The sequence below is a fragment of the Magnolia sinica genome, chromosome 3 (genome assembly GCF_029962835.1).
Source record: "Magnolia sinica isolate HGM2019 chromosome 3, MsV1, whole genome shotgun sequence".
Classification (NCBI taxonomy): domain Eukaryota; kingdom Viridiplantae; phylum Streptophyta; class Magnoliopsida; order Magnoliales; family Magnoliaceae; genus Magnolia; species Magnolia sinica.
This window is the reverse complement of record NC_080575.1, coordinates 107,944,029-108,065,924: the sequence shown is the minus strand read 5'-3', so window position 1 is coordinate 108,065,924 and position 121,896 is coordinate 107,944,029. Positions and strand designations below refer to the sequence as shown.

Sequence of the window (121,896 nt, the reverse complement as noted above, 5' to 3'; positions counted from 1 at the left end):
AAATTCTCTCTCGCACGCTCCACATCACTGTGTCCTAGTTTTACTCAAATTGCCTTGCGAAAGGCTATAACATTCCACCATAAATACGCAATGCTGCGCAGATAGACTACGCAGCGCATTACCTTAAGTGGGGCCCACTAATTAACTCAATCAAACCGTCCAACTAGAGTACAATCTAGATCGTTGATCAGTAAGGCCCACTACATAGAGTTCTTTCAGATTTTATCATATTTCAAGCTTTTTTTTTCTCTTTTTTTTTTTGTTAACACACGCACACACACGGCCACCACACTCACGCCATAGTGGGATTTCACTACCTATGGGTCTTCGAACCCTTGACCAGGTGTCGAAACTCTTAGGAGTCTACCATATTTCAAGCTCGACTCGCCCAAGCCAACTCGATTTAACCATATTTCATCATCTATTGAGAATAATTCCATCTAAGCACGAATCATTACAAAACTCTGACTCAGAAAAACTCATCTTAACTCAGCACAACTCAACATGTAAGGCATTATGTATTATTTATACTTGAAAAAAAAAAAAAAACCTCAAGAAGAACTTGTATGAGATTTCAAATGTTTCAAGTTGAGTTTCATGTTTTCAAACTATATATGCGAGCCTTCAGGAGGTGGTTTTTTGTTCATCAAGGCTCTATATTTTTACTATTTTATCTTTTCCGTCAATCCTAAGACCGACCCACCCTTTGATGGTGTCCACTGCTACAAATGTTACAATTGGGGTTGTAGTTTGGCCAACCAGGCTAGCTCATGCGGTAAGAGCTTTGGTTCAGGTCGAAGTCAGCCCAATAGCTCACCTAATGACGAGCTCTAGCTAGCAATGTTTAATGACTTGCCACTTGGGTCTTTAACGATACCCATGCCCAGGTGGGCCCTAGAAATGCATAATCAAATTAAAAAAAGCCCCAAGATTGGATAGCTAGGATTATACAAATTGGGAGACTTTGGGGTGTGGTCAATTGACCAAGGGGCTATTAGATCATTAGTCTGGGCCACAACCATGGATCCAACCTGTTTCAGGATCATATAATTATTCAAACTAGTACTTATTATGCATTAGGGGCTGAAACCTGCGACTATGGGTAGCAACAAGATTTTAAATCGGTGCTTCTTGATATTTAATCGTTCACCACCAATGCGGCCCTGTATTGCACCATATCCCTCCTGTATCAGGCTGTTTCAGTCTGATATGGGCCGATACAATTGTTATTTTTGTTGGGGGCCTTGCACAAAACCTTGAGATCTAGCCTCCTAAAACAAATCAGAATTATGGGATAATAATGCAATGAAATAAATCAAAGCACAAACCACACCACACAAGAGATTTTTACGTGGAAAACCCTCAAAGAGGTAAAAAACCATGGGACCTCGTCCAGATCAATAATCCACTATGAAGTAAAACGTTACAACCTTCTTTACTCATACAAGAGTGGATAAACAATAAGAGAATAAAAGAAAAACGGAGAGATCTCACCGATTACGAGGAGGTGGAAGCGATGAGACGTCGACTCCCTTCCACAAGCTTCCTCTCTCTCTTTTCTCTCACTCTCTCACCTTTAATAGCCCTAAACCCTTTAGCAAACCCTTGCAAAGCTTTAGAAAATCCTCTTACATTACCTCTTGCATGCCCTAGAAAACCCTAAGGACCTCCTATTCGTAGTTTGGGAAACTCTCTTTCGCACCCTTGCGAAAGCCGCCTCAAAATTCCGCATCCCGAACAAACTCGGACTCAAAACTGTGTAACCAGGACTGGTCGAGCAGGCTGCAGGACTGGTCGAGCACTGTTCACTCGACTAGTCGAGCCGACCCTCGATTGGTCGAGCACTGTTCACTGAGCTCGCTGGACTTTGAGTCAAGTGACCCTCGACTGGTCGAGCACTATTCACTCGACCGGTCGAGCAGTGCTCTCGACTAGTCGAGAAGCACGGTGATTCCACTGTTTGTGGCATCCAAACCGCACCTCATCTCCTTTGACCTGAGAAGGAAAACTCCATCAAATCTTTCCCTTTCCGACTCAGGAGGAATTCACCTTCTTCAAGCCAGCCAGGTTTCTACAAACCTCAAACTTGCCATTGAGCAAAGCCTTGGTCATCATGTCTGATCCATTATCGTCCATGTGGACCTTCTCAAGTTGTAACACCTTCTATTCTAAAGTATCCCTGATCCAGTGATACTGAATCTATATGTGCTTCGACTCGGAGTGCTGACTTGGATTATTGCTCAAGTGTATAGCACTTTGACTATCGCAATAGACCATGTGTTGTTCCTTCTTTAGGCTAAGTTTCAGTAGGAACCTCTTCATCCAAAGGATCTCTTTACATGCTTCTGTGACTACAATGTACTCGGCCTCTGTCTTCAATAATGTTACGATCTTCTGTAATTTGCTCTGCCAAGAAACCGCTCCCCCTGCAAATGTGAACATGAACCCCGATGTAGACTTCTTGGAGTTTATGTCACTTGCCATATCTGCATCTGCGTAGCCCTCTAATACAAGTTTACCGTCACCATAGCATAGGCTCGACCTGGATGAACTTCTTAGATACCGCAGTATCCACTTCACTGCTACCTAATATTCTTTGCCAGGATTGACAAAATACCGGCTGACAACACCAAACGCATATGCTATATCTGGACGTATACACACCATAACATACATCAAATTTCCTACTACTGACACGTAAGGTATCTTCTGTATCTCATCCACCTCTGCATTTGTCTTGGGACACTACTTGTCGCTCAATCTGAAGTGACCATCAAGTGTAGTACTGACCAGTTTCACTGCATTCATATTGAACCGCTTTAGGACTTTCTCAATATACCGCTCCTGTGACAACTAAAAGCTTCCTGCTGCTTCTGTTACGGGTTATCTCCATTCCTAGGATCTGTTTAGCCGTGCCCAAGTCTTTTATTGCAAACAACTTGCTCAACTCTTGTTTCAGCCTGTCGATCTTCTTGATATCTTTTCCCATGATGAGCATGTCATCAACGTGTAATAGCAGAACTAAGAAATCACCGTCTGAGAACTTGCGCATAAACACATAGTGGTCCGACTCCGTTCTGTCATACCCACGCTATAACATGAACAAGTCAAACTTCTTATACCATTGCCGTGTAGCTTGTTTCAGTCCATACAAGCTCTTCCTCAGCCTACATACCATATGCTCCTTGCCTTTGACTTCGAACCCCTCTGGTTGGTGCATGTGGATCTCTTCTTCCAAGTCACCATAGAGGAAGAAGTTTTAACATCTAACTGCTGTACCTCCAGATCTATGCTAGCCGCCAACCCAAGCAACACCCGTATGGATGTCATCTTCACCATTGGTAAGAATATCTCATCGAAGTTTATGCCTTTCCTCTAACCAAACCCTTTCACCACAAGTCTGGCCTTGAACCTCGTCTGTGAATTCTTCTGCTCAACGTTCTTTCTGGACACCCACTTGTTGCTCAAAGTTTTCTTGCCTTTAGGCAATTTCACCATGTCATAGGTGTGGTTCTTATGCAAGAATTTCATCTCCTCTTGCATAGCTTTTAACCACTCCCCCTTATGCTCGTGAGATAGGGCCTCAGAATAATCTTCTGGCTCTCCCCCATCAGTCAACATAATATACTCATGCAGCGAGTACCTCTTGAACGACTGTCTGTCCCTAAATGACCTCCTCACCTGTGCCTCAATAGGTGAATCAAGTTGGGGCTGCTCCCCTGGTCCATCTTCTGAAGGAACTCCCTCGTTCTCTGCACCTTGCTGTACTCCCCCGTTATTAGGCACCACGGGAGGAATAACTGGATTCATGTCCTCTAGCTCACCTGAACTAGGCTGGTTCTTCTCTGGCTTACCAATGTCTTATATACATTGATCTTCAAAGAAAACTACATCTCTTCTCCTGACGAGTTTTTTCTCGGTCGGATCCTATAACCTGTAACTGAACTTTTCATCACCGTACCCCAAGAACACACACTGCCTGATCTTCATATCCAGCTTGGACCTCTCGTCCTTTGGTATGTGAATGGATGCCCTACATCTAAACACCCTGAGATGACTGTACGATGGATCCTATCCAGTCCACACCTTTTCAGGTACTTCTCCATTCAATGGGGCTGATGGAGACCTGTTTATTAGATACACTGCTGTGTGGATTACTTCTCCCCAGAATGTCTTGGGCAATTTTGTATGGGATAACATGCATCTGATTCTCTTAACAATGGTGCGATTCATTCGCTCACCTACACCATTATGCTGGGAGGTCTTGGGAACCGTCTGTTCATGCCGTATACCCAGGGACTTACAATACTCATGAAAGTTACCGATATATTCACCACCATTGTCAGTGCGAATGCACTTCAATGATCTACCCGTCTCTCTCTCGACCATAACATGAAACAATTTAAACACACCAAAGACCTCGTCCTTGGATTTCAAAGCATAAACCCAAACTCTCCTAGATGTATCATCTATAAAAGTTACAAAATATAATGCCCCACCCAAGGTTTTTGTTCTCATAGGACCACAAACATCAGAATAAACCAAATCTAGTGCATGTACTTTATTAACATGAGAAACAGATTTAACAAATGAAACTCTATGCTGTTTTCCCTAATAAACAATTAAAACAGGTTTTGAGAGGTATACCTGTCACGTCTGCAAGGAGTCGCTTCCTCGCTAGTAGCTGAAGCTCTTTTTCACTCATGTGGCCTAAATGCCTATGCCACATGTCAATAGCTGAATCTTCCGCTGCGTTCAATTCACCCTTGCACACACTGACACTTGCCTTGTAAATGGTGCAACACTTCTTTCCTTTAGCTGTGATCAACGAACCCTTTATGAGCTTCCAACGCCCACCAGCAAACCGGCTTTCATAGCCATCATCATCCAACCTTCCTATCGACATCAAGTTGAGGCGAAGGTCTGGGATATGCCTCACATCCCTAAAAACCAATGTGCAGCTCACATTGGTTTTCACATAAATATCACCAACCCCTACGATCTTCGATATGCCAGAATTTTCTATATTCACGGCCCATAGTTACCTGACTTGTAACTTGTGAAGAAGTCTGTGTGTGGAGTCGTATGAAAAGAAGCTCCTAAGTCAATCACCCAGTCGGTGTCCTGACTCGTAGCCGTGAGACGAACATAATGATCTGCTGAAAAAATAACTACAACATCACCATCTGAAGTGACCGCAGTGGAATTTGATTCATCTTTCTTCTCCTTTCCTTTTCCTTTATTGTCGTTCTTATTCTTACGACATTCATGCTTATAGTGACCCTTCTTGCCACAATTCCAGCATTCAACATTCTTCCTTATACTAGATTTGTCTCTTGATTTATCTCAGGCCTTTCTGCCCTTCCTGTTCTTTCCTCTCCCTCGTTCCTGTGTCACAAGAGCCTCTTGTTGAGTAGATCTCTAAGACTTCCTTTTTGTCTCTTCATTGAAGAGATAACTGGTTACCTGTTCCATTGATACATTTCCGTTTGGCGTTTGGCGTGGAGTTACTTAGAGACACCACCAATGTCTCCCAACTGTCAGGTAATGAACTAAGCAATAACAAAGCCTGTAATTCATCATCCAGGGCCATCTTCATAGCGGAGAGCTGGTTCACTATATTGCTGACCTCATTCATGTGCTCGGCCACAGAACCACCATCTTTGAACTTGAGATTCACAAGTCGTCGTATCAAGAAAATCTTAGTATCGGCTATCTTCCTCTCATACAACCCTTGTAATTTCAGCCATACGCTAGCGGCTGAGGTCTCCATAGACACATGGTGGAATACGGAATCGTCCAACCATTGTCTAATATACCCCACTGCCTTCCGGTCCAACTTCTTCCAATCATCATCAGACATATCCTTGGATTTTATTGATATGCATAAAATTGGAGAATATAAGTCCTTGTAATAAAATAAGTCCTCCATCTTACCCTTCCATATGGTCCAGTTAGAACCATTAAGGCTGATCATTCTTGATGAGCCACTTTCCATAATTCAAAACCGATCCTACCCATTCAATGAACTTAGCTTTGTTGGGGGCCTTGCACAAAACCTTAGGATCTACTCACCCAAAACAAACCAAAATTATGGGATAATAATGCAATGAAATAAATCAAAGTATAAACCACACCACACAAGAGATTTTTACGTGGAAAACCCTCAAAGAGGTAAAAAATCATGGGACCTCATCTAGATCAACAATCCACTATAAAGTAGAACGTTACAACCTTCTTCACTCACACAGGAGTGGATAAACAATAAGAGAATAAAAGAAAAACGGAGAGATCTCACTGATTACGAGGACGTGGAAACGCTGAGACGTCGACTCCCTTCCACAAGCTTCCTCTCTTTCTTTTCTCTCACTCTATCACCTTTGATAGTCCTAAACCCTTTAGCAAACCCTTGCAAAGTTTTAGGAAATCCTCTTGCATTACCTCTTGCATACCCTAGAAAATCATAGGGACCTCTTATTTATAGTTTAGGAAACTCTCTTTCGCACACTTGCGAAGGTTGCCTCAAATTTCCACATCCCACACAAACTCGGACTCAAAACTGCGTAACCAGGACTGGTCGAGCAGGCTGCAGGATTGGTCGAGCACTGTTCACTCGACTAGTCGAGCCGACCCTCGATTGGTCGAGCACTATTCACTGACCTCGCTAGACTTTGAATCGAGTGACCCTCGACTGGTCGAGCACCGTTCACTCGACTGGTCGAGTAGTGCTCTCGACTGGTCGAGCAGCACAGTGATTCCACTGTTTGTGGCATCCGAACCATACCTCATCTCCTCTGATGTAACATCTGGTCCATTCGGTACTGTTTTTCATGCTTATGATGATTGAAGCCCTTAGCTAGACATGGATTGATCATTCATAGTACACACTCAACTGACCGGAACCCCAAGACCTTGAAACCTATCTCATATCGACCGCCCCGTCGCCGCGATCGTGGAGGTACCACCCGTGCGTCGGTATGATACTCCGTTAGTGAGATACGTCGTGAAGAATAATAAGTGTATCATGTGCGCATGGCACCATGTATTTTATTCCACACATGTGCACAACACATGTCATGCACACATGTACATGCCACACATGGGTGAGAGAATCTCTACCCATGTGTGTGATGTCACATACCCATACCTCTTCTCTCTCATGTGCATAAAAGTCAACATTTTTCCATGCCATACACTATGCATGAAATCACCACACCATGCCATCCCATGCTCCTTTAATCCACCATTAATTGCAAAGCATGAATTAAGTACCATAATCCTAGCCTAAACTAATATTAATCACATTAGCTTAACTTAACCAAAATTTTATCCATTTCTTTATAAATACCCCTCCATCCCTTAGCATTTCACTATTTTTTTCCATAAGAGAGAGAGAGAGAGAGAGAGAGAGGAATGATCTTGGTGGGCCATCAACTCCATCATTCCCATATCTTCCATCCATCTCAACCATCAATTCCATCCCTTCCATCCATCTCAACCATCCATCTAATTTATCAAGGTGAGTACACCCACTCCACTCTTGGTTTGTTTATTTTTTTTAATTATTTGTATGATTATTAGTGGAAATGATTTGAGAATAATGATGTGATCAATGGTGTGGATACATAAGAGAGTACATATAAATAATAATAATTTATACTTGTGATGATATGATGATAAGGATGTGATTAATGGTATGGATGCATGGAAAAAAAATAATAATAATAAAATAATTTATTATAGGCTTTATGTGGGACCCATTGATAGTGGGCCCCACCAGAATGTTGTAGCCATCCAAATTGTTCAAGTATTGCAATTTGGTTAGCCACACGCTCACACATGCACACGTGCATACACACCAAAGGGAAAAAAAAAAGAAAAAAAAAAAGAAAAAAGAAAGAAGGCAGCGTCCCGCCGGTTGAAAGAAAAAGAAGGGAAGAGGTGTGGGTCTACAATGGGCCCCACTCATGATGTATGTAGTAAATCCATGCCGTCCATTCAATTTTTCAGATGATTTTAGGCGTTGAGCCAAAAAAATGAAGCTAATACATTTCTCTGGTAGGCCACACCATCAAAACTTATGTGAAAACATGCTAAAACATATAAAAGTACTTTCTGGGGGGCCCACCTGAAATTTTGATGTATTTGAAACTTGGAATGACCCCTTAACTTAGTGGGACACACACAACAGATGGACTGGATCGTCCTGTTGTGGGCCCCATATATGAGAAACGAAAAAAAAAAAAAAAACAAACAAAACATGACTCTGACGCTGCAGCATGCAGCGTGTATGTTGACGCTGGAAAGAGGTGGCCCCACCACAGGCCCTAACTTGATGTATTTCGAACATCAGCACCGTGAATTTGATGGGTCCCCTCTTAAAAATGGGTCACGCCAAAAAGCAATCGTACAAAGAACTTAGGTGGCCCACACCGCCTAAAATAATGTGCAGACATGGCTAAAACATGTAAAAACAATTGCTGGGCCCCACCTGAAATTTGGATGCATCTGAAACTTGGACTGTCCCCTCCATCAAGTGGGACACACACAACAGATGGACTGGATCATCCTGTTGTGGGCCCCATATATGAAAAAAAAAAAAAAAAACACAACAGTCGGTGACGCTATTGCTAACAGCGTCTCCACTGACGCTAGAAGGAGGTGGGCCCCACTATAGGCCCCACCTTGATGTATGTCGAACATCAGCACCCTACATTTGATGGGTCCCATTTAAAAATGGGTCACCCCCAAATTTCAGCCGTACACAAAATTCAGGCGGCCCACACCATAAAAAAAATATATATATATATATTAATAATAAATAATAATTACAAAAAAAAAAAAAAAGGATTTGAATGAATCTGATCATGAGGTATGTGTTATATCCAAACCGTCCATCCACTTGGCAAGTTTGTCTTAAGGCTTGAGAAAAAAAAAAAAGAAGAGATAGATTTAACTATCAAGTGGGCCACGCTACAAAAGTGGCGGGGATTGAACATAAACCATTGGAACCCTTTTGGGTTAGAAATTTTGGAGCAGTATGAAATTTGTTTTTCCCCTTAATTCAGGTCTTTGTGACCTTATGAACAGATTGGATGGAAAATAAACGGTATGGTGGGCCCGTAAATTGTTTAGTGGTGAAATCATTATCTCCACTCTTATTTGTGGTGAGGTTCAGATAATCTTCGGATATGATTCATTTTTGGATGATCTTTATAAAATGATCTCAAAAAAATAATAACAATAAAAAATAAAAATAGGTGAATTGTGTATATGCAATAAATACATCTCTTTGCACCCATGTAACCTTGATCTCCTTAACTGTCTGTACAACTCGAAGCTCGAGTATGTAAATCACCTGTTAGGTCCACCTGAAATTTGGATGTATTTGAAACTTGGTCTGACCCAACCAAGTGGGACACACATAAGGGATGGGCTGGATTTATGAACCACACCTCTGTGGGCCCAACAAATAATTATGAATATTTAAGGGAGGGTAACCCTCTCAACTTGTGTGTGGTATGACCCACTTTGATGTAGGTATTATGCCACTTAATCCACCATGGTTACGACATGATTTATATTTAAGATCCTCATCGTTTATCTATTTTATCAACTCTTTTGACGATATGTTACCAAGCCTTAGGCCCATCCAATGATTAGATAGTCGTACGTTCTGAAATAATGCAAATTAAACTCTCATCATTGAAAATTCATTATGGGCCATCCTGACAATGTATTAGATATCGACCCATATACAGGGTTTCCTTTAGGCCATTATCTCACAGAACAGTCGATCCAACCTGAATTGGACCATACAATACAAGGCTGTGAGGATAAGTACTTAACTATTGAATCCAACCTAAGGCCACCGTGGTGTATCTATTTAATCCATGCAGACCATCCACTTCCTCATATCATTTTAGGACTTGGACTAAAATAATCAAAGCAGACCTAAGTCGTAGGTGGGTCACATACAACTCAACCTCATGGGAAATCCCCATGGACTCTACTGCATAGGACCCATTATGAATTCCATTGATATGTGAGCCCAAGAATGTTAAGGCCCATTTTGAGTGAACGCCATGTGGGCCCATCAGTGATAGCCTTGTTTGGGCCAACCATTGGGCCTCTTCGATAAGAGTTTGTAAATTCCATGTGTGGAATGTATGATGAACTGGTATTGTAAGTTTTGAAGTAATGATGATTAATCCTTTAAATGGGCTGATTATGGACATCCCTTGATCACTTGGCACTTTGGTTAGAGTGCGGCCCCAATTAATAGGATCATGATACTTGTGTTTAAACTCTTAAAAACATATTTAATTATAACAAATATATAAACTCTAGTGGTGTGAGGGTGTGATATTACCTGTTTGGCCCATTGATCATGTGGGTATTTGATGTATGTATAGCCACCTAATCATAGGCAATGGTGGAGTACATGTAGTATACGTAGTCATCTAATTGTATGAATGTGAAATACGTACAAGGCCACCTAACCGTATGAAATCAAGTGGCATTGATGGCCATTCAATGACGCAGGTTTGTGCTTATCGATATAGATACCGCCACTTGAATCACATATAACTAAGTTGTACACTAACCGAATGTGATGTAGAGTTATATTACCCAAGCTAATGCTATTAAGGTCCTGGATTCTATACACTATGATCGCTAAACCGTAAATGGTACGATGAAACGTGGCTCTTGGCCCTTAACTATGCAGTACCAAATATGAGCCATTAACTATGTGACGTGTGAAGTGGTGGTAGTATGAGACTTATCATAATTGGTGTAGCCATGTATTTGTGGCCTATGGGCAAGGCCTATTGAGATATATTTCTGGTCCATATGATGAGGCTCATTGTGATGTATTTGAGGCCCATGTGTAGGGCCCACCTATTGTGTATTTGAAGCTCATGGGTCGTGAAGCCTGATGTGGTGTATTCATGGCCCATGAGCCAATGCCCATTGTGATGTGTAGTGCACATATGATACGGCCCAATTTGATGTATATGCAGCCCATGAGTGAGGCCCAATGCGATGAATGTACGGCCCTTGTGTGAGACCCGAAGCGATGTATCTGAGGACCGATGTGGTGTGATTTCACCATGATGTATGTATTGATGTTTATGTGGGCCATTCCTTGGGGACATTGTTGGTTAAATGTCCACATTGTCGAAGTCGATTGTTGAGGCCGGTTATTGATACTGATTATGAGTATGTGACAGCACAGCATTATCATACATGCCCATACGCATCATCTGCATGTTTGTTATGAGATGTGGTTGACCATTGCATATCTCGTTGGACAGATTGTTATGAGACTCCTTGATAGGCGGAGGTTATCTCACATGAGTGCACGGTATGCGCAGGATTGATGCATGACTGTATTGTATGACTCATGCATCTTGCATTGTGTGCCCTAGCAACATTAGAGCCGTAGCCTCCACAGGCATATCGTGGATGGCCAGATGGGACACCGGAAATATTTGGTTCTAGCATACGGGCGCCATAGATGTCCCTGGGTGAAAATCTCTAAACCTCCGAGGACAGGAGACGCCCCAACGTCGAGACCGAGTAGATACATGAGCGCCCGAGTGCCGAATACCAGGAGGCCGCGTCTCCCACTGTGTCGTGGTCGGTTGGGAGGGGATGTGGCCTTACCCGCCCGAGGGTAGGGGGCATTACTAGGCTGAGTTTGACCAGCTCGTGAATGAGTCCGCTATCGACGTGCCGGATAGGTATTGGCAGACTATTAGTCAGGCGGATAGTGAGGTTTCTTATACTCACTTGGACTATGCTGCTGGGAGAGCGGCAGGCCATTTGGAGTGTACTAAACCCCGGTGATGATCCCAGAGATGAAGCTGACTTGATCATGTGGTCTTATTGTGCAGGAGTTTCATACTGATTGATTCATTCATTTACTATTCACTCGGGCTGGTGGTGGCTATCTGTTGTGTACCTTCGCAATGGCCAAGATTTCGGTTGGGGCGACTAACCCGAGATCGGGAGTTTACCACATTGAGTCCGACTATCCAAATTAGGTATGAGACTATTTTGGATAGAAGTCCCTGTGATGACTCCATAGTCTGCGATACTACGTACCACCATCCCGACTTCACTCCAACGATAGTCATTTCATTCGCACCACATATTGTGTGCATCCTCGACATCCGATATTTGACTCTTTATAACTCCTCATTTACATGCCGATTTATATTGCGTACTCTGATATTGTATGACTCATGGACTTGTCAGTATTTTCGATATTGTATAATTACGGCATGACAATATGATGATGATGACGTGATTACGGATGCATGTAATATGGTTATGGCTATGGTATGATTTCCCTGTAGTACATTTATCTTGCCTGCTTGTAGGACACACTGCACACACGTGTGTACTCACTAGGCTTTTTGGCCTAAGCCTCCTATTTCCCATTTTTTTCAGGGTTGGAGTAGCTTGGAAGACTTAGCTTTCTCGATGCATTGCATTTATTCTTCGATTTGGCAATGTTGACGTTGCGTATATTTTGTAAAGCATTATACTTATAACCATCGGGACTTATGATGGAGAGTGTTGCTTGGTAGTTTGATCATGGATCTTCATGCTCAGGTATTACTATGTATATATATATATATCAAAAAAAAAAAATTCAGTCAAAAATCTTCCTTGTGGTGCGCCGAACTTGGGACTTGGTGTATGGAAGTCGAGTGCCGAATTCGGGGCATCACGGAAGCTGTCCGTACCCGGGTTTGGGGCGTGACATCTGACCTGAGGAGGAAAACCCCATCAATTTTCACGGGTGATGCTGGCATGTATTAGGTAATGTATACCGGCTTCAAATGGCAATGAGTCGGATTAGGGTTTGGTCGAGGCTTGACCAATTTACTAAAAGGGCTAAGAATTCTGGTTCAAACCTAACCAATGGTCCATCACCCCATGGGCAACCCAGCCTCTGTCCAACCCATTTAATTTTATTTGAGAGCGACCCAACGCAACACAAGCTGCCCATTGCCACCAGAGTTAGATAAGGGGGTGGAGTGCGACTTGGGCCTCATGGGCCAGGCTAATGGCTTATTCAGTGGGTTGGACTTAGGTTGGAGTGCAGGCCTGAGCTGACCAACCCAAACATGGGACGTTTTGCCAATGGGCCCTAGGCCCAATCGGAAACGGATTGGCTACTCCACTGCCACTGGCCAATGGCTAGTGGTCGGTGCTTTGTGGGCCCCACCATGATGTATGTGTTTCATTCATGTTGTCCATCTATTTTTCTAGATCATTTTATGGTATGAACCCAAAAATGAGATATATCCCAATCTCAAGTGGACCACATTACATGAAACAGTGTTGATTGGGCGTCGACCATTAAAAACTGTTTGTGGGCCTTAAAAGTTTTGGATCAATCTGATCATTGTTTTTTTACCTTCATCTAGGTTTGTACGATCTCATCAACAGATTGGATATCAAATAAACAGTACAGTGGGCCTTAGGAGGGTTTTAATGGTAGATATCCAATCACTACTGTTTTCCTGTGGTGTGGTTCACCTGAGATTTATATCCCTCTCATTTCTCAGATCAAGCCTAAAATGATCTCTAAAAATGGATGAGAGGCATGGATAAAAGACATACTTCATAGTTGGGCCCACAGAGCACCAACAACAAGCCACCAGCCAGTGTCAGGGGGAGTAGCCAATCCATTTCCGGCCCAATCCATGTTGGAATGGTTTGGCCCGTTTTCAAGAAAGGGCCACCAGTTGAACGGCTTGGATTCGGAAATGTGGGTCTACCTGCACATTTGGGTACATGAAAATAATCCGAACTCGACGAGGAATATCAGACGGTTAATCTCACCCGACCATTATTATTTTGGGGACATGAACCATCCACAACAGATATGAACGGCTCGTGCACCGTGGACGAGTCATTACCGTTTAACAAATGAATACAAACGCACACCATACCCTAGCACAAGTTCGTTTTGCCTCTGTTGCGATTCAGAATCCAGCCCGTGTGACCGCCCAGTGGGCCCACATTCCTAGATGAATCAATGTGTTAAACCGTCCATTTTCTCTTTATTGCCAAAGATCATCCATTATTAGATAGTCACATTTCAGAGATGATCCAAAGCTTTTATTTTTAGAGTTGAACGCGAGCCATTGAAATTTTTTCATTCAATTGTTCTAATCTCATCTACACAGAGTGATGGTCAAAGTCATCCGTTCAGTGTAATTTTGATAAAATGGACGGTATAGATACAATCCACAACATGGACGGATCTGATGATCAGACCATTCAGTACGTAGGCCCCACGGAGAGGCGACACACGATAGATCCGTAGTCGCGACAGAGGCAAAACGAGCCGTCCATCCCCGAGTCTAAAACCCTAACCCCTGAAAACCGTCTCCTTTTCTCCCTTTGTGCTGTCTCCAACCTCGTCCGTACATCGACAGATTCTGGGGCGGAGGAAAAGAAGAGGAAGAAGAAGAAGACTGCTCGAGTTGCAGATAGATCCATGTTGAAAGTGAAAACCCCCAAGAATGCACGTGCTGCACGTGAGCTTGAGAAGCGCGCTCCTAAGCTGGTAATCTCTTCTTCAGAAAACGTAACATGCAATGGCTATTGTAGGAAGAGTTCGTTTCGCCTCCATCGTGATTCAGTATTCACCGTCTCGCCCTCCATTGGGGCCCACATGATGAGATGTTCCAGTGATTTGAACCGTCCGTTTCCGTTACTGACATAAATAAGCTATTGTTTCCCCATGATCATTGATCATCCTATCATTTGATTTTAGAGTTGAATGCGAGCCGTTGAATTTCTTTTCATTGTTTAAAATCATCTGTGGTCGCCCGTATAGTATAAACCATGACATGGACGGTCCTGATCATCCGGCCGTTCAGCATGTGGGCCTCAGCTGGCAGTTGCACAGGCTCGTGATGGAGGCAAAGCGAATTATTTTAGAAGAGTTTGTTTGTGTAATTTGTTTTTTCGGTGAGTGTAGGTTGAGAATGGTAAAAAGACGCTGATACTTCAAGGCACAAAAACTAGCAATGTATTGAATTCCGTATTGACGGAGATTTTTCATTTGAAGAAGGGCAGTGCTATTAAATATAGTAGGAAGAATGACAACATACGGCCGTTTGAGAACGGCGGGGAGACTTCTCTGGAGTTCTTTTCTCTCAAGACCGATTGCAGTCTTTTTGTGGTAAGCAAAAAAACACAAAGAACTGGCTTGATTTTGTTGGTTCTTTTTTTTACTTCTTCTGTTGTTTGAGTTGAACAATGTTGCAGTCATTTCAGAATGGAATTTGAATAACGTTGGCTTTGGCTTTTTTGATAGTATGTTGTGATCTAATGATGTCTATCTTGTACGGGTGTTTGAGGAAATAGGGAAAGTTAACATCGGAAACTTTAGGGTGTGTTTGTATGCACCATTGAATTGAATTTTGATTATTACTCTAATAAAGTGGAAAATGAACCAAACTGTAGTTTCCTTAGCGTTCGTATCGGGAACTGGGAGCTGAAATTGATTTGAGTTAATTTTGAGTGGGCTTCGAAGAAATGCAACTGCAACTGCAACTGCAATTGGAAGGTTACTTTCTCTTTACAATTACTAGAGAACATCATTAGCTTTTTTGCGACTTCCTTGTGATTAAGCTGAGTGTTCACAATTTGATTTAGCTGTATATCCAAACACAGCCTTAGAGAGGATGCGTTTGAACTGAGAGTGAGGATGTGTATGTCTCTGAGGAATGAGGCATTCTTGTCGTATTTAGCATCTTTCTTCTAAAGAAATTTTAAAAACCAAAAAGTAGGAATGAGAAAATTCGAGAAATATTGAGCATTAAGGTGACTACAATATAACACATTTCATTAATTCAAGTACGACATACATCATTACACGCGGACACTCAAGTTGTTTCAAGGAAATAGCCAATTGTGTGTGGGACATTTCACATGTTAGAACATATGTTATACTTCTTTTCACTAATGCATTTGTAAAAGGAAAGCTAGTGGACCCAAATCAGACAATCCAAAGCAGACAACAATACAGCATGGATCCAATGATTTTTGGAGAGACATCTAGCACCTTCATTTTAATTACACATGATCTATAGACTTTCATAGGAATCATAGGAATACTTGATAGTGTAACACTTCACGGTCTAGAAGATAAGAACAGACAATTTTTTGCACCTTTTCCATCTACCCCTCCTATATTATCTTTTTAATACATTTGTAGTCATAAGAGAAATCTAGTAGACCCAAAGCGGATGGCATATATGCAATGACGTAGGAAAGACTGCTAGAATCTACATCGTGAAGTTAAATAGGGCTTGGCTAAGATAATCTGGTGAACCTAGGTCTTACATGGGATTTTCTAGCAAAGTTTGTGCCCTCGAGATGTAGTAGATTGAGCTTCTCTTCTCTGGTCATGTCAGGGTCGAAGGCTCCAATAAGGTGGAAGCTGGAGCCTTTCTTTAGGACTTCTAACTGGTTGAAGATGTTTTCAACTATCACATGATAATTTTGGTTGGAGGTGATTCAAAAAATGGTATTGCTTGGTGAACAACATAGACGAGGAAGTGTGGTGTCTTGCTTTCATTGTTGACGAAATCCAAGACCTTGCCATTGATCTTAGTAGTAGATATTTTCAATTCCTAGGGAGGTTGATGATGTGGCCAATGGTTTAGTCAATCAGGTGCTTTGAAGCTTTTTGTTTGGAGAGAAAACCAAGCAAATGAATACAAATTCTCTTGATGTGACAATTTCCTAACCTTTCCTTGAAAATGAGCAAAATCATTTCCCAAAAGACCTCGTAAACATAGATTTCCACAGTTACAAGAGAATTCTCCATTGTTTGACTGTTGACCTTTTAACATTTTCATGGAAAACAACAATCAAAACCTAACAGCGGAATTATTAATTGGATTCCATAGTTTTCATATCATGATGATTTCGTAGGGGTTTTCCATTTCCATATGCAGGATTCTCTCTATTCAAACAGTTGATTTGCTTGTTTACTTTTCTACTGTAAATGACTCAGGGCATGTTTGTTAACGCTGAATTTTAGCACTTAACGCGGAATTGGGAAAATGTTCCGTGTTTAGTGGTGTTTGTTAATGCGTCTTTAACGCGGAAGGAGGAAAGTGCTAAGTGGTTTTTTACTGAATTCTTTCCGTGATAGGAGTCTGACTTAATGGTGAATGCGGAATGCGCTCAGTGAATTTTTCATTAAACAAAAATTTTTGCTTCCAAAATTACCCCTTTTCAAGTTACTGCAACAATTTTTTCTCTTTAAATTGTTTGCGCAATACAAAATCAACTTTTAACCTATAAAACTTCTTTATGCCCCACCATGATGTATGTGTTTCATCCATTCCATTCATCCATTTTTAAAGATCATTTTAGGGTTGATACCAAAAATGAGAGGAATATAAATCTTAGGTGGACCATACCACAGGAAAACAATAGTGATTGGATATCCACCATTAAAATTCTCCGAAGGCCCAATGTACTATTTATTTGACATCCAATCTGTTGATTAGGTCATATAGACCTAGATGAATGGAAAAAACAAAGATCAGCTTGATCCAAAACTTTTATGGCCCCCAAAAAGTTTTTAATGGTCGACGTTCATTCAACACTGTTTTCCTGTAATGTGGTCCACTTGAGATTGGGATATACCTCATTTTTGGTCTCATACCATAAAATGATCTAGAAACATAGATGAACAACGTGGATGAAACACATTCATCATGTTGGGGCCCACATAACACCGACCATCAGCCATTGGCTGGTGGCAGGTGAGTAGCCAATCTGTTTCCACGGACGCAGATTGGATACTGACAGGTTGAGTAGCGAGACTTGCTACTGAAGTTACGTCACCAAGTTATGTGGCCCTACCATGATGTATGTTTTGTATCCATGCCGTCCATCCATTTGAAAATATAATTTTAGATAAAGATCCAAAGAATGAGTCAAATCCAAAGCTGACCTCACCACATAAAACAGTGGGGAGAGTGACGCCCACCATTAAAAACTTAAATAGGCTACAAAAGTTTTTGATCAAGCTGATATTTGTTTTTTCCCTTCTTTCATGTCTGTTTTAACTCGTGAACAAGTTGGATTTCAAAAAAAAATCAAGGTGATCCTTAGGAAGGTTTCAACGGTAGGCATCAATCTCGCGACTGTTTTTTGTAGTGGGGTCAACTACATATTTGGATCTGCCTCATTCTTTAACTCATGCTCTAAAATTAAATCTCCAAATAAATGGACGGTGTAGATAAAGCACATACATCATAGTGGGCTCATGGAACTTGATGACGTCACTTAGGTAGTGAATCTCGCTATTCAACCTGTCAGTAGCTAATCCGCATCCAAGTTCTGTGGGTCCCATCACGAGGTATGTGTTATATCCAAACCATCCATCCATTTGGTGAGCTCATATTAAAACTTGAGACGAAAAATAAGCTGCAAAAAGCAGCAGGGATTGAATGTCTACCATTGAAACCCTTTTTGGGGTCACAGAAGTTTTGGATCAATGTTGATTTTTTTTCCCCTTCGTATAGGTATTTGTGACCTTATGAACATATTGGATGGAAAATAAACTTAAATAGGCCACAAAAGTTTTGGATCAATATGTTTTCACTTCATTCAATTGGGAATGACCTAATAAACGGTTTGGATAGCATATAAATATAAGGTGGGCCTTATTTGAAGGTTTTATTGCTACTGGTGTTCAATCCTATACAACACATTGTGACAATCTTCCCGCTAAGAGAAATTGAGGGCCTTATGATGATATTTTAGTTTTTTATTAAGTATTTTAGTTTATTTGAATTAAATATAATGATTTTATTTTCATTTAATAAAAAATAATTTCTTTATAATGTAAAACATTTCCAAACGAGAGATAGGGGCAAATGTGTCAAATTAACATATTTCGGACATTTAAGATGTTTTTTAACAAATAGTTGTTTCAGATTCAGTACCTAATTTTTAGACTTCAGCCATAATTATCAAACAAGTTTTTTTACTTCAGATTTCAGATTCAGGCTTTAGATTTCAGATTCAGGCTTCAGATTTCAGATTCGGTCTTTAGACTTCAGATTTAACAAATGGGGCCTCAGTCTCTCCCTTTACATAGATCACTCTTGGACTTGGAATGCAACAGCAGCGACATGATTATGTTTGTATGAGAACTTAGTTGTTTTTTTTTTTTATAAATAAAATAAAATTAAAGCTGTTTAATGGAAAAGGGAAAACTGTCCATTAAGGCAATGGGTAAGAATGATCAACATATGAAGAGATAATTTGTGTAAAAGTTTAAAGGGCATATGGAGAAAAATGAAGGACTTCCCCCCCTTCCATGTCCAAACTACCTGGTTTTTGGAGATTTCAATGTGGAGCTCAATTTATTTATTTTTCACTTTTTGGAGCTCTTCATTAACCACTATGTGGAGCTCTTCATTAAGACATTAATTAAGGTAGTTGGCTTGTTGGTATGATTGTTTTTGGTTTAATTAAAAATTTATATGTAGCCTGTAGCTTAAACTACACGCTATGTTACTTATGCCTCATGCTTTAGAGGGGTGAGCATATGCTACAGACTATTTGCTATCTAAAACACTGGATTTGACATGATGTGGCTGTCCTTGGAAGCAGTGCGTGCATTATTCTCTTGTTGGTGGGGCGTTTCTGCAACCCCGTTGGTTCGTTGCTTTGGAAGGCTGCAATCCATGCAACTGTGTTGTATTTGGCTGGAAAGAAACCGAGGAATTAAGTATGTTAGTACCCTTAATAGCTTTTTGGTAGATTGATAATGGATGGTTAAATCTAAATTAAACAAATGAATGTGCACTTATCAAAGTTTAGGATGTACCAATAATTCTCATTTTGTGGAGTTGACCTATATATAGTGGTCTCCTAATGTTTGCCACCACATACAATCCTCTCAATGCATGTATGCAGCTTCTATACTCGTGGCAACCATGCACCTCTATCCAAAGTTTCAAGTCATCCAAATCATGGATTTATAGTACATAGACTTCACCCAAAAGTTCAATTTATTGGACCATTGAAAGCATCCTAATGGTGGACGCTTGCTAAAATTTGAACCATTGATTTTTTCTTTTTTTCTTTTTAACCGTCTCGCCCTATGTTTGATGGTCAATGAATGGATTGTAGGATCACTGCTCGATGTGTTATTTTGGAAAGGTCCCATTGACTCTATGTCCCACAAATTGGATGATTTGGATTTGAGGTACATGGGTACCATGTATCTAGTGGGTGGATGCATGGTTATTAACATGACGTACTCTGGAAAAGTAATTCCTAAAACATATTCTGCTTTGGTAATCTGAAGTATCAAAACTTGCGACTCCACCCATTAGAAAATATATGTAGGTGGGGGAATATCATCTGGACCATCATTGGGCCAGAGAATCAATGGGACCCACTGTAGATTGACTGCGTAATCAAAATCATATTGAGTAGGTAATCTTGAGCCCTAAACTATAGAGAGGTATTTAGTCATTAAGATATTATTTTTTATTGGCTAATTAATTGGGTGTACAAAAGTATGTTAAAGACCTAGGAACAACTGTAGTTAGAACAAATATAGGTGTGCAACTGAAATTTCCCATAAAATATAACCTTTCAACATGCAAGCACCATAGCTACATTACACTAGGCCAGCCTTTATTAGAAAAATTTCAATTTCTTTACCCCTTAGATTGTGAATCTGTTGATTTCTCTAAATCTATGATACCCAAATACTCTTCTTCTTCTGGTTAATCTATGATATATCCAAATATGTCAGGACAGGCTAGTTATCTTCATCAGAAAAAAGGCTAGGTTTCAGCCATATCATGTCTGAAATTCAATTTTGTGTAAAATGTCCAATCTTGTGACCATGTTCCATCCATGGTCTCTCTCAGCAGGGTGTTATCTTGTTTTGTGGAATTTATTCTTGTAGCCCCTTAGGGAAGCAATGACTATTTATTTATTTTTGCAGTTTGGTTCTCATTCGAAGAAACGGCCAAACAATCTAATTATGGGACGGACTTACGATCACCACATTTACGATCTTGTTGAGGTTGGTGTGGAGAACTTCAAAGCCATGGAGTCATTTTCATACGATAAGAAATTAGCTCCACGAGTTGGGTCAAAACCCTTCATTGCTTTCATTGGAGATGGTTTTGAGAATGTAGTGGAGCTGAAACATTTGAAGGAAGTTCTGCTCGATCTGTTCCGGGGAGAGGTACATGCCGAGGCTTGGGTTTTTTTTCCTCAACCTTTTAAAATTCTTCTTGAAAACATTGACATAATACTGACCAAAGAATGCGAAATGAAAACCTTGATGCAATTTGTGCAGGTTGTAGAAACTCTCAATCTTGCTGGGGTTGACCGGGCTTATGTATTTACAGCCGTGTCTCCGAACACAGTATTTTTCACACACTGTGCCCTGCGGCTTAAAAGGTCAGGCACAGTTGTCCCTAGGATGGAACTTGTAGAAGTGGGACCCTCCATGGACTTTGTAGTCCGGCGGCATCGTCTTCCCAATGAAGGCGTCAAGAAGCAAGCTATGAAAACTGCGTCAGATCAGCCTAAGAAGAAGGTTGAAATCATTGTACTCCTTGCCTTAAATTCTTCATTCGATGATTTTGTAATGTATGCTTAAGAGCCTGCTACTTGTTCACTTGCAGATGAAAAATGTTAGCCGCGATGTGCTACAAGGGAAAATTGGGAAGATATACATTCCTGATCAACAGGTGCGTTTTTTAACATATTCGAACTGGGGTAGGGGTGCAAAAGTGATGGGCAGACGCTTGTCCAAGTCTCCATGTTCTAAATGCCTGTGCCCAGGCCAGCCCCCTTGTCAAGGATCTGAGACCAGTCCTGGCCCAGCCTGCTAGCCAAGGACTCAGCATGAAAATTTTAAATTAGTTAGGGTAGGCATGGCCGGCTCTTCTGATGAGCCTCTTGGACCTATTCATTGAGGGGCCTGAAAATTCAGATCAAACCCATCTCATGGGCATCTAGATTCATCTCAATCTGTCCAAAAGTAGTGAGGAAAACTTTGATACTCTGGTAGAGTGTGACAGATAATAGGCAGGTACTTGGAAATTACTTAGGAATTGCATATGGGTCATGCACATAATTCAATTAACTGTCCAAATTATGTGTCTTAGTTTAGACATATGGTGAACTAAAAATTTAGATTGTTTGATTATCTGACTATTGGATCGGTGGACATTTATTGGGTGGTTAAAATGAGAAGGAAAAAAAAAAGATGATCCAATTGTCCTATTTCAACTAGTGTCCATGAATCCGAGGTTAAAATTGTCTAATGAATCTAATTTTGTGACTTAGCAACAGTCAGTTCCACAATTTGTATGCTCCATGTACAATTTCAGAGTCCTGCATATCAAGTGTCATACACCGTGTTTTAGTTATTTATTTATTTATTTAATACACACACACACTCTCCTCACACGCACCCACGCACTCACACCACAGTAGGATTTAACCACAATTAGTACTCAAACCCATGACCTGGTGTTGAAACTCTCGTGAGTCGAGGCATGAGTAAGGAAGTAAGTCCTTAAAAAAGCAGTTTAATGATCAGCCAGGCTTCCTGGCCCACTTGCACCCTAACTAGTAGTTAAGATTGCTTCATTTCTATTCCATTGGCTTGACCCAGAATGCATATATTATTAGGTTGGAGACATGGCGCTATCTAACGATGCGAAGGGTCTAAAGAGGGAACGGCGGGAAGCTAAGACGAACAAGGAGGCAAAAGCGCACAAATCAAAGAAGCAAAAGGCAGATCCCAAATAATCTTCTATTTTCATCTTCTAAAGGTACCATTCTGCCACGAATCTGTACCTTGTCCCTTTCCCCCTCTGTTATAGGTAGGGGTGTACACAGTCTTTGTTCTTTCATTTTGGAGATGGCTGGAAAGAGCAAAATCTCATGTTAATGGGATTGCATGTATTTCTCATGAACATCGGTAAAGTTGTGTCGAGTCTATTTGATGGTGGGGATTTTGCCAAGTTCCTTTTGTATTGTGCCAGTTCTTTAAAATTGGGCGCGATCTTGATCTTTTGTCAAGGAATGATCTTGTGCATGGGTTATACATGGTCCACACGCTCATGGAGCTGAACACATCCACACGCCTGGCACACATGCAAGTATGAAACATGTTAGATATGAGCTTTTCGTAAGGTTGGTAATATTAATTGGATCTTCTGCCTAAAAATCAGACAATTTCTCTCTTTGGGTGGGCCACGACATACCAAATAAATTGACGGATGATTATTTATTTTTTTAGCCATTCATTTGTTTTGATATCACTGTGGTTCCTGAGGTGTTACATGGCCTGATTTTTATGCCAGAAGATCTAAACGGTGTGGCTCACCTGATGGAAAGCTCAGATCTCACACGTGGATGCAGTGGAATTAACAAACCTATATTCACAGCCTGTATAGGATATTAAAGCTGTCCATTCTGCCTCAAGATTGACTACTATCTCAAGATGGTGTATGATCTTGAAGGAGTGTGACGGCCTGGTAGGCAATAGATTGTGGTGTATGATCTTGGAAAGACAGGTATTCAGCATCCACTTTACAGGGCACATGCCTTTGGTGAGTTGGAACCATTGATGTGGTGGGCCATAATGGGGACTGGCTGCAACCTAAAAGCCACTGCTATCATACAACCTTGATATGGTGATTTGGCACCATCGATCTAGTGGGCCTTTATGGGAAAGGCTGCGACCTAAAAGCCACTGCGGTGGTACAACGTTGATCTGGTGGGCTGCTGTGATCAATCTGCCGTAGCTGCTGTTATGGGTCCTCCAAGCGGTTGAATAGGTGAAAATAGAACTGATCGGGTCCATAGAATCATCCTCTTGCTGCTATTTTCAGGCTGTGGCCCATCCATGCGGTGGTCCAAAGCTACTGCCCTATGGGCGCACCAGACATGTACATGTTGGATCTGCTAAAACGTGACCTTCCATTTCTTGCAAACCTGCAAGAACTCTACTCCGTTTCTTATACTTATTTGTTTTGGACGCTTTTGATGAACAGTCGCGATCAAAACTTCTTTATTACGGTGCAAATTCCTCGGTAGGATTCATGTGGTCCATCTGTGATTGTGGTGGACCATTGGATTTGTGGTGTTCAACGTGGATTGTGCATGACCCAAAATTCACCTCTATTGGATGACACAAACATCCGATTCAAGGCTTACAAAAATGGCTGGTAACACCATTTTCTCCCCCTTAGTTGGAGGGCTTGAATAATCTGATCATGACCAATGGTTGTTAGTGATCATCGATAGGCCCCACAGGAATTTGCACCGGCATCATGGCTCTGATGGTTGTGCCAAATGATCTGCTACATCTAAAAGCTATTTCAGCTGGAAGAACGGGCACCTAACCTGTACTTGATGCACATGGTTCATGATCTGGACCAGTCATTGGGTGGTGGATCACACCGCATTTCAAAGTAAGTCACATTGATCAGGCGGTGCTAGCTGTCCGATTGATGATACAAAAGAACACAGCAACAAAAAATGTGGGGGTCGATTGGATGGACAGGATCATTCAACTGGAATGATTTGTGGCAGTCATCATAGATGGGTCCCATCCAATGACGGTCAGGATCATCGGTTGTTGTACCCCACTTTTCAACCTTGGCCAACTCAAACCAAAGAATGCAAAATCCTGCACACCTTGCTGGATCAAGTTGGGGGAGACGTTGTCATCCGTACCGTTCATCCAGTGGGCAGTACTCTGCATGGTCAACAGATAAGAAGCCACGCTAATCAGATTCAGACATCCTGGCCATAACCCACTTCCAATGTCAGTATGTCACAGATCTGTTATGTCATCTAATTGATGTGGTATGGTGATCTGTGGTCCTCCCATTGTAAGGCCTGCTGAATAAATGGTCTGAACTGGGATTGCGTAGCGTGGCACACATCTACTGGAAAAGCTCTATGGGCGCACCATAATGTATGTGCTTTATTCATGTTTATTGTCCATTTTGCTAGTTCATTTTAGGGCATGAGCTCAAAATTGAGGTAGATGTAAATCTGAGGTAGACCACACGGTAGACTTTGATGATTAAACGCCCACCATTAAAAACTTCCTAGGCCCCACTATAATGTGATGATTGAATGCCCATAATCATATAGGCCTGGATAAAAGGAAAACGCAAATATGAACTTGATTTATAACTTTTGCATCCCGCGAGAAGATTTTTACGGTGATTGTTCAATCATTACCATCTCTTATAGCGCGGTCCACCTGAGATTTAGATCAACCTTCTTTCTGCACGTGGTTTGACTAATGACCCTGTGAGCCAGCATGATGTGTGTATTTTATCGACGGATCTGGATCTTCTGCTTGCCACAAGTAGGAATAGCCTGTTTGTTGCAACACACTGCATTTAATGTAGCAAAATTTTCCTTCTCATGGCAGGTAAGTCATCTTATTTTAGAAGGAAAATTTCATTAATCCCCGAAGGTCAAAGAAGTCAGGAATATAAGACCAGGGGTACAGGAAACTCACACCTTGGCTGAGAAGAAAAGAAGAGGAAGCGAAAAAAAAATCATACTCGGTGATAAGGAAAAGAGATCCCCTCCTAGATTAAAGATAAGAGAAACCTCGTCACCTAAATTAGAGAAAAGGGAAGTGGTACAATCAGAAGAAAGCGATAAGAGCTCCTTAGGACAATAACCAGTGGATGAGTTTAAGTGGATAAGCATCATTTTCTATCCAACCATTTTAGCATCTCATTTTAAATAAGTGGATTCAAAGCTCAAGTGAACTACGCCATAGGAATAATAGGGATTGAACGCTTATCATTAAATACTTTTTTAAGGCCGTGTTGTTTATTTGCCATCCAACATAAATATAAGCTTGATCCAAAGCTCCTATGGCCTGAAAAAGTTTTCAACCGTAAGCATTCAATCTTCACATTTTTTTTTTAAAATTTTATTTTTGGGATGAAATGGTTCACTTGCGCATTGGATTAGCCTCATTTTCGGACTCATGATCCGGCAAAATGAATGGACGTGTGGATAAAACACATACGTCGTGGTGGGGCCCATATGGCTTTAACACGAGCTAGCCGACTGGTGTTGGGATCATCAGCCAAACCCTGTCTCACTCATTTGGGCTTTACCAGCAACACCCAGTACCGACGTAGGTGCGGTATTCAAGTACAGACCGCCCTCATCCACCAACTTCTCTGTCACGCAGAAGATAGAGGTGTGTTGTACGTAGGGCTGTGAATGGGCTGAGATCGGGCCAGGCATAAAAAAAAAGGTTCGAATAATACCAGCCTGTCAGGCCGGGCCCAAATCGTGCAAAATCCCGGATGAAGCCAACCTCAGGCCCGGGTCCGTTGAAAGTCTTGTACTAGTTTCTAACGATGGATACCATTTCACCTATCTTGATTACCTGATGTCCCACCAACTGCCATCTTGACCGTCTATCAAGTGATGGGCCAGATGACATTCCCATTTGTCAATGGACAGTCAAAACAATGCAAATGTCCACCACTGTGAAACACCGATCACTTGAACCCTGCAATTTCGCTGTGTTGGCTATCCAATGGTGGCCCAACACATGGATGGTTCAGATGATGTCCATGCTACAACCTAACATGAACCATTCCCGATTTTTGTATATTTCAAGTACTCATTTGTACCACATCCATTAACACGTTCGGATCTTTTCGTCCGAGCAGCGGGATATCTGGTCTGTTGCCCATTCACTGACCCACTGAAGGAACGGTTCCGATCTCGTCCACGTATGCCGACCCAGAGGCAACGGATAATCAGTCTGGATCAGGTCCCTGTAGTTGTAGCTATTGAAAGCCTGGGATAACCAATGCACTGTTTGGCCGGGCATATCCGGGATAAGTTCACCGAGTCTGTTTAGCATGCCTGACATATCTGGAGATTTTACCTTCCAATCCCTTGTAATCTGTCTAACCAAATATGCCTTAGGCACGATTGAACGGGATTAAGAGGGATGGGATCAATTTTAAGGTAATGATGGTGATGTCAGTGGTTTTGTTTAAGATCCATAGATTTGCTATATCCGGGACAAGTTCATCGGGTCTGTTTGGCTCGTTTGGCATATCACGGGATTTTACCATCCCATCCTCCGGCCAAACACGCCTTTCTTTTGATTCAATCATTCTTTGCAGGGCAATCTCCCAATCCAAAAACACAAGGACAGAGCTCTTCCATTACCTCACGAAGCAGTAGTAACCCTTTAAGAAATAAAGAAATAAAGAAATAAAGAAGCAAAACCAACCAGGGAAAATGCTTTCTATTTCCTCATGTCCCAGCGCAATCACCACAACTTCAGCAACTAGGCTGCTGCTACTGAAACCTCCTGTCTTAGCATTCCCTTTCCGCCCCAAATTCCCTATTAATGACAACTCAACCTTCCTCCTCAGGTACATAAATTAACTACGAGAGGGAGAGAGAGAGAGGAAAAACATTCTAATATATAGACTTTTTTTCCTCGAGTGGAAATTTCAGGGCTGAGATGTCGTCGTCGTCGTCGTTGTCATCATCGATGGTGTATGCAGATGTTCCATCTCCTCTCCCTGCCTTGCCAGAGAAACGGATAGTCGTGGGTTTACTTTCCTCCCCTTTGTCCTTCTTGCTCTAATGTGCATTTACAGAACCAATCGATCTGAGCTGTTGATGTAGCTCTTTTCGCCATCGGCTCTGGTTAATGGACGGAGCCTTCCGGCACATGCTAGCAAAACCATCTCTCTCGCCTTTAATGGATTCTGCTGAAACAGAGGCGTTATTTTGCAGGTAGGTTGTGGTGCAGTTGGCTTGGACTTCTTGGCTACCGTGGCTACATATCCTAAACCCGACGATAAGATACGCAGCACGAGCTTGAAGGTAAAAGCAAACATGGTGGACATAACATAACCTATGGTGGACGCATTGAATTCATTTGCAATTCTAATGCAATACTGATGTGGATGCATATTGTAAAAGATGTTATAGAATTTGTTATCTGACCGCTACTTCTCCATACATCCATTATCAGTTTCGTGTTTAAGGGGATTGTTGTTTAACATGATTTTGATATGGAAAGTAATCTAAAGGCGTCTAACAGCTTATAACTTTGATGGTTGATGCTATGATGTGTCTGTATAGGTTCAAGGAGGTGGCAATACAGGGAATGCTTTAACTAGTGCCGCACGTTTGGGTCTGACCCCGAGGGTGATTTCTAAGGTTTTGCATTCTATTCTCATTTCTTCTCTTCTCTACTTGATTGGAGGAAATCGGATTTGAACAAGATAATTCGTCCATGTTGTTGTTGTTATTTTTTATGGTTTTCTTGTACTATTACAAATTGTTCATCTTCCTGTGCCTTGGGTGTTTATATTGTGCTGTTATCGATGTAACTCAGACACACACAGACTAGTTGTCAAAGAGAGGGGGCTCAGGAAACCAGACATGTGTGCATGTCCAAATAATCATATGGTTATATGTCACCCGACACACACAAACATGTATGTGATTATATAAAATGTTAGTTTATGAAAGCAGATGACATAGATGAAGAAGAAAAAAATTTCTTGATAAACAAAAAATGCTACTGTAGGTGGTGTTTTTATTTTATTTTTTAGTTTTTTTATCTTCAGTCTGAATTCCAGGAGTTTAAGTGCACATTGGGTTCACTTGAATTCTGGGTCTTCTGACTCACATGCATTTGTTTTTTTTCGCCAGGTTGCTAATGATGGTCAGGGGAGAAGTGTGCTGGAAGAACTAGAAGCTGATGGTGTAGATACTTCTTATATGGTGGTAATTGTTGAGACAGTGCATTGTTACTCATTATGAACTTGCCAATATCTAACTTTACTACTTGTTTTTCTTTTATTTATCATGACAACTATTCTTTTTTTTCCCTTTCCTCTCTTTATCTTGAAGTTAGGATAACTAGAGCCGTGCTACGCCCAGACACACCTCCACACACGGGCACACATATGCGGGGCATCCAAGCTATACATCAAGTGGCCCCCCTAAGCCTCCAACTTTTTGAGGCTTGGACAGATAGCCCTACTTTTGTGATGACATTTCACTTTGAGCTAGAGATCTTATTCCAAGCATTTTCACTGAGTTGTGAGTGTCACATTGCAACTGATTTTGCTTTAATTCTTTCAGTAGAGCCATCTACAAAGTTCTTTACTTCAAAGATATACGAAGTTTAGCAGTTTGTTCCCCTTTGGGAAGAGAAAAAAGTTCACAGATTTCATTTGTTTCTTGTGCATTCAACTCCACAATCTTTTTAACTCAATGTGATTGGAAAATGGCCTATGTTCCTTGGCTTATGATATTTGCGGATGGTGTGGTGCTGCTCAACAAGACTAGAGAGGGCGGATGCTCAATTGGAGGGTTTATATTGTTTGCAGATGGTGTGGTGCTGGTTGACGAGACTAGAGAGGGGTGGATGCTGAATTGGAGGTTTGGCGATCAACTCTAAACTCTAGAGGTTTAAAAATTAATGGGAACAAGATAGATTATGTGGAATGCAACTTACTAGGAAAGGTATAGAGGCGGGGCTTTAGTTAGAAGTTGATGCCCAAGAGATCTCTTAAGCAACATGTTTTCTTACTGTGTCTCTATAATTCTGAAGGATGTAGAGATTGATGAGGATGTTTCCAATAGAATTAGGGCTGGGTGAAGTAAAAAGATGTGCCTCTAGAGTCTTGTGTGTATGTCGCATGCAAATGAAACTCAAGGGAAAAATTAGACGATCACTTTTGACTGGTTAAGCTGCGTGGGGCAAGAGTGTTAGGCAATTAGGAAACAACATGCTTAGAAGATGAGCATCGCAGAAATCTGGATGTAGAGATGGGCTAGCAATAATAGAATTAAGAATGTGGACGTTCTAAGCAGCCCAGGAGTAGCGCTAATAGGAGATGATATGATAGAGAGTTCGTTAGATGGTTTTGTTCACATGCCGCAGGAAGTAGAAATAATGCCGATGGGAGGGGACTTCGATTTCGGGAAAAGGGCCTGAAAAGAGGATGAGAAGAAGACCTCGAAAGACTGGGATTGAGTTGGAGGGAAGGGATAAAAGGCTTGTTCACCTTTTGAGGATAGGGATTTAGAGAACAATGAATGGCGAAAAAAGATTTGCACAGCCTGCCCCAAACAGCTGGGAGAATGCTATGACCAAAAAATGACTTTGGAGGAAACAGAAAGTAGCTATTCCATTTGCATTATATGATCCGTCCTGAAGGCCCTCGCTGTCACTAGGAGCAATAACTGTCAGGTGGTGTTCTGTGTGTTCTCATAGTTCATTTATTATTGAATCATAAAATGTTATTACAATTTATATTATTGAACTGTGGATCACATTTCCAATAGCTATCACGTCTGTTCGAGGCCTCAGTCTTGTGTTCATATATTTACTGCCGTTTTGAATCCTTGTTAAGGAGCTTTTTGCCTTTAGATGTAGCATTTCTGTGTAGTCTTGACCAATTTCCTTCATTCTTATTTCCAGGTCGCGGAGGAGGGAAATTCACCATTTACTTATGTTATTGTTGACAATGAAACGTAAGGATCTTTCTTCTAATGCATGCTGAAGTTTCGGAAACAACACAGCTTTTTGAAATATATATATCAACTATGTTTTTTTGGGTTTAGAACTCAGCAATCCAGTATTTATATGTTTTTTTTTTTTTTGCACTGTGCCATGCTCCCCGCAGAATCCCATCATAAAATCCTTCACTTGTCCTACCTGTTCACCATCCTCTCTAATCTTGCACTCAAGGCTCTGTGGAACAATCTTTTCCTCGCAAAAAGTGAACTATAACTGCTGTAAATATTTCTTTTTTCCTTTGGTTTGGCTCCACTAAATCACTTGGAATTCTCTACAACTGCCAGCAACTCATAAACTGCAACACTGGCATTGGAGATCTTGCAAGGTTGTGGGCTGTCTGACAACTTGTGATGCAGGACAATTAACCACTTGCTCTAAAAGCTCGAACTGTTAGAGCATGACGAATTAATCCCTTTATCTCATAACCCAGGCCCCGCATCTCGTGGGTTAGGACCTTGGTCGAACCCCTCTCGTGGGCCCCAAATCACATGAGTACCGCCTCACACGGGCCGCTCACCCCGAGTGTGTCCCCGCATCCCACAGGCTACCCCATTCGAGCCCAGTGTGAAATGCGCATTAATCACCGCCGGTGAGGAGTCTCGAACACGAGACCTCCCCCGTGGGCCCCGCCCATCCCAAGTGTGTCCCTGCATCCCACAGGCGACCCCACTCGAGCCCGGTGTGAAAATGCCCCTGCATTAACTTATCCTAAAGGGAATAATAAGACATTATTTGTCCTGCAGCTTATTTCTCACAATTGCAGTTCCTATGCTTTGCCAGTTTTCTCGATCTCTGTTGGATCCTAGCCAGTTCCCAACATTAAATCTCTCTGACTTTTTTTTTTTTTTTTTGAAAGATGATAATTTAATTGAGAGGCCAAAGCCAAAATATACAAAAGAATGAAAGGAAAAACAGAAAACCCATTAGCTGACTGCCTACTTCCACCCCAATGGGAAAAGGAAGGAGCTATCTGAAGCCAACACCCATTCTATAACCAAAGATTTTGCCCTCCTAAAGACATCTCGCTGTGGCGCTTTTGTTCTTGAATGCCCGACTGTTTCTTTCTAACTATAAAGCCCACAGAATGGCTAGACGGCTCAGCCTCCAGACTCTTTTCTCCGCTTTCCCCGAATTTCTGCCCTCTCTATCCGCAAGATGCGGAATCGGTTAATCATGTTTTCCTTCACTGCTCTTTTGCTAGGGAGGTATGGGTTTTTCTTTTCCAGCTTTTTGGAATTCTTTGGGTGATTCTAGGGTCTATTGATGTTTTTTCTTCAAATCTCTATGACTGTTGTTTGCCTATCTTAATAAAATAACCTTGAAATGTCTCTACAATGAAAGGGTTTCCGCAATTGTGGATTCCTAGTTAATTGATCCTATTTTTCATCATTTTTCTTTCCCTTCTAATGATATGCAATATGATCTATTTTCCTAAATCATGTCTAAGTAAAGTTAGATTTCCTTGGATTATGATGAAGAAGCATTTTATGTTTAGCAAGAACATTTCATTCTTTGCTAGATTAATTTGGTCATTATTTCCAGGAAAACTCGTACTTGTATTCATACTCCTGGACACCCTCCCATGACTCCAGGTGACCTTTTGCAATCAAGTTTGTTCTCTGCATTGGACGGTGCAAGACTTGTCTATTTTGATGGAAGATTGCATGAGACTGCTTTAGTTATTGCAAAAGAGGTAATCATCATTTTATTGATGCTTCCTTTTACAATCCTTTCGTCTTTATTCAGTCAGTCTTTTTTCCCACCGTTCTTAAACCGCTAGATTGTTTGTGCTATTGATCCAAGATAATAGGCAAGAATTGTCACCAGATTGTGTATGATATTTATAGGACCAAAATTTTGGTCCCTGTGTCACACTCAAAAAGAGAGGAAACCATCCCTATGTGATGAGGCTAGCTTTCACAAAGTCAGAGAGAACTTGTCTGCCACATGATTGTTGAGAGAGTGAAAAAATCTTCCCCTTTCCTAGAATTGAATGCAAGAAAGCATTCTTGTAAATTGCCAAAGCCAACCTCCTAGCACATCCAGTAACAAATTTCTACTCATATTGTAAGCTTGTGACAGGATGAAGTAGTCCCACACACAGGATTCCCATTCTCAGTTCACCTTTTTTGTGCTTATCTTTGTATTGTTGGCTTAGTCCTACTACCAGTGACAAGTGGTAGTAAACAGCTACTCTGGAATTCTTCCAGTGCAGGCAACCCGCATGCAAATACCCATCTTAATTGATGCAGAAAGGAAGAGGGAGGGTTTGGATGATCTTCTTAATCATGCAGATTATGTCGTGTGCTCTGCAAAATTTCCTCAGGTAAGTTAATGGTTTGTTACATAACTTTCTAAATGTGTTGTCATGATTCTGCATAATTAGGACTCATGCTAGAAAATTTTCATGCCAGATTCTGATTAGGAATTATGCTTGTTTCATGTTTCCTTGATTGCAAGTGAAGAGCTTCCTAGGTTGTATGTTGTATATTCTAATATTTTGATGCTGTAATATTATTTTTTGAAAGGTAATGACAATATCATATATGCATCATATTCAAGAATTTTAAAATTATGTCTTATGGCAGGCATGGACAACAGCCCCATCAGTTCCAAGTGCACTAGTATCCATGATGCTGAGATTACCACATCTCAAATTTGTAATTGTGACCCTTGGAGGGGATGGCTGTATAATGCTTGAGAGAAGCTCAAATGGTGAGTCCAAGACTAGCTGCAGACTTTGGTGAAAGACACACTATGGGCAAACTCTGGGTTTGGAGGGTGGGGATGGGACATGGATGATCTTGTTGTGGTTTGTCGCTTTGATCAATTTTGAATTCTTGTACTTACTAATGAAATATCACCTGTAATAGAAGAGCCAGAATCAAAAGAAATAGATGTAGACAGCTTACTGGAGTCATTGAAGCTGAAGATCGACAGTACTAAGGCCATTCCAACATGTCTCTCATCCAAGGTATATCCATGAACTTCTTTTCTTTAAAATCTGCTGTGTGGTATATGATCAAACTTGTGACCTCAAGGTTGTAAACCATGCCCGATTCATCAGAGCCTCAACCCTAGGACAAAGTTAACTTCTTTTTCTTTTTTCTTTTTCCTTTTTTTTTGTCCCTTCCTGTTTGATGAAACAGAATGTTGAAGATGCTTCTTTTTTTCCTTTTTACTTTTTTGACTACTGATTTCCCTCTAGTTTCGAAGTGGACAATATTGTTGGTGTTAACTCTGAAAACTGTTTACCGCTCCAAAACCCAAATTCTGAAAACAGCTCCAATTTTTTTGTTGTCTTTCCAAACTTCACCACTGCCACGACCATCAATCAATACAAACCTAGATTTGCAGCTTCACAATTTAGTTAGTGGTTCTTTCTTGGAAGAATCTTTTTGCATTTGATTGCTTTATTTCTTCTAGCAGACGCAGGTTGTTAGATCACTTCCAAAATCTGATTGATTGTAGCCTCTCGTGACTACAATGTTCTTTAATATGATTGTGATGATCTTTGAAGTCAAAGATATCAAACATATGAGATTCAGTCATTTTTGTTTATTTATCATTTCCAGTCGAAGATGAGGCTGAGTGCTGGTGGGATTGGTACAGTGAGTGGGAAGTTACTTGTGGGAACGGCAGAGAAGATACCGCCTTCAGAACTCATTGACACCACTGGTGCTGGAGATGCATTTATTGGGGTAATCCTTTATGGTATGTGGACCCCAGTCCTTACATTGTTTTATTTGTCTGTTTCTCCAACTGTGCTAGCATGAATGTTTTTGTATAATAGATATGCACACATGCATATGTGTATTTGTCTGTAAAGAAGCCCTATATATATAATATCAAATATTGAAAAGAGGGATCAGTAGTCAAAATTCCCTGCATGAAACTAGACCATGGTGTAAATTGTCCATTCCCATGATCAACTTCACATTAAGGTTGGTCTGTATTTTACACGTGCCCCAAATAAGAAGACCCCTTCATGATTCCACAGGTTATAGTAGCAGTAGCCATGTAAACCTCAGACTCCTTGTGTGAACTAATGCCATAACCACTGCCCAAACAGCTTCTTGTGCTAGCAAAAGTGTCCCCTGACTAATTGAATTCTACGTTCAAAGAAAGGCATAGCATGTTGAATGGTGGAAGTCAGTGTTAAATGCCTATGGACATTTCTCATAAGGACACATCATCTCCTCTCCTCTCCTCTCCTCTCCTCTCCTCTCTTGGGTCCGTACGTATGAAGCCTAGTTTGGGTAGGCTTTGGTGCTCTCTCCATGGATGTGTTGTCTATATAAGGGGAACACATGTAGATAGACGCCGAGGGTGATCTTCCTGAAGGGTGATAACTTGTTGAGAGATTGTACAGTGGAAGGGTCAGAGAGAGAGAGGTGAGACATGCACACTTGATTTCTCTTGTTTTAGTTAAGAAGAAACCTCCATGTTGTCACCCCGTGGATGTGAGCATATTGCTTAACCATGTAAATTTCCGTACCTCGTCTCTTGTTTTTCCCTTTGGCTTGGGGGTCGATTGAGACATGGTCATAAGGGTCTTAATGACACAATCAATAATTCAATTCATTTTCAATGAAGTCTTGCTCTAGCCTCTTTATGGGTTATTGCTTCCTTGGTAGCTAAACACATGTACTCTTTAGTTGCTTATGCATTGATAGTAACATGTTGTGAACCCTCTTGAAAGAGAGGTGCCTTCAGGAACGTGGACACATGTGGTGCATGGTTGTCGTCAGCTCTTGCCGTAAGGTGTTAGATTAAGTCCCTCAACCAGCGCAACCCTTATGTTTATTGTCTTCATAATATTGCCATTTATCGTATTTTATCCATAGATTCGAAAGTTCATGAAGGAGGATAAAATGAATAAAGAAAAATTCTTACGAATGGATCATTTGAATGATGAACAAGTATTGTGCATTCACTCACGAAAAATGGGACCAACCCCCATTGTGTATTGGTACTTATTGGGTATATAATAGATATGTTTGGGCTTTGTTTTGCCCTTTTCTTTTGTGGTTTTGCTTCTCTTTGCCTATTGTTTAGGGGTGTTTTTCCGCAACAATTGGTATCAAACAAAAGGTTGAGAAGCCTCTTAGCACAAGATTGATATATGCGTTTGTGTTGCAATTGTTTTAAATGGCTAGATTGAGTTCTACTAGATTTAAGGTGTCGAAGTTCGAAGGATCCAATTACGCGTTGTAGAAATTAAAGATGAACACGGTATTGGTGGAGGAAGACTGTGCAATTGTAGTATAAAGAAAAGAAAAGAAGCCCGTAGAGATTAAAGATGGAGTTTTTAGGAGAAACTAGTTAACTAGGGTGGATCTACTTCTCGATCTAGATGATTTAGTTTCGTTCAACATGTCTGATCAAACCACCGCCAAAGGTTTATGGGACAAATTGTGGAACTTGTATGAAGGGAAATCAATGTCAAATAAGAACTTCCATCGACGACAGTCATATAGCTTAAAGGTAGATGAAGGGTCCTCTTTCTAAGAACACTTGAATGAGTTTAATATCATGATTAGCAGATTGATGGCGGTCGATGTGAAAATTAACGATGAAGAAAATGTTGCACTTCTGCTTTGCTCGATTCGAGATTGATGGGATGGTTTGATTATGAATCTCAACAACTGTCCAGATCTCAACATATAGTCAGCCATGTCTGCATTGCTTGTCGAAAGTCTCATAAAAAAATACATGAGGAATCTTCTGGTGATGCCATGATGGTTAGAGGAGGATTTACTGAGAGAGGTACCAATGCGAGAGATCAAACAAGATCAAAGTCGAAAGGGCACAAAGGAAGGAAGTGTTGGAATTGTAGAAAGAATGACCACTTGCGTAAAAAATGTTACTCATGAAGGCAAATCAGAAAATTTTCAAACCCGGTTCGCATGATCAAGCATTGGATTTAAAAGGTTTTTGAGAAAACCTAGCTGCAAAAGGCGATTCATCCAAGGAAAGGGAATTGTTGTTATTCATGATTCCACAAGAGAATTTGAATCATCAATAGATTTTGGATTCAGGTGCTTTGTTTCATATGACACCACACAGGATTTGTTTTTACACATACCGGTTATATGATGACAACACAATTTAAATGGGTGACGATAGCACGTTTAAAATTGTGGGAATTTTAGAATCACCACGTTTGATTCCCATCTAGTTCATTCCTTGTAGCATTCCCGTTTGTGAGTTCCAAGTTGAGAGCAGGTTTCGTACAATATCCATCCTCTTGGCATGAGCAATGGCATCATCAGCAGTCTGCATATCTTGATGCATTGACTCCCCACCACTTGTGAGAGCCCTTGATGGGCCTGATAGCTAGTTCACATGGCTGGTCTTGAAGGAATTATTGTATGTCCTGCAGCACAAGATACCGGACTTTGGTTCAATGGCAAGGTATGGGATCCATTGGAAATATGTAAAGAAGTGAATCCAGTTGGGCGTATCTTATGCATGAGCTCAACCTCTTGTTCAACCAACTTGCTGAAAATCATTATCTAGTGTTGAACCATACCTGGAAAAATTCTCGATTCTCTTTTTCAAGCTTTTTTTTTTTTTGGAAAGATTACGAAATTTTATTAAAAAAGAGAAAGCAAACGAAATGAAGGCAAAAACAAAAAGATAAGAGACGCCGAGCAGGCGGCCCAATTACATGCCAAGAAAAACCAAATTACATCCCTTCAAATTTGGAACTTAATAAGTCCATCAATGACCAGCAATTTAGCCCTTTGAGTAGTGCCTTGAACCGACTTGCTAGAATTATCAAAACACCTATGATTTCTTTCTTACTACACAGCCCACCAAATTGCAAGTAAAGCCATTCTCCAAAGCGTTTTCATCTCTTTCCTGAAGCACATCCCACGCCAAGTAATCAAGAGGACACCAACTGATTCCGGAGCAGCCCACATCAACTGAAAACGACCCAGAATGTCCTCTCAAATCTGTCCCACAAAAGGGCAATGCACGAAAAGATGATCCACAGTCCCCTCATCTTGCTTGCACAATGAGCACACGTTAGGAATCACATCGCTCTTTTCTGGAGATTGTCAATGGTGAGGACTCTCTTTCTTCCTACCAACCAACCATCCAGACATGGCGAACTTCGGAGGAACGTTGTAGCTCCAAACGAACTTGTTAAACTCCGTTGCCCCTCTCCAAAACCTCCTTGCGTGAGAGAGTAGAAAGATTTGACAAAAAATATTCCCAATTTATCAATCTTCCATAACATCATGTTCGGATTGGGAGGGGATGGGACAAAGAGGTGAATATGATCTAGGAGAGCCACAAATTCCTCAACCTCATCATTTCAAAAAGATCTCCTACAAGGAGGCTCTCAAACTACCACCCCGCCAATATGGGAGAAACAATCTGCCACCACAACAGATGGATTTGGGACCACACGAAAGATATCAAGGAACTCAACTTTCAAGGGAGATTATTCCTCCCACACATCTTCCCAAAATCAGATTTTTTTTTTCACCGTTCCCCGAGGAGAATCCACCCCCCTCCATAAAAACCTGCTTCACAGAAGAGATTCCTTTCTACGAGCCAAACGCTCTATAGGCGGACAAGTCCCTAGTCCACCACCCCCCATCCAAGCACCCATATTTACATTTAACAAGATCTTTCCAAAGCGCCCCTTCCTCCATCCTGAACCTCCACAACCATTTTCCGAGCAGTGCAAGGTTCATGGATTTAAGATTTTCAATACCTGCTCCTCTGTCTTTGTATGATTTGCAGACCTCTTCCCATGTTAACCAAATGAATTTTTTTTTTTTCCTCCATCCCTTGCCATAAATCCCTTATAAGTTTCTCAAGCCTTGAAAGCACCCATGATGGACATTTGAAATGTGACATAAAGTAGAGGGGAATATTTGATAATGCCACTTTAATAAGCATGATTCGACCACCAAGCGATAAATAGTGACTTTTCAAGCTTTTGCGAGAAAAGTTCAGTAAAATCAGGCTCTATTTTTGCATGAATCAAAACGTTTTCCACTACATCTTTCTTGTTCATGTATTGATGAAGACACTGTTCTATAAGACTTTGAACCATCTGTGTATCTTTCCTCAAGACACTTCTGACCTCTCCTCTAGACATTTTTTGAGGTTCCACTGTTGAACTAGAATTTACCTGTCAACTGACAGGAACAGTGTGATTCTGCCTCAACTCATGATGAAGAGGACTTCAAAAGACTCTTCTTGGTATTACTGATAATGCAGTATCACATGGCAATCAGAGGATATTTGGCTAATTGATTTATAAGTGAGTGACAACCTTTGTCTCTATTTCTTTACCGGGAAAGTTGCTAAGATAGTACAGATCCCATTTTATATAGAGGTTGCCTGAGCCTTGTATTTTCACAAATCACATCACAGTATCAATCTGATCAATCCATTTCCACTTGTTGAAGCAGAAAAGAAGCAAAAGATGATGCCTGTTCTTCACTTTGTTCAGAAAGAAAAAGGCATGCAAACTTGAAGGAAATGATTACATGTGGTCCCTTAGTGGCAAAAGTTTCTTGTGACACTTGATTAGAAAATGTTGGTTGCCACATAAATTCAAGCAAACCAATTGCATCTTCATTTCCCTTTCACTTCTAACGCTGGATAACTTCTACTGTTCTGCAGTAGTGTTTTGATATGTTGCTCAGAACCAAATGTTTCATCCATCATATAATTCTGAAGAATCTTCTTCTTCTTTTTTTCTGCCAATGCCATCTGTTTGTTCTCAGATAATCAGTAGCACTTCTACTTTTTGCAGAACATTATTATCTTGCCATTGTTATTTTGGTAATCTTTCATATTCAATACATGGTATTCATATTGTCTCATTTCTGACATGAATTCTGATTCATTTTCTGCTGTCTTGTTAGCTATTTGTGCAGGAATGCCACCGGAGACCATGTTGCCCTTTGCAGCTCAAGTGGTAGGCTTCTTTCTTTTCCTCGGAGTTTCAGACTTGTGCTTGAGTTAAAAATAAAAAATAAAAATCCACGAGTTTAGAGGAGAAAAAGGAAAAGAAAAAAGAAAAAGACAATAACCAATTTGACGAGATGCAGGAGTCAACTCTCCCAATTATATGAGAATACAATGACCAGTTTGGCAAGATGCTCAGGTCAGTTTGCCCAGTCAACTGAGTTGGGCAAGTTTGAGTCAAGTCCTGTGGAGTTTGGTGGTGGAGCTGACTCCCAGTGCAAACCAATAACCACGCTCTTGCCTTAGAAAAAGAAAAGAGATAAACTTTGTAACAAGACCCGCCTGTTCTACAAAAAAGTAAAAAAAGAATCATTTCTATTTTATATACACTTGGCAGACTCGCATGTTAGTCATCAATGCATGTCTTTTTCCAACTACCAAAAATATTTATTTCCATATCTACATTCCTTTTTTCCCCTATTGAACACTCATAAATTAACAATGAGTGCAAATGGGATGACAATCAACCCAACCTGACAGTAAACACCACACACGGGCCTGGATCTGATATAGGACCCGCTGGTCTGGTTCCCCTTTATCAAATGTGTGAATCTGAAAATTGACCTGACCCATCCGCCGCAGATCTGTTGGGTCAGATTTGATGCCCCAAGATTCGACCCAAACCAAAACCTGACTTGTAAAATTCCTTTCAATTAAAGTAATTAGGGCTATTAACATTGACCTGTAACCTACCTAAAGAAAACATGTAGTAGAGTTCCCAACCAGAACCATGTTCAATGGGGAGTTACTGAGTTAGAAATTAGACTAAGCAATCTTAGGGCTGACCCATAGATAAGATGGGTTAGGTCAGGATCCTCTCATCTAGACCTTATCGACCCGAATGGGACTAGACGCATGTACAAATTGATCAAGTCTGGGACTGAAGTCCAGACCCGATTAATTACATAGCCAGGTCAGGAACACCCTCGGCTTGCCCATTTGCACCCTAAAATTAACACTAGTATAACATATTTTCAGTGATGTCAAAAGGTTCGTGGATGAGCTGTGGCCTCTGGTTTTCCATTGCCACGTCTGACCCATCATTATCATGTTTGAGACCAATGCACAATGTCAAAAGATAGAACTGTTCACGACCTGTGCGGTGTGCGTTGCAGGCAGCTGCTGGATGTAGGTCTCTTGGTGCTCGGACAGGTCTCCCCAGGCGCACAGACCCACGCTTGGCTCCATTTCTACATTAGGTCTCCCATGTGAACCCCATGCCATGGACATATGAGCACTTCATTCAGTTGCTAGCAAACGGAAGGGGCATTAGAAGATGGTGAAGGTACTCAAGAGGAAATAGTGGCAACAAGAGTTATGTATTAGTTTTGACGATTCAAGGTTGTCGGTCTTGAAAATAAGTAGTTGAATCTCTTACGGAGTCGTCAAAATAATTGAGAACAATCTATCAATGAATGTATTTCACTTGTAAAGGGAGCTTGAGATTGGCCTAAATTCCTCCTTTTTATTTATTTTACATCTGTGATGTTTTCTCAAGTGCTTAGTCATCCCTGGATTACTTTAATGCTTCTCTAGAAATGACAAACTGACAAGGAACCAGATCTTCTTCTTTTTTTTTCCACACAAGACTTGCATGGGCACTTGAACCCATGACCTCAGTGTTGAAACACACTATGTCTACCGCTGAGCCATGGGTTGGATCCCGGACAAAGAATTAGATCAGTTTTGAAATGTTCTCGATGGGTAAATCACGGCCGTTTGTGATATCTAATGCTCATATCGGTTATGACTTGAAGAGTTATGACTCTTATATGGTCTTATTACTCTTACATGCCTGTGTGCGCACGCAGCCGCTTGTATATAGCATACATGATTATAGGGCATTGATGTATTTGTATGTGGTCCTCATGCACCAGCCCATATGGCTTATCAATGGATTCGGTGAGCTGACCCTGCCAACCTGGCTGAAACCAAAAATTAATTAATAGATGGTAAGTATGGGTAAATATAAATGATGTATAAATGTTTGTAAGTAGCCACCATGATTGGACATGGACAGGCCTGGTCATACCTTTAGCCCCATATTTCATTATAAACCCAAGTGTGGTTGCAGCAGGTTGGGTCAGGTCAGGCTTGAGCTCGATGAACTTTTAAGTGGGTCTGGTTGCCCAACATGGTAATGGTTAGGGTTTAGCTTCAGGACAGAGTTCTTGGACCGTTTGGTGAATGGGTCGGGGCTGGGATCCAGGGACCCCGTGACCCATTGCCAACCTTAATTAGTAGTTTACCAAACGGGCCCAGAACTCTAGGCTTAGCCAGATGACGATGACCCAAGATTAGATGACCACGCCCTACCAACTGAGCAGATTCCTGAACTCGTGTTAGCCAGCCATCTACTGCAGGGTCATAGATCAACGGTTGGATCTTGAGCATGTGAGCTATGCGTGCATGAATGGGTACATGCAGAAGCGATTTCCCGCATCAACTTCCACGTCTGGTTTGAAATAAACGGGGACACGCCCAGTCATGATCTGGACCAGTCATTGGACAGCTACATTTATTCCAATCTATGAGGTTTTCTGGGATCCTCGTCCATTGTAGGGCCCATCGTATCGACGTGTCACGGTTATTGAACCATGAGCACGTACGAAATATTTGCATGGGAATAGTAACAGTATCGCATTCCCATGCATAGTTCCACATGCTCAATGCAACATAGGCCCATCGCATGTAGCACATCAACAGAAGTGGTGGATCGGAACCGTCCATCCAGTGGCAGTACTATGTCAAACCATAGAAAGCCCGTAAAATTGAAAACAATTAACCGGACAAATAGAATCATCCAAGGAATGTCAATCTTTAATTATTGATGGAAGGTCCTGATTGATACATCAACCTGCAGATGGCTCTACCACACGGTGGCACGTGTATGGCAATATCATGTCTCTAGTTGCCGTGAGGTATTCAAGGCCTGGAGTTCCATTTTCCCTCCAAACACCAGTTCTTTCTTTCTTTCATTTGAAATTTCGGAATCCAATTACACATGGATAGAGCTCTTCCATTGCCGGAGACACGTATCAGGAAAGATGAAAGAGTAAAACAGAACGAGAAACTTTTAATATTTACTGCTTTATTCAAATTACATCTGTCAGGTTCTTCTGATTTCGGTTGTACTTTTGCAGGCACGTCATATTGAAATTGTAGCTCAATTCAAAGCGAACAACTATGACCTCAAGTGTCAAGATAGTCAGACAGTTTATAAATAAGATTTGATGAGATCAGCTACCTATTCAGCCACTCGCTCAATGTATAAAGAAGATCAGGTGATATTTAGATGGTGGGGTTCGTCCTTTGATGATGGGTTGCACTTTTGACTTTCGTATGAAAGGACTTTCGTTACGGATAAAAGAGATGAGAAAATAATTCTTACAATCAATTATAGAGAATAGCTCCAAAGCACTTTTTCGAGTGAAGGGTTGAATCCATTGTACGAGTGTAGACTCAAATTACAGCTAAAGATTACCAGCTATTTAGTTAACTCTACAAATTACACTACGAAATGTAACCAACAGGGTGAAAAGTTAAAGATTATACTAATAAATGTAATTTGCATGATAGAAAAAGTAAAGGTTTACACTATGGAATGTAAATTAATTGATAATTGAAAGGTAATTGTTTGGTTTGATTGGGTTGGTGTGAGATAAAATTTTCTTGTTGAATTCCTCTGTTATTTGTATCCCTAATCCGCTCATCTGAATTATTCTCACGTTCTGACGGTTACCATAATCGTTCGCCACTACTTGACTTCTTATGTTTCTACTTTTGCCATCTGTCCTGTAATCATTTCTTCACGATTGCTTCCTCATCGACCGCTTAGACATTAATGTGGCACCATCTGATACGTCCAGATTTTATTTGCTAAGAAATCTTTTCAAATATCCAAATACACCATGTGGATTTGTATAAATCACACGTAATCTATCCTGATTGGCTTTTAAGAGGAAAGATGATAATGGGGATGAATAACATCTTGTCCTCTCTTTTCATTTCTATCTTACTCCTGTCTCACCCAGATTTCCTATCTTCTCCCTAGGTACGTAATTAAACCCAAAACATAGGGCAAGGGGACGCAGATTAGCTATTAAAGTCGATAATAGTAGTCTTGCTACAGAAGTGATGTTACCACATTCTATGGGCCCCACCATGATATATATGTTGTTTCCACACTGTCCATTCCTTTGTAGAGATCATTTTAGGACATGATCCAAAGAATGAGGTAGATCCAAAACTCAAGTGGATCCCATCACAAAAAATAGTGGGGATTGAATGCCTACCATTAAAAGCTTCTTTGGGCCATAGGAGTTTTTGATCAAGCTAATATTTATGTTTTCCCTTATTCGATGTTTATATTAACTTATAAATAGTTTGGATCTCAAATAAACATCATTTTGGGCCTTAAGAAGGTTTCAACGGTGGGCATCACTGTCCTCACTCTTTTCTGTGGTGGGGTCCACTTAAACTCTCGATCTGCCTCATTATTTGGCTCATGCCCTAACCTGATCTCTCTAAATGGATGGATGGTGTGGATACAACGCATACATCATGGTGGAGCCCGTAGAATGTGGTGACGTCACTTTGGTAGCAAGACTCGCTACTGTCGAGTTCAGTGGCTAATTTACGTCCAGAGGACAAAAGCCATCCCATTCAATGTGTGTGTGTGTGTGTGTGTGTGTGAGAGAGAGAGAGAGAGAGAGAGAGAGAGAGACAACTAGGGGTCAGATCTTAATTAACAAACCAAACTAACCCAGTTATTCTTTTAGCCTAAGAACCAACGATTTTATGGTGGTCATGATCGAATCGCCATTTTTGTTAGTTGTGAATAAGCCACACTATAAAGTTAGCAAATCCACACCCTGATCATCGCATGCAAGAAATCTCGCTACCAAATTCTTTCCAAAAATGCCTTGATTATCCGAACAAGTTCTGTGTCACTCGTTAGTGAGACATAAAACCTAAGACAATAGAAAGACATTTGTCTTAGTGGGTGTTCACAACCCCAAGTGTAAGGTTTTGATATGGTAATAACTTGGTAAGACCGAGATCGAATCCACATGGACTAAACTTGTACGTATTCTGAAAATAACTAGAACTAGAAAAAGATCTAAATTGTAAATGAATAATTGAGAGTAATGGTGAATAATGTTGATTAAAACTTATGAATTTAAAGATGGGAATTAGAGTGTCAAGTATCCACTTGTAGCTATCAAGGTGTTACTTTATTTGATTCAATGAACACAATTGGAATTTGAGTCTTGTCCTATCCAATTAGAAGATAAAACAATTTAAATCAAATATGAACTTTTCATTGACCTAATTCTTAATGGAAGAGAATTGTGCTGATTGGAAGGGATTCCATCACCCTACCATGCCCAGGAGACGATGGTGAACAATAGGATTTACCAATCTTACAATCTTAAAATAGAAAAAGAAGATATCCAAAGCTATCACATCATCTATTGTAATTTGAGTCACAATAAATCATAGAAAACTGAAAATATTCCTTTAATATCAAACTAGAAATCAATGAGGTTCAATAAGAACAATAATCAAAGCAAGATAATTATCCAAACACGTTACAAACTTCACCTCTTAGCCCTAGTTAAGAGGTTTAGCCAACCATAGACATAATTGAAACCAAATCTCTTAAATAAAGCATGAAAAATAAATTAAGGAAGAAAAAAAAACTCTTTGGCGACTGCTTCACCCTTGTGTATGCTCCTTAACCTTTCCAAACCCTAGAAGATACTTTGGAGCATCCTAGGGAGTCCTATTTATAGTTGTGGAACTCCAACTTTCGCACCGAGTTGGAAAAATCTAGAAACCGCCTCAAATTTACACACTCTGCGCAATTTCCCAAAATATATTTCCAAAACTTTTATTTTTTAAACTCGGAGTTTCAGAATATGTTTTTTCAAGATAATTTTCAGGATTCCTTTTCTTTTTCTTCACTTCAAATCTTCGATTCTCGTCATTCCTTACTTGGTTTCCTTGAATCTTTGCCATGTGAATTCTTTATTAATGACTTCCAAATCTCCAAATCTTCATTTAGTAATCTTTTGAGCATAAATCTTCCTTTCGGCATCAATTTCACCTTAAGACCTGTTTGATTTTCCATGATCCTGGTAAATCCCTGGTAAATAAGTAATTATTACTTTTTCACTTGTTTGAAAATGAGTGAGTAATTCCACCTAGAAAACCGGTCCAAAAATGTTGACTTAAATCCGTGGGCCCTACCATAATGTATATAATATATCTGTGTTGTCCATATACTTTACTAGAATATTTTAGGGTATAATCCGAAAAAATGAGGAAGATCTAATGCTCAATTGGCCCACATGAAATGAAACAATGGAGTTAATTTGTCCACTGTTGAAAGTTGATTCTTTTGCTGGGCCACATTGAAATTTATTCACCATCTAACCCGTTCATAGGGTCATATAGACATGGATAAGTGAAAAATATAAATATAAGCCTGATCTAAAACTTCTAAGGGCCTCAACAAGTTTTTAAGGTAGGCATTCGATTCTCACAATTTCGTGTGGTGTGGTCCACTTGAGCTTTGGATTTGCCTAATTTTTGGGCTCATGCCTTAAATTCATTTGGCATAATGAATGGGCGGTGTGGATAAGCCACACACATTATGGTGGGCCCCATATTTATTTTACAAATTTCTCGATTTAAGTGTTTAAAAAGTAACCATCAAGTCAGCATTGGGAAAGATGAGGGTAATTACCTTGGTAAATAATGATTACTCATTTACAAGGTAATTACATTTGAGCTAGAAAATCAAACAGACCCTTAAGTTCTTGAAATCACCTCACACATGAAAATATGCATAATTAGATCGATTAAGCACTATCATGTTTATAAAACCAAGGTATAAATAGGGGAATATATACAATATTTCACACTCAATAGTGGGCTTGACGTCCACCATGGGACATCGAGCTGAGATTGCATCTTGAATCGCTTAGCTTAGACTCGCAAGGCCAGTGCATGAGATGTGTGAATATTTCTAAAATTAATCAATAACTTAAGTTAATTGTCTTTATCCGGTCTTTGCTAAAGTTATGGCTTTTAGACCGTTAGATAATGACCAAATCTAGGTCACCGATCAAAATTATTACCCTGTTAATATCCGTATAATTATAGACCTGATTGATGCTTGGTGACCATCAATCTGAATTAGGGCATTCCCAGTTAAGCGGCATGTTCGATCATCGAATCATTGTGTACAAACATAGATCGCCTAATGGGACATTGATCTTATAGCTTAGATTGACCCGCACACCTCTTGTTGGGTCCCATTGGCTGGAAACAACTTCCCTTAATGTTAATATAATGAACAAATGGCCATTGGGGCCATTTGTGCACAATCTGGCACTATAAATACCATTTCATTTCACTTCCCGTTTCCTCATACAAATTTGCCCTAGAAATTGGAGAGGAAGAGAGAAAGGGAGAGAAAAAGAGAAAGAATGGAAGAGAGAAAGAGAGTGGGATCATTGGTGTTTGCTTGCACCAGAATTCCTTTGATGAAACTTAAGCTATTATCATTTTCTTCTATTGAATCCACCCATATGCACGATCATAAGTAAGAAATGCTTCTTGCCTCCCAACTAAATTATCTCATGTTAAATTATATTAATCTTACATAAGTTACATTTGATTTGATTGGAAATTTATATTTTTCTCCCAAAACTTTAACCCTAAGCGTGATTAGATCGCGTGAAACCCTTTAAGGTGCGGATCATTCTTCTAAGTTTCATTTTATCAACCCTTGACAGTGCTAGATAATGATTTTTGATTTATTATAAGATGTCACATGCTATTTGTGTTTGAATTGCTTTATTTTTATAATATCAGTGTTACTTGTTTTTTATAGTTAATATGTTTGATGAAACGCTTCAACAAGATGAAATTCCTATTGTTAGAACTCTTGTATATATGTAAATTGATAAATGATATTGATATATGTTGGATTGTATTGATATAGATTGAATTGTACCAATTCATATATATGTTCGGTTTATGCACCCTATTGTGGTATTAAATTATTTCATGATTATGTTTATATATTTGATAATCCGATTTATAGTCATGTGGATTGAGTCATGCAAAATGTTAAGTGGATGACCCACTTTGGATTGACTATCCCGAACTTATATGGTCGACTGATAGTAGTTGGAGTTATACGGGATGCTTTACACCCAATGCCAATTTTGTCTGGGGTCCCCCATTGTTGATCGGATCAGTCTAATGCTTGATTCAATCATTCTTATGTTTGGTGGATGCATAACATTTAAAGGAATACGAAATACCTTGTTACTAGCGAATGAGATTCATTCATAACCGTTAGTGCATTACGATCCAACAAGACTCGAGGGCTATACATGGTGGTATGGGACACCATGCCTGAGTTATCAGCTTATGCTGGAGTGACATGCCTACCATATAGGCAAAACATTAGGTGACAAGCTTTTCCATAGTGACCATCGAGTATTGATGAATGATGTGATCTTACCATATTATATAGTTTAATTGAGTGGCGTGCCTTCTCCACCTTTGGAGCTTGGGTGACGACTTTCGTTCTCGAGTTGTGAATGTCCTTAGGCAATGAGTCATACTATCAATCTGATTAAATTATATAAACTAGTGGGTGGTGAACTCAAATTTGTATTAAGGGACACTAGTGAGGAACTACCTAGTGCCACAACGAGTCATGTGATTTGTGTACATACTTGCGATACGACGACAGTATCCTAACTTCACAAACCTACTGATTGAACAAAAAATAAAGACTAATTTGCTACTTATGCATATCATTATACTGTTGGGTTGTGCTGCGGGCCAACCATTATGCATATGTTGATGTCCTCACTAGCAATAATGCTGGTGTGGAAAGTTTACGACTATTTGTGTTCTCGAACATTCATCATGCTACACATTATTGGGTTGTGTTGCGGGCCAACCATTGCACACATCATCATGTCATTCACGCATTTAAATAATTAACTTAAGAATTGTTTATTTTGTAATGTTATCATTGTCTATGATGATTGTGTTGATAACGTATGTAACTTAGAAAATGGAACCACTGAGATGGCTACTTACTCCCACTTTGAATGATGTTTTAAAACATCAACCATACGATATTGTGGATGCAGGTGTCACCGAAGTCTAAAACAGGCAAGCTTAGATCAGCTTGCACCATCACTGTAATGTTTTAGGAGTGTTGGGTAAAAATATAAGACTTTATATTTTATTCAAATTTTGTCATATATAATTGGAATCCCTAAATTGGTGGATTCTATGGTTTGGTGTTGTTGAATGTTTATTGTGGCTTGTATAGTCCCAATTTGGGCAGACACCACTTTTAGTCTTGTAATTTTTGAATATTAACATCTATGTATGGGTTTAGTTATCTTTGTTTAGTTTTTGATACCGTTAATTTAAAGCTATTTTGATTGTTGATTATGGGTGAACACTAACTGGACTACGTGGGCATGTGGAAACTCGCGCACGTGCATTTTTGTTAGGTTTACCACATGAACTCAGGATTGCAGTCTCCGTACCCAACTATTGATTTTTGGGGCATGACAAACTATATGAAAGACATGCACATTTTTAGTGTTGGTTAAGAGGCCCAAAGGCTATATTTGAAGCTTTTTCTTTAACATTTTCTTCTTTCTCTTATATACTACATGGTTATTGTTATAGGAAGATTCAAGCCCCTTATAATCCTAAGGATCAACATCATACTAATCCAATCGGGCACATGAACATCCGAGGTGATAAGTGCAGCTGAAGGATTCACTGTTAAGTCGCAGCGACACTCCTACTCTGAGGCTATGATCGGCTCGGACCGATCTGAGACCGGAACAAATAGTGTAGCGTTCAGACCGAATACTCCAGGCCGATCCTCTACTGACCGACCAGATATGAACAATATAAGTTGTGGGAAAACTCGACTCAATAGGATAGGTCCACTGCTTAATTCAAAGCTCAGAAAGAAGACCTCCAGAATGCTTAATAGATAAATGAAGCTAAGTCACACTCCGTGCGGACCAAAAGCTCGGCTCGAACTCATAAATCAATGGCAAGGTGGGCTTCCATCGAAGAAAGACGTCCATCCGAGCCGGGGCCTCGTCCTCGTCTTCATCCTCATCTTCGTCCAAGGAAAGATGTCCCGAGCCGAGGTCGGGGCAGAATGTGGGCGCCTCATACGCTAAAATAGGAAACTACCTTAAGCAGACATGACCGATTTTCTCGCTCACAGATACGCACGATATGCTATGCGATCCCAGGATTGCGGGCAATATCTCCATGATTCGAAAAATCCCGTTGATGGAACAAATCGTGTCGAGATTGACGAACCCAGTCCGTCCAATGATCAGGTATAGATACAAGGAAAACACCATTGCTACAGGTACGGAACATCTTACACTCTCCCTTGGCTCCTCAACTTAGACCCAGATTCCCTTGCCCTGACTTAGGCATCGAAGGGTCCCCCAGCTTAGCCAGGGTCTCCTTTGCTTGTTAGTGTGCAGGTTCGAGACGTTGAAGCGGGTCGGACCTCGAGAGTTGAATTAGAGAGCCGTCCAGATTTTGTCCTCAACATTTTTGGCGCCGTCTGTGGGAACTGATACAAAAAGTTAGGTTCTTGTCCTTGAGCATAATGACGAGGGGAAAGAAGAAAGTGGTAGCTGTGGAACTAGAGCAGACTCGTTCTTCTTCATTACTTCACGCTGAATCAGCCCAGGGTCTTCCCAGCGTTCACGCAATCGGGTAAGCAAGTATCGCATGATGCAAAACAAAATACAAGCCTTACACGACGAAATCAACCAGATGAAGCAACAACGACAAGAGCCACAACCATATCCTGCTTAGGAAAACCCTGGTCCCAAGCCAATTGGTTCGGTTGTGGAAGCGCATTCCGCGCTGAGGAGTACAAGACCTGAGGTGCCTCCGCATCAACCCCCTCGGGTGCTGGCTTCTATCCAGAATCCTCCCTCGACTCAAATCCGAGCTTCAGCTCGGAACACAACAACTCGAGCTCCGACGAACGCCTCGGTCACCTTGGCCCTGGCGCCGATGGATCTCCGTCACGAGCTGGATCGGAGGGGGGGAAGGAGGACTCCGAAAATAAAAAATACCTAGGAGATAGTAGTTAAAAATAAAGATCCTTGGAAAGAACGGTTCACAGAGCTCAGCAACAAGATTCAGACACTGGAAAAGAAGCAACCATCGTCGTCAGTTATTGTGGTTGTTCAAGCAATGATGGAAGAGACCGAGCCTCCTTTCACCTCTACAATCATGGACGAGGTGATGCCACAGAGGTTTCGGATACCTCTCGTCATTCAGTACTCTGGGTCTGGTGACCCATCCGAGCACGTGGAGGCTTATCGTTCATGGATGCAAATCCAAACGGTAACGGATGCGATGATGTGTAGGAGATTTTTTATCACCCTTACAGGATCCGCTCGGAGTTGGTACCGACAGCTTAAACCTAATTTCATCGGTTCCTTCACAGATTTAAGTCGACTATTCCTTACCCAATTCATAAGTGGTAAGAGGAGTCGAAAACCCAATACTCACTTGTTCGCCATCAAGCAAGAGCCGAAGGAGTCGTTGAAGGACTACATTGCTCGCTTCAATGAGGAAGCATTACTAGTAGAAGATTATGATGACAAGATGACACTCGCTGCCGTGTTCAGCGGCCTGAAAGAAGGAAAATTCACTTTCTCCATTGGAAAGAATCTACCGAAGACGTTAGCAGAACTCGTTACCAGAGCTCAAAAGTATACTAACGCCGAGGAATTCTCCAATACCCGTAAAAATGTTCAAGTAACAGAACCGAATGGTAAGGGGAAGAGGCCAAGGAACGAAGAAACTCAGCCGTCCAGCAAAGGACTAGATGACTGTACCCCTCGTGATCGTCGTTCGAGCAGAAAGCCGAAAGGTAACCGTTCCTACACTCCCCTCAACACATCAGCTGAACAGATTCTGTTAGACATCAGAGGGTGCAAGCTTCTGAATTGGCCCATTTGTATGAGGGCCGACCCGGATCATCAAGATAAACATAAGTATTGCCGTCTTCACCGAGATCACGGCCACAACACGACCGACTATGTAGATCTCAAAGATGAGATCGAGACCCTCATTCGTAAGGGGCATGTGTGTCGATACACTAAGGAAGAAAGAACCGCTCGGAAAGAGGAGCGAGAGCGGGAGCAAGAACAGCCGAATAACACCATGGAAGAGCCAGCCGAAATTCGTACCATCTTCGAGGGCTCGTCTGGTGGAGGAGATTCGAACAGGGCTCGGAAAGCCCACTCTCGGAAGTCTGATCCGGAACACTATGTCCACTTGACCGAGCGGCCCAGTAAGGAACTTCGGGTCAACCCGTGCAGTCTGACCTTCACGGAAGAAGATGTGCGTGGAATCCAGCATTGGCACGACGATGCCCTGGTAGTTACTATGACCATAGCGAACCGCAAAGTATATCGCATCGTGGTCGACATTGGAAGCTCGACCAACGTAATCTACTCCGAAGCCTTCGAAAGAATGAGGATTCCGAGGTCCCACCTCAGACCCATGAAGACCCCTTGCACGGCTTTACCGAAAAAAAAGTAATCTCCGAAGGAGCCATCTCCCTCCCTGTGACTGCGGGAGAAGGGCAACACCAAGTCACCCTTATGGTAGACTTCTTAGTTGTCAATGTGTCATTTGCGTACAATGTCATCCTAGGTGGACCTTCCCTTAATGCAATGAGAGTAGTTGTCTCCACCTATCACCTGATGATAAAATTCCCCGCCGAGGGCTAGATAGGCTATCTCCGAGGCGACCAGCGTGAGGCTCGGAGATGTTATACCATAGCAGTCAAGAAGGGGTCAATCAAGCAAGCACTCACCGTTAACATGCTAGACCCTAGAGGACCCGTAGAAGGTTCATCCGTGGAAGACCTGGAGAAAGCACCGCTCGACGAGGCGAACCCAAGCAAAACTGTTTAGCTCGGAACATCATTAAACCCTGAACAGAGATCCGAAGTACTAGCCTTCCTACGATAGCACAGAGATGTCTTCGTATGGTCACATGAAGATATGCCCGGATCTCTCTAGACGTCATGGTCCACAGGCTGAACATGGACCCAGATCACAAACCCGTGAAGCAAAAGAGGAGACCATTCGACGCCGAGCAGTATAAGGCCATAGCCGACGAAGTCTCCACTCTACTTTATGCTGGTTTCATAGAGGAGGTACATTATCCCGATTGGATTGCTAACGTGGTCCTCGTCAAGAAGGCCAACGAAAAATGGTGGGTCTGCGTAGACTACTCGGATCTAAACAAGGCGTGTCCGAAAGATAGCTTCCGATTACCTCGGATTGATCAGCTGGTGGACAGCACAGTGGGACACGAATTACTTTCTTTCCTAGATGCTTACTCCAGGTACAATCAGATCGCGATGCATCCCTCAGACAGGCAGAAGACTACCTTTGTCACGAACAAGGGGCTCTACTGTTACCGGGTCATGCCATTTGGCTTGAAAAATGCTGGGGTCACGTATCAAAGGTTGGTTAATCAGATGTTCGCTAAGTAGATCGGACATACGATGGAAGTGTACGTCGATGACATGCTGGTAAAGAGTGTCAGGGCGTCTGATCACCTGACAAACCCTAGAGAAACTTTTACCATCCTCCGAGAATACCAGATGAAACTGAATCCCGTGAAGTGCGTCTTCGAAGTCGGCTCCGGTAAATTCCTCGGATTCTAAGTTAGCCAGAGGGGTATTGAAGTAAATCCTAATAAGATCAAAGCACTCCTCGACATGAGTTCACCTCGGACTGTCAAGAAAATATAATGCCTCACAGGGCAAGTAGCCGCGCTCAGACGATTTATATCTAGAGCTACGGACAAATGCCTACCCTTCTTCCAGCAGCTGAAGGGACACAAGAAGGCAGAATGGACGTCAGAATGCGAGCAGGCCTTCCAACAATTGAAACAGTATTTAGGCTCACCACCCCTACTGTCTAAGCCCGAAGAAGGTGAGCCTCTATTCCTATACCTCGCAGTCTCGGCCTCAGCTTTCAGCTCAGCCCTGATCAAAGAAGTAGGGGGAAGCAACATCCCGTATACTATGTGAGTAAGGCCATGGTGCCCGCCAAGACGAGATATCTGGCTTTGGAGAATCTGGCACTTAGTCTCGTTGTCTCAGCTTGGAGGCTATGTTTGTGCTTCCAAGCTCATTCCGTCGTCGTGTTGACAGATTCCCCACTCAAACAAGTTCTTCAGAGACCTGAAGTATCGGGTCGGTTAACCAAATGGGCCATCGAACTTGGTGAATTCGACATCCAGTTCCGTCCAAGGACAACTATTAAGGGTCAAGCCGTGACCAACTTCATCGCGGAATTCACTATTCCAAACGGAGGTGAGATCAGTACCGAAGTCGAGACGACTCCTCCGACCGATCCCCCAAGCGATCAAAAGGCGTTATCAGAGCCAGGGTGGGTTCTCTATATAGATGGATCGTCTAATGCCAAGTGTGCCGGAGCTGGGATTGTCCTAATCGCGCCTGATTTCACACCCATCCAGTATGCAATCAGGCTCAATTTCGAAGCCTCGAACAATAAAGCAGATTACAAGGCCCTTCTTGCAGGACTCAAACTGGCGGCAAGTCTGGGAGTCTAGTCCCTCCAAGTCGATGCGATTCTCAGTTGGTAGTGAACCATATTTCCACTGAGTACGAGGCCAAGGAGATGAGGATGATTTCTTATTTAAACAAGGCAAAGAAATTAATAGAAAGGTTCTAAAGTTGCACCATCCACCGATCCCCAAAGCAGAAAATTTGTGAGCCAATGTCCTAGTAAAGCTAGCCTCGGCCACGGAAGGGAAGATTCTGTGAATCATCCCTGTAAAGTTCATAGAGCATCCAAACATCGACCAGACGGAGAAGAAAATCGTCAACCCAGTGGATGACACTCCAAGCTAGATGGATCTAATCTTTAGATACCTCACTTCTGGCGAGGTCCCCTCGGATAGGCTAGAAGTCAAGTGCCTGAGGGTCAGAGTGGCGCGGTACGTCATCCTGGACGGTACCCTATACAAGAAAGGGCATTCTCAACCCTACCTCAGGTGCCTCCGACTCGACGAGGCAGATTATGTGATTCGGGAGATCCATGAAGGAATCTGTGGAAACCACTCTGGCAACCGAGCCCTGGCCCTGAAGATACTCCGACAAGGGTATTTTTAGCCAACCCACAGGGAAGACTCGAAGAACTATGTTCAAAGGTGCGACAAATGCCAGCGCTATGCCGCTGTGTCGAGGCAACCTGTAGAGGAAATGACTCTCATGAGCGGTTCATGGCTGTTCACTTAGTGGAGAATCGACATCATCGGCCCCCTGCCCACAAGAAAGGGGCAAGTCAAGTTCGCCATTGTCGCAGTCGACTACTTCACCAAATGGGACGAGGCCGAGCCCGTTGTAAAAATTACAGAACAGAATGTGATTGATTTTGTCTGAAAAAACACCATCTGTCGGTTTGGGATTCCGCGCACCATTATGTCCGATAACGACAGACAGTTCGACAACGACAAGTTTCGAGACATGTGCAAGGGGCTCGACATCACAAATGTATATTCTTCGCCTCCACACCCACAATCCAATGGACGGGTGGAAGCAGTTAATAAAGTCATCAAGCATCATCTCAAGACAAAGTTGGAGAATGCAAAAGACAAATGGGCCAAGGAGCTCCCATTCGTCCTCTAGGCCTACAGGACCACAGCTCAGTCGTCTACCGGGAAAACTCCATTTTCTCTATCCTACGACTCAGAGGCAATGGTGCCGGTTGAAATCGGCTTCCCTACGACTCGGGTCAAAAATTACCAAGAGAACCAGAACGTCGAACAGATAACAGCTAACTTGGACCTACTTGAAGAGGCCAGAGAAGTCTCTAGACTGCGAGCCGTCGCTAGACATCAACAGGTGGCGTGATTCTATAATTGACCAGGCGGATCCGCACAGGGGACTTAGTCCTTCGCCGGATCTTCCCGAACACCACTGAGCCGAGGGCTAGGACACTCGGGCCTAATTGGGAAGGGCCTTAACACGTGGTCCAATCGACTAAACTAGGCTCCTACCACTTAGAAGACTTTGAGGGCCGCTAGCTCCCCCACTCCTGGAATGCCGAGCACCTAAAATTTTATTATTCGTGATGGAGTAGCCATTGAGGCTCTCAACAAATGTACGCTTCCGAGCGACTAGCCTTTAAGGCTCTCAATAAATGTACGCCTCTGAGCGACTAGCTTTTAAGGCTCTTAATGAAATTCACCACTTCCTATCTACATGAACGGATTATCTACTAAGGAAAAGTTGCCTCTCATATGCAGAGGCAGACTAAACGAGTTGATCCCTTAAAGAAGGGGTTAGAGCATTATCCCACAAAAAGTCGACAAGGCATCCCCTCTTAATCTTGAGAAAAGCCAATGGATGACCCGACTCCTCGACAGAGGAGTCGACTCATCGCCCAACTAACGGATAGATCGAAGGTTTCTCGCCAATTATGGGACAAGCCGACCCCTTAGGGATCCAGACTTAACAACGGTGATATCATAAAAAATTTAAGTTCTACAAGACGACATTGGAATAGGCTGACCCATCAAAGAGTCGGCTCGGCAATGCCCTGAAGTAAATTGACTTGTCGATGAACAGGTCGGTAAACAACAATCAACATCCAAAAACTAACTACATATAAAGAAAAAATCATCATCCAGGTGCCCTCTCCAGAGAGTCAAAAATCATCATTCTCACGCCCTTTTCAGAGGGTCAAAATATTCTCCATCACATCATTGATAAAAAAATAAAGTCTCTAAAAGTCTTGAAAAAGGTAAATGATCCAATCTACGAGGTCGGAGGGGGAGGAGGAGCTTGGGAGCTGGGACCCGGATCCAGGCGGACATCTGCAATAGGCTTTTCTTCGGCGTCTTCAGGCAACAACGGCTCAAGGTTAAGGTCCGGGTATAGGTCCTGGACCGCTTCAATACAGGCGTCGAAGCCGTAATTGTAAAATTTAGTGGTTTCAACGGCCCTGTCCTTCGAAGCTTTAAAGGCCTCTACTGCGTTATCCACAGCCAAGGTCAGGGACACCTCATTCTCAGCCCGTTGAGCATCTCTCGCCTGGGAAACTACTCTACGTTGTTCTTCTGTTGCTTCATCCCTGGTCCGCTCTAATGCTTCACTGAGCCTAACACTCTCCTGGGCAAGCGAGTCCGCGTGAGCCCTGGCCCGGGTCAGATCTACTGCGGCGGCATCACATCGAGCCTCAAGGTCGCCCACGACTCCCTGAAGTCGAAGCTCTCGATCTCTCCCGTCCTTGAGCCGCCTACGCAGCTCCGCTTGCTCCATGCGAAGAAAGCTCGCTTCATCCCGCAAATAACAGCCTTGTTCCTAAGGGCCTCCACCTTAGCATCTCTCTTCTCGAGCTCTCATAGTCTCTCCCGAGTCAGAAGAAGCCTCGGGACGGATTGAAATAAAAAAGGGAGGGGGAAAGAGAATAAGCATCTGAATACAGCAAAAACTGAAGGCAAGAAAGGATAACAGAAGTAGTCGGAAGAAGACAGAAGCCATGTCATTGATGAAGGATTCATTTGATTTGTCGAAGAGGCTGGCTATCTCCTCCTCTGGGGCATGTTTCGCTGCCCAGTGAACCAGACAGGACATGTGGTAGCCTGGCTCTAATCTCCCTCCGCTCGTCCCCACCTAGGCTGATCCCATGGCTTCCCCGGCCTTAGTCCTGCTCCCTGCTGAGACTTGAGCCTCAGCCCTATGGTCATCCCCAACTTCGGGAGGGGAGAGCATGGCATCAGCCATTCAAACGGCCTCCTCCCGCTCGGACGAAGAGGGGACGGCAATGCAGGGTGCGGGGGCTATAGGAGGAGCTGCGGTAGTAGGAAGGGTAGCGGCCGGAGGAGGGAGTGGAGCCGGAGCATTAGCATGAGCCGCGACGAGCGCTGCAACAATGGAAATTGGAGCTGCAGCCGGAGCTGCAACAACAGAAGTTGAAGTTGCAGCAACAGAAACTGGGGTGGAGGGGCACTTCTCGCAAGGAGCGACCTACTTCCTTCGAACATTGGTTTTCGTCCGGGGCTTGGCCCTCAACATCTCTTCAACTGTTGGGGCGGCCTTTCTCCTCCGAGACCCAGATGCCTCAGCCATGCCTACATAAAAGATAATGGGTCAGTTGTCAAACTAAAAGGTTCAATCCTTCTAAAGGAGTTGCGGAAAGACTTAATGAGGTGGGGATCGGCTTGAATCTGCACAGCTCGGACTAATGGAGATTGGCGGCAGTGATTAGATCTGACCAGGAGTGAAGTTCTCCCGATCGCCCCTTGGCCTTAGTGACCTGGTTTTTCTAGTTTGAGGTGAGGAGGGGCAAACCCCTTGAAAAATCTACAAGGATAAAAGAAAAGCTTAGTTTGACTATAACAAAAGGAAGAAGGATATAAAAAAATGTATACGAGATCCAACCTGGAGTAGTGAATCGAGTGGGGACCCGAGTCGTCAAACTTTCGAGCTTCGTTGCCGGCGTCTCCCATTTGCCTGAGGCCTAGAACCATTTATTCTTCCAATCCTTGTTAGAGGACGGAAGATTCATAATCAGCCCCGACCCTTTGTTGCCTCGGGTCGCAAAGTAGTACCATGGATCTTGGCTATCGTGCTTGATCAGGTACAAACTGACTAACTCCTCTGGTGTCAGCTCGGGGTTACCAACTTGATGCCAGATGATGAAGGAAGAGATAAGAACCCTCCAAGCGTTTTTTGTCAACTTGGAGTTAGACGTACTTAGGCAACGAGTCGATCCTAACACCTTAATTACTTCTCAAAAACTCAGTCACAAAGTCTCAAATCCCCTTTCAACTCATTTCTTTCAAAATCTCTTATTTCCTTCAAAAATCTCACCTTTCACCGCCTTATTCTTCAAATTTTTCTTAGTATTTTCATATTAGATACTAATACTAAAGTTTAAATGATGAAGAACAATACTTAAACTAAAACTTACTGTAAATGGTAAATATGTAAATAAAATGGGCTTTTGACTATTAACGTTTTGGAATCTTATGAATAAATAGATTATTTAGATATATTAGCTTCTCCTACCCCAAAATCATATATTGCACATCAAATAACTCATTTTGGTTTACAAATGAGACCCGATAATGCCTCAACGGACTTGAGGACCCAAATAACACAATTCGGGGGGACCCAAGGTGGGTCCCGCATGTATCTGGCACCCCCGGGGAGAGAGGACATCACCCCTGGGGCGAGCCATCATCCCAGAGTCCACGACCAGTGAGGGGCTCACCGGTTTGGCGAGGCCTTGCTGCCAAGCGGGCCTGGCAGGGCGGCAGCGGGCCGACGGCCCGTTTTCGGTAGAAAAATTTTACAATGTACGTCCGACTTTGAAAAATCATATCTCACTCGTTATAACTCCGATTTTGGTGATTCAAAAGGCAGATTGAAGCTTGATATGTTTAGTTTCATATAAAAATAAGTAAAAATATAATAAAATAATTAATATAGTTAAATATAGGTCGTTGTGACAATTATCTGAAAATTATTAGTTTGGACAGCTGCTGCTTCCGAAATTTTAAAAATTTTTCTACAACACAAAATCTAATGAAATTTGGTAAGAATGAAGTGGACTTGATAATAAACTATAAAAAAATAATAAAAATAATAGACTAATAAAAGTGCCAGAAAGGGGCGTAGAACTGCCCTAGGACCTTATTCTCTCGTAATTAGGGCACGATTTAGTTAAGTGCTAAACTGAACAATTAATAGAATTAGCTCGAACTACTTTAAATATGAACTACAAGACTCAAAATGTATAGAATCATTAACGCTACATTATCTTGAAACTTAGGATCCATCTCAAAATCCAGTTGCTCTCGGGAGCACACTGAAACTCCATATCAGACCTGGACCGCACGTCGAAAGTCCAATTATCCCGAAACTATACGGATATGACCGCATTACTGGACTTGACAACCCCCTCAGAAATCAAGTCTTGAGTGTGTCTAGAAATACACAACTTGAGCTCGGAGCAAAGTGTGTGAGAAATGTGAAAATATTTAGAAATAAAAATTCAAATTTAAGTAATATGAGTCGTGTCGCTTGCGAGCCAAATATAAGGATTCAGACCGTCAGAATCTGACCCAAATACACCCTCGGATCAGGAGAAATGTCCCACACATGAAGGTGTACTTGTGACCCTGATCGAGTGAACGTGACCGTTGAACTGAAACTGGTCCGCCACGGCTGATCTGTAAATCCGATCGGAACGAAAACTAAGCCTGACCTGGATCCATGGCATGTGAAAAAGGGGCCGCCAGAAGTGCTCCGTTGGACCGGAACAGTCTGTATTTGGATATAACCTAAGTATACCTTGGCCCTGGGGCCATTCCCATCAAACTTGGGCCTATATAAGGACCTTAAACACTCCCTCTCATATGCCATACGAATTTACAAACCCTAAGGGAAAGAAGAGAGAAAAGAGAAGAAGAAAGTGAGGAAGAGAGAGAGAGTGAGAGATAGATGTTGGGATCTTTCCCTGACGCTCCACGTGCTTAGCCACCACTCCTGTGTCGTTATACGGGCGATACCAATCCCGTTCTTAGGTAAGAAAACATAACCCTAATATATTTTAGGGTTTCAGATAGTGTAAGTGTTGAAATAGCTAACCTAATTTATGTTATAGGTTGCCAATCTGCCGTAGACAAAGATTTAGCTTTAAAACTGAGTTCGTTACGAGTCTACCGGCGAAAGGTGCCAACTATAAACGTATAGGTTATGATTTTTAAGATTTTCAATGTCAGTTAATAGTTTATTACTGAGGTGAGTGCAATTTCACATGCCAAATGCGATGTTTGTATCACGTTTCTGATATATATGAACCATATTGAGTTTAGTGTATTCCATGTATATGTAGAAAGTATCGTATGCGTATGAAATTTGAACGTGTGCTTGCCATGATTAATTGTTGTGTGTTTGTGCTAGTTGTATGTGTAACAACTCCTTGGCGAAAGATTTGTCCTAAGACGTGCAATCACCAACATATGTCATGTATGTTGGAATGTGTAGTCTAAGTATTTGTAGAAATGTCTGAATGAACAAGTGTGTAATAAATTATACGTTATATGGGCGTTGAGAAGAGATTCTCAACTACCTTAACAATGTGTATGATTTCCTCCATATAACTTATATTCTTTGTCTGTTTTACTTAGACACTGCTTATGTGTGAATTCATGTTTAAGTTGAAATCCATCAAATCCTCACATGCTTGTATAATTGGAATTGTTGATCCATTACTATTTTGATTAGCTTGTATGATTATCTGTTATAATTGTATGTGTTTGGGACTATGAAATAGTCCAGGCAATCGGTAACAGGTTCTGATTTGGTGGCTGAGGTTGTCTCGCCACATAGGACGTGATCGATGAATCCGAACCATACTTGGGATGTTGGCCGTGGTTAGGTCACGCAGAGTGCTTACGCACTTCATGTCGATTAGCTCAACGTGCGCTCGTACTAATCGAGCTCGTCAAGTCTGAGCCCACATTGCAGCGCACAGAAAAATGACGACTTCTCCCTTTGTAAGCGCGTTAGCGGTGTCCAGGGGCTTAGGTGCTCTTATCCATACGGAGTTCAAGATCTCAAACTGTAACGTCCTGAAAATTGGGGGTCGAGTAAAAGTCCAACTCCCGAGTTCCAACTCATCACTTATGCAACATATGTAATGATGATTAAATGTTGTCTGTATTAGTGCATAAAACATGAGTAAGATTAAGCCAAATCAGTAAAACATAATCCAGGGATAGTTGTAATACGCAAGCGAAAGACTAAAACGAAGATATATAAGTTTACAAATCAGTATAAGTCTCCAAAGTATGTGTGCTCTACCAAGTCAATAATTACATTTATTGTTCAAAATACAAAAGGTCAAAAGTGTAATAGTCCACTACAAGTATAACCCTGAAGCCCCGCCGATCAGAGCGGTCTATGTAAACCCGCCGAAATACTATATGTAGGAGAATGCCTCCTCTTCATCCTCAAAGTCCGGCTCCGCCTCGCAGGCTGCGCCATCATCAGGACCTACAACAGAGTCTGGTTGGTGTTTAAAACACCGTCCCGTAACGTGGGAGTGAGTGATCAACTTAGTGAAACAATAAAGCAAAGGTTAACATGTTATTAATTCAGTCAATCAGTAATGATAAAGCAATACAATCGAACATCCCTAAGTACTCTTATTAATGCAGGATGGTATGAATAAATGATGCATGCTCTCGCTTACACTCCCTCAGCGATCTTCATCTAACGGTCGAGCATGTCAGTCACTCCCTCGTGCTCTCTACACATCGCCAAACGGCACATGCAATGTGGTGCATGAGCGTGATTACCAAGTTCTTATTAGTCTTTTTCATACAGCCGGATTGGGAAGCAAAGGTACCTCCCTTATATCAATTCCCAAACGATGATCCATTTTAAGGTTGTCAGTCCTAGTAAATTTCATACGATGTTACGGTTCTAGGTCGCTACAAAGGGCTTGTCACCTGATCAGTGTAGGCCTAGTTTATACTCTTATTGCTACGGAAAGGCTCGTCGCCTCTACGCAGTCTCAGAGTACACTCAAGGTCACTATAAAGGGCTTGTCACCTGATCAGTGTATGCCGACAGCTCGAATACAGTGTCCCATACCACCGTATTCGGCTCATGAGTCTGGGTTACTCACTGGTCACTACGAGGAGGCTCGTCACCCCAGCGTAAGCCGACAGCTCGACCACGGTGTCCCATACCACCATGCCCGGCTCATGAGTCTTAGCAGATCGAGTTACAGAGGTTAAAAGGATTTTCACTGGTGAGTTTGGTACCCTAGATTCAAACAGTAGTGTCCATACATGGTGAACATATATCGGGTCAATCGGGTTACTTGACGAGCTCGACTCGTACGAGCGTATGTTGAATTGACCGACATGAAGTGCGTAAGCACTCTATGTGGCATAACCACTATCAACAACCAAGGTACGACTCGGGTTCATCGAACACGCCTTATGTGGCGAAATCAACCTTAGCCACCTATTCAATGCTTGTTGCCAATTGCCTGGACTATTCTGTAGTCCCAAACACATTCAATTATAACAGATAATTAGACAAGCTAATCAGAACAGTAATGGATCAACAATTTCAATCATATAAGCATGTGAGCATTTGATGGATTTCAACTTAAACATGAATTCACACATATGCAGTGCCTAAGTGAAACAGACAATGAATATAAGTTACATGGAGGAAATCATACACATCGTTATGGTAGTTGAGAATCTCTTCTCAACGCCCGTATAAAGTACAATATATCACACACTTGTTCATTCAGACATTTCTACAAACACTTAGACTACATATTCCAACATACATGACGTATGTCGGTTATAGCACGTATTAGGGAAAATCCTTTCATTAAGGAGTTGTTACACATACAACTAGCATAAACACATGACAATTTATCATGGCAAACATACATTCAAATTCCATACGTATACGATACTTTCTACATATACATGGAATACACTAAACTCAATATAGTTCATATATATCAGGAACGCGAAACAAACATCGCATTTGGCATGTGAAATTGCACCCACATTGATAATAAACCATTAACCGACATTGAAAGCCTTGAAAACCATAACCTATATGTTTATAGTCCGCACCTTTCGCCGGTAGACTTGTAATGAAATCAGTTTTAAAGTTAAGTCTTTGTCTATGGCAGATTGACAACCTATAACATAAATTAGGTTAACTATTTCATAACTTACGCTATCTGAAACCCTAAAACAGATTAGGGTTAGGTTTTCTTACCCAAGTGTGTAGTCTAAGTATTTGTAGAAATGTCTGAATGAACAAGTGTGTAATAAATTATACGTTATATGGGCGTTGAGAAGAGATTCTCAACTACCTTAACAATGTGTATGATTTCCTCCATATAACTTATATTCTTTGTCTGTTTTACTTAGACACTGCTTATGTGTGAATTCATGTTTAAGTTGAAATCCATCAAATCCTCACATGCTTGTATAATTGGAATTGTTGATCCATTACTATTTTGATTAGCTTGTATGATTATCTGTTATAATTGTATGTGTTTGGGACTATGAAATAGTCCAGGCAATCGGTAACAGGTTCTGATTTGGTGGCTGAGGTTGTCTCGCCACATAGGACGTGATCGATGAATCCGAACCATACTTGGGATGTTGGCCGTGGTTAGGTCACGCAGAGTGCTTACGCACTTCATGTCGATTAGCTCAACGTGCGCTCGTACTAATCGAGCTCGTCAAGTAACCCGATTGACCCGATATATGTTCGCCATGTATGGACGCTACTGCTTGAATCTAATGTACCAAATTCACCAGTGAAAATCCTTTTAAACCTTGGTACCTCGATCCGCTAAGACTCATGAGTCGGGCATGGTGGTATGGGACACCGTGGTCGAGCTGTCGGCCTACGCTGGGGTGACGAGCCTTCCCGTAGTGACTAGTGAGCAACCCAGACTCGTGAGCCGAATACGGTGATATGGGACACTGTATTCGAGCTGTCGGCCTACACTGATAAGGTGACGAGCCCCTTGTAGTGACCTCGAGTGTACCCTAAGATTGCGTAGAGGGACGAGTCCTTACGTAGCAATAAGAGTACAAACTAAGCCTGCACTGATAAAGTAATGAGCCTTTTGTAGTGACCTAGAACCATATCATCGTATGCGATTTACTAGGATTGTCGACCCTAGATTGGATCATCGTTTGGGAATTGATATAAGGGAGGTACCTTAGCTTCCCAATCTTGCTGTATGAAAGAGACTAATAATAACTTGGTAATCACGCTCATTCCATCGCACTACATGTGCCCCGGGTTGAAGAGCACAGAGGGAAGAAAGCATGCCGCGACCGTAAGATGGTGTCGCACGAGGGAGTGTAGGCGAGGGCATGCATCATGCTTACATTTCATCCTTGCATTAATAAGAGTATCTAGGAATGTTTGATATGTCTGCTTTATCATTACTATTTGACTGAATTGATAACATGTTAACCTTTGCTTTATTGTTCCACTGAGTTGATCACTCACTCCTACATTACGGGACGGTGTTGTACACACCAACCAGACCCTGTTGTAGGTTCAGATGATGGCATAGCCTGCGAGGCGGAGCCGGACTTTGAGGATTATGAGGAGGGTTTCTCTTATATGCAGCTATCAGGCGTGTCTATGTAGACCGTGTTCTGATCGACGAGGCTTACAGGGATGCTGACTAGATTTCATTACACTCATTATGATTGTATTTTGGAGCACACATGTATATTCTTTTTGTATATTTTGGGAGTATACATGTACATATTTAACCTAGTAACCTAATCATACTTCGGAGACTTACTACAGTTCATATATCTTATACATCTGATACAGTCTTCCGCTTGCAAAATTCACTTGTTTCTGGAGTATGATATACTGTTTTGGTATAATCCTATTCATGTTTAATGCACTAATATGGACAACATTTAATCATCATTATCTATGTTGTATAAGTGATGTGTTGGAACTCGGGAGTCGAGTTTGTGCTCGACCCCCGATTTTCATGGCGTTACAGAGGGGTAGCGGCTGGAGGAGGGAGTGGAGCCGGAGCATCGGCATGAGCCGCAACGAGCGTTATAGCAATGGAAATTGGAGCTGCAGTCGGAGCTACAACAACAGAAGTTGAAGCTATAGCTGGAGCTGCTGCAACAGAAACTAGGGTGGAGGGGCCCTCCTTGCAAGGAGTGGCCTGCCTCCTTCAAACTGTGGTTTTCGTCCGGGGTTTGGCCCTCAACGTCTCTTCAACCGTTGGGGCGGCCTTTCTCCTCCGAGACCCAGATGCCTCGGCCATGCCTACGTAAAAGATAATGTGTCAGTTGTCAAACTAAAAGGTTCAATCCTTCTAAAGGAGCTGCGGAAAGACTTAATGAAGGAGGTGGGGAGTGGCTTGGATCTGCACAGCCTAGACCAATGGAGATTGGCGGTAGTGATCAGATCTGACCAGGAGTGAAGTTCTCCCGATCGCCCCTTGGCCTTAGCGATCTGGTTTTTCTGGTCTGAGGTGAGGAGGGGCAAACCCCTTGGAAAATCTACAAGGATAAAAGAAAAAGCTTTGTTCGACTATAACAAAAGGAAGAAGGATATAAAAAAATGTATATAAGATCCAACCTAGAGTAGTGAATCGAGTGGGGACCCGAGTCGTCAAACTTCCGAGCTTCGCTGCCAGCGCCTCCCATTCGCCCGAGGCCCAGAACCATTTATTCTTCCAATCCTTTTTAGATGACAGAAGATTCATAACCAGCCCCAACCCTTTGTTGCCTCGGGTCGCAAAGTAGTACCATGGATCTTGGCTATTGTGCTTGATCAAGTACAAACTAATTAACTCCTCTTGTGTCAGCTCGGGGTTACCAACTTGACGCCAGATGATGAAGGGAGAGATAAGAACCCTCCAAGCGTTGGGGGCAAATTGACCGGGAGCTAGTCCCAAGTAAGCAGTTAGGGCGTATACGAAAGGGTGCATGAGGAGTCTGAGCCTACATTGCAACGCACAGAAAAACATCGCATTTGGCATGTGAAATTGCACCCACATTGATAATAAACCATTAACCGACATTGAAAGCCTTGAAAACCATAACCTATATGTTTATAGTCCGCACCTTTCGCCGGTAGACTTGTAATGAAATCAGTTTTAAAGTTAAGTCTTTGTCTATGGCAGATTGACAACCTATAACATAAATTAGGTTAGCTATTTCATAACTTACGCTATCTGAAACCCTAAAACAGATTAGGGTTAGGTTTTCTTACCTAAGTACGTCGTCGAAATCACCGGATTAATGATGTAGATGCGGTAGCTAAGGCCGAGGAGTAATGAGATCGAATCCCAGGAAGAACTTCCAACTCACTCTCTCACTTCCTGTCTTTTCCTTTCTCTTTTCTCTTCTCTCTCTCCTAGGGTTTTCTCAAATTCGTATGAGGTGAGAGAGAGAGGGTTTAAGGTCCTTATATAGGCCCAAGTTTGATAGAAATGGCCCCAGGGCTAAGGTATACTTAGGTTATATCCAAATACGAATTGTTTCGGTCCAACGGAGCACTTCTGGTGGCCCCTTTTCCACGTGCGGTCGGACTTAACCTCCCTAACCATGGATCTAGGTTAGGCTGAGTTTTCGTTATGATCGGATTCACAGATCGATCGTGGCGGACCAGTTTCAGTTCAACAGTCACGGTCACTCGATCAGGGCCACAAATACATCGACATGTGTGGGACATTTCTCCTGATCCGATGGTGTATTTGGGTCAGATTCTGATGGTATGAATCCTTATATTTGGCCCACAAGCAACATGACTCAGATTACTTAAATTCGAATTTTATCTCTAAATATTTTTACGTTTCTCACACACTTTGCTCCGGGCTTAAGTTGTGCATTTCTAGACACAATTAAGACTTTATTTCTAAAGGGGTTGTCAAGTCCAGTAATGCGGTCATATCCGTATAGTTTCGTGGTAATCAGACTTTCGACGTGCGGTCCAGGTCCGATACGGAGTTTCAGGATGCTCCCGAGAGCAACCGGGTTTAGGGATGGATTCTAGATTTCAGGGTAATGTAGCGTCAATGATCCTACACATTTTGGGTCTTGCAGATCATATTTAAAGTGATTAGTGCTAATTTCACAAGTACTCTAGTTTTGCACTTGCTAACATTAACCTAATATCCTAAAGGTTTTGGTCCTGGGTGATTTCTGTCTGAGGTGGCACTCGGGTCTTTGTACGAATTTTTTCGAGACGTTACACAAACTCCGAGTAGATCCACCCCATCTGAAACTCCGTCAGCACGGAGCCTCCCGGGACAGTCTCCGAGGCCCGCTCACCCGCGGGCATCTCGGCGGCCTCTGTAGCTGGGGCTCGGGTAGCTTTTTTCTTGCCAACTCGGTGAGTCTGCGCCCCCGCCTTCTTCTGTCTTCATGATAAAGGGTGTAGAGGCACAACTTCGAAGGGGCCTTCAGATGCCCCTCTCCCTTCATCAGAACTCCCTGGCTCGGAGTCGTCACAAAAATTCTGAACCGTCTCCAGATCAGACAATATCTTGTGGGGAAGGAATACAGAAAGGTACAAGAAAGAAGACTCACCGGGTGATCACTGGGAATCGCTTCTATCGAAAATGCTTGGTCGGTCGGAATCGCCTTGTCGGAAACTTGTGATCGGTCGGAATCGCCTACCCCGATACACAAATATAGAATGTTAGTGGAGAGCATTTTCGGAAGGACCTTAAATAGGTTGTACATGATCTTCGCATTAATGGTGAGGAATGATGACCGCAGTCGAATCGTTGCGAGCCGATTTCAGAGCACACGTGGCCACACGTTCTGGCTCGGGATCTGCCAGGTGGTACGCTTCTTACATTGAGCGGCGTGCTTTAGGTAGGCGAAACGACATCCGAGCAAGGGAAGCATCGCCCGAACGCCTCACAGAGCATACGTGGCAGTCAACCATTAGTAAACAAGGATTCAAAATCTTAACCGTCACCACGTGTCCACTAAAGACTAGTCCGTGAGCGGGAAATCCTGAAGATGCGACGCTTCAAATGTGGAGGTTATGATTTCAACGGCACACGTGAAGAGTGTGGCAGAGGAAATGGTTGATCTTCCAAATATCATTACTCTCCGAGTCCGCGTTCGACCTCGAAGAGTAGGGGGCTTCTGTTATGGGAAGATTCGAGCCCCTTATAATCTCCAGGATCAACATCATACTAATCCAATCGGGCACATGAACATCCGAGGTGATAAGCGCAGCTGAAGGATTCACTGTTAAGTCGCAGCGACACTCTTACTTCGAGGCTACGATCGGCTCAGACCGATTTAAGACCAGAACAAATAGTGTAGCGTTCAGACCGTATACTCCAGGCCGATCCTCTACTGACCGACCAGATACAAACAATATAAGTTGTGGGAAAACTCAACTCAACAGGACAGGTCCGCCGCTTAATTCAGAGCTCGGAAGGAGGACCTCCAGAATGCTTAACAGATAAATGAAGCTAAGTCACACTCCGTGCGGACCAAAAGCTCGGCTCGAACTAATAAATCAATGGCAAGGTGGGCTTCCATCGAAGAAAGACGTCCATCCTAGCCGGGGCTTCGTTGTCGTCTTCATCCTTATCTTCGTCCAACGAAAGATGTCCCGAGCCGAGGCCGGAGCAGAATGTGGGCGCCTCATACGCTAAAATAGGAAGCTACCTTAAGCAGATATGACCGATTTCCTCACTCACAGATACGCACGATATGCTATGCGATCCCAGGATTGCGGGCAATATCTCCATGATTCGGAAAATCCCGTTGATGGAACAAATCGTGCCGAGATTGACGGACCCAGTCCGTCCAATGATCAGGTATAAATACAAGGGAAACACTATTGCTACAGGTACGGAACATCTTACACTCTCCCTTGGCTCCTCAACTTAGACCCAAATTTCCTTGACTTGACTTAGGCATCGGAGGGTCCCCCGGCTTAGCCAGGGTCTCCTTTGCTTGTTAGTGTGCAGGCTCGAGACGTTGCAGCGGGTCGGACCTCGAGAGTTGAAGTCGAGAGCCGTCGAGATTTTGTCCTCAACAGTTATTATTATGTTCAGATTTTTCTGTAACATTTTCTTCTTCTTCCGGTATACATGATTACTATTATGTCCATGGATTCTGCAAAAACTTATAGAGAGAGTTATCTTTGCAAGTTGTAGCAAAGTGCTCAAACTCCTTATGGCCATAATATTCCATGCAAGATGTTATGGGTGAAAATAGACTGACCAGGGACGACCAATATGATAGAATACAAAAGGACCCAAGGAAAGCGGCCCAGCTCTAATGCTTGGGCACAACCTCTGCATGAAGGTTGACGACCTGACCATGAGCTGAAGACTCAACAAATTATCGAGGACTTGTTGTTAGAATACGAATCAAATCATTCTACATATTGGAAGAAGACCCAACCACAACCTACCGAACACTCAACTCAAGATGATCGTCCTCAAGTTAACCTCCTCAAGTCGACCCCAAGCTTTAGATCCTGAGGTCGGCTCGGATGGTCAACCTTGGACACCAGTTCCTTATGTTTCCAGTTCACAACTACCTGACCTTATCACCAAAAATCATTCCCAAGGAACTCGGAAACGGTTGAGAAACGGCCGCAACATACGCCTATTATTCAGGGAGCATATTTCTATCCACGTAACCGACTGTAGGCCTATAAATAGTGGCCCCACCTATAACGAAAGGTATGCACCAATTACCCTTAAATTGAGTAGATCCAAATTCTCCAATAATTCTTAGGCATCAGAGAGTCCCCTGCCATAGTCAGGGTCTCCTTTGCTATCTTTGTGTTGCAAGTACCCAAAGGTCTCCTGAGGGCTAATCGAATTTCAGCATCAACACAAGGCATGTCACATTTTTTACTATTGGTGAAGAGGCCGATGGCTATATCTGAGGCACTAAGAAGTTGGGAACAAAAAAAAAGCTTCAGTCTCTCTGTCCTTGTGCTTAATAAGTCACACTATTTCACCTGGTGTAGTCCACTTGAGCTGTGGATATGCTTCATTTGAGTTCATGCCCTGAATTGAGCTGAAAAAACGGATGGATGGGTGTGAATATATAAAATGCAAATGTAACGTTGGCCCACGAACACACCACCTAATCCGCCATGATGTCTTTTTACCATTTGATGGTTTTTTTCAGCATTCAAAGTCAATAGAGGCATTCACATTTCTTTTGCAACGTAACGGCTTTTCAAAGCATTCAAATTCAACGAGGCATTTCTTTGTCCTTGTTTCGGAAATGGTCTACATTAGCTGTTACCCCTTTAATAGCTTAGTATGTGTTACCTTTACCATGTGGGGCCACTTTGATGAATTTGTTTCGTATCCACACCGTTCATCCGTTTTTAAAGGTCATTTAAGGAAGCTCGCTAGAAAATTAAGTAAATATAAATATATGTTGAACCACACCATTTAAAAGGTGGTGAATGAATAACCATTAAAAGTTTTCCGTAGCACACAACTTTTGTATTAAACTAATCTTTGTATTTTTCCTTGGTAAATAAAAATTGAGGATCTGATTACAGTGGGCCTTGGAAAGTTTTTAATAGTAAGCGTTCAATCATCACTATTTTTTGTGCTGTGGTCCACCTAGGATTTGAATATGCTCAATTTTTGGGAAATGTTCTAAAATATGATGGAAAAACGGATGGACGGAGTGGATATGCACCATATCATTGAGATATGATCTACGGTAAGGGTAACACACCCACCGAGCTGCTACTCGGGTACCATCTAATCTGCTACCTCCGAAGGTAAGGGCAGCAGATTGCATTTGCAGGGTGTGACACACGGCACGACATGAACTCGGTGGTGTATTGACCTCGATGGTGTACTGTGTATTTATTATGTCCGTGCTATCCATCAATCCTTCGTTTTAGCCTACTAGCATGTAAAAATCTCGATTGCGCCGCACCACACAAAGCAACAATGGACAGACTGATTTTTACCGTTGAAACATTCCTAAGGTCCATCGTAATTTTTATTTGTCATCGAAGCTGTTCATAAGATCAAACATACATGGATAGAGGGGAAAAGCAAATTTAAGATTTCAACGGTATATGTTCAATCCACACTGATTTTTTTCAGCGTGGCTCACAAGAGATTTGAATTTGTCTCGTTTTTTGTTTCTAGCCTAAAAAAAATTTCTCCAAATGGACGGACGGTTTGGATATAACACATAAAGCATGGTAGTCTCCACAGAACTTGTTGACGTCAACACACCACCGAGATCGGTGGTGTGTGGCACACCACACAATCCGTTTCTGAAAATAAGCTATATATTCCAACAACCTCGAGAGAGGAAACGCCTTTCAACGCTAGATTATTTACCCGTGAGCGGAAAATTTCAGTGCTGAGATGGCGTCATCGTCGTCGGTGGTGTATGCAGATGTTCCATCTCCACTCCCTCCCTTGCCCGAGAAACGGATAGTCGTGGGTTTACTTTCCTTCCTTTTCTACTTCTTGCTCTAATGTGCGCCGGGGGCTCTAGTGCATCACCAGAGCCAAGTGATCTGAGCTATCGATGTTGCTCATTTCACCATCGGCTCTGGTTAATGGACGGAGCCTTCCAGCACATGTTAGCAAAACCGTGTCTCCCTCGCTCTTTTTCTTTAAATGCCTTGAATGGAATCTCAGAAGCGTTATTTTGCAGGTAGGTTTTGGTGGGGTTGGCGTCGACTACTTGGCTACTGTGGTCACATTTCCTAAACCCGATGATAAGATCCGCAGCACGAGCTTGAAGGTAAAAAGCAAAATCTATCATGGACACGATGTTGAGATTTTTGGTTTTTTGAAAAAAAATCAAATATTTCAAAATTTCGGGATTTTGCTGCCAAAACGCTTTTTGGGAATTTCGAATTGAAAAGTGCTGTGTGCTTTTGTCCCACATTGAAAATGAAAAGAAGATAATCGTGGTTTATATGAGGATGCTTGTGTAGTATTCTTACTTGGAGCTTTGCACTTTGCACGTGTGCATCGTGTCAAGACGGTGCGATCGCTGTGTGAGTGGTCTAGTATGAGCCTAGGTGCGATGGGTCTGAAATGACCCAGGGCTTTATAGGCGATTGAGAACAGTCGGATTATTAATCCGAAACGGTTAACCGTTTCTGAAAATGGCTAATTGCCTTGAAAGCCACAATGGTCTGAAAACAGACGGGCCATGATGATCCAACGGTCAGATCTTCCGATCCGACGACTAGAAACGACTTCCCTGGTGCCTATATAAACTACACTATTCTGGTCCAAATTTCATCATCTTAAACTAACATCTCTCTCCTCATCCATCAGATCCTAAGGATTGCATCTCCATTTTAGAATACGCTGAACACAGGATTCAAACAGGCTTGTCTTATCCTGGAAGCAATTCGCCAGTAACCCATCAACAATTTGATAAGGGGGCGAATCACGCTTTAAGGACAACGTATATTTTACGTGATTCAGCTTAGTGAAAGAAAATAATTTATTTTATTTTTCAGTATTTCCAACACATTTTTCCAACACATGATTGATGCGCTCATCCCATGGATATGATTACTTGGGTATTACTCCACGGGTGCATGTTAGCAAAACCCTCATCCAAGAATGCCCGTCTTTACTTTTCCTTAACAAACCCATCATCTTAATCATTTGATATAGAAGCGGAGTGCGTGGTGTGCCACACAACCGAAATCCATGGTCTGTTGACGTCACCAAGTTCTGTAGGCCCCACGATGATGTTTGTGTTCTATCCACACCGTCCATCCATCTTGTGACATCATTTTAGGGCGTGGGCCTAGAAATGAGGCAGATCCAAAGCTCAAGTGGACCACACCATAGAAAGCAATGCAAACAATGACTCCCACTGTTGAAGCCTTCCTAGGGCCCGCCATGATGTTTATTTGACATCCAACCTGTTCATAAGGTCAAACAGACGTGGATGAAGGGAAAACAAAAATATCTGCTTGATCCGAAGCTCCTATGGCCCCCAAGAAGTTTTCAATGGTAGGCGCTCGCTCCTCACTACTTTCTGTGGTGTGGTCCACTTAACCTTTGGATCTGCCTCAATTTTGGGCTCAGGTCCTAAAATGATGTTGCAAAATGGATGTACGGTGTGGATAGAACAAACACATCATGGTGGGGCACACAGAACTTGGTGATGTCAACACACCACAGAGGTCAGCCCACCACGCAATCTGCTTCCATCATATACATACACATTACATATGCATGTTCGTTGTGCACGTCTTTAAGGTAGCTGTTGGTTGTCAGGAGTAGTGGGGTGATGTTGATAGTCTCTAGGAGTCCATACCTATGTCTATAGGTCAGTTGCTGGCTATTAGGAGTAGTGGGATGATGTTGAGAATCTTTAGGAGTCTTTGGTGTTATGGTTACGTGTAGTGAGGAGTGGTTAAGTAACTGTTGGATGTAATTTGTATTTAATGCCTCGAATTCAATGAAATAAAAAATGAACTTTGCCAAATCTTATCCTTGTTAAGGAATAAGAGGATAGAATTCCCCTCAAAGTGAATCCAACATGTTATTGTGTTTCCTTCAAAATTCCACCTCAAAGAATGATAGGTTGACATGCGTGTGTTGACCAAAATGCTTCAGAAGTCCATAACAAATTGGCATCAGAGCCAACTGAGACCATGGCCGACCACCCCATCTCTCAACACAAAGTTGAGATCCAGAACCTCAAGTCAGCATCGAAAGAGCAAAGCCAAACACTATAGGAGATCTCGTAGCAACTCGCAGCTCTCAACGTAAAATGTAAGTAGCTGGCGAGTGAATCTCAACTTGTATGTGCAGAGTGATCTAATGGTCGATAACGCGGGCATCATGCAAGAGTTGATGGAGCCTCCGGGTCCTCGCAAGTCGAGTTGTTTGGTTTGATTCATGGCTGAACTATTAAGCTTGACTTTCCTCAATTCAAGAGTGGTGACCCATCGGGGTGGGTAATCGTGCGGCGCAAACCTACCACCAGATGGCACCCAAGCAACGACTTATCATTGCTTCCTTCCATTTGGAAGGAGAAGCACTTTAGTGGTATTGTTGGTTGGAGAAGTTGCAAGGTACACCAACATAGAAAGAGTTTGTCACAACCTTTAATACCTAGTTTTGCCTCACCCAATTTGAGGATTATGCTAGCAACCTCGCAAACTTAAGGTAGACCTCGACTGTACAAGAGTATCAATCACAGTTCGAGAAATTGGCCAATCGAACGAAGGGACTTATCATTTCTTATCAGTTGTTTCATACGTGGACTTGAAGAAGAAATACGAATGGACGTTTAGATGTTTCATCCAACCTCTCTTACCATTACTATAGGGCTTGCTTGTCTGCAAGAAGAAAGCTCAATGCAAGAAGAAGACAAGCTCGGCGAGCAACGCCTAATAACCAACAACCTCTAAGTGCCAATAATGATAGGTTACCCATACAATCAATTAGAAGGTTGACCTTGATGGAAGCCAATGAGAGAAGGGAACATGTGTTTTGCTACACTCGTGATGAAAAGTTCCACCCCGACCACTGTTATTAGACCTAAAAGTTATTTTTAATTGAAGGAGTCTAGCTAGAAGTGAGTGAGGTACAAATTGAAGCTATTGAGCAAGCGGAGGGACCAGTGGAGCATCATGAAGAACTCCTCAAGATTTCCTTACATGCCATCGCACCAAAGCTCCAACACCGCAAACTGTGTGAGTTAGAGGTAAACTTGGCTTTTAGTTCATCGCACTCTTGATCGATTCCGAGAGTACCCACAATTTTGTGGACCCCACGGTTCTTAAAAGAAACGGGATCAAGGTATTGCTTGGCGACCATTTTCAAGCAATGGTTGCAAATAGTGACAAAATGGCCAACAAAGGGAAGTTCCTGGAACTCAACCGTGGTGGTGATTACTATTGCAGATGTGACGAATCAAGTTATAATCTAGGACCATTCACTAGATACCTACAATTTGTGGTATTGTTGCCCAATACACCATGCTTGGAACTCCATAGCAGAATCATGTAGTTGAAAGGCGCAATCGCACCCTTATGGACATGGTGCGTAGCATGGTAAGCAATTTGACATTATCAAAATCTTTGTAGGGTGATATGATCAAAACTGCAGTTCATATTCCTTAGCAGGGTCCCTGATAAGGCTGTAAGCAAAATCCCTTTTGAGTTGTGGAATGGGAGAAAACCAACTCTTCAATACCTCCATGTTTGGGAATGTCTTGTTGAGGCCAAAGTGTATAACCCGCATGAAAGAAAGCTCGATCATAAAATCGTAAGTTGCTTCTTATTGGATACTCGGAAAGGTCAAGAGGTTATCAATTCTATCGTCCTTCCCATCCATCAGGATTATTGAGACTGAGAATGCTAGATTCATTGAGGATACTGAAAATAGTGGGGGCACGAACATAAGGAATTTTGTATTTGAGGAAGAGCGGACTGTGACTCCTGAAACAGCCATTCTGGGTAAGTATAAATTCTACAGTTGAGCCTGTAATCACCGCAGATCACTACAATGAGCTTTCTATACAACTCACTGAGAAAGGAAATCAAAATCACACTCAAGATGGTGGGCCATTAAGAAAATCAGAAAGGGAGAGGAGGCCTGCGATTCTAGACGATTATATCGCATACTTGTAAGAGCACAAGTTTGACATAGGGGTGGAAAAGGATCCTGAATCCTTTATACATGCCAAACAAAGTACCAACTCTTATCGATGGATTAATGCCATGAAAGACGAGTTGAAATCCATGAAAGATGGGTTGAAATACATGAAGGACAATAAAGTTTGGGATCTTGTTAAATTACCCCAATGGATAAAAAGCCGATTGGTTGTAAATGGTTGTTTAAAACCAAACGAGACTCCAAGGGTTTTAACTAACATGAATGCATTGATTTTAAGGAGACTTTCTCACCTGTATCTAAGAAAGACTCATTCAAGATCATAATGACTCTTGCGGTTTATATGGATTTGGAGATGCACCAGATGAATATAAAAACTGCGTTTCTCAATGGAGATCTAGATGAGAATGTATACATCAGTGTTTCAAATAGCGCCCGTAGAGTACACTACGTAGCGTAGCGTGGCTGTAGCGCTACGTAGCATCCCAAATAGCGTAAATCCCCCTGTAGCGTACCGTACGCTACAGCTATGTAGCGTAAGCTACAATGTATTTTTTTACTAATTTAGTTTTTTATTATTTTTTCACGTTTTCTTTGTTTCTAATGTTGAGGAATGTGACACTTGTATTGTACTTGATACTTTTAACCTATGGGATTTTTATTTCTTTTCATAATTGTGACTCGTGGTTTCAATTAGACATTATTAATTAAAGTAGTTTGCTTAGAAAGTTGTTGATGTGATAATTATTTGATTTGGCTTATATACGTGTATTGGCTTTTGATAAATGATAACTAATAACTTTTTTGAACATGCTTGTAATTGATAAAATGAATCATCTTTTAGGCATTTTTATATTTTTTTCCTTTTTTTTTTCACTATTTATTATATTTATCGTAATTTTAAATTAAAAAATAGAAGTATCGTGTAGCTTACGCTACACGCTACGTATTTACGCTACACGCTATAAGGGCTGAGCGCTACGCATCACGCCACCGCTATTTAAAACACTGGTATACATGTTGCAACCAAAAGGTTTTGTAGCCAAGGGCTCAGAATATATGGTGTGCAAACTTAAGAAATCCATCTACGGGTTGAAACAAACATCACGATAGTGGTACCTAAAGTTTCGTGAAGTGATTTCCTTATATGGTTTTGTAGAAAACACTCCATATGAGTATATTTACGTTAAGATCAGTGGGATCAAGTTTGTCATATTAGTTTTGTATGTTGATGACATTCTGTTGGCCAGCAGTGATATTAGGATGATTTGTGACACTAAGGAATTCCTGTCTCAAAGATTTGATATGAATGATCTTGGTGACGCCTCCTTTGTCATCATTAGTGAAGCACTGTAAGGAACCTGAACTTGTCAACTATGAAAGGGAGTTGCTAGCTATTGTCATCACCGTTTGAAAATGGCGACCTTGTATCTCTTGGGCTGTCAGTTTACGATCATAACCGATCAAAGGAGTTTTAAATACCGGTTGGAGCAGTGGATTACCACTAATGCTCAACAAAAGTGGCTTGCAAAGCTACTTGGTTATGGTGGTGTGATTGAGTACGAGAAAGGGAAAGAAAATAAAGCAACAGATGCCCTCTCAACGGTTGTCAATGTTGGGTCACTTAATGCCATATCAATCCCCATTCCTTCTTGGTTAGATGACGTGCGAAAGGAGTATGGGGCTAATTTGGAAAAAAAAAATGTTGGAGAGAGGGGAATTGAACTCTTCCAAGTATTCTATGCTTGATGGGATACTTCATTATAAAGGAAACCTCCTAATTAGCTTCATGTCACCTTTGAGTCAACAAATTCTGGGGAATTTGCATGGGAGTCATACTAGTGGACACCTAGAATGTCACAAAACACTCAAATGTGTGGCCCACACCTTCTATTAATGCGGGATGAGGACGGGCATTCGACAACATTTTCGGGAATGAGATATTTGTAAACGCTACAAATATGAAAATGTGGCTCCTCCAGGCCTTTTTCAACCCTTGCCGATACCCGAACAAGTTTGGATTGATATTTCGCTTGACTTTATCAAAGGATTGACTGTATCACAGGGAAAAAGTGTTATCTTGGACGTGGTTGATTAGCTTTCTAAGTATGCTCATTTTATGGCCATGACACATACACAACAATCATTAGTGCTTAGGAACATGTATTTAAGTTACAGGGGATCTTAGTGATCCATAGTAAGCAATTGGGACCCGATATTGATTGGCCTCTTTCGGCAAGAGCTATTTTGCCTCCAAGAAACTCAACTAAAAATGAGTTTCACCTAGCACCCGCAAACTGATAGGCAATCAGAGTTTTGTTATTATTATTATTATTATTATTATTTTTTATACTGAGGTAGTTAACAAATGCCTTGAAAACTACTTGTGTTGCTTCCCCAGTGGAAAGCCTAAGGAATGGGCCAGGTGGTTGCCATGGGCCGAGTGGTGGTATAACACCAATTTTCACTCTTCAACACTGCTCATGCCCTATGAGGTAGTCTATGGAGTATCGCCACCTTGGAAAATTGCATAGTCCTTGGCACCACCAAGGTGTAAGCTGCAGAGCTACAAAGTAAAGACCACATATTATCTCTTTTGAAGGAGAACTTGCTGTCGGCACAAGAGAGGATGAAGCGAATGACGGACTTATCCCGATCAGAATGAGAGTTTGAGATTGGGGATTGGGTCTATCTTCAGTTGCAACCCTATCGCCAAACCACAATGGCTTTTCGTAAGTCCATAAAATTGGCTTCCCGATACATTGGACCATATACGATAGTCCAACGAATCGGATCGTTAGCCTACAAGCTCGAGTTATCGCCAAGATAAAAAATACACCTTGTCTTTCATGTATCCTATCTCAGAAATAAAAAAAAATAAAAATGGACAGCAGCCCATGAAGATCTTCCATCTCTTACTACGGAGTGGTAATGCAGCCATTAACACAGGCAATCATAGGGCGTCACATGGTGAAGCATGGAAATCGAGCGGTGACTGAGGTATTGATCCAATGGCAGTGGGCCCCACCGGAGGACGCCACATGAGAGAAGTATCATTCTATCATCGAGCGTTTCCCAAACATCAACCTTGAGGACAAGGCTGCTGTGAGAGGCGAGGATTGATATGTGCACATTCCATATGCATGTTCCTTGTGCACGTTTTCAAGTTAGTTGTTGGTTGTCAGGAGTAGTGGGGGTGATGTTGAGAGTCTTTAATCCTTTGTGCATATCTATAGGTCAGTTGCTGGTTGTTAGGAGTAGTGGGATGATGTTGAGAATCTTTAGTAGTCTTTGGCATTATGGTTGCATGTAGCGAGGAGTGGTTAAGTAACTGTTGGATGCAATTTGTATTTAATGCCTTGAATCAGTGAAAGAAAATGAATTTTGCCAAATCTAGTCCTTGTTAAGGATCAGGAGTATAGGATTCCCTTCAAAGTGAATCCAACGTGTTATCGTGTTTCCTTCAAAATTCCACCTCAATGAAAAACTGGTTGACGCTCTCGTGTTGACCGAAACAGTTCAGAAGGCCATAACATCATCATCCATGATGAACATCTCATGTGAATTATGAATTCATTTGCAAGTCTAATGCAATATTGATGCACATACATAACATAAAAGATGTTATGGAAGTTGTCACCCACTGCACTTCTTTATACGTCGATGATTGATTTCATGTTTGAGGGGGTTGATGTTTAACATGTTTTTGAAATAGAAAGTAATATTAAGGCGTCTAACAGCTTATAGTTTTGACAGTTGATGTTATGATGTGTCTGTATAGGTTCAAGGAGGTGGTAATGCAGGGAATGCTCTAACTAGTGCAGCACGGTTGGGTCTGACCCCAAGGGCGATTTCTAAGGTTTTGGATTCTATTCTCATCTCTTCTTTTCTAGTCAATTCGCAGAAGTCAGATTCAAACAAGATAATTCCTCTATGTTCATATTGTTGTTGTGATTTTATGATTCCTCTATGTTCATATTGTTGTTGTGATTTTTGACGATTTTTTTATGCTTTTCTTGTACCATTACAAATTGTTCATCTCCAGATATTCCTATGTCTTGGGTGTTTATGTTGTGCTGTCATCTATGTAACTTAGACACACACTCGTTTTGGTGTTGGACACAGACTAGGCGTCAAAGAGGGGGTTCAGGAAACTTGACATATTTGCATGTCCATATAATCATATGTTTATACGACACTACACACACAAACATGTATATGATTATATAAAATGTTGGTTTATAAAAGCATATAATATAGAAGAAAAAAAACTTCTCTTAAAAAACAAAAATGCTATTGTGACAGTGTTTATTTATTTATTTTAAAGTCTGAATTCCAAGAGTTTAAGTGCACATTGCGTTCGCTTGATTCTGGGTATTCTGATCCCCATGCATTTGTTTTATTTTCACCAGCTTGCTAATGATGCTCCGGGGAGAATTGTGCTAGAAGAACTAGAAGCTGATGGTGTAGATACTTCTTATATTGTGGTAATTGTTGAGACAGTGCATTGTTACTCATTATTAACTTGCCAATATCTAACTTTTCTACTTGTTTACATTTTAATTTATCATGACAATTATTATTCCTTGAAAAAAAAAATAAAAAATCTTGCAATTAGGATGACTAGGGTTGTGCTACGCCCAGATACACCACACACAGGCACACGTGTGGGGCGTCTGAGCTGTACATCAAGTGGGCCCCACTAAGCTTCCAAAATTTTGAGGCCTGGACTGATAGCACCGTTCTCGTGCTGACATTTCACTTTGAACTAGAGATCTTATTACAAGTATTTTCAGTCTTGTGAGTGTCACATTGCAATTGATTTTTCTTTAATTCTTTCAATAGATCTATCTTCAACGTTCTTTCCTTCAAAGATATACGAAGTTTAGTAGTACGTTTATTGTTTCCCTTTGCGAAGAGAGAAAAAAAAGAAGAAAAGTTCACAGATTTCATTTGTTTCTAGAGCGTTCAACTCCAAATTTTGGCATTTACTCAATGTGATTGGAAAGCTTGTGTTCCTTGGTTTATGTTGTTTGTGGATGCCGTGGTGCTGGTCAACGAGACTAGAGGGGCGGATGCTCAATTGGAGGGTTTATGTTGTTTGCAGATGCTGTGGTACTGGTCGACGAGAGCAAAGAGGGGTAGATGCTGAATTGGAGGTTTGGAGATCAACTCTGCACTCTAGTGTTTTAAAAATTAATAGGAGCAAGATAGAGAATGTGGAATGCAACTTTCTTAAGAAGAGCTGTTGAGGCAAGGCTTTAGTTAAGCCCAAGATATCCCTTAGGGCCTGTTTGTTTTTGGATTTCTATGGTAAAGTAATGTAAGTGGGCCATCATTATTATTTTCCAATGTTTGTTTAAACAAGTATTATGGCATATGAATCGAGGGTCAAGTGCATATGTAATAGGAGAGAGGTAAATGCATTTGTAATTATTACAATTTCACATTATAAAATCTCAATCCGTATAATATTTCATGACTAAAATAAATAATGGAAGCATGTCATCATTGTGGTCAAATGTAGCTGACATCATTAGACAAGTAAAGCAAATTGTAATCATTGTGCATTTCCTTTCATTTACTGAGGTAATTGAAAAAACAAACATGCCCTTAAAGTAACAGGTTTTCTTACCATGTCTCTATAATTTAGAAGGATGTAGAGATTGATGAGAATGTTTCCGATAGAATTTGGGCTATGAAATAAAGATGTGCCTTTGGAACCTTGTGTGTTTGTTGCATGCAAATGGTACAAGGGAAAAATTACACAATCACCTTTGACCGGTTGTGCTATATGGGGGGAGAGTGTTAGGCAATCGGGAAACAATATGATTAGAAGATAAGCATCACAGAGATCTGGATGTTGAGATGGGTGTTCAGGCAGGCTAGCAATAATATAATTAAGAACGAGGACATTCTAAGCTGCCTAGGAGTAGCCTAATAGGAGATAATACGATAGAGAGTACATTAGATGGTTTTGTTCACGTGCTGCAGGAATTAGAGATGATGCCAATGAGGAGGGGACTTTGATTTCAGGAGTAGGTGCTGGCAATCAGGAAACAACATGATTAGGAGATGAGCATCACAGAGATCTGGATGTTGAGATGGGTGTTCAGGCAGACTAGCAATAATAGAACTAAGAATGAGGACATTCTAAGCTGCCCAGGAGTAGCCTAATAGGAGATAATACCATAGAGAGTACATTCGATGGTTTTGTTCACGTGCCACATGAATTAGAGATGATGCCAACGAAGAGGGGACTTTGATTTCGGGAGAAGGGCCTGAAAGAGGACGGGAAGAAGACCTCAAAAGGCTGGGATTGAGTTGGAGAGAAAGGATACAGAGGCTTTTTCACCTTTGAGGATAGGGCTTTAGATAACAATGAATGGCAAAAAGAGATTCGTAAAGCCTGCTCCAAACATCTGGGAGAAGGCTGTGAGCAAAAAATGACTTCGGAGAAAACACAAAGTAGTTATTCCATCTGTTTTATATGATCTGTCTTAAAGGCACTCTCTGTCACTTGAAGCAACAATTGTGAAGCAACAATTGTCAGGTGGTGGTCTGCATGTTATTGAATTGTAAAATGTTATTACAATTTATATTATTGAATTGTGGATCACATTTTTCAAATAGCTTTCACATCTGCCTGAGGCCTCAGTCTTGTGTTTATATATTTACTGTTGTTTTGAATCCTTGTTGAGGAGCATTTTGCTACTAGATGTAGCACTTCCATGTGGTCTCGACCAATTTCCTTCATTCTTATTTCCAGGTTTCAGAGGAGGGAAATTCATCATTTACCTATGTTATTGTTGACAATGAAACGTAAGGATCTTTCTTCTAATACATGCTCAAGTTTTGGAAACAACACAGATTTTTGAAAAAAAAATCAACTATGATTATTTGCGTTTAGAACTCAGTAATCCAGCATTTGTATATTTTCTATCTTGCACTGTGCCTTGCACCCCGCAGGATCCCATCATAAAATCCTTCATTTGTCCTATAGGTTCACTATCCTCACTAATCTTGCACCCAAGGCTCTGTGGAACAATCTTTTCCTTGCAATAAGTGACGTATAAATGCTGTAAATATTTCCTTTTCCGTTGGTTTGGCTCTACTAAATCACTTGGATTTCTCTACAACTGGCAGCAACTCATAAGCTGCGACACTGGCATTATTGGATTTCTTGCATGGATGTGAACTGTCTAACAAATTACTTGTCCTAAAGGGAATAAAAAGAAATTATTTGTCCTGCAGCTTATTTCTCATAATTGCAGTTCCTATGCTCTGCCAGTTTTCTGTCTCTGTTGGATCCCTTTGAGTAGCATGTTCCCGACATTAAATCTCTATAACTGTTGTTTGCCTATCTTAATAACGGGTTCTTGGAATGCCTCTAGAATGGAAGGTTTGCTAGTTGATGGATCCTATGGTTCATTTTTCTTTCCCTTCTAATGATATGCAATGCGATCTATTTGCAATAATTGCCTAAATCATTTCCAAGTGAAGTTAGGCTTCCTTGAGATTCTCATGAAGAAGCATTTTACGTTTAGCCAGAACATTTCATATTTTGCTCAAAGGGGAACCTTTGGGAGATTAATTTAGTCAATTTGGAGATTAATTTGATCAGTATTTCCAGGAAAACTCGTACTTGTATCTTTACTCCTGGACACCCTCCAATGACTCCAGGCGACCTCTCCCAATCAAGTTTGATCTCTGCATTGGACGGTGCAAGACTTGTCTATTTTGATGGAAGATTTCCTGACACCGCTTTAGTTGTTGCAAAAGAGGTAATCATCATTTTATTGATGCTTCCTTTTACAGCATTTTTGTTTTTATTTTTTGTTGTACTTCTTTCCTGCTATTCTTAAATCTCTAGATTGTTCGTGCTATTGATCGAAGAGAAAAGGCAAGTATTGTCACTGGATTGTGTATAATATTTATAGGACAAAAAATTTTCATCCTTGCATCACACTTGAAAGGAAAGGAAGAAAAAGAAGAGAGGAAATCATCCCTATCTGATGAGGCCAGCTTTCACAAAGTCAGAGAGAGCTGGTCTGCCACATGATCCTTGAGGGATTGATTTTTTTTCTTCTTCTTCCCTTTCCTAGAATTAGATGCATGAAAGCATTCTTGTAGATTTGCCAAAGCCAACCTTCCTGGCACATACAACAAGAAATTTCTACTCTTGTAAAGCTTATGACAGAATGAAGTATTCCCACACACAGGATTCCCATTCGCAGTTCACCTTTTTTGTCTTTTTCTTTTTATTGTTGGCTTAGTCTTAGTAAAACATCTGACAGTGACAAATGGCAGTAAATGGCAACTCTGGAATTCTTCTAGTGCAGGCAACTTGCATGCAAATACCTATTTTAATTGATGCAGAAAGGAAGAGGGAGGGATTGGATGATCTTCTTAATCTTGCAGATTACGTTGTGTGCTCTGCAAAATTTCCTCAGGTAACTTTATGGTTTGTTCCATTACTTTCGAAATGTGTTGGCATGTTCCTATTTTAATTAGGTAATGCGGGGGCATTTTCACATCGGGCTCGAGTGGGGTGGTCTGTGGGATGCAGGGGCACACTCAGGGTGGGCGGCCCACGGAAACCCATGAATATGGGGCCCATGAGGGGGCGGAATCCATGGATTTGGGGCCCATGAGGAGGGTTCGGCTGGGAACCTAACCCATGGATTTGGGGCCTGGGCTATGACTGAGATAAAAGGGATTAATTCGCCATGCTTTCTTAGTTCGAGCTTTTAGATCAAGTGGTTAATTGTCCTGCATCAAATTGATATTAGAGCGGGAAGTCTCGTGTTTGAGACTCCTCACGGGGGGTGATTAATGCGGGTGCATTTTCACATCGGGTTCGAGTGCGGTGGCCTGTGGGATGAAGGGGCACACTTGGGGTGGGCGGCCCGTGGAACCCATGGATTTGGGGCCCACGAGGAGGGTTCGGTTGAGGACTTAATCAATGGATTTGGTGCCTGCTCTATGAGATAAAGGGATTAATTCACCATGCTCTATCAGTTCGAGCTTTTAGATCAAGTGGTTAATTGTCCTATATCATTAGGACTCACACAAGATCATGATAAAGAATTACGCTTGTTTCATGTTGCCTTGATTGCCAGTGAAGAGCTGCTTAGGCTGTACATTGTATATTCTAATATTTTGATGTTGTAATATTATTTTTTGAAAGGTAACGACAATACTATAAACGCATAATATGCAAAAATAAATTAAAATTATGTCTTATGGCAGGCATGGACAACAGCCCCATCAATTCCAAGTGCACTAGTATCCATGATGCTGAGATTATCACATATCAAATTTGTAATTGTGACCCTTGGCGAGGATGGCTGTATAATGCTTGAGAGAAGCATGAATGGTGAGTCTAAGACTACTTGCTGACTTTGGTGAAAGGCGCACTATGAGCAAACTTTCGTTTTGGAGGGTGTGGATGGGAAATGGATGATATTGTTTTGGTTTGTCGCTTTGATCAATTTTGAAATCTTATAATTACTAATGAAACATCAACTGCAACAGAAGAACCAGAATCAAAAGAAATAGATGTAGATAGCTTGCTGGAGTCATTGAAGCTGAAGATTGACGGTAATGAGTTAATCCCAACATGTATTTCATCCAAGGTATGTCAATGAACTTTGTTTCTTTAAAATCTGCTAGGAAGGCTATGATTGAACTCGTGACCTCAAGGTTGTGAAAATCCTTACTCATGCCTCAGTGGTAGACTCACAAGGTTTTTAACACGAGGTCATGGGTTCGAGTACATATTATGATAGGGACATCAGAGGACCTACTCGGGCATACTAAAGATAGAGACGATCACCCACATCGGCGCTATTTTCTTTGTGGATGGGAGATGAGTTCCAGATGGGGCCCGCTGGGCCATTTTGAAGATCTCACATGCATTGGACGTGCATCAGGAAGATCCCACTTTGGGATGATGCACGTGGGCTGCTTAGGAGACCATTTTAATCATAGAATTTCGTGTCGATCCGACCATTGGATCTTGTCGATTAGGCCATCAGGCCACTAGATTTTTTAGATTTGGGCCCTTTGGACTCTGATCTTGCTTTCTTTATGTTTTTTGTTATTTTTAGGATTTATTTGATGATTGAGATTAATAATAAATGTTTTAGTTTTTTAATTTTGGACGATGAGCCATTTCACTTAAGTAAGTGGCATAATTGTAATTATGCTGAATTTTTAATAATAAAAGCATATGGGGGTGAAGTTCCAACCTTAGTGGAGATTTGAGAAGAAAAAAGAAGAGGAGAAAAGCTCTCTTATGTGAAGGAATTTTTCTTATTATTTTCTACGGTTTTTTTTGAAAAACCCCCCATTCCAATTAAATTGTGAAAGGGTAAAAGCTTGTTTGGTGGTAGATTCCCCAAGGTAGATCATTCCTCTTATTATTCTTCGAAAGATATTCTTCTTTTTACATCCTTCCTCTCTCTTCTTTGAAAGGTATTCTTCTTCTTTTTTCTTGTGTCTTCCTCTTTTCCTTTCCATTATAACCTTCTAAACTCTAGATCTTCAATTTCCTATTTTCTCCAATTTCTAAAAACCCCAATTCCAAAATCCACAATTTCCATGAACCCTAATTTTCTAAATTTTAGATTTTCCCCCTCCCAACCCTAATAATAAAATCTACAAATCTGTCCCTTGAGTGCGGAACGTGCCTATGCTAAATTGGAAGTTCCATTCTTACATTGGGCCTAGTTTTAATTGATTTATGTGATTTCTTAGCACGTGAGCATGTGATTTAGGTTAAATCAGATTTTATTTCCTATTGTTTACTTTTAATTATTTGGTGGGTTAACATCTTTTGTTAATTGAATTACTTTATGGACTCTTTCATAATCTCTATGTTGCATGCTAGCATTAAATCATATGTCCTGCATCACATTGTGGTGAAAATCCACCGTTGTGTGTGTAAAAAAAAAAAAAAGGTTGTGAAAACGCCTGATTGATCAGAGCCTCCCCTCTCCTTTTTTTGTTTGATGAAACAAAATGTTGAAGATGCTTCTTCTTTTTTCTTTTTATTTTTTCAAATGGAAGGTTGGAAACTTCTATTTTTGAAGTGGACAATATTGCTAGCATTAGGTCTTAACTGTTAACCCCTGCAAAACCCAAATTCTGAAAACAACTACATTTTTTGTTATCTTTCTATAAACTCCACCAATGCCACAACCGTCAATTGGTCCAAACCATGATTCGCAGCTTCACAATTTAGTTAGTGGTTCTTTCTTGGAAGAATCTTTTTTCATTTGATTGCATTATTTCTTCTAACAGAACCAGGTAATTAGACCATTTCCGAAATCTGAGGGACTGTAGCCTTTCATTTACTACGATTTCTTTAGTATGATTGTGATGATCGTTGAAGCCAAAGATCTCGAACATATGTGATTCAGTAATTTGTGTTTTTTACCATTTCCAGTCGATGATGAGGCTGGGCGCTGGTCTGATCGGTACAGTGAGTGGGAGGTTACTTGTGGGAACCGCAGAGAAGATACCACCTTCCGAACTCATTGACACCACCGGTGCTGGAGATGCATTTATTGGGGCAATCCTTTATGGTACGTGGACCCCAGTCTTTCCATTGTTTTATTGGTGTGTTTCTTCACTTGTGCTAGCGTGCATGGGTTTGTATAATAGATAAGCATATTGGTCACTGCTTTTGCTCGTCGTTAACCACTTATTCTAGTTGTGTTTGTAAAGGAGCCCTATATATATATAAATCAAATACTGAAAAGAGAGGAAGCATAGACAACTCCCTGCATGAAACTAGGCCAAGGTGTAAATTGCCCATTCCCATGATCAACTTCACATTAAGATTGGTCTGCATTTTATTACACGCGCCCCAAATAAGAAGACCACTTCATGATTCCATTGGTTACAACAACGGTCGCCATGTAAACCTCAGCCTCCTTGTGTGAACTATGTCAAAACGGCCACCCAAACGGTTTCTTGTGCTAGCAAAAGTGTACGTTGACTAACTGAATTCTACCTTCAAAGAAAGGCATAGCATGTTGAGGCAGTGGAAGTCAATACGCGTGAAACAAGTATGGACATTTTTCGTCTCCTCTCCTCTTCTCTCTTGGGTCTGTATATATGAAGCCTAGTTTGGGTAGGCTTTGTTGCTCTCTTGATGGATGTGGAACGTGTAGATAGATGGTGATCTCCTGAAGATTGATTCCTTGGTTAGAGATTGTATAGTATAATTGTGGGAGAGAGAGGCGAGCCTTATAAATTTGATTATTCTTGTTTTAGTGAAGAAAGCTTCGTTTTGCTACCCCATGGATGTAAGCATATTGCCAAGCCATGTAAATCTCCATTTCTCTCATCTCTTGTTTTTCTCTTTGGTTTGGCCTTTTCTTTTGTGGTTTTGCTTCATTCCATCGATTATGTGCGAGTGTTTTTCCATAACAATTGGTATCAAAGCCAAAGATTGAGAAGCTTCTTAGCACAAGATTGATATCAACAATCGTGCTACAATTGTTTTAGATGGCTAGATCAAGTTTTACCGAATTCAAGGGCCAAAGTTCATTGGATCCAATTACGTGTTGTACAAATTGTAAATGAACGCAATATTGGTGAAGGAATTATGTTCAATTGCGATCAAATGTAAAGAAAATGAGCCTGTAGAGATGAAAGATGAGGTTTTTGAGGAGAAACTAGCAAGTCGTGGTGGATCTTCTTCTTGGATGATTCATTTTTGTTCAACATGTTTGATCAAACCATTGTGAAAGGTTTGTGGGACAAATTGTGGAACCTGTAGCAAGGGAAATCAATTTCATACAAGTTTTTTTTCCCTCATGGCAGTTGTACAACTTGAAGATAAAAGAAGGGTTTTCTTTGCAAGAACACTTAAATGAGTTTAATACGATGAGGTGATGGTCGATGAGAAAATTGACGATGAAGGTCTCCCACTTGTTAGATGAGCTGGTAGAGAGTGTAGTGTATGTGAGTGATCCGGGGTTCAATCCTTGGCAGTGTTACCTTTCCCCAAAAAAGGAAAAAAATGACAATGAAGAAAATGTTGCATTTTTGATTTGCTTGATTCCAAATTCATGGGATGGTTTCTTTATAAATCTTAACAACGGTCCATATTTCAATATGGTGCCAACCATGTCCACGTTGCTTGTCTAAACTCCCATAGAAAAATGCATGAGTGATCTTTTGGTAATGCCATGATGGTTAAAGGAAGATCTACTGAGAGTGGTACTAGTGGGAGAGATCGGTCGGGATCCAAGTCGAAAGGGCACAAAACAGGAAACTATTTGCATTGCAGAAAGAAGTGCTATTTGCATAAAAATTGTAAACTCAGGAAGGCGAATCATAAAAAATTCAAACCTGATTCAAATGATCAAGCATTTCTACTTTGCTTGATTCCAGATTCATGAAATGGTTTGTTTATAAATCTCAACAACACTCCGGATTTCAATATGGGGCTAGCCATGTTCACGTTGCTTGTCTAAAGACCTATAGAAAACTACATGGGGGGATCTTTTGGTGATGCCATAATGGTTGGAGGAATATCTTTAGAGAGTGGTACCAGTGGTTGATACTAGACGTGATCCAAGTTGAAAGGGTATAAAACAGAAAGTATTGGAATTGTGGAAAGAAATTCAAAAGTTCTAGTTAAGAGGCAATTCATTTGAGGACGGAAAGTATTTAACATATGTTATTCCGCAAAAGAATTTGAACTATCAATGAATTTTGAATTCAAGTGCTTCGTTTAATATGATACCAACTAGATTATTTTTTTTACACACACTGGTTATGTGATGGCAACACGACTTACATGGGTGATGATAGGAAGTGTAAGGTTGTGGTTATTGGAGATGTTAGAATCTCAATGTTTGATTCTCATCCCGTTCATTCCTTGTAGCGTTCCTGTGTGTAATTTCCGGGTCAAGAGCATTTTTATGCTATATCCATCATCCTGGCATGAGCAGTGGTGTCATCAACAGTTTGCATGTCTCGACGCATTGATTGGCCGCCACTTACGAGACCCCTTGATAGACCCATTAGCTAGTTCATGTGGCCTGGTCTTGAAGGAATTACTGCATGTGTTATAGTAATACTAGCTATGTAAACCTCTGACACCTTGTGTGAACTATGTCATCACCAAACAATTTCTTGTGCTAGCAAAATTGTACGCTGACTAATTGAATTTTGCCTTCAAAGAAAGGCATAGCATGTCGAACGGTTGAAATCAGTAAGTGAGAAACGCCTATGGACATTTCTCATAAGGAAACGTCATCTCCTCTCCTCTCTTGAGTCCGTACGTATGAAGCCCTAGTTTGGGTAGGCTTTGGTTCTCTCTGCATGGATGTGTTGTCTATACAAGGGGAACACATGTAGATAGAGGGTGATCTTCCTAAAGGGTGATTCTTTGGTGAGAGATTGTATAGTGGAAGAGTGGGAGGGAGAGTTGAGTCTCGTACTCTTGATTTTTCTTGTTTTAGCCCTGTGGATGTAGACATATTTTTAAACCACATAAATCCCCATGCCTATTGTCTTTTATTTTACCCTTTGGCTCGGGGTTCGATTGAGACATGGTCATAACGGTCTTTATGATATAACAATAATTCGATTCATTTTCAATTAAGTCTCGCTCAAGCCTCTTTACGGGTTATTGCTTCCTTGGTAGCTCATCACAAGTACTCTTTAGTTGCTTATGCACTCGTAGTAACATGCCATGAATCCTCTTGAAAGATGGGTGCCTTCAAGAATTTGGACATAGGTGGTTCATGGTTGTCATCAGCTTGTGCCATAAGGTGTTGGGTTAAATCCCACAACGAGCACGACCCTTGTGTTAATTGTCCTCATAATATTGCTATTTATCATATTTGATCCATAAATTCAAAGGTTCATGGAGGAGGACAGAATGAGTGAATGAAATTTCTTATAAATGGATCGTTTGAATGATGAACAAGTATTCATGCATTCACTCATAAAAAAAAAGGGACCAATCCCCATTGCATATTGGTACTTACTGGGTATAGAATATATTTGCTTTGGCTTTGTTTTGCCCTTTTCTTTTGTGGTTTTACTTCACTTTGTCTATTGTTTGTCGGTGTTTTTCCGCAACAATTGGTTGAGAAGCATCTTTGCAATTGTTTCAAATGGTTAGATCGAGTTCTACTAGATTTAACGTGCCGATGTTCGACGGATCCAATTATGAGCTGTAGAAATTGAAGATGAACGCGGAATTGATGAAGGAAGGTTGTGCAATTGTGGTATAAGCTAAAGAAAAGAAGCCCGTAGAGGTTTTTGAGGAGAAAAACTAGTTAACTAGAGTGGATCTTTTTCTTGAACTAAATGATTCAGTTTTGTTCAACATGTCTGATCAAACCAGTGCCAAAGGTTTGTGGGACAAATTGCGGAACCTATACATAGGGAAATTAATGTCAAACAGGATTTTTCATCGATGATAATTGTGTATCTTAAAGATAAATAGTCCTCTTTGTAAGGACACTTGAATGAGTTGAATACTATCATTAACAAATTGACGATGAAGAAAATGTTGCACTTCTACTTTGCTTGATTCCAAATTGATGGGATGGTTTGATTATGAATCTCAGCAACTATCTAAATATCAACATGGAATTAGCCGTGTTTGCATTATTTATCGGAAGTCCCATAGAAAATTACATGGGAAATCCTCTGGTGATGACGTGATGGTTAGAGGAAGATAGATCTATTGAGAGAGGTACCGGTGGGAGAGATTGGACAAGATCTAAGTCGAAACGGCACAAACGAAGAAAGTGTTGGAATTGAAGAAAGAAGGGCTACTTGTGTAATAATTGTTAACTTAGGAAAGCAACTTAGAAAATTTTCAAACCTAATTAGCATGATCAAGCATTGGATTTAAAAGGCTTTCAAGAAAAGCTAGTTGAGAAAGTTGATTCATTCGAGGACGGGGAATTGTTGTCGTCTGTGATTTCACAAGAGAATCTGAACCATCAATGGATTTTGGATTCATGTGATTCGTTTCATATGACACTGCATAGGAATTGTTTTTACACATACCGGTTATATGATGATAGCACAATTTACATTGGTCATGATAGTACATGTAAAATTGTGGAGATTGGAGATGTTAGAATCACTATATTTTGATTCCCATCTAGTTCATTCCTTGTTACATTCCTGTTTGCAAGTTCCAGAGCAAGAGCATGTTTGGTACAATATCCATCCTCCCGGCATGAGCAAAGGCATCATCAACAGCCTGCATGTTCTGATGCATTGACAGCCCACCACTTGTGAGAGCCCTTGATGGACCCGATAGCTGGTTCACATGGCCTGGTCTTGAAGGAATTACTGTATGTCCTACAGCACAAGATGCTAGACTTTGGTTCAATGGCAAGGTATGGGATCCATTGGAAATAGGTAAAGAAGCGACTCCAGTTGGGCGTATCTTGTGCATGAGTTCAACCTGTTGTTCAAGCAACTTATTGAATATCATTATTTGGTGCTGAACCATGTCTGGAAAAATTATCAATTTTCTTCTTGAAGCTTTTGTGAGACAAGTTCAGTAAAACCAGGATCTATATTCTCAATTCTCTTCTTGAAGCTTTTGTGAGACAAGTTCAGTAAAACCAGGATATATTCTTGCATAAATCAAAAACGTTTTCCACCACATCTTTCTTGTTCATGTATTGATGAAGACATTGTTCTATAAGACTTCGAACCATCTGTATATCTTTCTGCAAGACACTTCCGACCTCTCCTCTAGACACGTTTCGAGGTTCCACAGTTGAACTAGAATTTACCTGTGAACTGATAGGAACAATGTGCTTCTGCCTCAACTCGTGATGAAGAGGGACTTTAAAAGATTGTTCTTGGTATTACCATATTAATGATGATCTTGCTTCACATGGTGATGAGAATATCTGGGTAATTGATTTATGAGTGATGACCTTTGTCCCTATTCTTTACCAGGGAAGTCGCTAAGATAGTACAAATCCCATTTTATATAGAGGTCCTCACCCTTATATTTTTAAGGATCACGTCATATTGTCAGTCTTATCAATCCAGTTCCACTTGGTGAAGCAGAAATCAAGGAAAACATGATGCTTGTTGATGGGGACATCTACTCGGGTGTAGCAGAGATGGAGACGACCACCTACATCAACGCCGCTTTCTTTGTGGATAGGAGACGAGTTCCAGATGGGGCCCGCCAGGCCATTTTGAAGATCCCACATGCATTGGACGTACATCAGGAAGACCTTACCTGGGGATGATGTATGTGGGCCGCTTAGGAGATCATTTTAGTCATAGAATTTCTATTTCGTGTCGATTCGACCGTTGAATCTTGTCGATGAGGCCATCGGGCCACCAGATCTTCCTGATCTGGGCCCCTTGGACTCTGATCTTGCTTTCTTTATGTTTTTTTTTTTTTTTTTTTTTTTGTTATTTTTAGGTTTTATTTGATGGTTGGGATTGATAATAAATATTTCAGTTTTCTTATTTTAGATGACGGGTCACTTAAGTAAGTGACATAGTTGTAATTATGCTGAATTTTAATTCTGAATTTTTTAATTATAAAACCACAAGGGGAGTAGAGTTCGAAGCCTAGTGGAGATTTGAGAAGAAAAAAAAAGAAGAGAGAAGCTCTCTTGTGTGAAGGAATTTTCCTCATTGTTTTCTAGAGTTTTTTTTTAAAAACCCTCCATTCCAATTAAATTGTGGAAGGGTAGAAGCTTGTTTGGTAGTGGATTCCCCAAGGTATTCTGTCTTACATCCTTTCTCTTTCTTCTTTGAAATGTATTATTCTTTTTCTCTTGTCTTCTTCTTTTCCCCTCCATTACAACCTTTTAGACCCTAGATCTTCAATTTTCTCTTTTCCCCAATTTCTAAAAATCCTAATTCCAAAATCCCCAATTCTCATGAACCCTAATTTTCCAAATTTGATATTTTCTCCTTCCTAATGCTAATCATAAAACCTACAAATTTGTCCATCGAGTATAGAACGTGCCTATATTGAATTGGAAGTTCTATCTTTCCATCGGTCCTAGTTTTAATTGATTTATGTGATTTCTTAGTATGCGGGTATGTGATTTAGGTTAAATTAGATTTTATTTCCTATTGTTTACTCTTAATTAATTGGTAGGTTAACATCTTTTGTTAATTGAATTACTTTATGGACTCTTTCATAATCTCCACGTTGCATGCTAGCACTAAATTATGTGTCCTGCATCAAATTTGGTATCAGAGCATAGGTTTAGCATAGGATTTTTGTGTTGCATCTAGGTTAAAGTCACATTTAAGGTTAATAGAGCATTCATTGCATATAGGATCATATTGCTGAATTTTCAGTTTGTAATTTTTGAATTACACTTTTGCTGAATTTTCAGTTTGGTACCGTCGGATTAGCTGAATTTTTTCAACATAAGATATGAGGATAGCGACTTGCTGAATTTTTTGCTTAGTGTGTCTAGCGTGATATCTAGGTTAGTACTATCATTGTCATCACATTGTCCTAGGACCTAGGGTTTCCTTTAGAGTGTCCTTGTGGATGCCCACTCGTTCAGGACGTGGTTTTGGCCTACATCCCACTATGAATCTGGAGCAGATTGACGAGGCCCTTAACGCTATCAACAATCGTCTGATGGCTATTGAAACGCACAATAGGACCACCCCAACTAAATTGACCGTGATCAATGCACGTGTCAATTGGCTTGAAGCTTCCCTTTAGGCAAACCCTGACACTCAGGAAGATGTCCAATCACAAGTTATGGATCAAGTTGAGATTGTGTCACTTGCAATTATTAGCCGCGCCTTTAGCCAAATTGTAGAAAGTGATGATTAATGCAGGGATTCAATTTTTCACACTAATGCCAAGTGTGGTAGCAAAAACTGCAAGGTGATCATTGATAATGGCAATTGCATCAATGCGGTATCTGCTCGCACCATGGACCGCTTGGTATGCTAGTCATTCCTCACCCTCAGCCCTATCGAGTCTCATAGGTTGATGCATCTTCAAATTTGGTTTCCCAGCGTTGTCTCATTCCCATCCAGTTTTGTTCCTATACGGACATGTTGTGGTGTGATGTTTTGCCTATGGATATAGGCCACATCATTTTGGGCAGGCCTTGGTTGTATGACATGGATGCAACACTATTCGGTCGATCGAATATGTGTTCGTTTCTGTACGGAGGCAAGAGGATTGTCTTGAAGTCTCTCCCGCTCAAAAGCATCCCTAAAAAGGAGTCTGAAAGATGTGACGAAACTCCAGCTTGAGTCTTTTCCTATAGTTAATGCTAAAGAGTCTGAAAGAGAGACTAAAACTGATTTGATGTTGTATGCCCACGTGACAAGTGAGGTCACACTTAAGGTTATTATGGAGATGCCATCTGAGGTTACACCTGATGGTAATGTAGAGTTACCATTTGAAGTGAGTCCAGTATTGAATAAGTCTAATGTTGTTATTCCTGAGGGCATATCGGATGACTTTACATCCGTGAGAGACATTCACGCATTGACTCTACTAAACCTTTATCACGATCAAATGAATACTGGGGAGGACATGGATTTGGAAAGACAAGTAGATGAGCCTAAGACCCTTATAGATTGCATACCCCTATCTGTGTTCCATAGGCCTTCAGAGTTTGCATATGCATCTACACAACATACGCATGACTTGCATGTGGAGATTAGAAACAGAATCAGTATAAGTAATGAAACATTCAAAACGATTGCTGACTTACACCATAGGTTTAAAGAGTTTGTTATGGGTGATGAAGTCATGATTAAAATATGTCCAAAAAGGTTTCCATAGAGAACCATAAAAAAATTACAAGCTCATAGCGATGGACCATATAAAATCTTGAAAAGACTGGGTTCGAATGCTTACTTGATATATCTTTCACCTAACATGGGTATCAGTTCCACATTTAATGTGGAAGATCTTGTACTGTTTTATGGACATTCCCCTAACCCTCACATGAACCTTGATGATGATGCCCCTGACCTGTCCCAAAATCCATAGCCATTACCTGACCCCTCTTCTCAACCTTTACCATCCGTACCATCCATACCTATGAGAAGAGGAGATGAAGGATATCTTAGATGAAGAAGTGGTTTCCACATGACATGGCGGTTACTAGGAGTACCTTGTTAAATGGAAGGACAAACCAAAATCAGACAGTAAGTGGATCACAGAGGCTAAGCTTCAGTGATGAGACCCGGATCTCCTCGAGCATCACTGCAGCTTTATTTTGCCAGACGCGAAATCTCCTCAGCCGAGGGGAATTGATGGGGACATAAGAGGACCTACTGGGGTGTACCAGAGATGGAGGCGACCACTCACATCAGCGCTGCTTTCTTTGTGGATGGGAGACGAGTTCCAGATGGGGCCCGTTAGGCCATTTTGAAGACCCCACATGCATTGGACGTGCATCAGGAAGACCCCACCTTGGGATGATGCATGTGGGCTGCTTATGAGATCTTTTTAGTCATATAATTTCTATTTTGTGTCGATTCGATCGTTGTATCTTGTCGATCAGGTCATCGGGCCACGATATCTTCCCGATCTTGGCCCCTTGGACTCTGATCTTACTTTTTTTTTTTTTATAAATGTTTTTTGTTATTTTTAGATTTTATTTGATGGTTAGGATTGATAATAAATGTTTTAGTTTTCTTATTTTGGATGAGCGTAGTTGTAATTATATAGAATTTTAATTTCAAAATTTTTAATTATAAAACCACAAGAGGAGTGGAGTTTCAACCTTAGTGGAGATTTGAGAAGGAAAAAAAGAAGAGAGAAGCTCTATTGTGTGAAGGAATTTTCCTCATTGTTTTTTAGAGTTTTTTTTTTGAAAAAAAAACTCTCCATTCTAATTAAATTGTGTAAGGGTAGAAGCTTATTTGGTGGTGGATTCCCCAAGGTATTCTTCGTCTTACATCCTCCCTCTTTCTTCTTCGAAAGGTATTATTCTTTTTCTCTTGTCTTCCTCTTTTCCCGTCCATTACAACCTTCAAAACTCTAAATCTTCAATTTCCTCTTTTCCCCAATTTCTAAAAACCTTAATTCCAAAATCTCCAATTCCCATGATCCATAATTTTTCAAATTTCATATTTTCCCATTCCTATTACTAATCATAAAATTACAAATCTATCTATCGAGCGTAGAACGTGCCTATACTAAATTGGAAGTTCTATCCTTCCATCGGCCCTTGTTTTAATTATGTGATTTCTTAGCATGTGGGTATGTGATTTAGGTTAAATCAGATTTTATTTCCCATTGTTTACTCTTAATTAATTGATAGGTTAGCATCTTTTGTTAATTGAATTACTTTATGGACTCTTTCATAATCTCCACGTTGCATGCTAGCATTAAATCACGTGTCCTGCATCACTTGTTCTTCACTGTATTCAGAAAGAAAAAGACGTGCAAGTGTGAAGGAAATAATTACATGTTGTCCTTTAGTGGTGAAAGTTTCATGTGACACTTTGATTGATTAGAAAATGTTGGTTGTCACATAAATTCAAGCAAACGAACTGCATCTTCATTTCCTTTTCACTTCCAATGCTGGATAACTTCTACTGGTCTGCAGTAGTGTTCTGGCATGTTGCTCAGAACCAATGTTCCTTCCATCATATAATTCTGAAGAATCTTCTTTTTTTCAGAACATTATTCTATTGCCGTTGGTATTTTGGTAGTCTTTTCATATTCAATACATGCATGCTATTCATGTTATGTCTCATTGATGACATGGATTCTGATTCATTTTCTGCACGTCTTGTTAGCTATTTGTGCAGGAATGGCACCGGAGAAGATGTTGCCCTTTGCAGCTCAAGTGGTACGCTTCTTTCTTTATCTCATAGTTTCTGACATTTGCTAAAGTCAAAAATTAAAAATTAAAATCATGAGTTTAGAGGAGAAAAAAGAAAAAGACGACAACCAATTTGATGAGATGCAGGAGTCAACTCTCCCAGTCATATCAGAATACAGCGACCAGTTTGGCAAGATACAGTTGCCTGGTCAACTGAGCTGGGCAAGTTGGAGTCTTTTGAGTCCTATGATGTTTGGTGGCAGAATTGGCTCTCAGTTTAAACCCTTAACTATGATCTTGCCTTAAAAAAAAACAATACAAAAGAAAAAGGAACTTTGTAACATGACCCTCCTTTTCTACAACAAAAAATAATAATAAATCATTGCCATTTAGATACAGTTGCCAAGCTCACATGTTAGTCATTAATGCATGTCTTTATCCAACAACCAAAAATGAATATTTCTATATCTACATACCTTGGGTCGGCATTTGTGGGCCTGGATCTGATATGGTACCCACTGGTCCGGGTCCCCTTTTATCAAATGTGTAAATCCGAAAATTGACCTGAGCCATTGACCCCAGACCTGTTGGGTCAGATTTGATGCCCCAAAAGTCGGCCTAAACCAAAACTCGACCTTTAAAATTTCTTTCAATTAAGTTAATTAAGGCTATTAACATTGACTTGTTACCTACCTAAAGAAAACATGTAATAAAGTGCCTAACAGGAACTCTATATTAATAGGGAATTAAACATTAGACCTAGCTATCATAGAGCTGACCCGTAGATAGAATGGGTTAGGTCAGGATTCTCTTGATCTAGATCCGACTGACCCAACCCAACTTATTTGGACTGGTACTGACATGTACAAATTGATCAAGTCTGGGACTGAAGTCCAGACCCAATTGTTACATGGTCAGGTCAGGAACACCCTCGGCATGCCCATTTGCACCCTTAAAATTAAACTAGCACAACATGTTTTCAGTCATGTCACACAAGTTTGTGGATGAGCTGGCCTCTTGTTTGCCATTGCCACATCTGAAGCCTCATTTTCATGTTTGAGACCACTTGGGAGGTGTGAAAAGAGAGAATTGTTGACAACCTGTGTGGTGTTGGTTGCAGGCAGCTGCTGGATGTAGGTCTCTTGGTGCTCGGACAGGTCTTCCCAGGCGCACAGACCCACGCTTGGATCCATTTCTACGTTAGATCAAACATAAGGCGTGTTAGAGGATGAACTCAAGAGGTGATAGTGGCAACAAGAGGCATGTATTGGTTTTGGCGATTCAACGTTGTTGGGTTCCTTTGCCTTATCAAGAAAGAAAATAAGTGGTTGAATCTCCTATGGAGTTTGTCATAATCATTGAGAATGATGTATCAATGCATGTATTTCACTTGTGATACATTTAATTATTTTCACTTGTAAATGGAGTTTGTCATAATCATTGAGAATGATGTATCAATGCATGTATTCTTTCAAGACCACCCTTGAAAGAATAATTAAAAATTAGGATGACCCCTTTAAAATTCGTCATTTCTGCAGAGCCTTTTGGTGCCCCACGTATGCTTTGGTGGGATAATTTTTTACGGTTGCGATTTTTTCTGCGGTTGAAGTGACGCAGCATATCATGAAAGTACCAGTAGAGCTGGGCATCGAGTCGAGTCGGACCAAGTTAGGGCTGACTCGACTCGATCCGGTTTTGAAATAGGCCTGACCCGAACTCGGTCCAACTCGATGCCGAATCCAGCATGCCTAACTCGATCCGAGTTCCGTCTGGCCTGGATTGATCTAGACCGAGTCCGATCTGGTCATAAGTACTGACTTGGGTCGAGTTGGCACCGAGTCGCATCGAGAGATGAGGGAGCGAGTGGAGAGGAGAGAGAGGAGGATAGTGATGATGGTGGGTGGTTGTCGGGCTTGAAAGAGGAAGAGGAGGAAGAGGGAGGGAGTGGAGAGGAGAGAGAGGAGGGTGATGGTGGTGGGTGGTTGCCGGGCTTGGAAGAGGAGGATGAGGGAGGGAGAGAGAGGTTGGGATTGGGTCGGGGTAGGGTTAGAGAGTCGGGTCGAGTCGAGTCTAACCGGATCGAGTTATGGGTCACTCGAACTCGACTTGGTTTGAGTTCGGATTGGCCGAAGCTTATTCGGTTTGGACCAACTCACCCATTCGGTTCGGGTTGAGTCGGATGAGTTGAGTTAGCCAGATCTGGTGGTCCCGTGCCCACCTCTAAGTACCAGCATGAGCGTAATAACTCAAGACGCATCTGAAATGACGTATCATATCAAATGCTCATATGATTACTCTTACGTGACTCTGTGTGAACGGTCGATTTTATAGCATACATGATTATAGGGCATTGATGTATCTGTATATGGCCCTGATCTGCCCGCCTATGTTTGTATGTAGCCCGCCACAATTGGACTTGTACGAGACTAGTCATGCCACTAGCCCCATGTTTCATTGATAATCCCAAGTGTGGTCGGCTTGGGTTTGGGTTCGGACTCGGGTTTATGTATTTTGAGTGGGCTGGGCTGGGCTGGGCAACATGGTAATGGGTCACGGTTCAGCTTCAGGTCAGAGTTCTTGTACCGAACTGCTAGCCATTCCCACCCTTAATTAGCAGTTTACCAACGGGCCCACACCTCAAGGCCCAGCCAAACTATGATGAGCTAAGATGAGATACCAGGCCCGATCCATGAGCAGATTCCTAAACTCGGGCTAGACATCCATCTACTGCAGGGGTCATAGATTAACGGTCGGATCTTATGCATGAAGGGACCATGCAGAAGTGATTTCGGCTGGGAGAAGGGACACCTAAGCTACGCGCGCACAAATTTTCATGTCTAGTTTCTAATGTGTGCGTGAACTGGACACACACAGTCATGATCTGGACCAGTCATTGGACAGCTGGATTCTTCCAATCTGTGAGATTTTCAGGGATCGTCCTCCACCGTCGGGCCCATCGTATCAACGTGTCATGGTTATTGAATCATGAGTACCACATGTACGAAGTATTTGTATGGGGTTATAGTAATAATAGTATTCTAATCTCGATGCATAGTTTCACCTGTTCAATGCAAACGTCATTATCCCCACGGTTTCTGTGGTGTGGACTGCTTGAGCTTTCTATATACTTCAATTTTGGGCTCATGATCTAAAATATTTTGATAAAACGGATGGACAGTGTAGATAAGACACATGCATCACCTGTAGGCCCCACAAAGTTTATTCATTAGGCAATCCACTCGCTCACGGACAATGCCGAGGGCCTCGCGGAATAGATAGGAGCATGAGACTCCTGACTCCAGTCACCTGGTACGCGGATTCTGCGAAAGCCTATCACACAGGCCGCATGAGCGAAAGCAGTGAGGATTGAGTAGCCAAATCGCTATTGAAGTGACGTCACCAAGCTGTGGACCCCACCATGATGAATGGGTTGTATCCATACCGTCCAACCATTTTTAGAGATCGTTTTATGGCATTACAAAGAGAATGAGATAGATCTAAATTTCAAGTGGACCCACCACAGAAAACCGTGAGAGGAGTCACACCCACCGTTGAAACATTTATAGGGTCCACCGTGATGTATTTTTGAGATCCAATCTATTCATAAGTTAACATAGAGATAGATGAAGTGAAAGCAAAAATATCAGCTTAATTGGAAACTACCGTGGACCCTAAGAAGTTTTGAACGGTGGATGTCACTGTCCCCACTATTTTCTATTGTGGGGTCCGCTTGAACTATAGATCTATCTCATTCTCTTTGTAATGCCATAAAAACATCTCTAAAAATGGTTGGACGGTATGGATACAACACACGCATCATGGTGGGGTCCACAAAGCTTGGTGACGTCACTTGATCTGGCTACTGACCTTGTCAGTATCCAATCCGCGCCCGATTGAACGTCCACAGTTAAAGCATCCGTGGGGCCACAGAAGTTTTGGGTCCAGATAACGTCCTGTGTTTTCAGTTCATCTCAGTAGGAATGATCTCATGAACGGTATAGATGTTATATAAACATCTCAGTAGACCCCAAGCAGGTTTCTACGGCGGCATTTACCTACCCACTTTTTCCTTGATCATGCGGCTCACTTGAGTTTTGAATCTGCCTCATTTTTGCCCATGGCCTCACAGATCTGGAACAGATGGACGGGGTGGATATCTCAAAAACATCACCGTGGCCCCCACCTAGCTTCATGTCCCAGGGATTTCCTGCCCAAGGCTTCCGCAGCAATCCGCGTCCCCGTCGGTGCACGTGTTCCTACTCTTTCGTTGGTGTGGCCCAACTGAGTTTTGGATCTACCTGATTTTCAGAATCCCACCATATTGTGGTCTTTCAAAACAGATTGACAGAGTGAATTTGTCACGGACATGTGGACCCCACACAGCCCCTGGCACAGAGATATCCCTGTGCCCGGGGTCACAGGCAATCCGCTCCGCACGTCCAACGCTTATTATGAGAAGAAGCCCCCCCGGTGTGCCTGTTTGAAAGTTGCCGCGCCAGAGAGAGAGAGAGAGAGAGAGAGAGAGAGCAGCGGGCATGGAAGGAGGGGAGGAGGTGTTAGTAACACCTGGAGAGATATTGGGGAAGGAATCTGATATAAAAGCGGGTAGGGGTGCGTACGTCGCCCCCCACAACCGTACCATCTACGCCTCCCTTTCCGGACGCCGCATCTTCATCCATCCCTCACCCCATTCCCCTGACCAGGTTGCAGTACTAATGCACTACTAGCTACATCTTTTTTCCATTTTAGGGTTTTGGGTTAGGGTTTCTTCTCTCTCTCTCTCTCTCTCGTCATGTTATTTTATTCTCATTGTCATATCTCGCTCTGTGCAGAGACCGATCGTGGAAGTTGTCGGCCACAAGGCCCATGGTGCCGTCCCAGAACCTGGCTCCGTTGTCATTGCTCGAGTAAGCTTCCCTCTCTTTTTTTCTTCATTTGATTACAAGTAAATTCAGTCTTTTAATCGGGCGGTTAGCAGCATCCGATCGGTGCTGTCTTTGTGCTGTGGGCTAACATTTGTGGAACTGACAAGATGAACGGTCTGGATACCTGCAAATGCACGATGTTGCGTCACAAGGTTGTTGCTTCCCACGGGGACCACTATACCTCTCCTTTATTACAGCTTCCCATGTGAGGATATTGCCATCCCAACTTTTGACTCTAAATTCCACCTTTTGACTCTACATTCCTGATTGAGTCCGTTTTACCCATATCATAACTAAGGATCATCAGCTTATGTTGCCTGGTGGGGCCCATGTGTATACATGGTCTGATGATTGGAAAACCCCATGTTTCGGGTGCTATAGCCTAGGCTAGCCACGTTAGGAACATATGCTGAACAGATGATTCTGACCATTGATACATTTTGCTGAATTGGATCACTAAAAAAGAAATTTCTTTACAGTTCAACCCCACATAATGAATTCAAGCTTTCCTTTTACCATGATTATTGGGTTTTTAAGTCAATGGAAATTGTGCCCAGAGGATGGACAGCACAGTACTACTGATTCTAAGACCATCTCAGCATGGGGGCCCCATTGTACGACACGTACTGATGATCGTAAGCCATGACAGGAAAAACGAACTCTTCCCATTTAACTCTTTCCCTCACTCTCTCACTTCGAATAAGTCAGCTCACAATTACAAAATATTCATGTCCTGGTTGGTGCAAGTTCAAAATTTTGCCACCCACAGCCTTTGCACTTCCATCCTGCACCATATTGCGTGGACGAGTTAAAATATATATATTATATATAAGAATGACGCAAATTCTCACACTATCATGTACTCTAGACTCGTTAGTTATGCTAGTGTATTTGGCATGTGTGTAAACATGTGCCACAAGGAGGTGCATACTCCTATAGCCTATAGTTAGTTTAACACTGTTTAAAAACTAGTGGTGACTCTTCAACCATGCATGTCATAATCCACAGTAATCCTGATCGTCCAAATCGCTGACCTGTGGATGGAGCGTGACCCAAAAACTACACAGGTGATGTTAACCTTTTGATTTTCCCAAAAACTATAGACAATGTTACCTTTAACCATAATAATAATAGTAGTAGTAATAATAATAATAGTAGTAGTAGTAGTAGTAGTAGTAGATAAAGTTGTTACATTTAACCATCCAATTGATAGCCACGAAAAGTATGATTTAGAGAAATTCTCCATCCATGATTGGAGATCCACAATTTTGATGGTCAATGAGCTATCACCATTTTGAAAATGTTGCAGAACTAATAAAAGAAGAGTCTAGCTCTGTTCAGAGCAAGCTTGCACGTAGGTACAAGGCAAATCATGTACTTGCAAAGGCGGTTTGCAGCATGACATAATTATCTATGCTGTCCATCTTGAAAGCCCTGTCATAAAAATCCTTATGCAATAGAATCAAGAATGTCCACTTGTTTGATTGTCCTCAGATTGTGAAAGAGACCAAAGGATGAGAGCGAGTTTATAAGAATTCCCCACAAGATGCATGTCCATCCCCTCCATTTTTGGGCCATAACATGCTTAAAATGCGACCCATAAGACGTACACTTCAGATCAGGCATAGATACAGGCTGAGGGCACACACATTGAAAACCCTACATGAGAGTGTACTAATAAGACATGAATGGCATTTTGTCAAAAATGGAAATTCCCTCTTTTTTTATGTAGTATAGATAATTGAAATATGATTCTGTTTAGTGGTTCTCATTATATCTATGACCTTGTGGTAGGTAACTAAAGTTATGGCTAGAGCAGCTTCAGCTGATATAATGTGCGTCGGGCCCAAGTCTGTGAGAGAGAAGTTTACAGGCACAATTAGGTACGTGATGGTTCTAGAACTAAAATGCTTTTGCATGTGAACTTCATTTTTTAGAGTTTCAGGAGTTAATCATATGCCTATAGTTGCAATGGTGGCAGGTTGGGTTGGCTTATTCTTTAACTTTTATGAATGAGTAATGTGGTTGGGTTTGTTTAGTGCATCGTGATAATGCGATTTAAAATTTTTATTGCATCAATTAATAATTCAATATTCTGTATCTTTCAGAGAAAAGAAAAGAAAAAAGAAAAAAAAATTTACGTTGTATCGGCTGATCAATTATTTGGTCGTTGTGTATTTTGTCACTCTAGTGAAGGATGCAAGATTCACATTGTTTTGCAAACTTGGGGTTTGTTACATTTTTCTCTGTTAAAAGAGAATTTTCAGGCATCATATGGCCATTGTTTTATTGAAGGAACAAATTGTTTAGTACATTGGCTTACTGGTAGTGTCCATAGTTGGTGCTCTAAACCATTGATTTGATGAATCCTACTGTGAATTGACCATGGCGAACATCTCCCTTATGGAGCATTCCTAACCACTTGACCACTAGCCTGAAAATGGACTGTCACTAGAAAACTTATAGCATCATTGGATGGGTCAAAGGCTAAGTTTTGGATGGTTAGGATCTCACTATGAGAGGAATTTTGATATGCAGGGTGCTCATCCACCATGAGGCTCATCAGCTTTCCAGTCTGGATCACCGAACCATGGGTCCGACTTGTATGGATCGTGCGCCTCAAGGCACTTGTTCTGAAAATTTGGATACAAGCATCTTTAGCTTGATGGACTGATTAGTTTATCTTGGATGTTCATACTGCTCCAAATGAGTTATATATATATATATATATATATATATATATATATATATAAAATAAAATTTTTATTTAAGATTTCCACATGAACAATTTGGATAGGTTAGTTCTCAGGCTTGAAGCTTTTTTGCCCTCTCACAATGTGTTGTTAAGCAATGAGATTTGGTGGAGGCTTGAGAGAACCCCTTTGGCCTTCCTAGTTATATTGATATGAGCATTGTGGATGAAATATGAAAGCAGAGAAGCTGAATGCTAGTTACCAATTGCAAATATATTCACAAAAGGCAATAATGCCTTATTTGTCTGCTATGAACTTTGTTCTTCCTTTCAGTGAGCTATGATCACAATCTTATGGACACTTTTGGAGGATAGGTGACAAATTTCACAAGTCAATGTAGCAAAAAAAAAGAAGGCAAACCAAAAGGTCCTTGTCTCAGATGCGATGTCAAAAACACTGGAGACTCACTTAAATCTCTTTTTTCTCATTCATTTACTCTAATGGCTGGAGAATAAAATGGCCTCCTAGCTTAACTGAAGAAGTCAATGATGTGAAAGGAAGTGGTTGGTATCACATATTATCAACTGCTTACTGCAGTGACAGATACAGACATCACATCCAACCTATTACCATCATGTATGTCTAGCAAGAGTTTGGGATACTCTGCATTTGCATCCCTTGTTTTTCAAGTTCTAGTTACCTTCCTTAGGTTGCTCATGATTGAAGTGGACCTTCACATGTATGAGGTATTCATTTTCACTTTTAGTTTTGGTTGATTTACATGTTTGTTTCCTCTTGTTCATCCATTGGTTGAAGGGTTGTATGATTCTGATATTTTCTGCTATTGAACAGTGTGTAATTGGGTGATGGTGGCTTTCCGTTGATGCACTTGAGTATGGGATATTCGATGTGCAGACAATACGACTACTGATTTGAATTAATGCACTCAACTTTCTGTTTATATATCATGTTTGTGTGAACTTCTCTTTCATATTTGCCCCATGCATCTTATACCTTTTTATGATCTATGCTGCCTTGCACAGTACAAGTACTTTGCCGTTATTGTACCAGTACTAATACAAGGACAGATCTCAAAGTCTATGAGTAGCATAGATCCTGATGAGCCTTTGAGGAACACATCTGTTAATATCATCGAGACTTAAATTTATCTTGGTTGATGAAGTTGTTGATCAAAGTATCTCTCCATTCACAGGCAACAAGATGTTCGTGCTACAGAAATTGATAAAGTGGATATGCACTTGTCTTTTCGCCCTGGAGACATTGTTAGAGCTGTAGTTGTATCCTTTACTATATTTTGATGTCTGATCTTTTAAAGAAGCATTTTGTTTATGATATTGATCTCCTTGTATTGTTTCAGATGAAAATATTCAATCCATTTTCAGTTTGCTAAGTTGCATGATAAAAACTTCTCTATATATAGGACAGATGACTGTTTTCTGTTATTTTCTTTAATCAATAAATCATGCTGCTTATGCATAATGCATTTTAGTTAGCTCCACGTTTTTTTTTCTCTGTTTCTATGTATGCTATCACTACTATATTTGTTGGTTTGTGTATTTACCACTGAAAGAGTGATTATTCGCTCATGAGAATTGAAACAGCTTAAAGAAACATTTTGCAGTTTGCACTTGCATTAATTCTGATTTTCCTTTCCATGGACCATTCTTAAATGCAAAGTCCCTGTACCTTATATATTTTTAACTTTTTTGAACCAGCTAGCTTTTTAGTAGCTTCAAACTGACAAACGTGTGTGCATATTCTCTTGAATCTGTTCCAAAAGATATTCATAACCCAGATGTATTGCAATTGCCTTATCCATGATAATGATGAATTCATGCATGAACCAATTTCTTTTGCCTTCAGGAACATTAAACAACTTTTTTTTTTAAAAGGACCATTTCATTGATATTGTGAATATACAGAGCTACATATTTCGGGCAGCTGCCAGAAACAAAAACTGGCCCACCTATCATATGCTATACAGAGGAATTTCTTTTAATCTCTCTAATAGATCCCAGCCCCGTGTTATCCAAAAGAACACGGCCCTTGACAATCCTGGGTAGATTGGACACTTCCCGGAAGAAATGGTTGGATTGTAACGAGCTGCCCTGCTTTGCCAAGCCATCAGCTGGGCCATTGGCTTCTCTAGGGATTTGGGAGATCTGAAAAGAACCCCTAGTACTTAGCCTCCTAATTCTGGTCAGCCAGCATTTCCAACACCAGGCACTGGAGGATTTCCCACTAATACACTCAACCACCCATTTAGAATCTGATTCAATTAACACTCTGTTTAGGCCGAGAGAAACGCAAAAGTTCATGCCATCAAGCACTGCTCGTAGCTCTGCCCTGCTGTTAGAAGCGGGGCCATAACCACTGATGAAAGCAAAGATCAGCTTCCCTTGGCTGTCCCTACATAAACCCCCACTGCCGGCAGGCCCTGGGTTTGCAATCGCCAATCCATCTACGTTCAGTTTAAACCAGCCCACTTTGGGCCTGATCCATTTGACCACATCGAATTTTGGAGCCTGGCGAGGTCGGCCTGTGTGACAAAAAGCTGTAGGAAAGAAAGGGGCAGACGACAACGTTAAACAATTGATTTGAAATCTTCTAAACAAGATCTGTGCTTGCTAAAGTCAGAAAAATGATTAAATAAAACAAATCTATCATGAGCTGCATGGCTTAGAATACTCAAGTTCTGTTAAACAATCATTCATGAAATGAAGGAAAGGCGTTAAAAAACGGTTACGTAACGGTAATGGTGTTAACTGTTATGTGTTTATGGGGCTGTAACGGATGTTACAGAAAAAAATGGCTTGTAACGGCCCGTTACAGGGCCAAAACAAGTTTTTTTTTTTTCATTAAAAAAAAAAGAGAGAAAAAATGCTGTATGGTAACAGCAGTGGTTGTTACGGCCACTGTTACCATTATGGAAAACCTTTGATGAAGGTTGTATTGGTGGTTTCCACATTCAGTGGGAAGTTCTGCCAAGGCTTGAATGATGCCGAAAAAATGTGCACCTACATCTTACCTTGACAGTTTGTAATGGCATAGAGCTTCTTCTGGAGGAATGAGGAAGGCTTAAAGCTAGAAGACTGCACACAACCTAGTGTTTTCAAGGTTTTCTAAAACACCATCTCAGAAACATGTTGCAGATGTGTTTCCTGGACCTGCTGACAATTCTCTTGGCCAAGGTTCCCAAGGCAGATGCCATGGAAAAGATCAGTTCCTAACAGAGAAAATACTTGGCTTCAATTTTGACACAGTAAACGGGGACATCTTCTCCCAGAGGCTCCAACTTCAATACCTGGGTTGTGGGAATGTTGAAACACCATGAGGCGGACCACGCAGATGTTCCTCACCCCTAATGTGATTTTTCTTGATTCCGAGAGATTTAACACTTCCTCATGTCATTCACTGTTGGGAGGATCATGCCTGTAATAGCAAAGCTATTTTGTGGATGCTGTTGGAGGATTACACATGAATAGGAAATCTAGTTAGCAGACAAAATGATGAATTCTGGAGTTCGTTTATAAAAAACCTGGCTGTTTATTCCACAAGTAACTTTTGGGTCAGTTGTCACATTTGCTGTTGTATATTTGCTTTTATTTTCCCAATGAGCAACTTAGGTGTGTTGATCCTCAAAAGTAACCATGCCATTAATGCATCCTTTTTCTTTTTCTTTTTTCTTTTTTCTTTTTCCCACCTTTGTTTATTGGGACATGGTTTCATTCTCGTGTAGCCATTCAATAGATTCTTTTCTACAGTACACCAGTTAGAATTTTGAACTTATTAGGGATTAGATCAATTATCCTCACTGTAAAGTTTGTAGAACAACATTGTCGAATTTAACTCCACTAAGCTCTCTCTTGGGGATGCACGGGCATATTACCTTACCACTGCGAGGAATGAACTGGGCGTTGTATCTGCAGAAAGTATAGCAGGTTAGAATTTTTTTTCATGATTTCCTTTTTTCTGTCTTCTGATTGTTCACCAAAATATTCTAATACACTTCCATTTCCTACTTGATATATGCAATTTATATGCATCTAAGGTTGGTTTTGCACTGCACCACGAATTCTATATTTCACTAATTAGTATAGTAACCAAATTGTAATGCCCCCGTCACAGTTTGGGTGAACGGCTTCGGTCGTGGGTCAAGTCCCCTCCCCAGGGAATAGTCTTGCCTTAAAAGTGGTGGGAACAACCCTGTCATTAAAAAGAAAAAAGAAAAAAGAAAAAAGACACATTTTTATCGAGGGTCTAAGCTCCGAATTGCTTTCAAGCTACTTGAAAGGAGCGGAACCGCAGTTTTGTGGCTCACCTTATCATTATGCTTACTATAAATGCGTTTAGTTTTGGTCATCTCCATCTTGTTGATTGTTTGCAGCTCAATTCACATGCACCAAACTGCTATGGATGCTAGATGTGTGAGAAGCCTGGTCACGTGCACATGTGCTCGTATACTACTAACCTACATATTTTGGTGTCATAGGTGGAAACATGGTTCCAATCAGTTGGACGGAGATGCAATGCCCATTGACGGGCCAAGTCGAACAACGAAAGGTTGCAAAAGCGTGTTAGTATCTTGTGTCTGCCGAGGGATGGAGAGCTCCTCCCTGAAGGACACCATGATTTCACTCATGTTGTAAGCAACTCTGATGCCTCTTGTTTCCTAACATATTGTTTATGTCTGAACTTCATCATTTCTTAGAGAAATAAAAAAGGCTAGTAGAATTGTAATAGGTTGAAACTTGGGTTGTTGGTATGTTGGTATCCTGGTATTTCTTTTTTGAAAGAAACGCTTGAACATGCGCATGGCACACAGCACAAAAGTGGAGTCATAGGGCCCTGCATATCAGCAAATGCAAGTTTTTGGATGTGCTGGAATTCTTATATGTGGGCCCATGGTTCAGTGAACTGAATGGCTGATCTGGTTGCCCTTCCCATGTATGGGGATTATAAGGGAACCTTCAGGATTTGATGATCACAAAGTTCAATATGGCAGCGTGGAATTAGCCGGCTAGCAAACCAAGCTCAGTAGCTAAGTTGGGAGTGTACCCCCTCTCCCGAGGCTAGCCAAGCTCGGTAGCTAAGTTGGGAGTGTACCCCCTCTCCCAAGGCATGGCCCAGGACCGTCTCCTTATCGTGCCATTCAGGGAGGTGGTGGCCATAGTTCTAAAACTTGGCGACTTGGCCGAGTCAACTCAAATTATTGAGATTTCAAGCCAAATCACCACAGAAGTTGCTGGCAAGCTCGGCTTAGTTGAGATCTGGCCAGACTCATTCAATTGTCTAGGGGACTCGGTCGACTCTACATGACTTGAACCGGTTTGCTCCCTGGGTGATTGTTTTTCGTAATTATAAAATAAAATAAAATAAAATAAAATGAAAATGTGGAGGGAGAGATTCCAACACTAGCACATTCTTTGAGAGTCAGGTGACTCTGCTGCCAAGCCTAGCAACTTTTTGTCACCTTTTCATATTGATACAATTTAAACTAATTATATATATAGTAATTAAATATCAAGTCTTGAGTCTTTGGGTAAACCCAACCCAGCGGATTAACAACATTCCTCATTAAACGGACTGGCCCAAATATTGTGGTAAGACCCCATAAAGCTGAAAAGTCTCTTAATCCCGAATGGCAATGATTGTGGGCTGGGAGAAATGGCCCCACATAAGTGATGTGTATGTAACTAGCTGATCCGTTGGACAATGTAATTCCACCACATGTAATCCCTCCTTTCTATCTGAAAAAATAAGATCATTGAAATTACCATTTAAATGTTTTTCCCCACTGAAGTGTAGTACCATCCCTATGGCAATCCTCATTTGCTAGTAAGGTCAAGGATTTTTTATGAAAAAAAAAAACGGGTAACTTTTTTCCCCACCCGTGATTCTCTTTTTGGTGGAAAGTAAAATTAAAGAAATTGGTTTTCTTGGAAAATTGCCTCCAATTTTCTCTCTCCCTATTTTTTTAGTTTTCAGAGGTGGACTACAGATACTCGGTGGTCTAAATAAAATGATTATACCTTTTCTAGTTCCACCAATGTAGACTGTTCATTCTCTAAACTATTGATAATGGTTAGGATCATCCAATTATTGTGGCTCTTGACAGTGATGTGCAGCTAGGGATGGGATGCACATGATCGGCAGGGCTAATGAGGTCTTTTGAGTATAATCCATATATATATATATATATATATATATATATATATATATATATATATATATATATATAATCCATATATATATATATATAGGGTTAGCTTGTTAGTTCACACCTATGTCAGTACACGCACTCCATGTTAGCCACCCCCGCTAGGGATCGATGCCAAGACCTCAAGTGTTGAAACGAGGTATCTCCACTCAGTCTGCCAGTTGAGCTATGGATCTGGGTATTTTTGAGTATAATCCATATGGACCATCTAATCTCCAACCCATTGATTAGATGGTTAAGATTATGTCAATGTGCTTTTTGGTAAGAACATACATTGTAGATGGTCTGGATCAATGATGGGACCTTTTTGGTATAAACAATATGGATCATCCATTCTCCAAACCATTGATCAAATGGATAGGATCATCCAATCAAAGTGACTTTTGAGATGGATGGCCCATCAGAGTGGGCTGCACATTATTGGCTGTTCAAATCATGATTGGAAAATATAATCAATACGGTTTGCACAAGATGGTGTGGCCCTTACCATGGGGGTCACCTTGATGTATGTATTCTATATGCAAGCTGTCCATATGTTTTGCCAAATCATTTTAGGGCATGAACCCAAAAATGAAGCGGATCCAAATCTTAGGTGGACCATACCATAGGAAAGTGGTGATTGAAAGGGCCGTACTGTTTCCAAATGTTTATTCCCCGCCATCTGACCTGTTAGTTAGGTCATGTAAACCTAGATGAAGGGGAAACCATATCAATTTGATACAAAACTTTTGCTGCCGATAATAAGTTTTAAATGGTCAATTACTACTGTTTCTTATGGTATAGTCCACCCAAATTTGGATCCACTTCATTTTTTGGTTCACTCCTTAGAATGATTCGGAAAATCGGATGGACCACATAGATATAGAATACATACATCAAAGTGGACCTACGGTCACGCTGCACCATATGAGTGCGGATTGGCTACCACCCCATGACCTACTTAGAGACGAACGGCCACGTTGTGGCCCCTGTGGGGCCACCATCATTTATATGTTTTATTTACACGGATCATCTATTTTGAAAGATCATTTTAGGGCATTATTCCAAAATGGAGGTAAATTAAAAGCTCAAGTGGACCCACCACATGAAGTAGTGGGGATTGAACTCTTACCATTGTTTGTTTCCAATGAACCTGTTCCTAAGGTTATATAGACTTGCATGAAGGTAAAACATAAATATAAGCTTGATACAAAACTTGTGGCCCCAAAGAAGTTTTCTACGGCTGGCTTTACATACATTCATTGTTTCATGTGGTGTGGTCCACTTGAGCCTTCAATCCACCTCCTTGTTGAGCTCATGACCTAAAATGACCTATCATGGATAGATTACACTAGGCCCCAAAGAGCCATTGACACAACCATCCGAGTCTAACTAGGTGTGGGGTAGTACCCAATCCATATCCATTCTCCAACAACCACATAGGCTCCAGTTCAATCATCAGTCCCAATAAGAAGAGAAGTGGATTTTACTGGTTTTGGGGATAAGGGTTTGACTGTACCATCCCATCAATTTTCCCAAAAAGATTGAAATTAGATATGGGTTTGAATGCAGCACCCATCAGTTAGCAAAAAAGAAAGAAAGGAACTAGTCCAAGTATGTCACATCACCTTACAATATTTACATCTCAATCCAAACCATGGAAAATATGTTTTTGACAAAATCAAATCAAATGCACCACCATATTTAAACATATGATTACTGCTATAAAAAGCCACATGGGAATAGTCTAATAACATCTATTTTCCAATCTATATGACCATCTATATGCATTGTATCAGCCCACGCTGCTGATTTATTGGGTGTGTCAGTTTGAACTTTCGAATGGTGGAAAATATTGGAAAAAGAATATTGCACATTGTACATGTGTTTATTGGGAAGTTTCCATGAGCTCGACTCACCGTCTGATAGTGAAACATGTCCCCTCCTCACGTTTAATTGGACCGTGGATTGTTGGGTGGAGCCCACCTTGATGTTTTTAGAGAAATCTACTATTTTGTTAGGTCGTGTTAGGACATAGCCCAAAAATTAGGCAGATTCAAAACTCAAGTGGGCTGCACCACGTGAAAAAGTGAAGATTGAATGTGGTGAGGCCACATAAGTTTTGAATCAGGCTAATATTTTTTGTCTTTTCATTTCGTCGCATCAGGAATGACCTTATGAGCAGTTTGGATGGCATATAAACATCATGGCAGATTATGAGACTTTTCCTTAATTTTTCTTATCGTGCAGCTAACTTTAGTTCTGGGTATACCTGACAAGAGCCGGCAAAACAGCCTAAGAGATTTCTCACGAACATCAATGCGCCTCACTTAACTTCGTTTGCATCTGCTCATATTAGGACATTACACTTATGCAAATTCAAGTGGGTCACATCAGATGAGACGCACACCATCGAAACCTTTCCAAGCCACTGAAGGTTTGGATCAGCCAAATTCTTATTCTTTTCCTTCATCGCATATGCTCTCACCTTATGGATGGTTTGAATATGCCAAATAAACATCACAGTTGCCATTCTCACCATTCCCTATTGGATGGTCCACTTTGAGTTTTATATCAATATGAGTTTTGTACAAATATTCTAATAATATGAGTTGGCCATGTGGATAGAGTGAAACTGACACAAACATCAAGCGGCCCCCACTGATCTTTTTGTCACGCGGTTCTTTGTCCATAGACACATGTAAATTGCTTGGATGATCATATCAGTGACGTATATGATGGATATAATTGGCTGATATTTTACACAATAAATGCGACAACAAATCAACTTATCGTCCGACTAGATCTTCCAACTACCATGCAAACGTACAGTGGGCCCACCCTGAAGATTGCCTGGCACAAAAGTTAGGGTGGTCCATTCATCAGTTGGGCCATATGTTGTAATTAATGGAAAATTATCATTGTATTTAGTATATTCATAGGCTATTCTTTCTTTGATACTGATACATTTTAAACATTAAAAAAAAAAAAAAAATGTAATCTAAGGAGCAAGGCCTTTGAATGAACAGAGCCATATTTTATGTGAAATTTTATGTAAAAATAAAAAATGAAAAAAATATCTACCTATTATCTTTTTCCAAAAGGGTTTTCAAAAAGCTATCTCTTGATATAAGTATCATTCCACTGCCTTCCATCATGCCTGGGTGGGCCTCACCATGATGTTTATGTAAAATACACCCCAACTACTGGGTGCATCACCTGATGTTAGAAGAATGACAAAAACATCAGCTCCATATGTGATTCAAGTGGACCACTTAATTGGAAAGAGTGTATGGGGGCAATGGTCACCTCCAAACTATTTCTATTAGTGTGCCCCACTTGAATCAAGGATGGGTATGAGTTTGGGCCATAGCCCTAAATTTTTTTGTAGAAGCTATTGGTTGGAGTGGATTTCATAGAATTATCATGGTGGGCCTTGTAAAAATCAAGGGTAGATGTCTCTCTCCCAACCGTTTATTTTGGTGTGGCCTACTATAATCAAAAGTCAATCTAATTTTTATATCTTAGCCTGATATGGGACAAAATATATAATGGTCAGAGGATCTTACATAAACACCATGGTGGGTCGTCAAAATCAAGAGAGTCATAATACATATTCACTCTTTCTTTCTTTTCTTCTTCTTCTTCTTCTTCTTCTTCTTTTTTTCTAAATAATCTCTCCACCCGTTGGAGAGGAGTCCGGGGCTCAATTTTTATGAGGCAACCAGCGTTGTTAAATGCGACCGCATATTCGCATATCGCATATGCCATTGCAGTGCATATGCGATGCGAGGATATGCGATCACATATGCGATGTATGTGAATGCATATCTGCCAACTGTTGGCACATTATTTGTTTGTTTATTTTTTTCTTTTGCAAAAAATCAAACTTTCCTAAGTAGTGTAACTTTATAACTATAAGTTGTATAAGTATATTGTTGAATGTAACTTAGTGTTAGTGTAACTAAGTTCTAACGTATTGTACCTAAGTTGTAAATTGTAACTTGTAAGTAGTGTTAGTGTTATAATATTGTATAAATAATAAACATTAAGATGTAACTTCAAAATTGTATTTGTACAATAAATAGCTTATTGATTGTTTTGTTACTTAACTATATTATTGAATGTTGAATTTGATGTACTTCATTCATTTTTCTAACAAGTCACGAACTAATTTTATATATGTAAAATTATTATATTAGTTATCTATTGACTTAGGGATGCTTCTCCTAAGTTCTTTTATTTTTCTATATATATTTTTTCAAATTTTCTCCTTATTTATTTTTTATTTTTTAATCAAAAATAAAAATAAAAATGCGACCGCATATGCAACTGTGCGATCGCATATGCGCACAAGCATATCCAATCGCACAAAACTGCATATGCGGTTTGACAACATTGGAGGCAACTATAATGTATATGTAAAATTTACTCCATGCTTAATCTTACTTCAAGGCTAAAGCAAAAAATTCATGTTGACTTGTGATTCAGGTGGCCCACACTAAAGAAGACAATTGAGAGATGGATGCATACTCTTGATTTTTATAGGCTCAAGTATGATAATTATATGAAATCCACTCGACTTATTATATATCACATCAAAATTAAGGAGTAGGGGCTAAAAATTAGAGGCCCATCCGTCATTCAGGTGGGTCATACCAAGAGAAAAATTTATAAAGGGAAATTATTGCCCCATATATTCTTTCCAATCATTCGAGTGCAACAGCATCATGGATGTAGGTTGTTTGCACCCATTTTTGGTATTATTATGTGGACCAATAAAAAGCCAACTTGTGTCAGCAGGTGAAGTACTCATATAAATCATACTCACACCCATATATATATATATATATATATATATATATATATATATATATATATATATATATATATATATATATATATATATATATATGGGAAAAGGTACTATGTGCTCAAGCTGATGGGTCCGTCCCATGAGGTCGGGGTGTGTGGGCCCCATCGTGATGCGTTTCGAACATCTACCCCATCAGTCAGATGCACCATTCCATCGTGGGCCTAGGTCTCAAAAATCAAGTCAATCCGTGACTTGTGTGGGCCACACCACATATAGAAGTGGGGAGGGGCCGTGCACCATTAAAACATTCATAATCATTTTTTGGGCCCACCGAGATGTGGTTTGCAAATCCAGCCTATCCATTAGGTGTGTCCCACTTGGATGAGGGTTCAGACCAAGTTTAAGCAGCATTCAAAACTCAGGTGGGCCCCACCAAGTGCTTTTATATGTTTTTGGCATGTCTTCACATGATTTTAGATGGTATGGCACACCTGAGTTCCGTATACGGCTGATTTTTGGGATATCCCATAATTTAGAGGGGACCCATCAAATGCACGGTGTTGATGGTCGACGCGCATCACGGTGGGGCCCACACAGCTCGACCTCATGGGAGCTTATCGTGAGGTTGAGCGCATAGTACCTTTTCCCTATATATGGGAAATGGTTCTATGCAGTCGAGCTGTGTGGGCCCCGCCTTAATGTGTGTCAAACATCAACACCGTGCATTTGATGGGTCCCCTTTAAATGATGGGATATCCCAAAAATTAGCCGCATACAGAACTCAGGTGGGCCATACCATCTAAAATCATGTGAAGACATGCTTAAAACATATAAAAGCACTTGGTGGGGCTCGCCTAAAATTTGGATGCGTCTGACACTTGGTCTGACGCCTCTTCCAAGTGGGACACACATAATAGATGGGCTGGATTTGTGAACCACACCTCGGTGGGCCCAACAAATGATTATGAATGTTTTAATGGGAGGATAACCTCTCTCAACTTTTGTATGTGGTGTGGCCCACACAAGTCATGGATTGACTTGATTTTTAAGCACGAGGCCCACCATGTAATGTTGTATCTGACTGATGGGGTAGATGTTCAGCACGCATCACGGTGGGGCTCACACAACTAACCTCATGATGAGCTCGACCATATAGAACCATTTCCCCATATATATATATATGATCTTACTTTGACGATACACATTCTGATATTAATGCGATGGCATAGACCCTTATACATGCCTTTAAGGAAGGGAACTGACGGATGTCAGTGGCCACGATTAACGAGCTAATTAATTAGGCAGCGTGCCTAGCATGTTTATAAAAACCCACCAAGAGAAAGAATCCTATAATGGATCTAGTTATGATACACTTGGTAATGTCATTTCTCACAGTCCTAAAATATGAAACTTTCGATAAACGTTTAGAGAGTTTACGAAGATCCCGAATATTAGAAGATTGGACTAATATTCAAGCAAATTCGTTTGAAAATGGACCATTGTCCGTACATTAATCGAAATTAAAAGATTGAGAGAGCTCAATGGTTGATCTAACCCATTTAGGACCATGATCAAAAGGGAGAAAGAGTTCCAGGTCATGCAGGAAGTGGTTTTATTGGGTCATTAAGATGCATGACCATGATCGATTTTAAGTCCGAGATCAATGGTAGAGAATCTCCTGATTGATCTTTTTTTAAATGCAACATCATTTAAGAGACCATCTATGTGAAGTTTAGGAGCCAACGGTCCTAGATGCACATGGAAACCTTCCTATTCGGAATGCATATCATAAAAGTACAGAATCCAAAATCAGCAAGAAAATCCTAAATTATTGGGTTTTGATCAACTGAGTTCTCACGTAGATGATCACATATATTTGGTAACATCTTGCTGACCATTCATCTTGATTATCTATTCTTATAGATTGGGTATTTATCTTTCTTTCTGTTTTTAGTTTATTTTTTCACTCTATCGGTTGTAACCACATATTCAAATATCAATAAAATCAGCATTGTTCAATCCTCTTTTTATTTATTTGTCCATGTTTATTCTTTTGAGAAATTAAATCACAATTACTAGTGAAAGAAAAGTCCTAAAGTTGTAAGGAAAAAAGAATTAATCAGATAGGACTAACTCTTATCCTTTCACAATTTGACTAATCGCTGATCACACTCGATGGCTGACTCGATCACTAGATTTTCGAATATGGTCTTATGCATTGGTTTTGTTACGGGGTCACCATTGTTCAATTAAATATTGAATTGAGTACGACTCTAGCTCCAGCACATCATACTCGCACACGAAGCCTAAATATGAGCCCTCATTTACACATGTGACCTTATGTTTGATTGAATTGTGCAAATAAGAGTTATTTTTTGAATTTTTTTTGGGCATTGTTGAGACTCAAATTTTGCATAATTTTTCCCATTTTTATCTTGGTTTTGTAAACATAAATCATCTTAATATTCTATTTTACTCATGTATGTGTTGCAAGGTGAATTTAAGAGCTTGGATTGAAAATGGGTGCTAAAAAGTAAGAATTTGATGCTCAAAAATCACCAAGGCAAGGGATGGATCTTAGGAGATCAAGATTGAAAAATTCACATGTTAAAGATCCAAGAAAACCAAGTGAGGAATGAAGAGAATTGAAGATTTAAAGTGAAGAATTCTGAAATCGTTCTAAAAAAGTGTATTATGAAGCTGTGAAGTTTATTTTGGAAAACTGCACAACAGGAAGTCTGTTTTAAACGAACTATGCAGCGAGAAGTCTATTTTGAAAAAATACGTGTATTTGAGGCGTTTTCTAGGGTTTTCAACTTTGTACGAAAATTGGAGTTCCCTACTTATAAATAGGGCCTCCTAGGGCATTCTTAAACATCATTCAAAGCATTCAAGAGCAATATTTAGATTTTTTAAGACTTTTTAGTTTTATTAAAGCTTTATAAGTTGTTTTTATTTTATTTTAGATCATTTCTATTTATATTTTTTTCTTTTTTTTTTCTTGTTGCTTTTTATTTCTGCAATTTAATTATGTTTTTCTAAGTTCCTTCTAGCCCAAGCTAGAAGGGAAGCACATGGGTTTATTATTTCTTTAAGATTATGATAATTGATTGTTTTAATGATGAGAAGAATGGTGTATGCATGTTATCTATTATTTATGTTTTGTTTTTATCCTCTTGTAAGATTCATATATTTCCATCATATGAGATCCACATTGATGGATAGGCTTACCCTAGATTAATCAGATTTCCTAGGTAGGAGATGTTCTCAACTTGTTATATTTCTTTAATATTCCTTATCCTATAGATATTGAATACTTAAAATCACTGGCGCTTGAGAATATATGTCATTGGTGCAAATCCATTATTTTCTAATCTTTTATATCATTTATTAAAATATTTAAAGTGTTTTATTTTTCGATTAGGCTGACTATAGTGCTCAGATCCTAGTTGTGTTATCCAAGTCATCATGATTTTTGAACATTAACCTATGTGTGGAACTTTGAAGCTTGGGTGTTTTTTATTCAGTTGAATTACATCCATTCAAAAATCCCAAAATCAAATCATCAGATTAATTTTTATTACTTAGTTTGTTTTGCATTTGATTTTTTTTTCTTCTCGCAATTCATCTCCATGTGGGATCGACCCTGTACTCACAGGATATTACTTATGAACCTCTGCACTTGGAGGCAAGCAATCAGGCATATAGCCTAACATGAGGTAACACACCTAATGATTACAGTGGATTTTACATAAACATCAATCAGCCGACCCACACCCACCCAGCCGACCTATACGATGAAGGCTATGAATGATAATTATATTAATTAATGAGGTAGGTTTTTTTCAACAGGTACTAGAATATAAATTTCATTTCAATTAGGTAGTTTTTCATAAAATTCTTTATTTTATATATTGAGTGAGTCCTATCCATTTATATGTGTTGGCTCAAATAGCTCAGAAAGTAGAATAGGCATGCACCCATCCAGGTTGGGTTAACTCCAATGAGTATATTTGACTTCACTCATATATTTTCAAACCAAGGATGTGAGAGAGAGAGAGAGAGAGAGAGAGAGAGAGAGAGAGAGAAGGTCATCAATCGATGGGTGATGTATACCTACTTTTTTGTATTTTGTAGCCCACTTGAATGTTGATGTACCTCTTGTTTGGACTGACATCTTAATATGAGGTATATGTGTGGATGGATTTTACACATCCACCTAGGTTGGTCTCAAATAATGAGATCATCACACAGGCTACATGCAAATACAAAGAGAAATGAGAGTGGGCTACACATCCATGTAAAGAAGTGGAAAGAAAAGAAGGTAAAATCATAAGTTGTTTGTTTACTTATGTAAATCCAATTCATATGTTTACAAGCATGCAGCTTTTTAGATTTTCATAAATATTTCTCATTCATCTTGAAAATCTCATTTATTATGCCATAAAATTTCAAACACCCACAACTCTCTACAACTGATTAGATGAGCAAAAATGACAATTTAGGCATGATATATAGAGTAGAGATAGACTGCCATAGACATGTTGAAAACACTCTCCTTGTGAATGGAGATTATGAATAGACCAATAATGATAATAATGAAAAATAACCCCACCAAAAGTGTTTCTGAGGAATTTTTTAATTCCACGAAAAGCTTGTGTAAGAAAGAGTGTGTTGGCCGCTTATGGCGGTTTGAAAATGGGCTAGGTTGATTTTTCAACCACCGAGCATGTCATGAAAATCTCATATGATACAGAAAGTCTTAAACGAATCTCTTGTGATTGTAAGCTTCATAAGTGCATGACCTAAGTAGCATTTAAGCTGTCACCCACTTGGGTTTGACCAAAATTGTGTCTAGACTAACATATCTAATTAGAATTTAATTCAAGTCAGTCCACGTTGTTATCATAATTCGGACGTTGATGGTGGTGTAAATGCGTGGATTGCTTTTATTCTGCAATGTACTTCTTAGACCCTATGATCTTTAAGGACCACAATGGCACATGCCAACTTGGAAGGTCTGAGCGATACATACGGTGGCCCCACATGAAGATGATTGAATGCTCATCAGTTCGATTGCATGTACATGTTTGTATTGACTACGGATGGTTGGCATTTAAAATATCTATTTATTTTCATGTTGTGTTGACCCACCTGATGAGGGGCTTAGCCTGATTTTGAGTATGGCTAGTGATTAGATGTCCAACAATCTTTCCAGGTGAGCATATGTGGTCACTTGTAAAGGTGTGTGTGATTGGGGTGTAGGGGTCTCCCAAACTTAAACGACTTGATATCTTGTATTACCAAATTGGTTACTATGTATGGAAGTCTTATATAATTTTAGGTTTTGTACAATGCATATGTTACAATGGTGGATAAATCATCTGTACTATCCCATTAATTCAAACATATATATCCATTCAAACCATTATACTTCTGGGCCACCTTTAAGTGAACCATAACCATATTTTAG

At 40.9% G+C, this 121,896-nt stretch overlaps 5 protein-coding genes across 13 annotated transcripts; all 5 read left to right on the top strand.

Moving 5' to 3' along the window:
• The first annotated feature begins 14,391 nt into the window (after nt 1–14,391).
• Nucleotides 14,392–23,127, top strand: LOC131240621 (ribosome production factor 2 homolog). Its single transcript, XM_058238954.1, has 6 exons — nt 14,392–14,593; nt 15,011–15,214; nt 21,029–21,274; nt 21,389–21,631; nt 21,720–21,785; nt 22,735–23,127. The coding sequence occupies exons 1-6, from the start codon at nt 14,525–14,527 to the stop codon at nt 22,852–22,854; spliced, it is 948 nt and encodes a 315-aa protein (XP_058094937.1). The 5' UTR covers nt 14,392–14,524; the 3' UTR covers nt 22,855–23,127.
• Nucleotides 23,128–27,247: 4,120 nt separating this feature from the next.
• On the top strand, nt 27,248–41,149 carry LOC131240618 (uncharacterized). 7 transcript variants are annotated; one of them, XM_058238945.1, is made up of 13 exons: nt 27,249–27,494; nt 27,580–27,673; nt 27,865–27,954; nt 28,216–28,293; nt 28,792–28,863; nt 30,572–30,624; nt 32,213–32,363; nt 32,886–32,996; nt 33,259–33,385; nt 33,544–33,644; nt 34,246–34,384; nt 39,568–39,620; nt 40,786–41,149. In XM_058238945.1, exons 1-13 carry the CDS (start codon nt 27,358–27,360, stop codon nt 40,867–40,869), a joined length of 1,290 nt encoding a protein of 429 aa, XP_058094928.1. In that variant the 5' UTR covers nt 27,249–27,357; the 3' UTR covers nt 40,870–41,149. The 7 variants fall into 7 exon arrangements, with proteins under 7 accessions (XP_058094933.1, XP_058094934.1, XP_058094928.1 ...); XM_058238946.1 differs by having other exon boundaries at nt 28,792–28,866; nt 33,547–33,644; XM_058238944.1 differs by having other exon boundaries at nt 27,251–27,494; nt 28,792–28,866.
• A 9,220-nt stretch (nt 41,150–50,369) lies between these two features.
• LOC131239065 (uncharacterized) lies at nt 50,370–52,327 on the top strand. The gene is made up of 2 exons (XM_058236625.1): nt 50,370–50,454; nt 50,898–52,327. The coding sequence occupies exons 1-2, from the start codon at nt 50,370–50,372 to the stop codon at nt 52,325–52,327; spliced, it is 1,515 nt and encodes a 504-aa protein (XP_058092608.1).
• A 19,315-nt stretch (nt 52,328–71,642) lies between these two features.
• LOC131240620 (uncharacterized) lies at nt 71,643–99,277 on the top strand. 2 transcript variants are annotated; one of them, XM_058238952.1, is made up of 12 exons: nt 71,649–71,805; nt 72,026–72,115; nt 79,751–79,828; nt 80,382–80,456; nt 82,739–82,791; nt 83,603–83,753; nt 84,312–84,422; nt 85,222–85,348; nt 85,510–85,607; nt 87,422–87,560; nt 97,744–97,796; nt 98,890–99,277. In XM_058238952.1, the coding sequence occupies exons 1-12, from the start codon at nt 71,731–71,733 to the stop codon at nt 98,971–98,973; spliced, it is 1,134 nt and encodes a 377-aa protein (XP_058094935.1). In that variant the 5' UTR covers nt 71,649–71,730; the 3' UTR covers nt 98,974–99,277. The 2 variants fall into 2 exon arrangements, with proteins under 2 accessions (XP_058094936.1, XP_058094935.1); XM_058238953.1 differs by lacking the exon at nt 72,026–72,115 and having other exon boundaries at nt 71,643–71,805.
• Nucleotides 99,278–102,230: 2,953 nt separating this feature from the next.
• Nucleotides 102,231–110,148, top strand: LOC131240617 (uncharacterized). Of its 2 annotated transcripts, XM_058238942.1 has the most exons (6): nt 102,231–102,472; nt 102,602–102,676; nt 104,489–104,577; nt 106,601–106,685; nt 109,268–109,349; nt 109,901–110,148. In XM_058238942.1, exons 1-6 carry the CDS (start codon nt 102,305–102,307, stop codon nt 109,987–109,989), a joined length of 588 nt encoding a protein of 195 aa, XP_058094925.1. In that variant the 5' UTR covers nt 102,231–102,304; the 3' UTR covers nt 109,990–110,148. The 2 variants fall into 2 exon arrangements, with proteins under 2 accessions (XP_058094925.1, XP_058094926.1); XM_058238943.1 differs by lacking the exons at nt 106,601–106,685; nt 109,268–109,349.
• The last annotated feature ends 11,748 nt before the right edge of the window (nt 110,149–121,896 follow it).

What these genes read in the sequence shown, in the direction of transcription:
- LOC131240617 (XM_058238942.1), top strand. Translation starts at nt 102,305, where the DNA reads ATGGAAGGAGGGGAGGAGGTGTTAGTAACACCTGGAGAGATATTGGGG. An exon ending in GCTCCGTTGTCATTGCTCGA is followed by an intron (nt 102,677 to 104,488) that starts GTAAGCTTCCCT and finishes ACCTTGTGGTAG; the next exon opens with GTAACTAAAGTTATGGCTAG. An exon ending in ACATTGTTAGAGCTGTAGTT is followed by an intron (nt 106,686 to 109,267) that starts GTATCCTTTACT and finishes AACTCCACTAAG; the next exon opens with CTCTCTCTTGGGGATGCACG.
- LOC131240618 (XM_058238944.1), top strand. Translation starts at nt 27,358, where the DNA reads ATGCTTTCTATTTCCTCATGTCCCAGCGCAATCACCACAACTTCAGCA. An exon ending in TACGCAGCACGAGCTTGAAG is followed by an intron (nt 27,955 to 28,215) that starts GTAAAAGCAAAC and finishes GTGTCTGTATAG; the next exon opens with GTTCAAGGAGGTGGCAATAC. An exon ending in TGCCCTTTGCAGCTCAAGTG is followed by an intron (nt 39,621 to 40,785) that starts GTAGGCTTCTTT and finishes TGTGCGTTGCAG; the next exon opens with GCAGCTGCTGGATGTAGGTC.
- LOC131240620 (XM_058238952.1), top strand. Translation starts at nt 71,731, where the DNA reads ATGGCGTCATCGTCGTCGGTGGTGTATGCAGATGTTCCATCTCCACTC. An exon ending in TGCCCGAGAAACGGATAGTC is followed by an intron (nt 71,806 to 72,025) that starts GTGGGTTTACTT and finishes GTTATTTTGCAG; the next exon opens with GTAGGTTTTGGTGGGGTTGG. An exon ending in TGCCCTTTGCAGCTCAAGTG is followed by an intron (nt 97,797 to 98,889) that starts GTACGCTTCTTT and finishes TGTTGGTTGCAG; the next exon opens with GCAGCTGCTGGATGTAGGTC.
- LOC131239065 (XM_058236625.1), top strand. Translation starts at nt 50,370, where the DNA reads ATGACGAGGGGAAAGAAGAAAGTGGTAGCTGTGGAACTAGAGCAGACT. An exon ending in TCACGCTGAATCAGCCCAGG is followed by an intron (nt 50,455 to 50,897) that starts GTCTTCCCAGCG and finishes AACGGTTCACAG; the next exon opens with AGCTCAGCAACAAGATTCAG.
- LOC131240621 (XM_058238954.1), top strand. Translation starts at nt 14,525, where the DNA reads ATGTTGAAAGTGAAAACCCCCAAGAATGCACGTGCTGCACGTGAGCTT. An exon ending in AGAAGCGCGCTCCTAAGCTG is followed by an intron (nt 14,594 to 15,010) that starts GTAATCTCTTCT and finishes CGGTGAGTGTAG; the next exon opens with GTTGAGAATGGTAAAAAGAC. An exon ending in CAGATCAGCCTAAGAAGAAG is followed by an intron (nt 21,632 to 21,719) that starts GTTGAAATCATT and finishes GTTCACTTGCAG; the next exon opens with ATGAAAAATGTTAGCCGCGA.